At 49.1% G+C, this 114764-nt stretch overlaps 6 protein-coding genes across 10 annotated transcripts; 2 read left to right on the top strand and 4 right to left on the bottom strand.

Annotated features, from left to right (window-relative positions):
• Positions 1–11226: 11226 nt before the first annotated feature.
• PALB2 (partner and localizer of BRCA2) lies at positions 11227–28126 on the bottom strand. Of its 3 annotated transcripts, none has more exons than XM_061569976.1 (16): positions 27978–28126; positions 24836–24912; positions 24665–24724; positions 23824–23923; positions 22638–23033; positions 20420–21032; positions 19364–19511; positions 18818–19029; positions 17856–18671; positions 17255–17419; positions 17062–17138; positions 16371–16529; positions 15743–15859; positions 15207–15294; positions 14815–14972; positions 11227–12171 (listed from the first exon to the last, which is right to left on the bottom strand). In XM_061569976.1, the coding sequence occupies exons 5-16, from the start codon at positions 22661–22663 to the stop codon at positions 11925–11927; spliced, it is 2826 nt and encodes a 941-aa protein (XP_061425960.1). In that variant the 5' UTR covers positions 22664–23033; positions 23824–23923; positions 24665–24724; positions 24836–24912; positions 27978–28126; the 3' UTR covers positions 11227–11924. The 3 variants fall into 3 exon arrangements, with proteins under 3 accessions (XP_061425960.1, XP_061425958.1, XP_061425959.1); XM_061569974.1 differs by having other exon boundaries at positions 21617–23033; XM_061569975.1 differs by having other exon boundaries at positions 21617–23033; positions 27755–28126.
• Positions 28127–33461: 5335 nt separating this feature from the next.
• On the bottom strand, positions 33462–60325 carry HEXD (hexosaminidase D). Its single transcript, XM_061569988.1, has 17 exons — positions 60229–60325; positions 56584–56714; positions 49921–50051; positions 48499–48640; positions 47496–47735; positions 45848–45957; positions 44775–44862; positions 43840–44004; positions 43232–43415; positions 42969–43040; positions 42469–42534; positions 40917–41052; positions 40414–40496; positions 39647–39728; positions 39151–39252; positions 37875–37964; positions 33462–37191 (listed from the first exon to the last, which is right to left on the bottom strand). Exons 3-17 carry the CDS (start codon positions 50007–50009, stop codon positions 37011–37013), a joined length of 1830 nt encoding a protein of 609 aa, XP_061425972.1. The 5' UTR covers positions 50010–50051; positions 56584–56714; positions 60229–60325; the 3' UTR covers positions 33462–37010.
• A 1129-nt stretch (positions 60326–61454) lies between these two features.
• Positions 61455–71510, bottom strand: MLST8 (MTOR associated protein, LST8 homolog). 3 transcript variants are annotated; one of them, XM_061570003.1, is made up of 9 exons: positions 71408–71510; positions 69525–69703; positions 68665–68716; positions 67767–67929; positions 67016–67091; positions 65198–65350; positions 64568–64692; positions 62897–63060; positions 61455–62131 (listed from the first exon to the last, which is right to left on the bottom strand). In XM_061570003.1, exons 2-9 carry the CDS (start codon positions 69651–69653, stop codon positions 62013–62015), a joined length of 981 nt encoding a protein of 326 aa, XP_061425987.1. In that variant the 5' UTR covers positions 69654–69703; positions 71408–71510; the 3' UTR covers positions 61455–62012. The 3 variants fall into 3 exon arrangements, with proteins under 3 accessions (XP_061425987.1, XP_061425989.1, XP_061425986.1); XM_061570005.1 differs by having other exon boundaries at positions 69525–69715; positions 71408–71464; XM_061570002.1 differs by lacking the exon at positions 71408–71510 and adding an exon at positions 71369–71393.
• Positions 71511–76467: 4957 nt separating this feature from the next.
• LOC133353616 (large ribosomal subunit protein uL3-like) lies at positions 76468–87902 on the top strand. The gene is made up of 10 exons (XM_061569999.1): positions 76468–76642; positions 79485–79677; positions 81033–81201; positions 81711–81846; positions 83039–83225; positions 83729–83889; positions 84080–84181; positions 85292–85387; positions 87071–87190; positions 87775–87902. Exons 1-10 carry the CDS (start codon positions 76640–76642, stop codon positions 87832–87834), a joined length of 1227 nt encoding a protein of 408 aa, XP_061425983.1. The 5' UTR covers positions 76468–76639; the 3' UTR covers positions 87835–87902.
• Positions 87903–88071: 169 nt separating this feature from the next.
• Positions 88072–101079, bottom strand: TEX2 (testis expressed 2). The gene is given in 12 exon segments (XM_061569720.1): positions 88072–88869; positions 88871–88897; positions 89256–89376; positions 90247–90771; positions 91401–91625; positions 92224–92353; positions 94145–94244; positions 94384–94506; positions 94876–95033; positions 96195–96447; positions 97008–97376; positions 99232–101079. Coding segments are annotated over 12 exon segments (3531 nt in total). The 5' UTR covers positions 100561–101079; the 3' UTR covers positions 88072–88698.
• A 2173-nt stretch (positions 101080–103252) lies between these two features.
• Positions 103253–114028, top strand: MFSD11 (major facilitator superfamily domain containing 11). Its single transcript, XM_061569998.1, is given in 16 exon segments — positions 103253–103936; positions 106489–106511; positions 106513–106542; positions 106750–106857; positions 107734–107813; positions 108303–108346; positions 108348–108400; positions 108558–108616; positions 109062–109215; positions 110201–110238; positions 110652–110717; positions 111413–111538; positions 112687–112861; positions 113013–113118; positions 113120–113149; positions 113691–114028. Coding segments are annotated over 16 exon segments (1347 nt in total). The 5' UTR covers positions 103253–103840; the 3' UTR covers positions 113850–114028.
• The last annotated feature ends 736 nt before the right edge of the window (positions 114029–114764 follow it).

A 114764-nucleotide genomic window follows, 5' to 3' on the forward strand; every position in this document is an offset into this window, starting at 1 on the left:
GAGACACGCAAACTCCAAATATACAGCAGGCGACAGGGTCGGGATCGAACCCACGACTATTCTGTATACCAGGCGAGGTAGTTCACATCTCCTAGCCACCGTGATGATGATGAGAGAGAGACACGCAAACTCCAAATACACAGCAGGCGTCAGGGTCGGGATCGAACCCACGACCTCCTGTATACCAGGCGAGGTAGTTCACATCTCCTAGCCACCGTAGCGTCCAACTATTTGACAAAAAAGGGATGCATACGGCGACTCGAGGGCTTGGCAGCCAGCGTACAGCAGCGTCCGTAACTCGGAGTCGCTGGAGCGGAAACTTGTCGCCCCGGCTCATGTGTGGCACTCCCTTCTCACTAATGGCACTCGCGCACCGTTCACGCATCGCACGAAAAAATGCGTCTTTCTCTTCCGTAAAAAAAAAAAATCACGATCACGGCTAAAATGAGGTTTGGGAATTTGTATGTTTGTAAAATTTTAAAAAATGTGTTAAGTGGCACAACTTGAAAATGTCACATTTTGGGTAATGCCGCAAACAAGCAGGTAGCTCGTTATCTGGCCGAGATATTGATGGTCTTTACGTTCACAGTAGTGTCGATACATTAGTAATATTGGATGTCACAAGATGATGATTACTTATTTCTGCCGTCACTGACGAAACAAATCAGTGGCATTTAATTTAAGCTAATTATTTGGTGGCGCTGCTTGCGTTTGCAGTTGTACAAAAGCGTAGCGGAAAAAAAACGAAACATACTCGTCAATAACGTTTCCTTGAAATAAGAAAATATAAAGGTGATGTTTCAAGCAATGGCCCTCCTTCACAGCACACAAAATAGCATATTCCTCTTAAGAGTTCCGAAAATACAATTGTGGCACAACTACCAAACATAAAAATTTGTGCAAAAAACTCGACTTTTAATGCGAGATGTTCATGTTGTAAATACTTAAACTGGAAATATGATTGAAGAATTACAGAATTTGCTGATGTTAGACACGTCTGCTTTAAATTGGTGAGGAAAAACGAAGTAAAACAGATCCAACACAATTCGTCAACCCAGAGGTCACATCCAAGTATCCACCGGGTGGCCATCGAGAGGGCCGGGTCGCTCGTCATTTTGCAAAGAAAGGAAGAAAGAAAAAAAAACGTCCAGGCACCACACGTGCAAAGCGCCACGGCGCTCCGCCACATGCAGAGTCACGCCGGAAAGTACGCGGGCCGTAATTACGCCGGCTAATCGAAGAATTACAATTTCAATATTGTCCACGAGCACATCAACCATATGCTGGGTCACATGGGGAGTACGACCTGCGGCAGTTTGGGTAGGTACTGAATTATGATTTCGCTTGCTTTGAAATTAGCGTGGTTTTTTTTACGAGCATAAACTAAAGTTGTGAGCACAGTCTCACACACAAAACGAATAATTGCGCTAAGCGACAGCAGACATGCGGAGCAAGGCGAGCCAGTGGAATAATAAAAATAATAACTATAAAGCTGCCGGATAATGCACCGCCATAACGAGGGAAAATTGCGGTAACACAAAATCACCAAACAAACGAAGCGATCAAAATCGACGTTCGGGATATACAATCGGCGGTGCGGTTCAAAAGGGGGGGGGGGTGGGAAGACAAAACTAGGCGTCATGCTGGACCCTCCGATGCCAGGCGGTGGTAGGGGTGGGGGGCACTCCGTGTTCAGACGCCATTTTGCGACGGCAGCGCGCGACAAAATGGTTGCGCGGGCACAAAACCCCTGACTGGAGAAATGCCAAATTAGGGCTCCGGCAGCGGGGGCAGCCATGGGGGCGGGGAGCGACGCGTGCACACACACACACACACACGCACACAACACGTGCTGGCACAAACGCGCACGCAAACAAAAAATACTAGACTACGCATGGCAAGCCAAAAAGCTCTCTCGAGCGCCGGTCCCACAAGCGCGTCGGCGGCGCTCGCCGCTCGGAACCGCGGTGCTCGCGCAACGAAGCCTCCATTTGCCAGGAAAGGCAACACGGATGCCGAGTTACTGCGCCACGGGCGAAAGGGCGAGAGAGCGGCGAGAGAGCGCAAGCGACCGCGCGGGAACTCGTCACGTTTTCACCGAAAGCATCCAGCATTGAGCGCAGCAGCGAGAAATTGGTGTTCTAAACGGTTAAGGGTTGTGAGGCAGGTCTACGTCATCGCCGTCGTCGTTAACAAATGCCACCGACGTGAAACACAAAGCGGGCTGTGCGACGAGAGGCCATGTGACGCGTGTTGAATATTGCAGAGACGTTCTCAGTACGTGCGTGCGCCAAGGACCTGCAAGGTGGGCGGTGGGCGAGTGGGGAGGGCCTCGAGGAACTGCAACGCAAGGCGCAGATATAGGTTACGCACATCAATTTAACTCCCATTAGAATCGCTTTACGATCCCTGCTGTACAAGCCTTACAGAAGTCAGGCGGTGAAGGTGTACAGTGCCTTGCCAGTGCTAAGCCTCGTGTGTTTAGTGTTTTTTTTTTGGTTTTTGTTCTGATTTATTTACTTCATTGCTGTACTTTATTTTATTTGTTTGGCTTTTGTCGGTTTTGTAACTCACGTCACTCTTGTAAATTGAACTCATCCTGGTCTCGTGAGTTTTGACCTGGTTAGACAAAATAAACTTCACAACAACTACAAACTCCGGCACTGAAGATGTGGAATTTGCCCTCTCACTGGGTATCTCTCTGTGTTCATTTATGGCCACAACTAAGGCCCCACTTCACCAACCTGCACCTGACCCTGTTGAGTGCAAAAGTAAATCCAGTCATTGGGGTGTAGATTAGGGTAGTTTTGCTGTGGCTTGATGTCCTGCAGACACTGCACAGCGGTCAGTTTCACCTACAGCAAATTGTGATCGTTTCACAGGCCTGTTGGGCAGATAAGGCGTGCAACTTAATTTCATACGCCCTATGGCCACACAAGGCCAACCTCTTTGAAATGGAACACAAAACGATATTCAAGTCACAGCAAGTGTCTTTGCCACTCTAATAGAATACGAGAAGGGAATGTATTTGACCTATTCAATAGTACTTCTGTTACTACAAGGGCCCCTACAGCGACAGATGTGGCTGAGATGTGTGCATTAATCTACAGCCCTCTAAGGTTGCTTGAAATGCCCTTTTGGACCCTCAATTAAAAAAAAAGGTTCTCCACACCTGGAATGTGGTATGTATGACATATGTGTTTCGGTGTTATGGTTTGTATGGGGGGGCATTTGGCGCGCTTTGCTATGAACCGATTCGATTCCCACTCACGGCCAATACCAGTGACGATTATCTGAAACTGTCTTGGGCCTCCCCTAGGTCGACTCAGCCTCAAAAGTGTACCTCGTGTAGTGTGTAAACATTGCCAAAGAGAGAAAAAGGCGACCGGACTTGATGCTGGCCACCCACCCCCTCGTGTGCTGTGCCAGCCTTCATAGGTCCTCATGAGCAGCACTTGCCCCAAAAGCCTGTTAAGGCTATACGGGGATCTTTGTCTTTTGGTTTTGGTGTGTATGCACGATGTACGTGTAAGTGTGCAAGTCACTTCTGGCACTGCCAGAGCCTCCCAGTAAACATGGAATGTTGGTCCAACAATTCCAACCACATGCCAACGTTGCCCAACATTGGCACATTTACCGAGCTCGTCTTGCGGTGACAGTAGTGACCGAGATGTTTGTGTTGGCGAACGATTGCCTCCGGAAATTATTTGATAGTCCTATTCCTACGTATGTAGGTATGTTGAACGGAGCCAACCGTGCTAATCAGAGGTGCGGGGGAAGGACGAAAAACAACTCCCCCCACCCCTGCCCTACATGGCCCATACCGTAACAAGTTGTGGCCGTTTCACGGTGGCACGGTGGCACGGTGGCACGGCTATCAGCGCTGGCAGAAAAACAGGCATTGTCACTTGGGCTTCTTGGAGCACTTACTTTTACATTTTCACTATTTTCATGACAGGCTCTGTCATCATGGATCAATCAAACATGTTAAATTGTCCACAGGGATTTGTTTAAAATATGTGCTCCAAAAAACATTGCCCATAAATCACCCACGGTGCATGTCTCCTTCTTGTGCGCAGCTTCCTGAGACATAGTCGCGTTTAGACACAAACAGCCCTTTGTTGATCCACAACTGGATGAAGGCCTAACTGCACTGTCTGTATCTATGAATGTTGAACTTCTTTTGCGCCATACGTAGCCAATTGTGTTAATATCTGAGGTGCGGGGGACGGATAACAAACTAAACACAAAAATAAATTCTAAAGAAATTAGTTTTCAATCTAAATTTAAGTGCATAGCTCTAGTGGCTTTCTAATATTAGAAGAGCGTTCCAGACGGCCGAAGAAGCGCATTTAAAAGCACGCGATGCAGTGACTGCCTTTGTTCGATGGCCAGCCAAAAGCCGCTGCGAGGATGACCAGAGTTCGCGTGATCGTTTAGGCTCCTTGACGAGATCAGCAAGGTTATGTGTCGACCACGGGGGTTGTTTGACCATACTTAGACACACTGATCGGTGCAAGTTTGTGACAGGTGGGAAGGCCCAGGACCAGTTCAGATATCATTCGCCATGGATTTAGCTCTAGCTGGTAGTCGACCTTGTGTTGCCAGGTTCTTGGCACAGTACACAAACCACTGCACCACCGCTCCATGCCATTTGGACAATTAAAAAAAACTCTATTGTCCTGCAAGGTAGCGATAGGGTCTCTAGTTTGTACCCTATGTGGAAGCCACGGCTAGGAGATCTGAATGCAATGGGACCTATACCACAGCTGAAACTTGGCTGAAAGTGATGGCTCAAAGGCAGCTATCGATCACTGTCACACAAACGCTCCTCCAGCTACAGCATCATACACCCAACACTGTAATGAATACGCACGTAACACCGCATCGATGTATCGATGTAAGTAGACGATGTTTGCTCAGGATACATGAAATAGAATTGTGAAAATAGGATACTCTGGATTCGTATAGGTTGTACGAGATGTAATTGGTTCATGTACACCAGGGGTGAAAACCGACAGCCCGCAGGCCAGATACGACGCGCATCTTAGCGACACCGTGTACTGGAGAACGCTTTTGGGTTAACAACACTCGGGCAGAACAGAAGAGTGGCAGTGCAGTGGTCACACTTGCGCCTCACAGTGAAATACCTAGGTTCGATACCAGACTCGGGCATCTTTCTGTTTGTATGTTCTGCCACTGTTCTGCATGGGCTTCCTCCAAGTTCTCTGCTTTCCCCATAGCTAAAAAGCAATACACAATTGTTGTTGGCCAAGCATCTCAATGCAGACACAAAGTGTGGCTTCCCACGCGAAATAAATAAATGTTAATCACGGTAGTGCACTCAACCCATGTGTGTCACTGCAATGGCCTATGGATGGCACAATCCATGGCTAAGCTAGGTTACTGTAGAGCACAATTCTAAACTGAGACGATACCGCAATTATGAAGACACAGCTCACGAGTAACAATAATTAAAAACTCAACACATTCTTCAATAACACTGCGGCCTTAAGAGGAAATATATTTAAAAGATGACGTTTCGCGCATAATGGAAAATTGCCTGAAGCATCGACTATTCTATGTTTTTTTCACTTTAAAGGCCAGTGCTATTGACACGTGTTGAGTTGTTGTTGATTGTGCCTGTGCACCACTGCCAACACAGCAGCAGCAGCAACACCACCTAATATTTAGTAAAATAATCATGAGCGTCGTTGTTGAGAATATAAGTAACAGAATGTACACAGAGACAACTCCCCTCGGTCATATATCTGTCTCTTCATATTCGTATTGATTTACAAGTACCACACTCTATCAATACAAGTCGGTTATTGATTTGCACGCTGTGCAATTTTAAAGCTTTGGGAGTGTGACTTTATTACATTTTCCAATATTTGCATTGTTTTGGGGCCCCCCTCGCCCCCCAACAAACCCCGTTATACGCGAGGCACAGAATGTAGGTATGTTGACCTTCTTTTGTTCCGTACGTAGCCAACCGTGCTAATCGCATACTCTATGCAGTCGGATTAATTGGCCCAACGATTCCAATGGCATGCCAACGTCAGACCAACGTTGCACATATACCAGATTGTAGTTGCAGTTCAGTATGCACCTCGGGCTGTGGATCTGCAACCGTTGAACACGAGTTTGCAGGCTTCGATATTAAATGCAGGGTAAAGTTATACGGTCAGGCATTCAATTATAGCGCTCCGGTGGCGTAACTCTAAACATATTAATATTATATAAATCGGTTATTCACACATTCACACTCAAGTGAGTCATTTCAGAAATACGTAAAAAATATTCTACTGTACGTGAATGCAGGAAAAATATTTAACAGCTCACGTTTCACACGATGGCCCTTCTTCATTGCACATCATGGAAATTGCCCGAAACGTCACCTATATTTATTTTTTTACTTTCAACGCCAGTGCTATTGAAACAGGAGGATTTCTCCGCAACTCTGGCTGTCGCCTGATGATGGCTGGTTGAAATTACTGGCGAAACGTCGTACTCGAATTGTAAAATGTTGTGGGTTTACTCTCCAACACACCGGTGTGCTGAACTAGTAACGAATTGGCATGTTTTGTTCACGTGACAAACCTTACTCATTGGCTGCGTCGGGTGGTGGCGGGTTTAAGACATTTATATTTATGCGATCTAAACCAAAAACCTCTATTAAGGTTATTGACAAATGTATTAAGTTGTTTTTGTTGGGGGGGGGGACCCCAAATAATGCAAACATTGGAAGGGGAAGTGGACCAAAATATGAATGCATTATTGTCTCCGATATTAACAAAGCATCAACGGGTGTGTGGAACACCGTGGGGAACACAGCCGACAACGTGGGTTGTTTTTTTTCCCTAGGCCTTCCAACCGTCTTACCGCCACGACTCCCCAAGACCCCCAACCCCGTTGTCGGGGGAGAGAGGGACAGAGTAGAAATTATTTTCTGGAGCTCAGCCCAAGACAGCTCCAACTGAAATGAAGGCCTGGTCATTGTGCTTTGGTGAAACACCCACCGTGGTGAGCGGAGGCCACGCCGATGAGACCACGTGTTCCTCCCTCTCTCGCCACGTGGCACGCGGAGTCGCTGTCCACTGCGCGGGTGCTGAAGCAGCCTCTGTTGGCACACAAGGCATCGATTAATCATGTGCGCACATGCCTAGCTACACCTTTGCCAATCCAATGCTGTATGAGGCCTTACCCCCACGCGAGAGAATATATTACTTTCACTTAAGGACAATTAAGCGAGTCGGAAAACAGGAAACAAGAAGAACAGATTATTATATCAAATACGGACTGTAATGTTGACGGTTATAAAAAAAAAAATCAAGAGGCCTGAATGGTTACAGGCCTAGTCGACGTGTCAGGCAATGGTCTCTTCTTAACAGCACATTATTGACGAATGTCGAGTTTTCTTTTATACTGTGCACGACTGCCAACGCAGCAGCAGCAACATATAATTTGTTTAACATTCCTTGTTGACACACTTTGTAATGACCATCAATCAACATCACAGACTGGCTGCCTCTATACAACAAATATGCCCACTTGAGATGCGGACATATTTAAGACCCTTATGTAAAACCACATTGTATTGTATCACACACAGACACGCACAAGCTTATTCGCGTGGGTCCCTCCAAGGTTACCCTACGGTAAATAACCGAGGTCACTCACTGTAATTATATGTATACGTTACTCTTTAGTGTAAACGTTTGTGCAATACTGTACTCTTTGAGAGTCAAAAATATGTTGTCTGATATATAGAGCGTATGTTCATGTAACTTTAGCTGAACATGTTTAATGATGTGTCGGCTTGGAATAAGGTTATGTTGTGTTACATGCATTATAGTATTTTCATCACTCGGTATATAGCAGGTGGTGCAACTGCACCGGGCCCAAGCACTCGGTTCCAAAGAGTGCGGTAGCGGGGCGAATTGGAAAGTGGGCCACATTAAATTCCTTGTACCATGTTCCATGTATATAAGATCTTGTCTCTTGGATTTCCCTTCACTTGATACAGTAAATTTGGCTGACGGTCCCACCTGAAGACGGAGACTTGTGTTGCCTCCGAAACGTCGTGATTTAATTTAGTTATTTTCATTTATTATTATTTCATTTTTATTATTTTTTTACCTACGTTACTTTACCGAAAAAACCTAAGAGTATGTTCCATGCCACCAATCACGCTACGCCACCAATTTGCATACTCGCCACTGGCATTCATGGTATACCGTCCGTGTTATGCATTCCCACGAACTCACTCACACGGTGCAAAGGACATCGGCAACTCAGCCGAGCTAGAGATGCCGCTTCAACTGTGTCGCCTATTTTCCTCCAAACGTTGCACATTTCTTCCCATCTCGGCGACATCAATAACCTTGGCTCCTACGTACACCTATGCCGTATCTCACTCCTGTGTGTATGCGGCCAACTCCCGTCACCCCCGAGCGTTGCCGGGCCATCCCTCCCACGCGCCGCGGAATTTGCCGTCGAATTTTTGCACAAATTAAAAACAAACAAAAGCGAAATTGCCACGAAACGAGAGAACACGTTGAGTATGTGCGCAAGAGGAGGGCCGGAGTGTGAGCGAGAGAGGCAGGAACGAGCGAGAGACAGAATGGGTGCATGGCCCAAGCATCGACCCCGAGTGCTGGCGCTGTTCCCTGGCCGCTGTTTGACCGTGGGAGGCAGCCAGGCATCACTAACCACCGAGCAAGGGGTGGGGAACACGGCGCTGACAGACAGCATTGATCAAATATCAAATGCGGAAACACCAGTGTCAGCATGGGACATCAACAGCAGCAGTCATTGTCAATCCACTCACTGGAGGAATGTTTCTCCAAGCTGTCGACATCTCTTACGGCCCTATGATGTGACAATCCACACATAGCATCTGCACATGAGCTGATTTCATCACAAAATTTCAAGTGTGTTTCCACTTTTGGGCTGCGACTCGACCGTTGACCATCATCCCACCTTCTACCGACGTGCCCTGCCAAAGTCCACTTTTCTTAACGTGCAGTCACGATGCAATCTCTAATTTGCATGTGCTTTATAACCCGTGCATTTCTCTTTCTTTCTCTCTACGTAATTCCCAGTGTGCACCTTAGGCGCAATTCAGGGTGATTTGGTTGTAGGGCAGGGGCTCATTTCATGAGGTCCCGGTAGACAAGCAACATCGGCCCAACGTCAACTAATGCTGGTCCAACGTTGCACGCCGACTGGGGTAGGAGCAGTGGTTGGGCCAGGAGTTACCGGGGAACACACGTGCCGCCTTGCTCTCTTGCTGCTCACCTCACCCAACAGCACACGTTACATTGAGCGGTACGACTCGCGAGCGGTGACATGATAAGCAAGATCGTTATTAACCGAGCGCCTGAGGCTCCGTTATGGTACACTGTCCGCAAAATTACGGGCTGGTTGTATTTAAGTTGAACTTCTTTCGCACCATGTGTAGCCAACTTTGCCAATCGGTGGTTCAAGAGTGGGGTGCCCCAGAATGTTTAATTAAGACCCCGCTATTTTCATTTAAACCAAATGTATGCAATTTAAAGCTTGTAATGATATACAGGACCTCCTCTACTTACCAACTTTCATTCGACTTACGAACTTTCAGAGATACGAACGAGCAGTAAAAGTTCAACCGCTGCGCAATAGATGGCGGTGGTGGTGGCATCTACATCTGCAGAACATGAGGAACCAGTGGCGTCTACATCTACAGGAGATTATACAACTTTTAAAGCCATTCCCCGTGTTTAGCGTACATGCCGTACAACATGTTTGGAATCGACAGGAGTAAAGTTGTACTTACGAACAAATCGACTTATGAACAGACCTCTGGAACCTAACTCGTTTGTAAGTAGGAGTCCCTGTATATATAATCAAAACAAATGAATACACCGGAAATCATAAACCGATTTTGGAACGCAGAATCCAATGCCAATATACACACGACATCGCAAAGCTGGGGCTGCCCGACACGTGGCGCTTCTGCGCAGCCAACAGGCACAAAATAAAACCTCAACACATTCGGCAAGATCGCATATACGCGACGTTTTGGGCAACAGCCCTTCCTCGGAGCACTCATTTACGTGCTGTGACGAAAGGCCATTCCCCAAAACGTCACCTCTTAAATATTTCCTTTAAGGCAATGCTTTTTATCCGTTCAGCATTTTGTTGTTTGTGCACCATTTTAAGTGGAACACCACAAGGTAATGTTTCACAAGTCAGCATTGCGTTGCACACCGTTCAAATGCAATTATTTTAAATTTTTTATTACATGGATTCCGCCATAAGACTCCATTATGTACGGGACACAGTATATCCGCCGGCGTGAATCTGAGAACACACTGTACCTCGGTATTGGGCTGTATGCCCCAAGGTGGATGCGACACACGTGCTGGTGGAAAGGATATAGCGGTCGCTGAGCACGGAGGAGACAAAGACACAGGACCCCTGTTGCAGGGGATCCTTCCGTATAAGAGGACACCACCCCTCTGTGTTCGACGGGACCCTCCTTTGTGCCAAGACGGCATCAGCAAAACCGGAGTCCACCTGTGCGGACGAGCACACCTGTGGGGCGGAGAGGGTGGCGTTACACGGGGACACGCCCTGACCCTGGGGAAACCATCTTGCCAGTGGGGGGAGGGAACACCTCTACTTATACGACCAGCGGATTATTCCGGTGTTTGAAATTTGACCAAAGTACTTATTTAAATGGGATGGAGTAGTGGCTCAGCAATTACTGCACGGTGCTATGAACCAGGAAAATCCAAGTTCGATTCCCAGCCATGGCTAGCATGAGCGGTCAGTGATATCTGAACAGTTCCAGGACTTCTACCCTTGCCGTCCCACTCAGTCAATTCATTCACACTTTCCAACGGATGCGGCACTCACACGTCACTACTTTTCGACGTGGAGATGAGAATCTTAGCTGCGTCAAACCGCGTACAGCCGAAACATCACCTCCCGTGTTCCGGCAAACAGACCTCATTAGGTTAACCGCGTGTAGCCAAAAAGGCGTTAAATAAAGCCGCGTTGGGCAAGGTTTTCCTGTATATATCTAGAAAATTATTCGCGTGTTATTATTAAGTGTGGTCAAACAACTCCCTTGACTGTCACAGCTTGTGAAGGCCATTATCCAGTAGTAGTTAGGAAAACGGATGTTAAATTATTTTACTTATTTATGTGTACAAACTAAACAAAGATACGCACACAAACGTTTTAATCTCTTTTTATTAAGTCAACGTAACCACAATACAAATGTAAAAACTGGTGAAGTTTAACACTAAAACACATGTATTTGGCTTTGTACAATGTTTCCCAAAAAATAAACAATCAAAGCTTTGACAATCCTGTATGTACAAATAAACATTCAACATATTTTAAGCAATGAAACAACACCGCTAAATATTTACATTTACCAAACAATGTTTGCTGCCCACCATTGGCATTTCGTTTTTTAACCAAAACATACGTACATTTATAGCCCTTCAGCCAACCCACTTCTGGATGAGGGCCTCCCTGTGCCATATGGATGATTGGGGTTATATGGCCATCTTTCACCATGCTGGTCAGTGCAAGTTGGCGTTGGAGAACAGTAGTGAAAGAGTATAACAACCGTGGATTTTGATGCACGACCCTCTTCCGCCCACAACACAGCCTCACAGACCTATGACAGCCCATTTGCGCATGCTGGTTACCCATACAAAAACGATCCATGCACATCCTCCTTAGCGCTTCTGAGATCTGACGTGATCAGGCACATTCCCGTGATTTGTTCTTAGGCAAACAAAACATACGTGATTATTTTTTATTTTTGCCCAGTATTTTGAAAACGCAATAACATGAGGTGTACAGCAGCACAGCAAGAGGCTGTCGCGAGGACCATCTTCCCAGCTAAAGCAGCACAAGCCTTAGAGCGGGCCACATTTAAAAACCTTCACCGATCCCTGCACGTTTTCCAGCAGTGCCATGTGACAGGGAGAGGACCCAGGCTGATTGTGGGACATCGTGGCCCAGTCGAGAAGGGCCCAGCGCTGCCCAGAGCCCGGGGGGTCCCACACTGCGGCGAGCTTGCCCGAGCAGACATCCCACACGGCCAGGGCACCGGAGGTGAAGGCTGCAGCCAACGTGCCACCGCCCAGAACTCCACACACAAAGCTGTCGGGGAGCCACGGTTACAATGAGATGTCTGTTTTCCTTCTTATTTTCAATTCATGTTTGCCTCTGCATTGCTTTCCTGCCTCAGATAACACGAGGTTGTTTTGTTTATTCACCCGTATATATTGGATGCGGCGATGATCTGTATCCTAGTTTTGCTTTTCTACGATTGCTTTGTTGAAAATATAAATTCAATCAAACATGTATTCGATGTCTGTTACATAATTGTGTTGCAGTAAGAGCACCAATCTTCAAGGGATGGAAGGAACACAAAAAGCAATATTTTACTGTAAGTTTGAATATGTATTTGAAGCATAATTTGCATGAATGATGCTGTAGAATATTAAATAACTATTACTATTAATTCAACTTGTTTTGAACATCTGGGCATGTCTATTAAGCAGTGAAAAAAGCATGGGATAACTTTTTACATACACGAATCGTACATTATTTTTAAATCCTTTATATTAAGTTCGCGTGCTTGCGTGCTTGCTTGCTTGCTTAGGACCGTGCAAATCTTTCGGTCGTTTTTTAACCCACTTCCCGTGATCCAATCGAGCTGACATTTTCCACACAGACTCGTTGTGCCAGACAATTATTGTTCGTGAAAAAAAATTCCCAAAATGTTACACTTTTTAGGCAAAAAAAAATGATTTTACATATATTCAAATAGAACGCATTCATGGCTTTGGCTGAACGTCAGAGTGTAAGAGCCCAGAGCGTAACCCCTCCACAGGCCGTGGCGGAGTAGCGCAGTTGGTAGCGCCCTCGCTTCCCATGCCAAAGGTCGCGGGATCGATCCCCGCGTCCTCCACAGGCGAATATATTTTTAAATCCTTTATATTAAGTTCGCTTGCTTGCTTAGGACCGTGCAAATCTTTCGCTCGTTTTTTAACCCACTTCCCGTGATCCAATCGAGCTGACATTTTCCACACAGACTCGTTGTGTGTGACAATTAATTTTCGTGAAATTTTTTTTCCAAAATGTTACACTGTTTAGGGAAAACAAATTAAATATTTAATTACCTTAATACTGGCAGACAATCATCTGACCCATAGATTGCAGCCATCTCAAGCCAGAGGACGAGAGGACTCTAGCCGCCACGCATATAAAGGATTTAGAGTGAAAAACTTTGTTTTTACGGGTTTACTTGTTATTAGTTAATATCCAGGAGAGCCACACTTGAGTCGTTTGACTCATTTTCATGACGGTCCTGCATTGGGTTTTTATTTTAAGATGTTTTCAGCCAATTAATGAGTGTGTTTATACAAGTGGGAGGAAACTGGAGCACCTGGAGAAAACCCACGCATGCAAGGGAGAAAACTCTATCCTCGTAAAGATGGAAAATGATGGTGATCAGTCCACTTGCTGTACTGACATCTCCTGGCGAGCCAAATTATGGCAACCTCAATGCCCATGGGAAGAGTTTCACAACATTTGTAAGAACCAGAACCCTAGCCTTCACACTACTGAATTAAATGCACGTGCAACCACTGCCTGGCAGACACTGTTGAGCGATATGCCCCAAGGTAGGGATGCTGTGCAAGATATACCAAGTACAGTATTCTTCTTAGAGCTACGGTTGTGGAGTGATGAGTGACGAATGTTGATTTGAGCACCACTGATTTCACCGACCCCCATTCCCACTATTCTCTTCCCCTTTTAAGTTATTTTCAACCCCATGATGTTGTAAAACTGAAATCCCTAACATGTGATGTTTACAATGTAAATTGTTACGATATGAGTCACATAAAAACACCAATGGGGGTATAACCTTCTGAATCAGAGACAGAATGCCGCCACTATGAACGAGCCCAGGGACATCAAAGATACGAGATCAATTATAAAGAGGCAGAGACCTCGCCGAACGCAGGGGTTACTGGAAAATTCCGTGTTGGGCAAAACCGTGTTCATCAAATAATATACCTCATGGGAAAAATAGGGCTGCGTTCCTAATTCCGAAATGATCACCTCATCACTCTACGTTGAACTAATTCTATATAATTTCCACCCCTTGTTATTGTACTAAAGGATGCCGAATCGCTCTCCACGTCTTGTGTGTGTGTGTACAGTCTTTATATTTCAATTGAACTTCAACACAAAACCCCCGTGTCCATTACTCTTCCCACACCGCGGCCCTCAAGCTCAATGCTCGCTCCTGACACTGTCACTTAAACGTTAATGATTCACCATCTAGGCGTCCGTATGGCCGACGTTCTCAACGAGTGGACGGCTAGATCCATGTGGCAATGTGTGAACATTTGCGTTGTATTGTTGTACGTGTCAAGTGTGTTACATTATCACACAAAACCACATGCAAAAGCGTACATGGTAAATAAATCGTTCTCTCGGTCAATTCATTCACACTTTCCAACGGATGCGGCACTCACACGCCACTACTTTTCGACGTGGAGATGAGAATCTTAGCAGCGTCAAACCGCATACAGCCGAAACATCACCTCCCGTGTTCCGGCAAACAGACCTCATTAGGTTAACCGCGTGTAGCCGAAAAGGCGTTGAATAAAGCCGCGTTGGGCAAGGTTTTCCTGTATAAATCTCGAAATTAAAAAAAATTGCCATGCCTCCTTCGATTCAATTAGTATAAGCTTGGGAAAAATCACAGGCCCGGGCTGTGCGACTCACCCGGCCGTGTGCCCTGAAGGCAGCTGGTAGTGCGCGGCGGTGCAAGCTCGCCGGCTGCTCGGGTTGATGGCGGCGAGCGTGCAGGCGACGTTCTCAAAGGCGCTTGGCTCTTCCTTGGAAATCTCATCCATTGGACTCAGCACAGCAAACACGAGTCCCTAGATCAAGTTACAAAGAGGAAAAAAAACTCAGCTACCACAGATACGTTCACACATGACCACCCAAACACAAACGCACACATGCACGCAGGCACACAAAGCAGGCACAACTATCAAGGCAACGTTCAATGCAATAATTGACTCAATGAAAAATGAACTGCAGAGGTGTATCGCAAGTCTGCCATGTAAACTGCCGTGAAAGGATTTGTTTAAAAACACAACGGAGGTACGTACCGAATCAGAAACAGCACGCCTGCACAATGAACATGGGCCAAGAAACGTCAAAGAGATGCAACAAATTATATGCCCGGATTTCACGTTCCTGTCAAAGTAAACAATACCACATGTTAAACAAAGCATATTTTGTATATGCTAATAATTTGAGCCAGCATTACTTAATAATAGCCTGTAAACATTTATATAATTGTTTTTCCATTTCATGTGTGCATCTCAATCGGGCAGTGATTCAATACACTTGTGTGGTGATGGCAGGAGGCATTGTTTTCCAGGTCATCGTGCCAACTAGTGTTGTTGATCATTACTGTACAATGCTAAAGCAGCTACGCAGGCATGGTTTAGTGACAACCCTGCATGTTACAGGCTGCTTCGGGACTTCTATGCTCCCTGCCTTCACCAACTCGAACTAGCATGGTGGTCAAATAACTCCTACCACTCCCAGTGTGGAGAGACCCTCATCCAGCAGTGGATCAGCACATTACCGTACTCAAGGGCGTGTACAACATCTGAAGCAAGAAGGGGATATATTTCACCAAATAATAAGGTCCTTTGATGCAGTGGAGCCAATCAGGGCTTCATCCTCTCCTGAAACATCACTGAGGGTGATGATATCATCATCAGGGGTTGAAAGATGTGACGCACAATGGCTCCTGCCAAGAACAAAAAGGACTTTCAAACGACAAATCGTAACATTAACGTGCATGACCGCTAAATAGAAGTCTACCTGAGCTCCATCGCAAACCAGGCTTGTTGTTAAAACAGTCATGGACTCGAATAAGCTAGAATTCGCACGAGGCCAGAAAGACAAGTCGAAAATAAATAAAGCATTTTTTTTTATAAAGCAATAACACACAATTTGCACTTTAATTAATGCATGGCAGGTATACGGCATTCACTCTGCACGTGACAATGGTGACTCGGAATAAACGAGCATATTGTTAAGAGTTTGTACATTATAAATACGTATTTGTTTCGTGTTATTTATATATATTAGGTATTAATTATATGTCAATGTACATGTATAGTGACACATAATTTAATTAGTTATAGTATGCATCACATCGCCCCAAGGCCAGAAAGGCTCTCCACAATTAGTCCAGCTTAGAGAGGCTTTACTGGACTTTTAAATGTGTAATTTGTGTGTTTTGGCAGGTTCCGGACCCATTTTGCTCGTCAAAGGACAGCATCGTTAGCGTCTGCACAAGCCTCCTCCACGTGACGCACACCACCCGCCGCCACCGCAGCGCCACCACAGCCCCCACCGTCTCTCCAATCAGAGGCTGGCTCACCACCGCCGAGCCTCCCACCACATGCAAGATCCTGGGAAAAGATAGATCAACGTTGTGGCCAAACAAGACTACTGGCGTTCCTGAACATGTACTGCCCTTTTCTGCTGTCAATCGACTGCTGGATTAGGGCCTCTCCATATTGTGCGGGTCATGGGCATTGTTTGACTGTAGTTCATCACCATTGGTGTGGGTTGGTGTCGACGGCTACGTATTGCAGGACAACGGCGCATGTTTCGGCACTGCCCTCTGCTGCCCACAACGCAGCCTTGAAGCCTCACAACGACCGTTTAATACAAGGAGGTCAGCCAGCCAAGAACCATCCAGGCTCAATACCGCTCGACTTGCAAGACCCCACGAGATCGGGAACATTGCAGGTGATTTGGTTTTAGTCTCACATGGTCACCCTGATAAGTATGAAAGAAAACCGAATGTCAAATTGGTGACCCAGGTCATTCTTGCAAATGAGGCCATCTTGACTTACCAGCCCATTACATCTGCCTTGCAAAAGATTAGGCGAGCACTGCCATCGACGACATCTGGTGTTGGCGAAAAGTAGCTCTTACCTCACATTACCAGCTACTGCCACCAGTCGTGGAGATTGAGAGTCTTGGATGAGAACCAACTTGGAAACTTCTGCTCCCTGTTGGCAACACAAACCAGAAGTTTGATAACCAAACCAAAATAGGCAATGGCCTTTCAATGACAGTGTGTTCAATAAAAGGCAATTCTGTAAGTAAAAAGGCAATGATTACTCACATCAGTCAAGACCCATGTATGGATTTCTTGCCATTGTCCATCTTCCCAGTGCTCAGCCCACAAGGAGACAAGGCCTTTCTGAGCAACAATGAGGCACCTGCAAGGGTGTCCTTGAAGCTCCCAGAATGCACTGCACAGGGCCTCAATGCTACCACTTGCAGAGCACTGCCAATTTCACACAAAATCCATTAAATAATCATCATGATATAACCGTATCCAAACAGCACAGGGCTTAAACTACTACTACGTCACATCTTATAGGTCAATGTTGTCTGTATTAAAAAAAATGCACACATTACAGCATTTTTACATGTACAGCTCTTTTACCAATCCGCTGCTGAACGACTCTCCTCACACTGTGCGGGTCATGGGGGTTATATGACCATACCTCACGACACTGGTTAAGTTCAGGTTGATGAAGGTGGTGAGCATAGATTTTAGAGCATTGAACAGCATAGCAATGGGTTTTCTGCACTGCAATCTGCTCACAAAGAGGCTAGTTATGAATACTGTAATAAACTCTCTAATACGGCCAAATCCAGAAGTCCCCAATCCACTCTCATTCATTCACTGTATCGAGGACGGTGCGCTCACAACATACCTGAATCGTAGCCATCAAGTCTAACTGCCAGTGAAATTGCTGCTTGGGCGCTCCTTGGGTCACGTCCATAGGATTGTTCTCATCATCAGTTACAAGCGGAGCAGAGCTGTCTGCCTGGTCTCTGTGCACGTTTAGTTCATGTGGACTCATCTGTGCCACTGCTGCTGTGTTGTCAAGCTGTGAAGGATGAATAAGCACAGTCTCTGGCCTCACAAATTCTTGATGTTCCCAACCCTGCAGCTCAGCACCAGAGCACTGGGAAAATAATTCTGCTCCATCTCTCATAGGAGGCTGTCCCTCGTGACAAACTGGAGCAGCAGCTGCAACCGCCGCCGGTGGCAGCTCCCCTTTGCAGGGGTTTGCAACATTCACCTCGCTGTGGGTAAAACCCTTAACTTTGTTTACTTGTCGATTAGGGGCACACTCTCCATTTACATCATCATATTTGGGATCTGAATTGAGCTGTTTCACCAAGCCACTGGTCTGTGACAATCCACAGACTTGGCTCAGATGCAGTGAAGGAGGGCTAAATCCCACCGACAACCGCGGTGGTGATAAAGCAGGCATCTGATCGAGTTGCACCTGTCCACTCTCGACTGGAGTGGACAGGATGACAGTAGTGGACAACTGTGCCTTGGCATCTCCACAGCCAAGTTTTTGTGATTTATCCATTACATTGTCATCTGGGCAGCTTGCATTTGCTTTTTCAAAGCGTTTATCTTCTTGTGGGGCTACGTTGTTATCTTCACGTGTAACCGAGCACTTCTCTTCACATGGAACACCTAAGGCAGCTCCAACCTTTACTTTTTCTGCACCCTGTTTGAAAATGCAAGACCACTGATACACATTTTACCATCACTGAACAAACATAATTGTACACACTACATTTAATCAAAAGTGAACGTAACCATTTACTACTGTGTTGTGTTTAGCTCGAGAAAAAGCGGCCTGTAATGCCTGACCTCGTCAGCAGTGATTCGTGGATTGGTCAAGGTTCCGGTGTTGAGTTCTGTATGTGCGTGGAGTCGCTTCAGCTCATCAAACTCGTCGGGCAGAGAAAACTCGTCAACGACACGACGCCGACCTCGGGACTTTGTTTGCAGGCATGACAGCATCAGGCCCAGCGAAAAGGTCAGGTCTTGTGAAAATGATGAAATATCTGCACCCTCAAAATCTTCATCAGGCACAAGTGCCCCAGAAGGGAGAATTATTTCACTTTAAAATGCATGAAAATGTAAAGTTACACAGTACTGTTATTTAAAGAGGAATCAATTCACTAAAATAGCCAATATGTACACAATATATATAATCTCCGACTATACACCTTATTGGTAATGTTTTTTTTTTACCGATCAGTGCACACCGGTTCAAATATCACTCGCCACTGACATTAGTTGTGGCTATGAATCAAGCACAGGTCACACGGTTTGCAGCGTAGCGCACAAACCACTGCGCTACTGCTCCACTCCATTGCATGATAAAAGGGAGCGACTGTAGAATGTGCCTACCCGTGGGTCCCTGCTCCTCCTGTCCCTGTGCTGTAGCCGCTGGGGACCCTTGCTTCCGCGTGTCTGATCCGATCCTCAGTGATGAGCTGCGCAAGGGAGGTGCATTGCTCCATGTGCTGCACTGCGTGTCAGGGATCAGATCCTCGCTCTGGCAGCACCCACACACCCACGATATTCAGCAGATTCACAGGGTTACCATCAACGTCACTCTAAATTGTGTGGCATTTTAATTGGCTTTATACACAGGAAGCACCGTCACGTATTTGAGGTGGTCAGGCACTTCAGGTCAGAGCACCGAGCTGACACTGCCAAGATGCTGAATTTGCATCAAGACAGCCTCCTGTGATTACACCGGGTCCTAAAGGGTAGAGAGTTGGTCTCGACCGAATCACCAATTATCGTACTAAAAAACACACTAACATTAAATTTGGTTCCACATTTTATTTGACTAAATTCAAGCTCTGATAATTAAATACATTTCTTAGAGGGTTGACAGTCATGGGACAAACATTGCTCTATGGCAGAGCATGTGGGAAAGTACTGCCCTCTACTGCGTGGTTCAGGTCACTTGAAGGGTTGTCAGAGGTAACTCTGCAATATCCACTTCCATGCGCCATTCTCTAACATGAAAGGTTTCACTGTTCTGTGGGAGATGCGAATCAATACTTCGACACATAATGTGATGGCATTATCACAATTGGGATCAAAGTGGGAGAAAAACATGCTTTAAATCACATATTTTCTGTATCTCTGCCTATACAATTAAGAGAAACTCAAGAACACAACATATTAAACGGAAGCCATATGACCTAAAAAGACAGTAGCTTTCATCATATACATTTTCATAAATTCGACAGTTCATTATAATAGAATACTTATTTGTATTATTTTATTACAGGAATACGTAATATAAAAGCTCTAGTCCCAATCAAAGCATAAATAAATTTATGGATGCAATCTTCTCTCCTATTTAAAATGCAGTTACAAGAATAAAAAACAAACTATTGCTATATTTTTCTATTAAATATAACATGTGAAGAATGCAAATGTGAGTACCTGGTTTTCAGAATCTCTTGCAGTTGCAAATTCCGGTCCAACATCAGAACACTCTTTATGAATACTGATGCCATTCAAATCATGACAGCCCGATGCCAAGATGTCTTTTGTAATGTCTCGTACTTTCAATGGCGCCGTAATATTCTCATACATCGAAGCACCCACACCCTCATCGGTTACGGTCGATGGCAAACTCTGGATGCCAGAGTTTTCAATGGATTTGTATCGCCAACAGACCTTGGATCCATTTTGATTCCCTTTCACCCTCCCTCTGCGCCTGATGCTCAGTACACGCCGTTTCAGCACCCCAGTGTTGCAATCAACCTCAGTGTCTGTGAGGCATTCCCTGGCCACCACCGGTGTGTCAACGGAGGTCTGCGAGATACCTTCATTAAAAATAACAGACTTGAGACCAGACACCTCCACCAGCTGAGGCTGACTCTCGCGAGTTACAGGTAAGCAAGAAACACTCTTTTCAGATGATGCCGTCGAATTGGAGCTCTCAAACAGTAGTTGTGTCTCTGGGCTCGTATTTTCTTCGCTCTGACTCAATGCATTTTTTTTCCTACGAGATATCCTGGCTCTTGAGGCTCCCTTACCACCTTCACAACTCCTATGAGAGACAGAAAAGCCATCACCATGGGTTAAAATTTACCAACTTTAAATAAACCACTCACAAATAACTTCAAAAATTGGTGTGTTACGGTTATTTTTCAATGTGGTTAGCAATGTCTTAATATACCATTGCTTCAGCCTTTGGAAAGATTCCCCAAAGATTATTTAGCATATTGCTGGCAACAAAGGCTGATATGTTACCATGGGTGTACCAAAATTTAATTATATTATCTTTAATTACATCAAAACAATATAAGCATGCTTTGTATTTTTGAGAACAATTGAAAAGTAGAATAAGTAAATATACAGATTTAAAAAACAAATTTTAAATATATCCAATGAAAAGAAAAACTGATGGTAACATTAACGAGTAGTTATGAATATAGCACTGGGTTAATATTACTTTGTGTAAAGGTAGACTGGCAAACAAGCCAGAGAAGCATCCAGGTTAATCTATTCTTGTAGTGTACTTATTTAGTTCAGCATGGTTGTGCTAAAGGGAACATTACAAGCTTTAATACAGCAAAAAATACAATAAACGCTTCTCTATTAAAGTATTAGAGGAGAGAATGGTGTCACCACCTGGTTTTTAAGTGGTTGTTAATGACGGCCTGCAGATCCACCTCACTGCGGCGACTGGCCATGCCACGTGTGGTTCGCACGTAATACTCCACGGGGAACGGGAGTCCGTTCACCAGCGTGTGGGAGGTTCCCGGCTCTGTTCCGTGGACCTCAGTCGCACATCTTTGCTCATCGGCATTAGCTTCTCTGCAGGTTTCACTCTGCTGTGTTTGTGGTAAATAATTTTCCTTCTTTTTTACAATCGATCCTGGAATGTCAGAGCACTGGATTTTGTGTTCAATGGCTGTGCATTTTTCACTTTGACATCCAGAGGCTTTTAAATCTGAGGGAGTACAAGTCCCTCCCTGTGCAATGCAGTCTTCTTCATTGATGTCTAATTCAGGGGTGTCTGAATTTTCAAGTGCTGTTTCTTCGTAGTGTTTGACCGCTGCCTCATTATTCATCTTTTCAGTTGGTTTATTGTCAACAGCCAAACGCTCTCTGGAAATACTGCTCACATTTTCAATACCAATTACTTCTTGAATGGCATCAACGTCTTTCAAATCCCGAGCATATTGATTTAGTTTTGCAGTGTCTTGGATACTTTGCCAACCAGAAACCTCAGGAGATTGTATATTGCTTCTGGAGTACTCGTGCACAGGATGAATTGCAGAAATATTGGATATAAAAAGCAAGGAACTCGTTTCATTTAGTTCAGGAAGGCGTTCATCAGAATGTGGATCATAATTTTTGGAAGACGTTAATGCGTGAATGCTGTCAACTTCACGCTCAGCTCTTTGTGATCGCAAAGAGCTTCTACTGCACCTCCTGTTGCTGCTAGAAAAGTTGTAGTCAGATGGTTTATTATGCTGTGAGCTCTTAGCAACACAGGGAAAATCTGACATTGTTTGTTTTGTATAAAACTTTTTTTGTAAATAACATTTTCCACCCTCCAGAACCCTATTACTTATCTCCGAAGAAGTAGAACTCTTAGGGATGTCATGTTTGCTTCCTTGCGGGGCCTGTATTCTGAAAGTGTTACCTTGCTTTTGACTCCTCTGTGTCCATCCATGTTCAACTTCACTCCAACATGTCCCATCTGTGGTCCTTTGTTCAGTAAGTGCTTTGCTTATTCTCACATTTCTTTCATCCATATTTGTCTGTTGGTCGCATTGGGTTACATTTCCCAATTCACGGCCAGTTCTTGCTTCAGACTGAGAAAACGAATCTGTGTTTGCCTCGCCCAAGACGTGTTCAAGCCTTGGCTCTGTCAATGGCTCAGACACTTTCCTGGCACAACTCTCAGGGATGTTATGCAACGTGATCACTTTGGGCTGTGATTTGAAGCCGACAATCGCCACCTTTTCTTGGTACTTTTTTGGAAAACCAACAGCAGATGGAATTTGGTTTTCATTGTAAATATGATAATTTCCATCATCTAAAAAAGAATGAAAATGGGAGAAAATTCCAAGGGCAATTTACCAGCACATGTTAGTTTTGTATAAGGTACATCCATACTTTCTTCCTCGTACAAAATAATGTTTTATTACTGAATTTTTCTAACATTATGATTCGTCATGACTTTTGCACGTATATATACCCTCACGTTAAAAACTCCAAGCTGAAATTATCACCTGTGTAAAAATGAGTTCAGCCGTGCTTCTGAGCATTTGTGTAGCATACTCTTTGATTCTTTCGGTAAAGTCAAGTCGGTAGAAAAAATAATAGATCACGACGTTTCGATCGCCACACAAGCAATCGTCCTCAGGTGGGACAGATCCCACCTTAGGACGATTATCTATTATTTTTTCTACAAAACGTGACTTTACCAAAAGAACCAAAGAGCATAGATTCCTACAGTGACGAAAGCTTCAAATCAAGATTTGTGTAGCAATTACCTATACAATTATAAATTCACAGCCCTTTGTCAAGCCACTGCTGGATGAAGCCCTTTCCATACCATGTCGGTCATGGGAGTTGTTTTACCATAACCACCATGCTAGTTAGTTCAGTCTAATGAAGAAGTGGTTCCAGAACACATTTTAGATATAACTCGCCAATGATCTGAGCTGTGGCCGAGACTCGAACTCAGGTAGATTGGTTCATCGTGCAGTGCACTGCCACTTAGCCTAGACTGCAATTAGCCATTGAGTACTATACTGAATCTAATCATATTTCAAGGTTTATACACGATTGCATAAATATTGCATAAGAGGATCACACTTTACCCAGTCCGACTTCCTCACGGTTCCCTTCCCGAAGCAGATGGTTTTGCTCTGCAATGGTCATCCTGACATGCGATCGAACTCTGTCAATCTTCTCCACTCTCTGCAAAGCAGCAGGCGGTTTACACAAAGGTGTTACGATGATCCGTTACCAAATACATCTGCGCAAAGCATTCATGCAGTTGTATATACACCAAAACCTTGCCCATCGCGGATTCGACTATTGGCGCCAAATTTTTTGAAGTACTGTACAGTTCGCTGATGGCGCCCATGCCTCTGCCATTAGCAGTTTTGACCCCCGAGATTCCTTTACAGTTGCTATCGTAAAGTACTGTACACTAACTGCACTCTGCTTGCAGTGACGCTCTCGTGAAAGAATACACATGTCATCATTAGTCATAGTATTTTTAGTACATTTTTTTAACTGCATGTTTACTATACATGATCCTTGAGTTTATTTTTAGGTTTAATTTTACGTGTCCAGTACATTACTGTCCCCTACATTTTGTTATTCTATACATTTACTGTAATAGTTATATTTAACACTATAGAGAATATTAATTATATTTTACATTTAATATACTTCCTGATTCATGTAATTGTAGGATAACATAAATCAAAAACAGGGATGGAGTGTCATATTACAAACCGTGAACCAAACTCCATTTTTCCCATATGCCTTTGAGATTGTGGATTGCGAATTGCAGCCATTATTCAAGAACATAACTTCCGCGCTGGGCTAATTTTTGGTATATATATGAAATTCCACTGAAATTAAGCTTATTGCAGGTTTCTATTGGGGTACTCGGGAAATTCAAAGGAATCTAACGTGAAAATCGATTACCTCCAGTTTCTGCTGTACTTTTATATATTGCTTCTTCAGCAACGCCAGCCTCTGCTTCAACTAAGATTGCACAAAGAAGGTTTTAGTGTCACACTGTATCATGTTGCATATTTACACATTTTCATATGCTGTATGTAAAATGCCGCAATGGACAATTCCGATGAATTCTACCTTTTCTTTTTCTTCCGCCGATATTTTCATCTTTTTAGCTTCTGCAGAATCCATGCTGGCGGTGTAATTTTTGTCATCTTCAAACAGAAAAAGAATGTTCACTGCAAATGTATTAATTTAACACGTAGGCTTCCGCGATCAATATTGATTCATAATCGATTTTTGGGTCATCAGTGTCACAACACCCTCCTCCACCCCACACAGCCAAATAAGTAAAATTGTACGTGAACAAAAAGTGCCAATGTATTATTGCTTCAGCACACCAGTAATGTTGGAGGGAAATCCACAATTTTAAAACCTTGTGGATTGTAGGACACACATTGGCATTTTATATTCTATGGTTATTTCGGTAAAGTCACGGAGATATAAAAATAATAACAATAAAATAATACAAATAAAAATGAAGTGAATAAAAAATAATAAAATATCACGACGTTTCGATTGCAACACAAGCGGTCGTCATCAGGAACAGATGACGACTGCTTTTTTATTCACTTTATTTTTATTATTTTATTGGTTTTTTTTTCTATCTACGTGACTTTACCGAAAGAACCATAAAATATGAATTCCTGCAGTCACGAAAGTTTTAAGTCAAAATTGACATTTTACTCACATGGCTTTTTTACCAAATAATCTATTATGAATGCAAATCAATAATTAATCCCTCTGGGTAATTATTTTGCCTTCATTCTGGATGGAGCCAGGATATGGCGTTTTCATTCATTGCTAGTATTTAAGACGAAGCCATTAGCTCTGGACACTTTATTAAAACATGGGCGCCACCTGGCGCACTGTCCACACTGCAAAGCATAAGTGACCAACCAATCATATAATCTTGCAAGTTCATGTATGCAGATGACTCTTGGAGCAACAGTGTTTGAAATTTTACCAGTGCACAAACCTAAAGACCATTGCCAATGCTCTAACAGCTGACCTCAGGTACTGGAGTCATATTTCCAACCTTGGACACTCCAACCAAATACCTCCAAAGCCACCACAAGTGCTTTCCATCTGAACAATCCCACAGCAAATGCCATAAGCAAGAACAAGAATGCAATGCACGCCCGCAAAATAACCTAAACCATAAGATTCGTATTATAAAAACGCAGGTAAACTGTGTTAATAGCTCTGAAAATAGTGAGACAAACGCATACCTTATCAATGCCCTACCTGAACACAGACCTTATTGGTCACACCGTGCCCTTATAAATCTCAACATTAATCCTACAAAGTCCCATCACAAGGGAGAAACAGAAAAAAATAGACGTACATAAATAAAACGGCAACCCGTATTGAAACGGATGTACGCCATATGGACCTGAAAAAAAATTTCCCTGTACAAAGAATGCGGGGTTAAACGGTATGGGTTGACAGGGCATGCAAAAGCACTGCTCTGTAGTCATTGAAAAGGAATGCTTTAGTGCCATCAAATGATAACCCTCGACTCCGGTTATACACAGCACACATACCAATGTAACCGAATAAGGGTTCAATCCGTGCATTTACAGTACATGTACTTGCCATGGTATTGGCGCTAGACAAATATGGATACTTGATGCATAACATTGAACAAGATAAAGAACGGGAGAGTCGTGGAGGCTAATAGCCTATGAACTCATGAAGAGATGAGTAATGGTGGTGACGATGGTGATGATGGTAGTGATCGTGGTGATATTGGTAAAGATGGTGGTGGCGATGATGGTGGTAAAGATAGTGATGGTGGTGATGATCGTGGTGATATTGGTAAAGATGGTGGTGGTGATGGTGGTAAAGATGGTGATGGTGGTGATGATATGGGTAAAGATGGTGGTGGTGATGATCGTGGTGATGATCGTGTTATTGGTAAAGATGGTGGTGGTGATGATGGTGGTAAAGATGGTGATGGTGGTGATGATATTGGTAAAGATGGTGGTGGTGATGATGATGGTGATGATGGTGGTGATGATGGTGGTGATATTGGTAAAGATGGTGGTGATAAAGATGGTGATGGTGGTGATGATCGTGGTGATATTGGTAAAACGTTAAGATTGCGAGCATAATTAGTTCCGGAAACGTGCTTGTAATCCAAAGCACTCGTATATCAGTTGTGATCACGTGACGCTCGGCAGACAAAGCACGTATGCTATGTTTATTATGTTCTATTTTTATTATTTTATTATTTCCCTTCTACGTAACTTTACCGAAAGAACCAAGAAGATGTATATTTGGTGTTTGCATGTTCTCCCCTGCAGTCACGAAAGCTTTAAATCGAAACGTATACACGTACTACTCGTATTGCAAGACCTCGCTCGTTTATCAAATATTTATTTAAAAAATGTGCTCGTCTTGCAAAACACTCGCAGAACAAGTTACTCGCAAGCCAAGGTTTTACTGTACTTGTGTTTAGTATCGAGTACTTGTGCTTCGTGAGTACATTAACACTGTCCGTACTTGTTTAGTATCGAGTATTTGTGCTTCGTGAGTACATTAACACTGTCAGTACTTGTTTATTTAGTATTGAGTACTGTGCTTAGTAGTGCACGGATATACTTAGTATACTGTACTTTAGTATTAGCAGTACTCGTGATTAGCGGGTACTGCACTAACATTAATTCTAGATTATAAGCTTTCGTGAATGCAAGGATTCATACTCTTAGGTTCTTTCGGTAAAGTCACGTAGGTAAAAATAAGTATAATAAAATAATAATAAATGAAGTTAATTTAGTTATTTTCATTTTTTTTAATTTATTATTATTAATATTCTTTTTACCTACGTGACTTTACCAAAAAACCTAAGAGTATCCACTGACATTCTCAACATTAGATAGATTAAAACACGTATTTAGCTAAAACTAAACATTTCCGTGCTTAAGTTTGTTTCGCTCCCCACGATGAGCCCCGTTGGCTACGTACGGCGCGAAAGAAGTTAAGCACACGCACCGTGTTTAGTCATGTGGCGAGTACTCGCGACTCGTGAGTACTTTGCTAAGGTACTCTGCGAGCTCTAAGGGTGGTAGCGAAGGGGCCTCACGGCTCATCCGTGAGGCCGCCACACGCCGTGAGGAGACTCCGGCCCGGGCCTGGGCCGCCGCAAGCCGTCGACGGGACGCGAGCGAGCGGCAGAACGAGCGAACGAGCGAGAAGAAAGCCCCCCGTGGGTTACCAGCGTCTTTATAACCACGACAGCATCTCTCCATTGTCTCCTGAGAGATCGTGGCTGAACTCGAGATGATGAGGAGGAGGAGGGGGTGACGAGTTCGCGTTCCCTCACGGGGCCGCGTCTCCGATGTTTTGGCGCCAAAAGAAAGTTAAAGGGCGCAGCGCGGGACCAGTGGAGGGCGATTCACACGTGGTGCGGGTCATACCGCCCCCACCACGCACCACTCACGGATTTATTAATAGTTTGGTTATTTCGGTAAAGTCACGTCGGTATAAAATAAAATATAATACATTATTATATTTTAGTTTATAAAATATAATGAAATATAATAAATGTATTCTATTTTATTTTATACCTATAAAATATAATATAAATAAAATATAATAAATTTATTCTATTGTATTATAATACATTTATTATATAAATGTTTTTATTATATCATTTATTATATAACATTTATTATATTAATTTATTATATTTTATTATTATATTTTATTTTGTTATTATATTTTATAGGTATAAAATACAATACATTTATTTTATACCTATAAAATATTATAATTTATTATATTTTATTCTACGTGACTTTACCGAAAGAACCAAAGAGTATGGATCCCTGCAGTCACGAAAACTTCAAATCTAGATGTATTCATATTCATGAGTATTATAATTTAATCTTGATTTGAAGCTTTCGTGACTGAAGGAATTCATACTCTTTGATTATTTCGGTAAAGTCACGTTTTTATTTCTAACTACAGTACGTGACTTTACCGAAAGAACCAAAGATTACTGTATTATAATTTAACTACTGTAGTTTGTTTTGCCCGTCCAAGGACGGGTGTATATTGCAGTAAATCTTGCCCTATGTGGAGTGACGTCACCCGGTAATGGTGACGTCACCATTAGCGGCATGTGGAGTGACGTCACCCGCTAATGGTTATTGGGAAGGGGTGCGGCATGTGGAGTGACGTCACCCCCTCATGGTTATTGTGGAGGGGTGCGGCATGTGGAGTGACGTCACCCCCTCATGGTTATTGTGTAGGGGTGCGGCATGTGGAGTGACGTCACCCCCTCATGGTTATTGTGTAGGGGTGCGGCATGTGGAGTGACGTCACCCCCTCATGGTTATTGTGTAGGGGTGCGGCATGTGGAGTGACGTCACCCCCTCATGGTTATTGTGTAGGGGTGCGGCATGTGGAGTGACGTCACCCCCTCATGGTTATTGTGTAGGGGTGCGGCATGTGGAGTGACGTCACCCCCTCATGGTTATTGTGTAGAGGTGCGGCATGTGGAGTGACGTCACCCCCTCATGGTTATTGTGGAGGGGTGCGGCATGTGGAGTGACGTCACCCCCTCATGGTTATTGTGTAGGGGTGCGGCATGTGGAGTGACGTCACCCCCTCATGGTTATTGTGGAGGGGTGCGGCATGTGGAGTGACGTCACCCCCTCATGGTTATTGTGGAGGGGTGCGGCATGTGGAGTGACGTCACCCCCTCATGGTTATTGTGTAGGGGTGCGGCATGTGGAGTGACGTCACCCCCTCATGGTTATTGTGGAGGGGTGCGGCATGTGGAGTGACGTCACCCCCTCATGGTTATTGTGGAGGGGTGCGGCATGTGGAGTGACGTCACCCACTCATGATTATTAATGAGGGGAGGGTGGCGGCATGTGGAGTGCGATAGTGTAAATTTCCACGCGGGCATGAATATTAATGAAGGGGGGGGGGGGCTCTTTTTCAGTGACGTCACGCACGGATGTAGCACTGTGCTGCGTAGATTTATTTCTTACCGTCACTTTCTGTAAAGAAACGTCATATTTGAAGCGACTTTGCATAATAAATTATTTTATTTTCATTTTACTTTTATTAATTTTATTTTTTTACCTACGTGACTTTACCGAAAAAACCTAAGATAATGAATCCTTGTAGTCACAAAAGCTTCAAAACTAGAATTATTTAATTCAGCTCGACCTTCCTCTGCGTTTGTGTAAAAATCCACCCACTCATGAATATTAATGAGGGGGGGGGGTGGGCCTCATGTGGAGTGACGTCACGCGGGGGTGGGCCTCATGTGGAGTGACGTCACACGCGGGACGGACAGACATTTCTGGGTGATTATAGTAGGTAATACGTCTTAGTGTTGTGATTGATTACCACTGTTAAATGATACTGTACTGACAAAAAAAGGTCCCATGTTGTAACTGGTAACTATAAATGCCCTGATAAGTGCACTGTCTTTGCTACTGATCGCCCTTTGGCGTTTTTTGCTTTGAAACTGGCATTTGAGACTATGAAAGAATCTTGACTTAAAGCTATCGTGACTGCAGGAATTTATATTCTTGGGTCTTTTGGTAAAGTCACGTAGATAGATTCAAAGAAACAGAGACAGCAGCCTTTTTTTTATTTGAACCTATTACGTGACTTTGCCGAAAGACACAAGAATATGTAATACTGGTATTGGCCAATCAGTTTCCAAGACAGTGCACACATTGGTAGCGTGTTTTGTTTTCATGTTCATCACAACTACGTGTGGTTATATCATGGGACCTCCCCTTTGCCAGTATCAAAATATAAGAATATTGTTTGTTTGTTTGTATTTTCACCATACGTCTAATGTGGTTAGGGGCCGTCCATCAATGACGCCACGCAATTTTGGACAATTTTTTACTCCCCTGAGAAGCCAAAACCTACATTTTGCAGACAAACACATTCCGCTGGAAAACATTGGTCCAGAAGACATGCTCATGAAAACAATTGGCAATTTTCTATATATCTCTTACACACATCCTGTTGATGGTTCAGAAATTCCATGATGAATCTTACGAAGTCTACAGCAATATAAAGTCGACGCCTTGTACACCTCAACGCGACACGCATTCATCACCGAAATTAAAACAGGGCAAGACGTCTTCCCAATCAAAACAAGCGCGGCTCTTTGCTCGTTTTTGTTGGCAATCTCGAGCTGTGGCCGATAACACAAATCCAATCCTGCTTCCTCATCACCGTGATATGATGTGCCGCTGTGATACGAAGGTGGATTGATAAGATCACTCACTGGGCTCCCGGCTGCCAGAACACAAGAGTTACTACTCCACATACGACGAGAGACACCCGACTCGATTCGAGTTTGACTGCGTGCCTCGCTTGTCGAACTGCGCCGACCAGAAGGCAGCAGACGTGATTGAATTTATGGTCACAATCATCGGGTCATAATTAATCCACCGGTGCGTGGAATCCTCCGCAAGCCATCGGCGTACCTCACGGCTCTGGGCTGTAACAACCGTACCGTGTCAACCCATGCGGTTTACCCTGTATTCTTGTACAGGGAAATTTAGTTTTCGGGGTCCATGCGGCATACAGCCGTTTGGCGTCATCTGGTCCAACCCATGTAAGACTAGGCTCAAAGGAAAGCTGTCTCGGGTGTGGACCAATCAACTTCAAGGACAGTGCACATTATCAGAGTTATGTTCTTTTGTTTGTATTATGACTGCAGGTATTGCGGTCTATGCAAACATGACTCCTTGTAAAAAGGTGTCAGTTTTGTTGCCAGATAGAAGGGTAAAAAAACAATTATCATATTTTTACTGGCAAATGAGGTTCCCATAGTGTAGATGGTCTTATGTTTGCGTTTCTCCCTTGCGATGGGACTTTATCGGATAAATGTTTTAATTTATAAGGGCACGGGGTGACCAATAAGGTCTGAATTGATCTGTAATCAGGTAGGTACTGATAAGGGGTTGACAGGTATGTTGAACAATCCATCTAGCACCTGTGCTACACTCATTCCACACGGCTCCAACTCGTCAGTGAAGTTCCAATAATCTTTTCACATGGGATATTTTAAACATTATTTGGTAGCGCTGCATTGGCAGTGCTGCAAGGGCACATGATACACTTGTAGTGGGTATAAATTGACGAATAAACTTCTGATGAGGCAACAAGATATTTATTGTCTTTCTTACAAGTCCCTAACACAAAGGGTATATCGGTCCCTTTACCCGATACCTGGGGAGGTATGGCCTCTGGACTATACGGGCCCTATCACTAGGTACCCCGTTACCCTTCGTCCTCCGGCTGGTGCCCTAGGGGAGGCAATGCTGACCTGACCGTACCCGGTCCGTGGGTCCTGACCACTGGCCTCACTGAGCTCCAGCCCTGAGAAGGACATCGGAGCTTGGAGTCCAGGGTCCTATCTTCACAACCAGGTCTTCGTTCTTCAACTTGCAGATGACTTAAGCCAGACCTCTGAGAGGTTCGGCTTATATACTGGTTCGTGGCTTGCTCCGCCCTAGCCACGCCTCCCTTCTAGAACTTTCTAGAAGGTGACATCATCCTCCGGTTCCCCCCTACCGGGGCCCCGGGGAATGTGTCCCAGGATCCGTTTTCTTGGGTTTGAAATTGGCACCTTTTGGGCCATGGACATGAGCCCTGGCGTGATGGCGCTTACGCCCTCTATTGACGATAAGGGGAAGCTACCAGCCCACAGAGTGGTGAGTGATGATTACCCCGACAAACTCAAGACTTTCGGCAATAACACTCTGCCTGACAAGGAAAATAATGTAGAAATAAAACACAGTAATACCCCGATTTACGTCTGTCCCGTTTAACGTTGTTTCGCACAAACCTTGTAACTTCATCATTACTCTACCACAGGGGTCGGGAACCTTTTTGACTGGGAGAGCCATAAAAGCCAAATATTTCTAAATATATTTCATTGAGAGCCATATAGTATTTTTAACGTATAATAAATTAAATGTCTTACTTTTAATGCGACTTCTGGTGCTGCATGGTTTTGCTGATGGCCTTGTAGTCTGGTTCATACGTGGTGAGGTTGAGCTTCATGCAGGCGTGACCCGTGAAATTTATCTTCAAAACTAATTTCTGTTTACTTCAAAATGACACAGTATTATTAAGCAATATCACAAGTATTTTAAAATCAGTTCCAAACTGATTTTTTATTATTTTTTATTAGTTTTTCAACTCAAAATTGTCTGGGAGCCATATGCCGTCACTGGAAGAGCCATGTATGGCTCGCGAGCCATAGGTTCCCGACCGCTGCTCTACCACGACCTGATTTGCGTCGCCTCAACCCCACACTCACGTCGCTGACAGCATTGTCTGGTCCTGTCTCGTATCAGTCGCCTCTCATATGCATAGTCACACCTTTCAGAAACGTATCCCAGACGTAAACCGGGGAATTACTGTATATATAAAAAGGCGACGTTATGGGCAATTGCCCTTCTTCATAGAACATGGGAAGTGCCCGAAACATCACCTGTCATACATTTTTCCTCTCAATGCGGTGTTGTTGAGGTATGTGTCGAGTTTTTTTTGGTGATATTGGGATGGTTGATTAATTCATCATTGAGTTACATTATTTTTGGATCTGTCTGAAAGTTCAAACGCTCAATGATAGCTGACGGGATTCGGCATTCATTAACTGCTTCGCACGTATAGACAAGGACGTAAAAGAGGCCCCTAAACAGCGTTCGTGATCATTTGAGCATTTATTTCACCAGTAATCAGTCCCACGGAGATTAGAGTTGCTATTTTAATGGTAAGGCGCCTATAACCAGGCAGGTGATATCACAGAACAGTTTCATACACGACACATTCGTCAATAATGTCAACACCGTAAAACTAAACGCCATCACCACACGTAATTATACCGCTTGTACACAGGCTACGACATTAAACGTCACGTTATTAGGCAGCTCACAAACAGGGCCGAGGCATTCATGAGAGATTACACAACTGTATATGTGGATAAACTGCAGGCAACGTGGTTTTCATTCCCATGATTATGCGTTCTGATATTTGACAATAAACCACATTTGCTTAATCGCAAACACAATGACTTGTGTGTGTGTGTATAGTTCGTATTCAATGGAGTAGCATACGACGAACACAATCTAACACAATTGGCTTAAAGACAAAGCCAAATATACAGCACAGTTAACACCAAAACACACGGGGCCGGTCAGGTCAACACACAATTTGATGTGCATGATGTTGTGTCGTATAAGTGCACGTACATTCACTATGTGACACAGCACATTAGACATAACCCAAATCAGATCATGATGCAGCAGATATTTATGCAGCGCAAGTTAGACCGCTAGCAGTCACTTCATTTGTGCCCACCTAATGTGGCGTAACAACCAATCTACCCCCACCCCCCCAACCGCGTCTCACGTGCCACACGGCAAAAACGCGTGCGGGCAGAAGTGGCTCTGATGACCGCCCAAGTAACACCGCAAACTGGAACCAAGGTGCTGCCCCGCCGTGAGCGGGCACACTGGGTCAACCGAACATCCCGCACGACGCTATTAACATTTACTTACAGGGTCTCGGTCCAACCAACCTTGTGAAAGGATTCATTTCTCGCTGTATTGCATCTTGAAGCAGCCCAATTCCTTGCAACGAGAGTCTTCGTTACATTTCCAAATTAGCTTTTGAGACAGATCAATGCAGCCAGAGACAGCCCAATGCATTCAACGGCTTAAGTTAGCACTTGCTAAACATTCCATATCTAGTAGGCGGGCAAGGCCTACAAGTGGTTTGTCGATTCTCCCACACCGAGTCATCAGAGCAGCACCGAAATTATATCACTCACAGGCCACTCACCAACCTGTTCCACTTGCTCTTTAAAGAGACAGCGAGATTGTTATGTGCCCATAGTTTGGTGTATATGGAAATATATTAGAAAGCCACTGGAGCTCTGCACTTTTAAATCAAGATTTAGAACTCATTTGTTTAGACGTGCCTTCTGTCTTTGATTTGTTGTCCTTCCCCCGCACCTCTGCTTAGCGCGGTTGGCTACGTATGGTGCGAAAGAAGTTCAACATACATACATACAGATCGCCAAGATCATCAACTGCGTGTGGCCCATGCGTTCCGGAGAAATCAATCCCTGGTCTGCAGGAACACGTGTTGGAATACAAAGGCAGACCCCACAAAACCAGTCTGCCCATCCTGTGAGGACACACCACAGGATGGGCCTTGTGTCTCGATGAGACACAAGGTATGGTCTCACGATTCTAAATATGAATTGTGCAAGAGACAGACTCTTTATAGTGGATATCGTATCAATGGTGACAACACTTCGCTAAGTGTGGATTTGCTAGCAATGCACACAAAGCATTGTAATAAATAGCTATTTTTTTTCAAATTACTCCACTGCATTCAAAACATATACAAATGTTTGAAAACCGAGAGTTGTATGCAACTCGTTGGACAAAGTTGCTTGATGACTTCTTACCAAATGATAAAGGCAGCAGCAACTAAAGTGCACTCTCCAATGAGAGTCAAACATGGGACAACGAGCATAAGAGCATAGAGAGCACGTGGTATTGATGTCGTGAACTCTGCAGAGTACGTATGCAATAAAAATGGTAAACAGTGAATAAAATAGATTCTGGATATTTTACCGCGCACGGTAAATAGCTGAGAATAGCACTGCCAATTTACTTTGTTTACGTTTTACAGTAATGCAAAATGTTGTACCACAGGACCAACATTGTTTTATCTTAGTTCCATGATTGCACTTGAAAATAATTATACATAATTGTCATTTTCCCACCTCCGATTATCACATTTGGCTACGCGCGGTGCAAATTAAATTCAACATACATACATACATTTAATATTAATAGTCAGGGGCAGACACAAAGCTTAACCCCACCATTACACCAATCACAACCGCTAAGAATGGATCCGACCTCATGGAAATGGACCGTGCTGCTCAGAGCAGAGGTCGCAAACGGGTTTTGATTCCTTACCCGTACTCGTACCCGGCCGCATCAGGGTCGCAAACGGGTACCCGTACCCGGCCGGTTACGGGAAGGGTACGGGTATCGGGTACCTGATTGCGACCTCTGGGATGAAGCCATGTTGCAGGCGCGGGTGGGTTGATTCTAGGAACTTGAATTGTGAGAAGAGACAAGACGTTGGGAAATGAGTGACAGTTACTCACCAGTGACTCACGGACTACCCGTACCCGTACCCGGCCGCACCAGGGTCGCAAACGGCTACCCGTACCCGGCTGGGTACGGGTAGCCGGGTATCGGGTAGGGTACGGGTATCGGGTACCCGGTTGCGACCTCTGGCTCAGAGGCTTCTTCAGCTAAGCTCCGGGTGAAGATGTATTCCTTGCGCAGGTGCATCACAGCTGCACTTCAAATGGTACCGAGAAAGGTCCAAACGCAAACAACGCCGCTGGCTCTCGTCCTCTGGTAGCACCAAATGCAACTTCAGAACCCAAAACTTAACAAGACCCAGTTGTCAACGTCGATGTTTTCACTCGCTGTGTTCCACCCTTCCTTCACCCACTCACGCAGGCGATATTTCAGTTTGAACATGGTGACACGGGGATGTTACAATTTGCCTGTCGCCATTCAATATTGTCATGCCTCAGGGTCGCGATTCACCTCTGCAGTCGTCCCGGGAGCCCACTCTCGACAACACGTACGAACTGAAAAGAAGCGATTCTCACGCACAATTCACGACAATTATCACGAGCATAATATTCCACTATAAATCGATGCATGGATGCGTTCTATGAATGTCTCGGGTGCAGCCATGGCGCAGTGGTTAGTGCACTATGTTACAATCCAAGTTTGCCAAGTTCGATTCCCAGCCACGGCTAACACCAGCGGCGAGAGTGATTATCTGCACCAGTCCTGGGTGCCCCCGCCCACCCCTTCACCGACCCGCACTGACCAGCATGGTGAAGTAAGGTCAAAACATCCCCTTTGATCGACATGGCATGGGGAAGCCGTCATCCAGCAGTGGACTGATCATAGTTCATGATGATGAAGACGATGATTAATATCTCTCGTGTGCTAACAGGTAGAGCGTTGGGTTGGGTGGGATGAATCTGCACCTCTGAGCAGCCACTCCCCAAGGCAGCGTCACGAGCCACGGTGGTCCACAATGATACATGATTGAGGGGTGCATGGAATTTCCCCCGCATCCACCCCACGGAGCCCACAGACAGCACCCAGTGAGGCGCTGCCTGCAGACGACGCCGGTGCGCTCAGGACTTGGGCCGTGCCCGCAGAGCGATGATCTCCTTGAAGTCGTTCACAAGGGCTCGCAGCGGCTGCATCTCCGGGTTCACGTGTTCATCCAGCCACTCCTCCACCGCGTCCGGGAAGAACACCCTCTCCATCTCGACCCTCAGCCTCCCCACTATCTCCTCCAACCCATCGTGCACCCTGACAAAAGCGCGGTACACATGGAGTGTTCAGGAACACAGCTAGGGTCCTCCGAGATAAACTCGTGTACAAATTCTCTCCTGAAGCTACCAAATATCTCTGATGCGCAAACAAGGACACAGCCCAGCCAACTTTCAGTGAATAACCACGCCCATTCAATGAGCCCCGCCCACACCGAAGAGGCCTCTTTGTCTTTGACATTTACCCTGCCCACTGCTCATAGGGCCTGCTCACTGCACAGGTAGCCCCTCCCACTACCCAGGTAACCCCCTCCCACTGCTCAGGTAGCCACGCCCACCACTCAGGTAGCTCAGCCCTCTTTCTGCCCGATGATGAGTTAGGAATGAGGCCAGAAAATGTTGAACCCGTAAAAAATCCTAATTTGCGCAAAAAGCTTCGGGAAACCTTTGGGCAGCTTTTATGAAATTATGAATGTCCTGGCCAAAGTAGGATATCTTAAAGCCTCATTTTCTCTCGGAATTTGAGACACTAACTCATTCTCACAAGCTTAATTGATCCAGATATACGTTTACTGAAAAGGATAGGCCATTTAAAATGCATTTTTGAAAACACATTTTCCAATTAGTTGATAAAACATATTTGGTGATTTGCGAGTACAAAAGATGAACTTAAATATGGTTTTCATTACGCAGTGATCTCTTCATGGCACAGTGCGCACTCACTGGCTCGTTTTCTGTCCAAAGTGCTCCATGTACAGCGGATTTCCAAACTTGTGCTTCCGGTGGTAGGGTGAAAACCAACCCTTCAAAAACCTGCCAATGATGAAACGACAACCAGCATCACCAAAGCAATCATCGCCCCCTACTGCAAGAAAAACTTGGCAGGACCCTCTCAAAAGAGTCACGAACTCAGTGAGGTAAACAAGTATAACCCGTAAAAACAAAGTTTTTCACTATAAATCCTTTATATGCGTGGCGGCTAGAGTCCTCTCGTCCTCTGGCTTGAGATGGCTGCCACCTATGGGTCAGATGATTGCATTGCACCATTAGGCAATTGGTAATTAAATATAATATTTTTGTCCTACAAAGTGTAAAATTTTGGAAAAAAATTTCACGAGCATTAATTGTCACACACAACGAGTCTGTGTGGAAAATGTCAGCTCAATTGGATCACGGGAAGTGGGTTAAAAAACGACCTAAAGATTTGCACGGTCGTAAGCAAGCAAGCGAACTTAATATAAAGGATTTAAAAACAAGCATAGTCATGATAATAATACATCCCATTTAAAAAAAATCTATACTTGCTACTCATCCATTAGTAAACTTTTATACATTTTGATATAAATAGTACTGTAAGGGAGAGTGATGGTGCAGCGGTTAGTACACTGCACTCTGAATCCGGCATTCCTCAGTCTGGATAATCCGCTACGGCTAACATCAGTGGCGCGTGATATCTGAGCTGGTCCTGGGCACCCGCTTGACCAATCCGCACTGGTCAGTGTTAAGTATGGTCAAACAACTTCTACCATTGACATGGCATGGACAGATCTTCATAAAGCAGTGTTTTGACAAAGGGCTGTGTATTATAATTAACTATTTATTACTATTTTTATTTTATCAGGTAAGACCCACTTAGCTATGTAGCTCTTTTCAGAAGTGACATGGCCGCAAATTATAGTTAAACGAAATGGCTTGTGATGTAGAAGTTTTTAGCAGCCAAATACTTTAAACTCATGTTTCTAAATGTAGAGGGAAAAACCGGAGGAACTGGAGAACAATCCAACCATGGCAAGAACTTGCAAACTCCAAATATACAGGCATCAGGGTCGGGATAGAACCGACGACCTCCTATATAACAGGCGAGGTATTTAACATCTCGCCACCATGGCGATGATTATTAATACACGAACCATAAACATACAATTAATTTATCCTACCAGTGTATTCGTGCACATTGTAATGCTTCATAAAGGAAGATGGTTGAGAGCACACATCTTACTCGTTTTTTTCCAGCACCTCGGCGACGGAGGACCGCAGGTTGGCACTGATCCAGGTGACATCGCGATAGATCTCGTATCCGGGGAACGTGCCGGAGCCCTCCCTGTGAGATGAACACCAAACGAGGGTCTCAGGCGCAGCTTGGGATGCACACAACGTAAAGAACAAAGACCTCATCACTGATGCAGCAGTAGAGGTCCCTAGCTTTGACCTCCCTCGGAGACAGTGGACAGCACTCAACCGAATCCACAGAGGACAAGGGGGGGGGGGGGTGTTGATGACACAGCCACCTGCTTTGCAAGTGGAAGTGTGACGATGGCCATGAGTCCCAGACCACGGAATGCATCGGCATCAACCTGCCCACTTAGATCTAGCGCACTTCATTTCTCCACTTAATATCTCAGGAAGCCACTGAGTGTCTCGCCAAACTCGACCTCCCGTTGTCAGTTTCTCCTGCCATGGCGAAAGAAGAAGGAGATGCTACCACCGCCACTCACCAGGTAAACTGTGCTGCATCGGTCAGGCTCTGGAAACCCAGGAGTTCAGTGGTCGACTTCTTGGCCTCGTCAGTGAATCCACCTGCACGCACAGACAGACAGACAGACAGACAGACGTAAGCACGGTGGGACAATTGCAGCGTTGGGATGCATGTGTGGGACACGGTACACCACAGGGTTCCTGCACAACAGCGACAGCTGCAAGTGCACGCATTCCGCTGAAAGTTTCACAGCACAGAAAAGAGTGGAGGCCAACAAATCGCCATCGATGGCCTTGAACTGCTGCTTCGCGGAGGGCATGAGAAGCAGCGTAAATATGTAAGTTGAACTTTTTCGCACCGTACATAGCCAACTGTGCTAATCGGAGGGGCAGTGGGCACATCAACGCAAGAGGTGGATTTACAGCGCAAAGGAGGACTCAAATGGGAAAAACGTAAGCCGACAGGAAACGATCGCCACGACCGGAGGACGGAAGGAGTGCGAGAAGTTCGTCCAGCCTCACCGTCAGTGGCCGAGTGACGAATGACAAAAAAGAGAGTGATAGAGAGAGAGAGAGAAGTAGTGCAGACGAATAGCCGATAGCTCTGCTCCTCCGCCAGACAATTGGAGCTTTACCTGGTAAAATAAAAAAGTTGAGTAAAAACAATTTTTTATAGTCTCGAGGACACGCGGACCACACCGAGGTGGCGTCGCTCGACGCCCGGAGCCGCCGCGAGAAAGTGCCTCCCTCGCCCCCTCCCCCCCACCACAACCACCCGCCTTCGTACCGTGAATGAGCGTCTGCAGCGAGGCGGCGAGCGACGGGATGGCCACGGGGAGGAGCTCGCACAGCACCGAGTAGTGGTCGTACCTGCGGCACGCACGGCACGTACGCGACCTATATCAGGGCACACACAACCACTCCCACCCCCACCCCACTATCCCTACCACCTCCACGCCCCAACCTCCAGAAATTCAGTCACATCGATAATAGTTGCAGTGTACGTAGCCAACCGTGCTAATCGGAGGTGCGACAGAGGTGAGCAGCACATTTGACATTTGTAACTGATACCTAATTTTGGAAAGCTCTCAAAACATTTGCCAATTCGTATATAAATTGCACAGTGCACAGTTAATCGGTCATTTATATCTACACTGCATTTATTTCAGTAGTTTGTCATTCGAATGGGTTTCGCTCGCCTCCTGCATACAGAATGGCTGCGTGCGACTGACAATTGTGAGAGGACATCACGGAGGGCCCACGGTTGAAGAAGCCTGCCCTGGGTCTCACCTCTGCCAGCCTGTGAGCGCGATGCCCTGCAGGGCGATGGGCTGCCCCGCCATGCCCCGCGCCACCTCCAGCCACCGCAGCTGATTGTCCACGTGGTGCTTCACCGGTGCCACCATCGTGCTCGGCCCGGACGCTCCTGAGGAACAAAAACGAGGCCGCTTTAGATACGAGCATCGCTCTTGCCATTTCACACGTCTAAACGAATTGAGGCAAATCACGCAAACGCATGGATTCTGTGACGTTTCCAACTTGCGTTCATCTTCGGAAGTACATGGGGCGCCATGGTGGCAGAGATGCTAACTACCCCGCCTGGTATACAGGAGGTCGTGGATTTGATTCCTACCCTGACGCCTGCTGTTGTATATTTGGAGTTTGCATGTTTTCCCCGTGGTTGTGTGGATTTTTTTCCAGGTCCTCCGGTTTTTCCCTCCACATTTAGAAACATGCGTTTAGAGTATTCAGCTGATATACATTTCAACACATGATAAGCCACTTCGTTGAGCTATTATTTGTAGCCTGGTCACTTCTGAAAAAGAGCCATAGAGCTCAGTGGACTTTACCTGGTAAAAATAAAAAATGTTTTTTTAGTTTTACAGTAAGTCGTTGCTTAACCGGTTTTTACACAATTCGCTTTCGCTAAAACACGTTTCTTCCATGAGGCAATACTTTTTGCACAACGCAGAATGCGCACCGGTTTCACGCGGTTTCTGAACAGTCGATGACAAATTACTTTCTTGAGCTGCGCGGCCGAGTGGTGTGGGAATTCTGGGTACCCGCACGGAACAATAAGCCATCTCAATGCGTGTGCAAATTCCATATTTTGCCAAACCTTATTCTCTACATTATTTATTTTGGGGGAAGTTGTTCTATCTGAACGCGTTTTCGCTTTTCAGGAACGTATATACCACGTTAAATGAGGATCCTAAAGATCAGGACGTCATCATGGCCGAAGCCATTGCTACCACCTTGCCAGCGCTTGCTCGCCTCTGCCGGATGCTGTGGCTGCCGCACAGGTGACGCGCGACAACCGCCAATGATCTGCCCTCCCAGTATCCCCACCATCTGCTCGGGGTGTGATCCCTGTGGTCGCCGGATCCGAGGAGACCGTAATTATAACGGTAGCGATCGCACAAAACGAGCAGCAAGAAATATTTTAGGCCGTCATGAAAACTGGACATCTGTGAACCTAGTGGAGATCTATCTGTGAAAGAGAGCTTCATAGATCATTGGATTCCTCCAATCTAGATAAAGATTATGATTCTGAGATCACGGGTCTTGGACCGCTGCTCTGCCCCAGAGGGTGCACCTCGGCCGGCTGTGCCGGGATACCGAGCGAGGGTCCTTCTAGTTCTGGTTTGTGTCTCCAAGTTCTAGACAACTCTCGTATCAAATTGTCCGGTTTGTTTTATTGGGTTAGGTCCCTAATTGCAACGAAACTTCATATCTGCTTGGACTGTGATTGAAGCCGGCTGATCTGGCCTCCTGGTGGGGCCCATCCCAGGTCGTGACCTACCTCGCGACAATGGACACGCCGCCTCGTTCCATCGCTCACCTTTGAAAGCGCTGGCAAACCACACCGCCTTGAAGCCACTGTTTGCGTACTTGTGCACGTGTTCCACTGGAGGCACGGGTACATTCGAGGCATTGGGTAAGAACGCCGCCCCGTGAAGCAGCGTGACATTTACAAAAAGACCCCGCAGTGCAATCAAAACACAGCTGACATCAGCTTGGCCTTTAACAAAATCACCCGGAATGCGGCTGATCTCATCAGACCCCAGGAGCTCAGCCGAATTTTAAGCCTGGATCGCGCTGGGAAGGGCGACCAACAAGTCGGTTGTTATCGGCGGCTGCAGGCCTACGTGGCGCAGAGCAGAAGGCAGTGCAGCCAAAACCATTGTTGTACTGTACTTCTACGCATGCACATCTATAATGTTTGCCTTCGCCAACCCACAATGACCGCGGTGGTAAAGCATGATCAAATAACGCCCACAACAATGGACTTTTCAAAGGAACTTGCACACGGAAATACGCACAATGCTAACTGAGAAATACCTTTCTGCTGGACGTTGAGGTTAGGCGAGTAGCCCCACAGCATCGGCTCTACATCTCCAGCGATACCGGACTCTGATGGGGAAACATCAGTGGGTACAAACAATTGACACTGTCAGCTGGGTTTCTGTGATACAGGCACTCAACCAATACGGCCACTCAACCAATACGGCCACTCAAACAATACCGCCACTCACACTCAAATGGCTGTGCGACCTCGTGCGGCCCCGTGCGACCCCGTGCGACCCCGTGCGACCCCGTGTGACCTTTGAGGGCGGCCTCGTCGATGCCGCTCAGCATGTCGTCCCACACGAGTACGCGAGCCTCGGGGCGCTGTTCCCGCACGTGCTGCGTCACCACGGCCAGGTGGCCCAGGAACATTCGGCCCAGGTGAGAGCCGTTCTGGCTTAGCCACTCCTTCGACTCGGGGCTCTCGCCCAGGTGGTAAACCTGCGCTCGACCGGCGACAGTCAGAACACTCCTGCGTACACCCCGCCGGCCTGGCCAGACTTCCTGCTGCTGGCTACCTGCCAGCACCCCACACCGGCCCCACGCTGGTTGCCACTCCCATCGCCGGTCTCCACGCCACCTGCAATACTCGCCTATGCACCCGCGATTCAAGCCAGCACCCCCAAAGGCCTGGCCTGCACAACTTGTGCTGTACTTATCACCCACAATCCAGGCCCGTACCTCTACCGTAGCCTGCACCCGCAATCCTGGCCTGTACACCGGCGCCCAAACCTGTCCCTGACACTCCTTAATCTGTTCACACCTCATCAGCACCTAATTCACCTGCCCACGCATCGCCATGGTCGAAAATCGCACACACACGTGTCGTGACAACCATTGATAGCGCACGCGCACGTGCACGCACCTCGTCGCAGCCGATGTGCAGGTAGCGCGCGCGGGGGTGCGCAAGCAGGATCTGCGTGACCATGGCGGAGAGCAGCTCGAGGGCGCCGGCGCGGTGCGGGTTCAGCGAGTTGGGGTAACGCGGGACCTCGCGCAGGCCCTCATACTTCTCATGCTTCAGCACAAACTGTGGGCGGCAGGCCACACCGAGTCACGGGGTGGGGGGATTCCGGCCACATCACCCACACACGGGGTCACGGGGGTGGCACTGGTCACACCAAGCGTACACAGTGTCACGTAGGGGCACTGATCGGTGCTTTTACGGTGCCACCGGGAACACAATCCCATCGTGCGCTGATAGGGGATTCTCAAATATGCATGTATGTCATACAAATATCAGAATTCCATCAGCAATAGAATGTACGTGCTTTCGGCTTTATAAAACATTGTTGAACATGGCACACCACGGGAATGGGAGTCAAGGATATATCAGGGAAAAAAACATGGAATGGGAAAAGGGCATGGCACAATATGGGCAGCAGGAAGAAAGGAGAAGGAGCACCGGAGAAGGAAAAGTAGGAGGGGGAGAAGCAACGACCGGGCCAAGATGTCGGGGACGAGAGGGCGATGAGAGGGGAGGGGAGAGAGAAGGAAGGAGCGAGCAGAAGTGAGCTGCACGGAGCAGCGTCTGTTTTCACAGGCTGCGGCGACAAGAGATTCAGAGTGGAGTGGTGGTTGGGGCGGCTAAGAGGTTTGGATATCACTTGCCGCTGACGTTAGCCGTGGCTGAGAATTCAACCCACGTGACCGGGTTCACGGTGCATTGCGCTAACGACCGCACCCTCAATGCTTCACCGTCGTCATCATCATCGTTGTCACAATAATATAGCGGGCGAGCGTCGACGCGCGTAGCTGTGAACGTGCGAGTGAGCAGGGCACCACAGTAGCCGCGCTCACCTCCATGTGGCCGAACGTCTGCACCAGCGGGATGACCTCAAGCCCGCAAGCCTCGGCCAGTTGCAGCATCTTCCTTATATCCTCCATGCTGGAGGTGCACACGTGGGCACAAAGGGCACGCACGCTCAGAAAACTCAAGTTTTTATGGCGGGGAGTTGAACATTTTCACGTGAACTCGTGTCATGCTCGCAGCAGCGGCTTTTGGCTGGCCATCGAACAAAGACGGTCACCGCATTGCGCGCTTTCAGATGTGCTTTTGCAGCCATCTCAAACGCTCTTCCTTCCGATATTAGGAAGCCCCTGGAACAATGCACTTTTAAATATAGATTGAAAACTCATTTCTTTCTAACTGCTTTTTGTGTTAAGCTTGTTGTCCTTCCCCCGCACCTCCGATTAGCATGGCTTGCTATGTACGGTGCGAAAGAAATTCAACATAAATACATTAAAGCTGGGACAACTCGCCTATCCAGTCAATGAATAAAATAAAAAAACAAATCACTTTTGATGTGGTCGATTACTCGGGCCCCTTAGATATGGTGGGTGCTCCTACATTCTGCCCTCCCGAAGGCAGGAAACCCCCCATGAGCCACAGCGAGCTTGATGCGCTCATTGCGCCGACGACATCATCAAGCTCGGGTTGTGAAAATCCTGAGAGTGGCTGGGATCATGCTCAGAGTCAGCTCAAGTTAAGCACGGCTTTGAGCCACAGCTCACTTGAGCCAGAGCCGAGCCAGAGCCGAGCCAGAGCCGAGCCAGAGCCAAGCCGTGAGTCAGAATATGGGGCCTTAAACCCAGAGAGACGCAGCGTCGGGATGGATTTTCCTGACAAAACCACCACCATCCTACGCAGGCAGCTGACGTAATACCACAAAAATTACAACTTCATAACACGGCTGCAAGCCATTACAAACAACAGAGCCATCAAATATTGGTCATTTATATGTATAACATCGTCTAAACGAGCGTGGCTGGGTCGTTCGAAAGACGGTTTTACAATGAGACGTTGTTGTTGTTGTTGCTGTTTCTATTGGGCCCCAGGCGGAACGGTGCAGGTAAACCTATCGGGGGCTCACCTGTACGCGTACTGGCTGCTCAGGAGCTGCAGCTCGCCCTCGTAGGGGAACGAGTCTTCATACTCCACAAGGAGCCCGTCTGCCCCCAGCGTGGTCAAGTACGGGATCAGCTGCACACGCGGTCACACGATGGGACACGTGTGTCGGCACGCATGTCGGCACTCGCGTCACAGTCAGCATCACGAGTGGCAGCATGTGTCAACATGTGTTAGCACACATGTCAGCATGAATGTCAGTGTTTTAGTGTCACGCATGTCGGTATGTATGTTATCGTGTTCAAATCTGTAAATGATGAGAAAACCCCATCATTACGGAATAACAGTGAGGGTTCCCAAAACTATAAGTTTCAAACAACACGCACGGCAATGTGTACAAAGCCTTTGTGCATTGATGCAAAAGAACCATCATCAGTTTCTGAATAATTGCACTGTGATGGTGGCTCGAACAAGACGACCACAATGCACTTCTCCAGGAAATGCTGGTGGATTTGCATCTGCACAAAGAGCATACGCTATTAACACGTTTCTGCGTGTTGTTGCTTGCAATGTGTGTTAGCGTGTGTTGGTACATGACACATCAACCAGTGTTAGTATCGCAAACAAGAACAGTCCTTCTCAATAAGTTCAAGCCTCCCGCAAGTCACGTGACACCCGTGTATGACCACCCCCGCTCTGAATCCCTTCCCCTCTCCCCACCGTCGCCTTTGAAAACAGACGCTGCTCACTTCTCCTCGCTCCTTCCTTCTCTCTTCTCCCGCTCTGCCCTCCTCGCTTATCACCCTCTAACCCCCGGACATCGTGGCCAGGCCATCCCTTCTCCCTGTCCTCCCCTTCCTGCACAGGCCACACTTTCTTTCTTCCTGCCGCTCATCTTGAACCGCGGCTCTCCGTGTCCCGTCTTTGGGACTTCCGTCCCGGCGACCCCTTCCCCTCTCCTGACCATTTGTCCCTGCGTGCCCTTTTGAACAACCGACTCTACTCCTCCTCTGCCCGCGGTGTGCCACGGGGTAAGCAGTTTGATAAGAACTACAGCTGGAATAGAACTGTGACTGAAGGTTCACTCTGTTTAAAGAATGAAAACGGAACAAGAACATGACTGAGCGGCCACAACAAGGAATCGTATTTCACTGCACCATGTCACGTACAAAGTCAAATAACTGTGTAGTTACCAAGGTTTACGTGCTTACAGTTTGCAAAAATCACCAAGTAATTACGTGCGCTGCTCAAATTCGCCTCCTGAAGATGCTCCCAGCACGTCGAGCGAAACGCCGGGACACCGTCGCGCCGAACAGCGCGCGGCAGAGGTCGCAAACGGGTTTTGTTTCCTTACCCGTACCCGGCCGCACCAGGGTCGTTCCCTACCAATACCCCTACCCTACCCGAAATGAGTGACAAACGGTTACTCAGCAGTGACTCACGGCCTAACCGTACCCGGCCGCACCAGGGTTGCAAACGGGTACCCGTACCCGACTGGGTACGGGTAGCCGGGTATCGGGTAGAGTACCGGTATCGGGTACCCGGTTGCGACCTCTGGCGCGCGGCACAACCCGCGGAAGCGCATCGGAGGGAACGCGACGGCCAAAAAGACCCGAGCGGTGGTATTTACGGCGGGAGCCAGAATCGGTTTAACCAACGGCCGCCGCACTCACCTGCTCCAGGTACCCGATCTGTGGGGCAGCCCCCTTGAGGTCCAGATGCACGAGCCTCATGCCGACGGGGCTGTGCTCACGAGCCTCCTCCTCCTTCTCTTCCGCCGGGGGCGCCGCCGCCGCCGCCGCTCCCGCCGCCCCCCCGGGGTCGCGCCGATCGTCCATCGCGTGGGGCACCTCGCCCGGCTTCTCCTGCTGCTCCCCGTCCCCAGCGGCGGCACCGGTCGTCGCTTTCTCGTCCTGCGTGGGAAGACGGAGGCGGCGGCGGAGAACGTTTTGTCCGCGGCTCGCACGATGAGAAGAACAGGCGGTGTGCGCCGTGGACCGAGCGGCGTCATTGAGTGCGGTCAAATAATCCCAAGGCTCTCATCCAGCATTGGAGGGCTGCACATTTTAACTCTCAGTATGTATGCATGTATGTTGAACTTGTTTCGCACCGTACATCATAGTCAACCGTGCTAATCTGAGGTGTGGCGAGCTTGGCATTGGCTAGTACCAGTCTGAATGTGGACTCCATTCCATGGTACTGGTAAGAGAGAGCATTTTTTACTCCGCAGAAGTGTGACCCTCGCACGAGAACACTAAATGTTTTATCTCAAGCCCGAGGAGAACATGTTCTCTATTCGAGTAAAAATTACTCCTCCTGCGGGAAAGTTACCCATCAGGGTCAGAAAAAGATTGAATGAATTAGACCCCAGGGTACAATTATTATGTGAGCCACATGGCTGCACCCACCCAGGAAATAGAAAACCCCATAGGGTTTTGGTTTTGGGTATCTATCTGGAGTTTCTTGCAATCTTGCTCAAATTGGCTTTTGTCTGTATTAAGGCACAAGATCGATAGGGGAAGTCCCTATATCATGGCTGGCTTGAAAAAACTAGAACGACCCAATTGGCTGGTGGAGGCGGGGGGGGGGGTGGTGGTGGTTGAAGTACCACCGAAAGTGGGGTTGGTTCAATTAGGATTCTACGGGGGTCAAAATACTACCTCGCTCCGGCCGTACCTGCGAGACCTTCTTCCCCCAGAACTTGTCGACCAGGCTGGGTTTCCCCCAGAAGCGAACGGCCAAGGGGCCGGAGGGGCTGGGCGCTGGCCCCCACAGCCTCGTCAGAACCGAGCCTGGCACGGCGGGCCGATGACCCTTCCTGGGGCGGCAACGAACACCCGAGTCAGATGCCACCACCGAGCCAGGCCGAGGGGAGTAGAGTGAGATGAGAGGGGAGAGGTAGGAGAGTGTGTGGAGGGGAGCAGAGTGAGATGAGAGGGGAGAGGTAGGAGAGTGTGCGGAGGGGAGTAGAGTGAGATGAGAGGGGAGAAGTAGGAGAGTGTGTGGAGGGGAGTAGAGTGAGATGAGAGGGGAGAGAGAGGGGAGAGGTAGGGGAGAGTGTGGAGGGGAGTAGAGTGAGATGAGAGGGGAGAGGTAGGAGAGTGGGTGGAGGGGAGTAGAGTGAGATGAGAGGGGAGAGGTAGGGGAGTGTTTGGAGGGGAGTAGAGTGAGATGAGAGGGGAGAGAGAGGGGAGAGGTAGGGGAGAGTGTGGAGGGGAACAGAGTGAGATGAGAGGGGAGAGGTAGGAGAGTGCGTGGAGGGGAGCAGAGTGAGATGAGAGGGGAGAGGTAGGAGAGTGTGTGGAGGGGAGTAGAGTGAGATGAGAGGGGAGAGAGAGGGGAGAGGTAGGGGAGAGTGTGGAGGGGAGCAGAGTGAGATGAGAGGGGAGAGGTAGGAGAGTGTGCGGAGGGGAGTAGAGTGAGATGAGAGGGGAGAGGTAGGAGAGTGTGTGGAGGGGAGTAGAGTGAGATGAGAGGGGAGAGAGAGGGGAGAGGTAGGGGAGAGTGTGGAGGAGAGTAGAGTGAGATGAGAGGGGAGAGGTAGGAGAGTGGGTGGAGGGGAGTAGAGTGAGATGAGAGGGGAGAGGTAGGAGAGTGTGTGGAGGGGAGTAGAGTGAGATGAGAGGGGAGAGGTAGGAGAGTGTGTGGAGGGGAGTAGAGTGAGATGAGAGGGGAGAGAGAGGGGAGAGGTAGGGGAGAGTGTGGAGGAGAGTAGAGTGAGATGAGAGGGGAGAGGTAGGAGAGTGGGTGGAGGGGAGTAGAGTGAGATGAGAGGGGAGAGGTAGGAGAGTGTGTGGAGGGGAGTAGAGTGAGATGAGAGGGGAGAGAGAGGGGAGAGGTAGGGGAGAGTGTGGAGGGGAACAGAGTGAGATGAGAGGGGAGAGGTAGGAGAGGGCATGGAGGGAAGCAGAGTGAGATGAGAGGGGAGAGGTAGGGGAGATTGTGGAGGGAAGTCAGCTATAAGAGGTAGGAGAGTGCATGAAGAGGGGTAGCGTAAGCAGTAGCGTGAACAAGTGTCACGGGTGAATGGTCGTGACAGGTGGCGGCGACAGTGAAGAAGAGGGAGTGGGGGGGGAGAAACCGTCGCGAGTGCCTTGCCTCGAGTCCGCTATGAGCTTGGAGGCAGCCAGGAGCGCGAAGGCGAGCAGCAGAACACGCAGCGTGCACACGTACTTGGATCGCATCATCGGCGCCAGTGCCACCGTCAACTGCAGTTCACCGCTCGCCGCCTGAAACACAACGACAGCCGCACCGATTGGCTTCCGTGGTGCAGCACTCGGCGTCACGTTCGAGCTCTTGCCGCGAAGGTGCCGACACCGCGATCGCTTGCTCGCGCCGCTGACGGTGGGGAGGGCCTCCACTGGAGGATGTTTTAGGTCTACTCTTCCACGCCGGCCAGACGTCTTCGGAAGACGAGGAGGCGGAGGGGTACAAACACTTTACCCTGTCACACACGGATCTGCCAATCTACTCGCTGTGGCGTAGCCACGTATATCTGCTGAGTGGGCAGAGGAGGAGGAATTTGAAAAATGTCCGCGTTATTTCAAATGCTGCCCCTAGCAGAACGAACCGGTTGCCTTTGAATAACAAGTCCAGTGTGCTCAGCAACACACCTTGACATCATCACGCAAAAGTGACTGTGATCACCAGGGGAAAACCATCGATCACGTGATCCAACACTGCCCGCAGCACGAATTTTGCCGCGAGGAGAAGAAGCGTCGCATGATCATCACAAACCAATAAATAGGAGGTGGCCGGCACCAAAATCTGAATATTTATTCAGACTGGAGGAATCCGATGAGCTATGAAGCTCTTTTCACAGATGTCCAAAAAGGACAGGTCAGCAAGGGAAAGAGATCCTGGGGCTCAAATCCGGGAAGATGCCACCACTGCATAAAAAAACACATCACTTAAATAAAATGCACGTAATTCGGCTAAATTCGACAGATGCTTGACCTGCGATGAACATTCTTCGGAGGTTGACTGTGTCATGACCTTGAGAGTAGTTCTGTGACCTCATCACGTTCACTCTCTCACACAGGGCGATGCATGGTGGGCAGGCGGAGAGTCCACATTCCTATGGTGGGCGTGAATAATATGGATGTAATCATGACTGCCCACGTCCCACAAAGTGGTTCTCATTTTACCATCCTAGATTTGAAGATTTCGTGACTGCAAGGATTCATACTCTGTTTTTTTCGGTAAAGTCACGTAGGTAAAAAATAAAATAAAATAAATGAAAACAACTACGTTGTCCCCACCTCAAGAAGGACGCTTGTGTTGCGCCCGAAACGTCGTGATTTAATTTAGTTGTTTTCATTTATTTTATTGTATTTTTTACCTACGTGACTTTACCGAAAAAACCAGAGAGTATTTTACCATCCGCCAACTGGGCACTGCGGAGACCACACGGTGCGACTCGCAAGTTGTTAAAGGTTGCCAAATTCATCCAGGGAGGCAAATACATTATTGCAAATGTTCAATGTTACAGCAAAATGCACCATTATAGCCAACTAGAAAGAGAGCGCGCTCCCCCAACACTGCAGGAATGGGTCAATAAATTATCAAAATTGTCGCTCTGGAGCATCTAAGTGAAAAGCTAAGGGGCAGGGAGGAAGCTTACCACCAAACATGGAGCCCCTTCACTACCGCTCCTTCAGGGAGAATTGATTCTTAAGAGCATTCATCAGAGGCATTTTGGTACTCTCCCCCCCCCTTCCCCTTTTTTCCCTTCTCTTACAGGGGTATCAGAGGTCAGGAAGACACGAAGGTTGTAGAGTTAATCGAAACATTCGGTTTAGACAGGTTTCCTATTGCACTGTAATCCCTAATGTGTTTGTGCAGGTGTCAACCCCCTTTCATATTCTCTGTGCTGTGTACCTGATATCGTTTTGTTAATAATACTTTTGGAATAAAAAAAAGGTTGCAAAGTTCATACACTAACGGTGCCGTTAATGTAAATGAGCACTGGCCACAAGAATAAATTAGTAAAGATGTTTGCGCCGTTCTTACAGCGCAAAAGTTCCCACAAAGGAAGGTGCCGTGGTTACGCTTTGTGAGCCTTACTGAACATTCACGTCGTGAGCTGACTGCTGTGGACCTGGTTGAGAGTTAACGAGAAATCACCAACAGCGACCGGCAGTGAGCTTCGAGTAAACGGGGTGAGTAACACGGCGAGTAGATGGACCGGATACCACTAACATGAGTGAGTGAATAAGCGTGTGAGTAGGTCAGTGAGTAGATGGACCGGATACCACAAACATGAGTGAGTTAATAAGCGTGTGAGTAGGTCGGTGAGTAGATGGACCGGATACCACAAACATGAGTGAGTGAATAAGCGTGTGAGTAGGTCGGTGAGTAGATGGACCGGATACCACAAACATGAGTGAGTGAATAAGCGTGTGAGTAGGTCGGCGAGTAGATGGGCCAGATACCACAAACATGAGTGAGTGAATAAGCGTGTGAGTAGGTCGGCGAGTAAATGGGCCAGATACCACAAACATGAGTGAGTAAATAAGCGTGTGAGTAGGTCGGTGAGTAGATGGGCCAGATGCCACAAACATGAGTGAGTGAATAAGCGTGTGAGTAGGTCGGTGAGTAGATGGGCCAGATACCACAAACATGAGTGAGTGAATAAGCGTGTGAGTAGGTCGGCGAGTAGATGGACCGGATACCACAAACATGAGTGAGTGAATAAGCGTGTGAGTAGGTCGGCGAGTAGATGGACCGGATACCACTAACATGAGTGAGTGAATAAGCGTGTGAGTAGGTCGGTGAGTAGATGGACCGGATACCACAAACATGAGTGAGTGAATAAGCGTGTGAGTAGGTCGGTGAGTAGATGGGCCAGATTCCACTAACATGAGTGAGTGAATAAGCGTGTGAGTAGGTCGGTGAGTAGATGGGCCAGATGCCACAAACATGAGTGAGTGAATAAGCGTGTGAGTAGGTCGGTGAGTAGATGGGCCAGATGCCACAAACATGAGTGAGTGAATAAGCGTGTGAGTAGGTCGGTGAGTAGATGGGCCAGATACCACAAACATGAGTGAGTGAATAAGCGTGTGAGTAGGTCGGCGAGTAGATGGGCCAGATACCACTAACATGAGTGAGTGAATAAGCGTGTGAGTAGGTAGGCGAGTAGATGGACCGGATACCACTAACATGAGTGAGTGAATAAGCGTGTGAGTAGGGAGGCGAGTAGATGGACCGGATGCCACAAACATGAGTGAGTGAATAAGCGTGTGAGTAGGTCGGTGAGTAGATGGGCCAGATGCCACTAACATGAGTGAGTGAATAAGCGTGTGAGTAGGTAGGCGAGTAGATGGGCCAGATTTCACATGTGTGTAGGTGAGTGAGAGAATGAGTGAGTAGGTAGACGATTAGACAAATATCACCTGTATAGCCTGAACAGACTGTTGAGGCAAGTACTGTTCGCGAGCACCTATGAAGGCCGGCACAGCACAATGGGGGTGAGTCGTCAGCACCACGCGCGTCAATCTTTGCCTCCCTAGTAGCAATGTTTACACACTGCACCAGGTACTCATTTGAGGCTGAGTCGACCTCGGGGAGGCCCAAGACCAGTTCAGATAATCTTCACTGGTGTGAGCCGTAAGCGGGAATCGAGTTCGGGTGGCCGGGTTCGTAGCACAGCGCTCGAACCGCCACGCTCCCACTCCAGATGCCACAAACGTGAGCATGTGAGCGGGTGGGAGAGAATGAGCGTGTGAGTGAGTAGATCAGCCTGACAACGCAAGACTGCAGGGGGCCGTAGTATCTTGATGTCTTTGTGCATGGAACAATCAGGTCACAGTGTACAAAAAATAAAAATTAGACCCATATCTACAGCCCCCAGGAGCAGGTTCTGCTCATTTGGCAGGTGCTGTAAAATATATTTGACGCCCACGTGTGGAATGAGTTTTAAATTGCTCCATGGGTGTGGTGGACATCAAAATAGCACAACAACTTCACCGACATACCGTAGGTACAGCAGCAACTTGCATCACCCGGTATACGTGCCAAAGTTGGGCTTACGTCGGGCCAAAATTAGCATGTTGTTGGAATCCTTGGACCAACATTCCACATTTAGCGGGTAAGCGATTTTTGATTAAATAGACCGACGGGATAACAAATATTTTAAAAAATATAAAATTCACCGTAACAAGATGACAAACGACTAAGCCGTAAAAGAAGAACACGGTTTATAATTATTAATGCACGCGGGGGCAGCCAATGTTGCGACGCTGCCAGGAACTCACGCAGACGTGGCCACGCGCCAAGCAGCCAAGCAACCAAGACGCGACGCTTCGTTCACTCGTGTCCACACGGCCCCGGCATCCACTGAGCGTGTTAATGGGGAGCGGCGGAACCAGGAGGAGGGAGGTGAGGAGCTAGGAGATGTTAACTTAGTCAGCTTCAGGTGCTGAATGAATGACAGCAGCACACAGGCGCTCACACATGTCCACAGAAGGAGTGGGGGGGGGGGGTTTGGGTAAACCGCAGGTGTCAACTAATAACCTGTAATGCCAATAGTTTACGTGGCGATGTAGGTACAATAAAATATTAACCTGGGGATCAACGCTCATTGCAGAAAGTAACAGTGGGGAGTATTTGTGAAGTAGATTGTGAGATGAAGTGTGGAGGATTTTCGAGTAACCCCCCCCCCCCCCCCCCCCCCACTGCAGACATGGTATGACCTAAACACTCCCCAAGCATCAAGTTTCCTGGATGGGGATTGTTTTGGTCCACGCTCCGAATAAAAACACACGCAGGTAACGGCGGTCCGGCACACGTGGAACGTTGGGCCAACGTCGGTACGACGTTTCCAACCACGTGCCCAATCGTCTTGGTTCTTTCGGTAAAGTCACGTAGAAGGGAGATAATAAAATAATAAAAATAAAACATAATAAAATAATTCTCTCGGAAAGACAGACCTGTTCTTCACCTGAGGACGGCTGCTTGCGTTGTGGCCGAAACGTCGTGAGAATTATTTTATTATGTTTTATTATTTTATTATCTCCCTTCTACGTGACTTTACCGAAAGAACCAAGAACACGTGCCCAATGTTGACCCAACGTTGACACGTTTACCGGGTGTGCAAACGTGTGGAAACTGTTGCGTCAATCCACTGCCTGACCGTGGGGGTTATTACACCGGACCTCACCACGCTGGTCACTATCTGGTTAGCGAAGGTGGGCAGAGCTTGAACACGGGGAGCAGAGGACATTGCAATGGGTCTTGTCGCACCGCCCTCGACTCTCGCAAATAATAATTTACATTAATTTGCTAGGTGCCTTTCACTAATGTGTCAATGTGCCTTGAGACATTAATGTCCCCACAGTAACCTAATAGCACCGCATCTGTGGGCACCCATCCAAGCACTGTCCAGGCGCAAAGCTACTTGGCTTGCAAGGTCTAAAGAGACTGGATGCATACCTGGTGATGTGGTCAGAGAATGCATTCAAATCGCGATTTAAATATAACAATTCATTGAAAGGTATACATTTAAATATAACGATTACCGCGTGTTAATCTGGTGTGGATTTCACTCTTGTGTAAAGTGTCCAGTTTAAAACGATAACGCATTTTGTGTGGCCAAATGCTATTTTGTAGTACAACGAGCACAAATAAATAACCACTCGTTTTTCATTCAACACTGCTTCACAACAGAAAACATGTATAAAGCAGGCTGACGTTCCAGGCAACGGCACTCATTCAGAATAAGAATATTGCTCTATACTGGAGGAATCCGATGCGCTATGTTCTTTTTCACAGATGTCCAGTCGGGGCGAGTAAGAACAGAACAGAAGGCAAGATACATTGAGTGGACTTCATAGTTGCAATGCTATTCTTCTACCAGTGAAAGCACCCATAGCTAGGCAATGCCCCCAACTTTCCACCCCAGGGTGCCCCCGCCCCTCGCGCGTGACCCCCCCCCCTCGCGCGTGACCCCCCCACCTCGTGCATGACCACCCCCCTCCCCCTCGCGCGTGACCACCCACCACCCCCCTCCCCCTCGCGCGTGACCACCCACCACCCCCCTCCCCCTCGCGCGTGACCCCCCCTCCTCCCTCTCGTGACCCCCCCCCTCCCCTCGCGCGTGACCCCCCCCTCCTCCCTCTCGTGACCCCCCCCACCTCGCGCGTGACCCCCCACTCTCTTCCTTACCCCCCTCCCCCCACCTGTGCCCCCCCCCTCCAAACGGGACGTGGCCTCCAGCGAATAAGAACGCCGGGAGGTGACGAGACGCGTTCATGGCGTTGTGCAGCAGCGTTCTCAGCACAGGGCAGTGCAGCACTGTCCATTGTTGTGCTGTACTTATATGCTCCCACCTCCATGCTTGCTGCTTGCGCTGACCCGCACTGGCCAGTGCGGTGAAGTATGGGGGAATAATCCCCGTGACCCCAGCACGGCGTGGGGAGCAGACCCAGAGTCAATTATGTATAATAATCGTGACCGTATAATTCATAATGCATTGTACTCACAATGTCGTCGTAATATCGGCCACCAATGCTGCTGTAACGGTAATTATAACTGACCCCAGGTCTGGTTGTGAGGCCCCCCTCATCCAGCAGTGGACTGACAAAGGAGTGCATGGTACAAGCACTGTATGTTGAACTTCTTTCGCACCGTACGTAGCCAATCGGAGGGTGCGGAACGACCTCCGATGAGCACGGTTGGCTACTGTGCAACGTACATACGGCACCGTACAACGCCGAACGAGGAGGGGGTGATGATTTTTATTTTTATTTCACGAAAACCCACCAGGCGGACACCAGCGCAGCCGATGTCGTCTCACCCATTGAGGAAGGAGGAAGGGAAGCTCGCTCACACACGGGCACGTGGGCACTTCGTCTTCTGGGCACTCATCAGCGCGTGGCTTCCTCGAGCGGCCTCTGGAGGGTGGGAATGAGAGGACGACCCACAAGTTCAAGTTCATGTATTAGGTGTAGCCCTGTGAGCCATTCGGCTCTTGAATCGGGTGCAACCGCAACAAACAAAAAACTAAAACATGAACAAAAAACATCTTAAAGTGAATATGTGACTAAGTGCAAACAGAAAATCCAAGAAAAGACAGCAAAATATTGCAGAAAAAAACACCGTACACCAACGCTGTGTGCAAAAATCCCAGTGGGATGCAAGTCAAACCACAACAACAACCATAAGACAACTTAGATTAAGGCCATCAGTCTAACTCTGTACTACAACAAACAGAGTTGACAACTAAGAACGCAAGAGCCGGCGGCGGACATGGGGGCATTCCACTAGAGAAGTGTGGGGGAGCCAGTTTTGACTTCGGATTTATGCTCCGGCGATTATTATAGGTTCCCCGCCTTCGGGAAGGCAGAGTGCAGACGGGCGCGGCTGTGGTGTTCAAGAGGCCCCAGTTACTGACCACGCAAGCAAAACATAAAACACATTCCTGCGGAGGGAGCTGGTAGGAACGTTGGGTTGCTCGGTCAATGGCCAGGGTCAACGGCGGCGTGGTGTATTCCGCAAATATGCCCGACTGTGAGGGCGGGCACAAGCCGGCGTGAGTAGGTTAAACGTTGAGTTTTATAAGGGCACCACGGGGTGACCAGCCCCTCCCCACCCAGCCCAATCCCTCCCACCCCCCACCCAGCCCCACCCTCCCCACCCAGCCCCTCCCCACCCTCCCCTCTCCACCCAGCCCCTCCCTGCACAACGAACGGACGGACACAATAATCCCCTGTGGGCTGGTGTAACCAGGAGGTTGCTACCAGTATAAGCTCTATGTACTTGCAGACGAATCGTAATCGCGTATACTCGTCCAAGCTATAACGCGAATATTGTACTGGGCTGATACAATCAGGACGCGTGTAATGTTTGCCCACTTTCGGTTGGCAGTGGGCTGGGCGGGTGAGGATGTGTCAAATTTACAATGAGCGTGGGAAACGTTGAACATGAACAGAATGTGTCAACATTACATGGGCGTTCGAACGTAACGGTGGCTTGCCATGGTTTTGTTTAACTCGCCAGGCTTGTTGGACTCACTGCTGCGTCAGTTTCGTCTGACGCTTTAGAGGTCTTAATAAACGCGGAACATCAAAATAATGGACATCGCTGAGCACTAAACAGCGACAACCACAACCCAGAAATAGTGCGGCGTTTTGACCACAAAATGTTCCAAAGGCGTGCGAACATCGGCCCAACTTTGGCAGGTCGGCCGAGGAGTTTGCACGTTGTCGATGCGATCAATGCTGCTGAAATTATGCACTCCCAGAATGCTGATGCAGACACACACACAGGATATGGGAAGGAGGCCAACAGGCTATTCATTACAGTATTTAGAATTCGTAAGTCATGCGTGTGAAATTTCACAAATTACAGTATTTAGTAACGCTGCTGCGTTGGCAGTGTTATTGACGAATGTAAAATTATTTCTTTTTGGTTAAATTCTGTGTCGCCTTCGCGACATCAGCAGTAAGTCGACAGTTAAGCGGCTTGGTACTGGTAGGAACCTCCTGGTTACACCAGCCCACACGGGATTATTGTGTCCGTCCGTCCGTCGTGCATCCAAAAATGGGAAGGGTGGGGCTGGGTGGAGGGGAGGGTGGGGAGGGGCTGGGTGGGGACGGGCTGGGTGGGGAGGGGAGGGTGGGGCTGGGTGGGGGGTGGGAGGGGTGGGGCTGGGTGGGGAGGGTGGGGCTGGGTGGGGAGGGGCTGGGTGGGGAGGGGCTGGGAGGGGAGGGTGGGGCTGGGTGGGTGGGGAGGGTGGGAGGGGTGGGGCTGGGTGGGGAGGGGCTGGGTGGGGAGGGGCTGGGTGGGGTGGGGAGGGGCTGGGTGGGGGGTGAGAGGGTGGGGCTGGGTGGGGAGGGGCTGGTCACCCCGTGGTGCCCCTATAAAACTCAACATTTAACCTACTCACGCCGGCTTGTGCCCGCCCTCACAGTCGGCCATATTTGCGGAATACACCACGTCGCTGTTGACCCTGGCCATTAACCGAGCAACCCAACGTTCCTACCAGCTCCCTCCGCAGGAATGTGTATAAAAGCCCCCATCGACATCCATTCACTGCATTCCTGCAGCGATAGGATAGCGACGATAACGCAACGGGACTTCATCACTGGACGCTACAAGATCCAACCACTGCGATCACGGTGGATCTGACCAAATTAAAGTCTCATCAGCAGCAACGTCACCGAGTGTCAATCACCCCTCGCCGCTTCCTGTGCTACCATCCCACATCGTGCAGCAGATGTGTTGCGAAGCTGTGACCCACACGCGCAAAAGGGGCATGCACACGCAGTCGAGGCCGGCACGTGCGTGCATTTCGGTGTGTGTTTCACGGTTTAATGTCGAGGCGCACGTGGGCCCCCCACCCTACGCATGTAAACATGAAAACGCCGGGCCAACGTTGGGCCAACGTTGGAGCAACGTCGGGGCAACGTCGAACCACCGCTCTCGTTTCGCGGCACATTTCACGTCGCGGCCGACCGCGGGTTGTCGCCAGGGCCAATTCAACAGAAGCGACATTGATCGTGCGCGCTGCCGGGGTTGAGCAGTCGCGGGCGATCAGACACAACAAGCAGCAGCAGTCGACCAGACACAACACGCGCAGCAGCAGCAGCAAGAGCAGGAGCGGGTGACCAGACAACACACGCAGCAGCAGCAGGAGCGGGCGACCAGACACAACACACAGCAGTAACAGCAGCAAGAGCAGGAGCAGGCGACCGGACACAACACACGCAGCAGCAGCAGGAGGAGCGGTCGACCAGACACAACACGCAGCAGGAGCAGCAGTCGGCCAGACACAACACACGCAGCAGCAGCAGGAGCAGCGGGCGACCAGACACAACACACGCAGCAGCAGCAGGCGACCAGACACAACACACGCAGCAGGAGCAGGCGACCAGACACAACACACGCAGCAGCAGCAGGCGACCAGACACAACACACGCAGCAGGAGCAGTAGCAGGAGGAGCGGGCGACCAGACACAACACACGCAGCAGGAGCAGGCGACCAGACACAACACACGCAGCAGGAGCAGGCGACCAGACACAACACACGCAGCAGGAGCAGTAGCAGGAGGAGCGGGCGACCAGACACAACACACGCAGCCAGCAGCAGGCGACCAGACACAACACACGCAGCAGGAGCAGTAGCAGGAGGAGCGGGCGACCAGACACAACACACGCAGCAGCAGCAGGCGACCAGACACAACACACGCAGCAGGAGCAGCAGCAGGAGGAGCGGACGACCAGATACAACACACGCAGCAGCAGCAGGAGCAGCGGACGCGGCAGAAGACGACAACCATGTGGAGCGCGAGCCGAGAGCCCGGGGGTTTGCTCATCTCATGGACGCCGCGTCTAAATTGCGCGTGGCTCGCCTGTGTGAGCCGGGAGGCGTGGAGGAGAGGGGAGCGGAGGGGTGGAGACAGACACCTGAGCCGGCACAAACGCGCCAGGAAAGAGGAGGAGGAGGAGGCGGTCGCTGTTTGCGAGTCGCGGGCTCCTCCCCAGGAGGCCGCGATTTCCCGCGCTTCACTTCCGGGTTCGGTGCGTTGCATCCGCCCACAACGAGCGCCTCGATTGGTCAGAATTCCCGACCTCGTGACGTGAGTGACAGCCGGAGTCACGTGGTAACATTCATGAACTGTGACGTGCGTTACAAGCCGAAGTCACGTGGTAACATTCATGAACTGTGACGTGCGTGACAGCCCGAGTCACGTGGTAACATTCATGAACTGTGACGTGAGTTACAAGCCGAAGTCACGTGGTAACATTCATGAACTGTGACGTGCGTGACAGCCGGAGTCACGTGGTAACATTCATGAACTCTTGTCGTGAGTTACAAGCCCGAGTCACGTGGTAACATTCGATTTGAAGCTTTCGTGAGTGCAGGGATTCATCTTCTTGGTTCTTTCGGTTAAAGTCACGTAGAAGAGAAATAATAAAATAATAAAACATGATGAAATACAATTCTCACGACGTTTCGTTCATTAAGACGCTGCCTTCCTGATAGACCTGTTCTTCACCTGAGGACGGCTGCTTGCGTTGTGGCCGAAACGTCGTGGGAATTGTATTTTGTTTTATTTTTATTATTTCCCTTCTACGTGACTTTACCGAAAGAACCAAGAAGATGTATATTTGGTGTTTGCATGTTCTCCCCGTGGTTGCGTGGATAGTTCTCCGAGTTCTCCGCTTTTTCCCCTCCACATTTTGACACACGATAAGCCTCTTCGTTGAGCTATTATTTGTGCCAAGGTCGCTTCTGACAAAGAGCTATTAAGCTCAGTGAGCCTTATCTGGTTAAATAACTTAGCTACCTTCTACTCCACCATCATCGTGCTCCGGAAACAGAACATGGTAGAAAATTACAACGCGTGTTGTTTTGCATGACGGCATCACGAATAAGAAATATATTCATAATCAACGTTTTTGGGTTTAGATCGCGTTATTTATGTGTCGTAACCCTCCACCACCCGACACGGCCAATCAGTAAAAAAGTGTCACGTTGACAAATGACAAATAGTTCACTGCTTTAGCCCACCGGTGTGTTGAAATATATGCCCACTTCAGCCCTCGCGTGAGTAATGTGCGGTGTGTGGAATATACCCTGAAGCCGCCAAAATTCTCTCGCGCATCGCAACGGACGGGAAAAGCACACAAAAGGGAATGGACATTTATTGTGAATGAAACTTTCACTTGCCTGCCTCACGCCGTCAACTACTTACATGTGCTAATTTTATTACGACAGTGTCCCGCTGCGAAGCAAACCCACACGGCGGACTACATACGTCTCGCGAAAAAGGGTAGTTCATGTTGCACAGACTTGTTTGTATCTAAACACATAATCATTTATTTTGCACTACTCATGGCAGATCCACCCACTACCTGCACAGGTGGAATATTGCAGCCCCCCCACACGATTGAAGAAATACCGACCGCACCATTGACCATACATTCGTGAACCACCGTGACCTCTAAAAATGTAAAATTTAAGCTATCTACCGGACATTAACCGATGCCGCCATTTCCTGCTCAACTAATGTGGACATATAGACCGACAAGTTGACGAACACCGTGAAGCAAAATGCAATGTTCACGCACAGCTCGTTGCGACCCTGCGTCTGCTGTTGGTGGCTTTGAGACGTAGAAGGGCTGCTGAACAGGTTGGCCCCCCCGGATGGCCTCCTCCGGCCAGGCTCAGGGGACGACATGGCCAATCAGGCGATGACGCTGTCGTTGAAGGCGAGGCACACGACTGCCTTCTGGTGGCCCGTGTACTCGCGCTTTATCTCGCCCGTCTCCACACTCCACAGCCGCGCCGTGTTGTCCGACGATGCTGCACGCGACACGCGACGGGCACAGAGACTGTGAGCGGAGACGTCGCCAAGTCCACGCAACCGTTTGCTGTGCCACGTTCAAGGTGAACACCGGGTATTCATCGAGGCTCTTTTTTTAACACAGGATGTTCGATTCTGGGTGACTTTTAATCGGTGAAAAATCTTGTAATGGCTGGATATTTTGAAATGTATTCAGTGTGGAGATGCCCTTGTTGCTCAGAGGTCTGAACACTGAGCTGGCAATGTTGACATTATGGGTTTGAATCCAGACAACCAATGGTGATCAAACTGGGTCTCAAGCACAGTCAGCAACGGCGGCACAAAACGAGTCATCTCATCAAATTTGGTTTCACACTTAAATTTGCCTAAATTCCAGCTCTGAAAATGAACATCGGTTTGACTGTCAAGTGATGAACAATATTGCCTGCAGCAGGGTGGGCAGGAAAGTGCTGTCTCCTAATGTCAGTTGAAGGAATCTCAGAAGCAGTTCTGTAATATTCACTTTCGTGAGCCGTTTACTGAGAGTCACATCGCACCGGACGGATCCAAATGCATTTTTAGTCTTGTAACATGACACTGATAGTGCCATCGGGATTATGTTTGGGGATAACAGGAAAAGAGATGTTTAAAATGCAATAAGTTTGAACTGTGTTCGTCACATAAACACAATCTGTAATCTCCAAAGCAGAGAGCTGGAATTTATGTGGAATGTATGAGGCTTTTTGTATTTCGCCCCACGACTCTTGAAGCCCAGCGGCACACACCGGTGACCATGTACTGTGAATCCCCGGAGAAGGCGCAGTCCCACATCCATCCACGGGAGCTCTCGGCCGGGTTACTGCTGCGGATGCTGAGCTCCGTGAGCATCGTGAAGTTCGCTGTGCGCCAAATCGTGCACGTCTGGTCCGACGAGCACGTGGCTAGGAGCCTGCGATCGCACAGCGGGGGAAAGCAACCGCTTGTTACCATGTCAATCCGTCCCCCAAACGCATCCGCAGAGATCACGAGTTGGGACAATTGGTGGATTAAGTCAAGTCCCTTAAACAGGACTACCCGGATTTATGTCCCCCCTTTTACGCTTTATTATTACTGCTACCTGATTTCCGTCGCCTCAACCGACACATCCCGAAAGCATCCGTCCTTTTTCGTATCTGTCGTATAAAAAAACGTACTGTAGAGTACACTACATTATTTATGGACTGTATCTTTCTGATTTCATTTTATAGTGTACTGTATACTCTTAGGTTTTTTCGGTAAAGTGATACAGTAAATTTAGCTGTGACGGTCCCACCTGAAGACAGAGACTTGTGTTGCCTCCGAAACGTCGTGATTTAATTGATTTATTTTCATTTATTATTATTTTATTTCTATTATTATTTTTATTTTTTACCTACGTGACTTTACCGAAAAAACCTAAGAGTATGAATCCTTGCAGTCACGAAAGCTTCAAATCTAGAAAGTGTACTGTATCTTATTCTACCCTGTGTAATGTGTTAAAGTTTACTGCTGTACACTCGTGTTGAGTACAGTATTTTTAGTAATTCAATGTAATGTTGTGGGTACGTCCAGGATGAAGATGTGCGCATTAACACACAGCTTCGCCATACCCTTCGTTGTGTCATTGTTTAGCTCTCGTGGGGAAAAATGCTTTGACGTCGTTTCCATCTTTGTTGTCGCACCTTTCAGGAACGCACCATCCTCTCCCATGATAATCCGATGACCTTAAAATTCAAACTTGATTTGGAGCTTTGGAGCAACCAGGTAGGGTGTTGACTGTTATGTTAGCCGACTCTCTGTGTTGTATTGCATTATATTTCTAAGTTTACTATGTTTGTTTTCTCTTTCATTTGCACCTGATGACGATTACTTGTGTTGCAATCGAAACGTCGTATGCTATTATTTAATTATTCTTTTCTTTCCACGTGACTTTACCGAAAGAACCAGAGTGACCTTAAAATTGTTGTTAATCGTCCCTCCAATTTTGCCCAATTAATACATTGTTAAAATGTAATAAGGTAAAGGGGCATCCCTGAAATTGACTCTCTCACACCACTGCTGGCGGCAGGGTCTCCGCAAGAGGGAGTTCATGCGCCCTTCTCGAGGATACTGACGACTTCTCTGTGGCAGATTACTCTGGCCCCTTTAAAAAAAAGGAGGCCAACCGCTGCGTTCTCAAGGTAGGAAACCCCATCCCCTATAAGCCACACTCAGCGTGGCAAGGCTGATTTTGCCAACGACATCACCAAGCCTCGCCCGTCACCTCCTATCCAGCGGCACACGTGGCAGCAGATGTGAATATTTTCGTGCTGTCCAATTAGTCGAGCAATCCAAGCGACAGCCGAAAGAGTAATCAATTTCTCAAATAATGGGACAACCCCCAGCTGTAAACCCCATGAGCGTAACGCACGATGTTGCGCACTGGCACTGTGACTCACGTGGAGTCTGGGCTGAACCGGCACTTGAGGGCGTAGGTCTTGTGAGCACTAATCTTGAACTTGGGGATGAGGTGTGTGGGCTGCTCTCGCACTCCTCCTGTCAGGTTCCACACATAACACTGGCCCTGGTGTCACAGGTGTGCAAAGCGAAGGGTCGTTAAACCCAGGTCGTCAGGATCGTAGCGCAGCGTACTTTCTAACACCCTTGGCAGGCAAGCACTCATTACCATTCTGTACACCTTAGCACTATCCAATAATAACGTGAAGAATAACGTGCGTGCCGACCGAGTATGAAGTGCCCCTTGCATTGACAGAAGTGACTGATCGCGCCGACATTAGGAACACCTGCAATAAGCATGGTGGGCTATGTACGGTGCGAAAGAACTTCAGCGTACATTATTTTACGATAAAAATTTTCTACACAGCATTACCAATGCATTTTCAGAGTTGTGTGGATCCTACAAATGTTAGTGATGCAACGTTAAGATACACGATGGCAGCTTTGATAAATATATTTATTTCTAGCCAGCAGGTTTGGGAACGTGCGTCCACGAGTATGTGATTTTACATTGGCTGTTTGATTTTTGCAAGAGTGACCAGGGCCCACCAAGACGAGATCTGCCTCCGTACCGTGCTGTTGACAGCTGCCATGTAGCTGGCGTCGGGGTCGATGTGCACGCAGTTCATGGCCACGTCCTGCTCGGGGATCAGCTGCTCGTTCTGGTCCGTCTTGAGGTCCCAGATGTGGATGGCGCCGCTCTGATCGGCCACGATGAGTTCGGCCTGAAAGAAGACAAACCACCCCTCCGTCAGGCTGTTGCAGACTGGTGCGGAAAGTGCTCTAAGTGAGCACTTTCGTACAGGCTGGTGTGGTAACTTTAGAATCCAAATGCATGCAGGAAACCATGCAGAATCGACTCTGTAGAAAACACCCGACCGAGGACGCCATGCGAGACTTAAGTCCATGTATGCATTGTGTTACTCATAGCGATACACACACACACACCCCCGGAGTCCGTGCTGTGCAGTCAGGATTGGTCTCGTCAGTCATATGAAAACCCTTCAACATTCCACGCAATCTTTTCGCACTTGCCCGGCAGTCGCCATCGTATAAATGCAGCGGCCGGCATTAAGGCTGGCATGGTACATTGTGGGCTGGTGTGGCCAGCACCCCACCTGGCTGACTTTGTCTCTCCAAGTACTAAGTGCGCATTTAAGGCTAAGTCAACCTCGTGGAGGCCCAAGACAGGTTTAAATATTTGCCGCTGATGTTTGCTGTGGCAGGGAACTGAACTGTGTTCGACAGATTTGTAGGATAGTGCATTAAATGAACCACTGCACACACATACAGCAAGTCTGACTAGGCGTGGCTGGTGAATGCAAACCCACATGGCAAAAAGTGTTCACATAGCTGCACAGGCAATACATGATGCATGTGTAGTGACATAGAATGGGTCACTACGTAGCGTAGCGCTGGTTGCTGACAGAGAAGAGGATCTGCAGTTGCAGCAGCCCTGACTGACAGCAGGTCACGTGATAAACCAGAGAGAGGGATGTAAGGGAAAGAGTACAGAGGGGGCACGGGAGAGAAGCCTGGGAACCCGCTAGTAGGTTCTGGAAGGGGGGCGTGGCTGGGGCGGAGCGAGGCCACGCTGGGAGGATAAAAGGGGACCCCAGCAAAGGCTCGGGGCTGTCGCCGTGAGTGGGATCCCCTCGTCGTGCTGCTGGAGTCTTCACTGCCGTCTGCGTCTTCACCATCTCGGCGTCGTCAGTCAGGCAGTCTGCCAGCTGTCCTGACTGGGAGCTGTAGTTACTTTTGAGGACTGAGAAGGCTGTTAAAAAAGTAGAGTGCCTCCTACTCCTCGTGTCTCCGAGTCAGTCACTACACATGCAGTCACTGGCTGAGCCAGTGGGGGGGCGTGGGGTGGCACGTGCCCCCCCAATGATTAGGGATTTCGATCGGATCATTGGGGTTTATTAGTAATAAATCGGCATTTTGCGACCCCCACTGCCACTGTGTAGCATATTATTAAGTGCCAGGGACTCTATGAGATGATAGGACAATAGTCTGAGTACATTATTAGCAATAAGTAACGGCAAAGCAGTTATAAGTGACTCACAGAATTGTGCGCAGTTGCGTATACAGTGCACGACTTCCCTGAAGGCATTCACCTTCAGCGAGCGCGATGCCGATCACACAACACGGTTCGAATTCGACCCTCGATCGATGGCTGCGCCATCGCCGCACACGCGTCGAATAAAAATCGAGGGACAAGTCCTTACTTACTAACAACGCCTATCATTTTTCATTGCTGGAGAGGTTGCCCCCCTACCTGAAAACCCTGGCTCCGCCATTGCACGCAGTAATAACACAAGAGCATTACAAGATACTGACTGTCAAAATAAATCCTTCCAGTTTCCATGTATTGCTTTGCAGGGTGGGATTACCTGGTTGGGATGCAGAAAAACACAGTTGATTGGGGCATTGACTTGCAAAATCCTCTGACACTGCAGATTTCTGGACCTGCATCAGTTTAGGCACAGACATACACACTATAATCGCACCAACACAACACCATGTTACGCGAAGCAAGCACACATCTTCTTTAGACGGGCTAGGTAGGCGCTGTTTATTATTTCAACCAGCAATGTTGCCAGGCTACAATGCCAGGGTCCACATATATGTGATAGGGCTGCTCATAGACCTGAAGGACCCAGGTGGCTCGGGTATTAGCTGTGTTGGAACACGGAGGTGGCACCTGGCAGCTCCCCATGGTTAATCTGGGTTCTCAAGTGAAGTGAGTTCATGGTCTTAGGTTGGTGACCAACGAGTGCTTAAACATATAGCTTTCACTGTTGTCACGTGTTGGACAGAAGTGCGAAGACTTGGCCAGATAACTGCAGCTTTGGTTTCCCCAGGCATGGGCACATTTTCACATAATTTCAGTTTGTTCCAGCTCCGTAGACTAAAAATGTTTCGGGTTGACTGCCACGTGATAAAAGACCTCCACAACAGAGGCACGTGAAACGTTGCTTGTATGGATGAGAACCAATATTGAAGATCTCGAAAGCATTTCTGAAATATAGCCTACTTCCAAATCTTGGCTATCCACGCAACACAGAGCGATGCGCAACTGCCTGTGAGAATTTCAAATGAAAATTAACACCTCTCAACAGGATTCTAACAGCACGCACAGACCTGAGATCCCAAATGCGCGTCATACAGTCCTCGCCGCCCGTGTACATCCAGCGCCCGTCCTCATGGAACCCGACGGAAGAGACGTTCTTGCTGATTCCGTCGTAGCTGATGACGGGGTTGGGGTTGTTAGAGTTGAGGTCGTACATGCGGATGTGCTGATATCCTGCAAAGACAAAGATCCACCCCGTATAGCCTTAGCAGACTGTTGGGGCAAGTGCTGTTCGCGAGAACCTATGAAGGCCAGCACGGCACACAACAGGGGTCGGTGGCTAACACCACGCACGGCCACCTTTGTCTGCCTAGTGCGACGTTTACACACCACACCAGGTACTCATTTGAGGCTGAGTCGACCTAGAGGAGGCCCAGGATCAGTTCAGAGAATCGTCACTGGTTTTGGCCATGAGCAGGAATCGAACCCAGGTCGTCAGGATCGTAGCGCAGCGTGATTTCTAACACCCTTGGCAGGCAAGCACACATTACCATTCTGTACACCTTAGCACTGTCCAATAATAACGTGAAGAATAACGTGCGTGCCGACCGAGAATGAAGTGCCCCTTGCATTGACAGAAGTGACTGATCGCGCCGACATTAGGAACACCTGCAATAAGCATGGTGGGCTATGTACGGTGCGAAAGAAGTTCAGCATACATATATACAATACAGTGCTGCCAGGTCATAACATATTCCCATCGTATTCCCAATTAGTTCAGCTAAGATGCTTGCAGCTTAGGATAATGATACTTTGCAGGCTGTTTCAAAGCGGTAGACCTCATGTCGATATGAAACGAGGTTCCGCACCCCTGCCTTACACCATGCATATTGGGGGTGGGGGGAGGTTGTCCCTTAAAATAGACAAGGCACATCATGTACGTATTCTGAAAATCTGAATCTTACTCACCAGCCGCAGCGATGAGTGTCCGATCGGGTGTGATCTCCAAAGCGTTCACTTGCTGAATAGAGAAGTTAAGCAGCAACTTCAAGTTTGTGTCAGTGGAGTACAGCAGGCACCTTCCAGTGACAGTTTGGAACATCAATAACCCCTCTTCTTGGTTCTTTCGGTAAAGTCACGTAGAAGGGAAATAATAAAATAATAAAAATAAAACATAATAAAATACAATTCTCACGACGTTTCGGCCACAGACCTGTTCTTCACCTGAGGACGGCTGCTTGCGTTGTGGCCGAAACGTCGTGAGAATTGTATTTTATGTTTTATTTTTATTATTTTATTATTTCCCTTCTACGTGACTTTACCGAAAGAACCAAGAAGATGAATCCCTGCAGTCACGAAAGCTTTAAATCGAAAAATAAATCAATAACCCGTATGAAACAATAAGGAGAGGTTTTACCCTTTCTGGCAATAAAATAGGTGTTAAGATGTTCAAACACGGAAGCTTGTGTTGCCTCCGAAACGTCGTGATTTATTTTTTTTTATTTTTTAACCTATGTGACTTTACCGAAAAAACCAAAGAGTATGGATCCTTGCAGTCACGAAAACTTCAAATCTAGAACCAAATATAAACCTTTTGCAAGGAATCAATACTCGGTAATTAATTGGGATGTATATGCGCTATAAAGGGCCATTATTCGAATTGTTGCCTATTACTATATATTTTTACTTTTAAGGCAGTCCTATCTATGAATGTGTTAACTTACAGTTACTTGTGCACCGCTGCCAACGCAGCATCATCAAATCATTTTCTAAAATAATGGGATGACCTCGCTCGAGAGCAGACCGACGGGCAAAGCAGCAGAGGATACGGAGTCCTGGTGCTGCACGGTGCGCGTGCACACGCCGCTGTGCGCCTGCCAGAAGCGAATGGTGTGGTCGTAGCCGGCCGTGGCCAAGATCACCGGGTCACTGCCCACACTGCCCTGGCCGGTGTTCATCTTCGACAGCTCGGTGGGGCGGTCGCGCCGCCTCGACACAGCCCGTCCTCCTATGCACCACACTGCACTCGTTAGCCAGGCTGTTGTGACAAATGTTCAGACACGTTCCATACGTGCTGCCCATTGTATGAATGAGCCGAGGCTACGAGGCAGGCCAAGAAAGATGGGGAAATATGAAGTCATGAGGCTTGGGAAAAGAGAACACAGGAGCCCAAGGAAGCAAGCAGAGGGAAGATGAAGGCTCAGAGTGACGGCAACTCACATTTACCAACTGACCCAGGTGGTGGCTGCACATTGATAGCCCTATCAGTAACTTAATGAGGTGTGACATTTTCAGACTAAGTATCCCCACTCTGCGCTGCAATAGCAAGAATGTGCATTTAAAATATGTAAAATTCTCACTGGACCCAGATTATTGTTAAAAAGAAATGTGTAGTGTCTTGTTCTGAACTGCAGCACACTCCACATGTGTTGTCCATCACCAGCCAAATAATTTAATGTCGAAACGCCGCTACCCACTGACGGTTTCACAACTTGTGTCCTCCGCTGCTGTGAAGCATGATACGTTATTGCATTTATACACTGTGTTAATTCACGTTATTGTTAAAGGAGACCACCCTACATTACCCATCCAAAGTGTTCGCGTGGTGTGTGATACAATGGGGTAGCTTTGTGATGAACTGTGGGTGAAGGTAGTAAACAAAGGAACAAATAGTAACATTTTAGGTCAGTAACCGAGTAATACAGCATACTGGCCAGTGGTGGCATACACTCATAATCCAGCACTGTGGAGATGGGGGTTGGTGGGTTGCACAAATCTTGTCCATGGAGAAGGCAGTGAATGGGAATCGAGGTGTCAATACTCTGGTTTCCTAGAAGGCAGCCACATCAAATGTGGACCCCATCTGATCCGTCTTTGTGGGGTAGTGTCGCTCACACACACGTGGTTGTCTCCGGGTGCTCCGGTTTCGTCCATGTAAAGACTCATACTGGTAGGAACCTCCTGGTTATATCAGCCCACAGGGGATTATTGTGTCCGTCCGTCTGTCGTGCAGGGAAAGGCTGGGTGGGGAGGGAGGGGCTGGGTGGGGAGGGAGGGGCTGGGTGGGTGGGGAGGCAGGGGCTGGGTGGGGAGGGAGGGGCTGGGTGGGTGGGGAGGGAGGGGCTGGGTGGGTGGGGAGGGAGGGGCTGGATGGGTGGGGAGGGTGGGGCTGGGTGGGGAGGGGCTGGTCACCCCGTGGTGCCCTTATAAAACTCAACGTTTAACCTACTCACGCCGGCTTGTGCCCGCCCTCACAGTCGGGCATATTTGCGGAATTCACCACGCCGCCGTTGACCCTGCAGGCCATTGACCGAGCAACCCGACGTTCCTACCAGCTCCCTCCGCAGGAATGTGTTTAACCGACTAATAACACATTGATATACAGTTGTCCTTCTAACGCCACAGTGTTATTGACATACGTGTTGGGGTTTGTATTGACACAGTACCACCCTACTACTATTGACAAAGCTTTACTGTAGCGTGTTGCTACTGGTACAGGAGCGCTGTGTTGCTACTGGAGTGATGGTTGCCGGTGGCGCCTATCGACTGATTGCGCGCACCGCCAGCGGGGACGCTGCCCACACGAGAGGCTCTCCTCACCTCCTCACCCTTCCTCACCTCTCCTCCTTCCTCACCCTTCCTCACCTCTCCTCACCTCCTCACCCTTCCTCACCTTTCACCGACCTCAGTCCATCATCACACAAACCCTCACCTCCTCACTCCGCCGTGTTTCTCGAGGGTAGGGGACCGTGTCCCTCGCGGCGCCTTTCCGGGCGGAACCAACGAGCGTCGTGAAAGTGCGTTCCGACTTCTCAGTTCCGGCCTCTACAAACCCATTGCCGAACCGATTAAATAATTGATTATTTTGTCAGGAAATGTTATATATTAGAGAATTTTAACTTATCATTAATGATAACTATATTTAGAAGAAATCGTCCATACGATATACACAATGTTTGTTATTTCTATTCCCACGCAACAACGCTAATGATGATAATCTCGTGTTACGAGATGCTTTGTGTCAGCACGTGGCATCGTTAAAATCTAACAGAGACGTTTCATTGCCGATACATCTGGCAGTTCATATATATCGTGACAAGTTATCTGGCGATGCTGTTGCTACGTTGGCAGTGGCGCACAAGGACAAATAACAACAATCTTGAATATATATGAAAGGGTTTTGTTTACAAATATATATTTTACACGATTTTATCCTCAAACCATCTTCTAACTCAAATTTTACCCACTTCCCAATGTGCTATCGACTGCAAACTTTGTATACTTGTGTCATACTGATGACAAGACTATATTATATCATTAAAATTAAAATATATATTTTTAAACATTTTACACGCTTTTTTTATTTAACTCACTGTTGTATCCTCCAAAAAAATTCTAACTCAAATTTTACCCACTTCCCAATGTGCTATCGACTGCAAACTTGGTATACTTATGTCATACGGATGACAAGACTATACAGTATTCTATCATTACAATTAAAAATATATATATTTAAAACATTTTACACGCTTTTTTATTTAACTCACTCTGTGTGTTGTCGTATCGTCAAATCTTGTAACTCAATTTCAACCGTCTTCCCAATGTCGTATCGACTGCAAACTTGGTATAGGTATGTCACACTGATGACAATACTATATTCTATCATTAAAATTAAAATATATTTTTAAACAATCTTTTTAACGGCTCTAATTGTTGACGATCAACTCACGTTGCCTGTAAATCACCACGTGGTCCTTTACGTCACGGCAAGCCTCGGGGAGCCACGCCCAGGGGCGGGGCATGTGGAAGGAGGGGAGGGGCGATGGGGGAAGGGGGCAGGGGAAGGGGCAGCTCGGACAGTACATTTCTTTAAAGCGTGTTTTAAAAAAAATGTATTTTTAAATATTTTATTACATTTTAAAAACCACAACGAATAGGGCTTCGAGTTTTTTTTAAAGATAAATTTTGGCATCGCCATAGTGTAGTGTGGGTCTATTCTATTGCTGTGTATGGCAGAAATACGTTCGCATACCTGTCAAACCCGCGATCAGTGCCCTACATCATTTAGAGATCAATTTCTGGTCATCCCGTGTCCTTATAAATTTCAACGATCATCCTACAAAGTCCCATATTGGCCCGTATTGAAACGGCTGTATGCCGTATGGACCTGGAAACTCAATTTACCTGTATAGGAATACGGGGTAAAGAGTATGGGGCCGTCCATAAATGACGTCACGCACCTAGGGGGACATTTGTGACGATGTGTGACGAGGGGAGGGGGGCTCAGAAATGTGACGTCACATCAAAATGCGCAACTTTCAATAAATATAGACAACACGTTCTACTTAATTAAAGACACTTTTTAATAAATGTTTTTTCCTACAACATCAGAATGCAGCGGCACATTAAATACGCACTGCAATGATAATAGTTTCAATCGATTTGAAGCATGTTTTATTTTTGGGGTGGGAGGCAGAGCTTGTTTTTAGGGGTTCATTTTTTAAGGTATGTGCGCATCGGCCTGTTTGATGGTCTGATGCGGTTGATGGGCAACTTGCGGCGACTTCCAGGAGGAATGGCCATGATGATATTTGGGTGTCCAATGAGGTGTTTATTTCTGGACGCCCGGTTGTTTGTTCCACTGATTGTGACGCATCCGTGGAGGAGGGAGGCTTTTGGAGGGGAGTGGAAAAAATCGTCCAAAATCGCGTGACGTCATTTATGGACGGCCCCTTTGTTGCAACTGACTTAACGAAGAACCACTCAACGTTCCATGGACACGTACACGGATTGGCTGCTGCTGCTACTGTTGTCTGCGTTGATTTTTTGTGCTCTGAATCTCAACAATAGGTGGCAGTGGAGAACAAGAAAGATCATCCTGAACTCGAATCTTTTTTTGTTGATGCGTTAAGAAATGTTCCGCCTTTAAGCGGGTACCCGCCGGTGTCCACGCAAAGCGGGTTAGTTTCGGGTTGGAACAAACACGTTTGGGGCCAAGCAGGGCCAGGGGCGGTGCTAATGAGACGTTAATTTCGTGTAAGAAGCATCAGTATGCTGAGCACACAGCGTGACCGCGTCGTCTGCATGCATCTCTCGACTTGTTCAAAGTGTATGATGTTAGCAGCACGGTTCGACGTCTGCAGTGGAAAAACAATCGGGTGCCTTGGCACGGCTTTAGTTGTGCAGTGGAAAATATATACTGTGTGTAATAATTATCTGTGAATTGGGCCAAACTACTAAAAACATCTCTCGTGAGGATAAGTAGGGTTATTGCAACTGTAGCATTGCTTGTTCCCAGTTAAGTTCCAATAGTGCTACGGGTTTCATTGGCACAGTCGGTTACGTGGTGGGCGCCAAAGGAGAGTGCATAAATATCCATTGTAGTGCTGCACTGCTATGCTCCCCGACTTCACCGACCCGCACTGACCATCTTGGTGAAATATGGTCTAATAGCTCCCATGGCCTCCCCATGGGAAGACCTCCATCCAGCAGTGGATTGGCAAAATGGACCGTCTCCCGTCTGCCTGTATGTTGACATGTGTGCCGTCTGTATTCATGTACGTCTCTCTGTCCTGTTGCGTGTACGGTCTTCTCATCGTTCCTTTGGTGTGCCTCTCCTCTTGTCTGTCCTGTCCGTCTTTGAGTCTACATCTCCTGTCTGACATATGTCCTCTTATCTAGTGGCGAGGTCTTAAATACCTCTAGCTAGCCTGGTATGCAGGAGGGTCGTGCGTTCGATATCCGACCCTGACGCCTGCTGTATATTTGGAGTTTGAATGTTCTTGCCCATGGTCGCGTGGATTTTTCTTCGGGTCCTCCGGTTTTTATCTCTGCATTGAGAGTCACGCGTTTAGATTACTTCGCTGCAATACAACGAAGTAATCTAAACTTCGTTGAGCTATCATTTGTGGCCAGGTCGCTTCTGAAAAAGAGCTAAACAGCTCAGTGGGCCTTACCTGGTAAAATATCAAATAGTTTATTTAGTTAAGCTGTCATGTCCCTCCTCGAGTCTCTCAGATATAATATTGTTCTGATGGTTTGACTGCTACTGATACTCCTGCTGTTATGGAGTGACTCATGCAGCCACCTATGGCTGCAAAGTTTGGTCGTACATGTTTATGTATATCGTTTATTGTTACATTTGAATCACAGTTCCTATGATCACTGTTACATTGTTTTTATAGCTTTATTTTGGTGAATTGAAAACGTTTTGTGTTTAGCCATGTTTGTTTGTTGTAGTACAGAGTTAGCCTGATCACTTTAATCTATATTGTCTTATGGTTGTTATTGTTTGATTTGCATCCCACTGGGATTTTTGCACACAGCTTTGAAATACGGTGCTTTTTCTGGAAGACTTTGCTTTTTTTAAATCCTTTATATTAAGTTCATTTGCTTGCTTGCTTAGGACCGTGCAAATCTTTCGGTCGTTTTTGAACCCACTTCCCGTGATCCAATCGAGCTGACATTTTCCACACAGACTCGTTGTGCGTGACAATTAATGTTAGTGCAATTTTTTTCCAAAATTTTACACTTTTTAGGACAAAAATATATTTAATTACCAATTGCTTAATGCTGCCATGCAATCATCTGACCCATAGGTGGCAGCCATCTCAAGCCAGAGGACGAGAGGACTCTAGCCGCCACGCATATAAAGGATTTATAGTGAAAAACTTTGTTTTTACGGGTTATACTTGTCCCCAGGATTTTTCTGTTGCGTTTAGTCACTTTAAGATGTTTCTTGTTCATGTTTTTGTTTTGTTGCGGTTGCATCCGAGTCAAGAGCCGCATGGCTCACAGGGTTATACCTAATAAATGAAATTAAATGCTCTCGAGTCTACTTGCTTCGAATGTCTGTTCCCGTGTTCTGGCCTCATGTCTCCCTGCCCATCCTGCCTGTAGCCATCCGGGCATGCAGTGTAAGCAGGGCGTGCATCTGCCTAGAGCTTGCACGCTTTGGGCTCAGTGTTCTTAAATTAGCCGTGTGATCTAAAGAGGGTTATCGTCTGTAAAGAGCTTGCAGCCCTCTATCCATATCCCCAACCACACATCTGTCCCCTATCCCTCGTACTCCCCCTCTCTGCAATCTTCTCCGGCTCATTCCCTGTCCTCAGTACCCTGTATCCCCTATCTCATGTCCCCTATTCCCTATCCCCTCTGTACTGTCCCCTGTCTACGGGAATCTATTCCTGTCACTTGTCCCAAATACCCTATCTCTTGTTCTATCCCCTGTCCACAACCCCTTGTTCTCAAACCCTTGCTACACTTCCCGATCACATGTCTTCACTTACCCTGTCACCCTTCCACTGCCGACTATTACATCTCACAGGGAATCCATCGGGGTTCAGCAAACATCATCGTCGTCACCATTAGCAGCCATGATCAATCCACTGCTGGATGATAACCTCTCTGAGCGTAAGCCACTTCTCACAATCCAGCGGTGCCACTGCAGCAATCCACCAGCCCTGCGCACGTGCTGATTTCATCATCGCCACTCGATGGAAACCAACTCGTGTTCACGTGCTGCTCCTCGAAACCCGAGCCGCTCTAAATGACAACTCTCGACGCAGCTCCACCACTCGAGGAGTCGTGTGGCCTCCAGCCACGCGCGTGTGGGGGGGTTGGTGGAAATCATCGCCACCTGCGGCCGCCGAGCGGTGGATGGATGCGGGCGGGCGGGCGGGATGGCGTTTAGAGGCTGGCGGGGGCCCCTTGGTTGAGATATAAATACACGCCGTGTCGTGCACGTCCACGCTTTGCCAGGCAGGGATCGGGTCTCCGGGCTCCAATTTAGAATTTAGACGCCTCCCTCGCTGGGTGAAGGGGGTGGTGGTGGTAGGGGGGCCGTGCCTTGTTCGGGTCGGGCTCGAACCCTACGGAGTGTCTCTTTTCTGCGGCTCACCTCAAGGAGAGGCGCACGGACTAAAGAAGGGCTCTTCTCGCCACCATGGTACGCGTCTGGCTGCGTCTCTCTGTTTCTCTTCTGCCTGCGTCGCGGGCTTCTATCTCTGTCTCACGGATGCGGTCTGGAACGTTTTTACTACACGGCGGCTCCCAGTGTTTCACGACTACTGGGAGAGATGGGCAGAATTCAATTGAAGTACAAATTCACGGAGCAATGGTCGGTTTTGTAGACGCGAATTACAAATTAACCGTGTAGCGTGTAATGTAGACGGACATTACCAACTACTGTACATTGATGGTGTGTAATTTAGAAAGCAATTGAAACATCACGAACCTAATGTCATTTAGATATTGCCCATCTCTCGCAGCCACGGTTTAATATCTGGCCCCATATATTGTCCATGCCGCAGGTTAAGCCGGAGTTCAGATGGCTCGTGACTAGTAGCCAGAACGAGAGGTTTCATGGACGTGGTGTGTCGGTCCCAGGTTCTCTGGGTTTACAATGACGAGACGGAGAAATAACTCGGTTCGTTCGGGGCCACGTGGTGTAGGCCGGTAGTGCCTTCCCCGAGCTGCACTGACCAGCGTGGTGAAGTATGGTCAAATGCCCCCCGTGACCCCACGCAGCGTTGGGGAGGCTCTCGTCCATCAGTGGGTTGACAAACGGTTGTCCAACCCTCGCCGTTTTTCGATTCTAAATCGTATTCGTGTAAGCTGAGTAACATCGCTTTAAAAAAAAAATGAACTCTGCAGTTTGTCTTCGACAGCTGCTGCCGGTGTCGCTAACAGCCAGATAGCAGACGCGGAGTTATTTAAAAATAAATGTGTCTTTACTCCGATGAAAACTATAAAACAGACATACCCACGGGGCACAATGGATATCCCTGTCCCGATCGATATACACCCAGACACGAGAACTCGTTGTGTGACCGAGACCTGGCCCTGTTGTGGAGTCCATCGCCTGAGAAGAGAGGGTCGTGGAAAGGCAGGGCAAGGCAGGCAGCGTGGCTACATGGAGATGTCTGTAAGATATTTATAGATGTTTTTTTTTGCGTGTTGTTGTTGCTTGGTGCCGTGAGCGTAATCCCCGGGTAGCCAAGCACAGTAGTGGCCCACGCGTGTTTGTGCGTATTGAGTGTGGGGGAGGCTCGTGAAGGACGCTGCTGCTACTGGGCAATTGGAGGCAGTCGCCCTCCAGGAACAACGGAGGGCAGAGGAGCGACGCTCACAACAGCGGATAAAACGCAGCAAATTGGCAGAGTAGGGGGTACAGCTGGTGGTGCATCTACCGGTCATCTCAGTCAGCCAACCCATGGCACCACCTGCGTCTGTCCCGAGACGAGCCTTCGACGCTTCACGTGGCATCAAAGTGCACCTAGCCTGGCACAGCTGCCGCGATGACGTCACAGTCACCTCGTGTCGAATGGCGGAGTATTGAGTGGTGTGTCATGGTGCAGCCCAGCGAATTCCTGACGGAAACCTTGCTGAGTGCTATCAGCGATGTGAAACGCGTGAACCTTTTGGACATGTATGGACACACGTGCTCAACACCCGTCGCGTCTCTCAATGCCAGAGGCGCTCGCAGTGGCAAACGTTTGCTGAGCATGCTTGTAAGCACACGTCATATCCACACCATGAACGCATGTATATATCCCGTACAGCCTTTAGCAGACTATTCAGGAAAGCGCTGTGAGCGAGCGCCTATGAAGGGCGGCACGGCACACAAGGTGGTAGGGGAGGTCAGCACCACCCCGACCGCACCAAGTTCTCATTTGGAACCGAGTGGACCTAGGGGAGGCACGGGAACCGTTCGGATAGTGGTCACCGGTGTTGGCCGTGAGCGGGGAATCGAACTCGGCTCAGAGGTTTCATGGCGCAGCGGCACCAACCGCGACGCTCCCAACGTACCCAACTTAACACAGGCACACTCGACACACCAACACGTGGGACGCACAACACATGCGGGCATCGTACGCCAGGGGCAGCGATGTTCTTTGTCACAGCGAGTGACAGAAGCGAACGAGCGTTTTGCTCAAATTTAGAAGGAGGATTTGTCACCGGCTAGGACGTCGTTCCCTCTAACACCCGATCAGCGCGGCTAAGATGCGAGCCGTCTCAACGTGGCGTTAGACACTCTCGCGTGGCCGTGTGATAATGCGGTTCGAGCATTACTTGCAGAGAAATGCACCGCATCACCATTAAACCAAGTAATTTCCCCCTCCCTCACCCCCCCTCTTCATTAAGTATTATGCTAAAGCGATAGAAATTCAAAACAGCTCCCAAATTAACACTATCCTCGTCTCTTTATTTCTCACATGGTTAAGCAACTAAACTTAACTTAAACGTTTGCATCCGACGCATGCGAACGTGGACAAAGATAATGGGACAAAGACTGAAAAGTGCAAGGAGCGTGGAGAGATGCTTGCATGACATTGAGGCAGGAATAGTAACACGTGCATTGGACCACGCTAGCAAATTAGCGACATCCCATTGACTGTCAAGAGATGTACGCGGTCTTCGGCAGGACACTTTGACTACCCGTGGACAAGATTAACGACGTAACGGAAAGCCACGGGAGGGAACATGGATAGGACGTCCATCACGGAGATGGAGGGGCAATGAGATCAACTCAGGTGCAGGAGCGAGGTCAACTGGTGCATTGCAGGACTGTGAAGGATGGTCACGACATCATGGGGAGGGAGGCCTTCATCCAGCCATGGATAGAACTTAGCTGTTAATTATGTATGTTGAACTTCTTTCGCACCGTACGTAGCCAACCGTGCTAATCGGTGGCGCTAATCGGAGGTGCATGATGATGTTGACGATGCACGGCTGTCGCTGGTGTCTGTGCTGTGCGCCCCACCGCCCCGCACCTCTGTGTCCTGCAGTCGCACCGCAAGTTCTCGGCTCCCCGCCATGGCCACCTGGGCTTCCTCCCGCGCAAGCGCTCGCGGCGCCACCGCGGGCAGGTGAAGAGCTTTCCCCGCGACGACCCGGCCGCCCCCGTGCACCTCACCGCCTTCCTGGGCTACAAGGCGGGCATGACGCACGTGCTGCGTGAGGTTCACCGCTCTGGATCCAGTGAGTCCCGCACCGACACCACCTCTGGCGACGTGGCCGTTCCACCAGTAAGCGTGCAACGTCGAGCCAACCTCGGCCCAACGTTGGTCCAACGGTTCCGGGCACATGCCAACGTCGGCCCGTTTGCCGGGCTAGCGGTAGCCTGCTCTGCCGCTTGTTGCGCGGGTTCACGGTTCGAATCCAGCAGGCGCCCCGATTAAACGGCGTATGAACCATAATAATAATGATGCTCACGTGCCATCCGCTTCACAGTGGACGCTATAGAGATCGCGAGACGCCTTTCGCGAGCGCAGGCCGTTGTGTGCCGTCGTCGTGATCCACGTTTGTCAAGCTCTAAAAGAATGCCGATAAATGACCCCATTTGGATTGTACGTCGCAAGCATCCCCCTCTGCTGGCAGACCACAGAGGTTGTTGGGCAACTCTCGGCAGCAGTGTCTGGGCTGCTTGTCTGTGGTGTTCTACCATCGCGAGCTGGGCGGACCGAATGGCGGCCCTCTCGCGAACAACCCCTCTGATGGTCTGATGTTCTAACGCACACTTCGCATGGGGCAAAGAGACGCCTGTGTTAGGGACACAGTTCACAGGCGTGTCTTTGCCAATCTACTACAGCCACAACAACTACCGCCATTCGCCACTAAGCGACGGTGACGTCATCACGACGCTTGTGCCAGGCTATGTGCACATTAAGGCCCCACGTGAAGTGTCGAATGCTCGCTGGCAGGAGGTCACGGGATAGACCCAGGTGCCGTGGATTGACTGAGATGACTGGCCGATGCACCAGCTGTGCCCCTTGCTGTGCCAACTATAGCCACATGGGCTACTGTGACACGAGCACCGTAAGGTCCGTTCACACCTGTTACGGTTCTAGTTCATAGCTGTGTCACGTCTCACATCTGTGTTGTTTATCTCACTTTCATCTCATTAATCGACGTCTCTTGTCTACAACTCTCATCTCTATATCTTACATTTCACTCCTTCATCTCAATCATCTGTATTCAGGGCTTAATTGTAGCCAGGTCTGTCTGTTCGACTTGCCAAATTGGAAAGACATCCAGTACAAGACATCCAGTTTAACTCTCGCTACGGCCATGGCTACGAAGTCACGTGCGACATACTCCAGTTAACCAGCGGCCCCGGAAAATATCCAACGAGAAATGAAGCCCTGTCTGTATCACTCTCCCGGTGAGCCATTTTGTCTCAGAGCTTCGCGGACCACTCCCAAGTGCCTTCACGGACCAGGTGGAGCCCCCGCGAACCGCCAGACGGAAAGGCCCGTCGCAGGCCACCGTCCCTCTCTTGGGAGGCCGAGCTCACGTCCTCGTCCCGCGTGCCCGCGTCCTTTGTCCGCGCGCAGAGATCGGCAAGAGGGAGGAGGTGGAGGCGGTGACCATCATCGAGACACCTCCGATGGTGGTGGTGGGGATGGTGGGCTACGTGCAGACACCACGAGGGCTCAGGGGCCTCAAGACCATCTTCGCGGAGCACCTCAGCGATGAGTGCCGCCGCCGCTTCTACAAGAACTGGTAGGGAACCCACGGGCAGGGAGCGAAGGCGACTGTCGAGAACTCACACCCCAAAGCACCTTACGGAACTCGCTGGTACAGAGATATGAACAAACCTGTCCGTATGTCCAGTTGCCTGTTCGGACCGGGAGTCGTAAGTTCAACTGTCATGCAATAGATGGCGGTGGTGGCATCTACATCTGCAAAACATGAAGAAGCAGTGGCATCTACATCTACAGGAGATGATACAGCGTTTAAAGCCAATCCCCGTGTTTAGTGTACTGTATAACATAACGTTAAAGGAAACAGTGCGACAGCTACAAGCCAGAGAAAACGTGGATCATTGCACCAACGTTGGCCCAACATTGCATGTTTATTGAGACACAAAGTCAGGCACAGCGCTGCTATGCTCACCATAATTGTTTAATCGCTGGCCATTTGTTGATCCCGTGGGGCGATAGCGATGATCTGTTCCCGGTAAACACGCAGCGCTTATGATGATGATGCTGACGACCATGATGCCATAACAGGTACAAGTGCAAGAAGAAGGCGTTCACCAAGGCGAGTAAGAAGTGGACGGACGAGGCTGGGCGCAAGCAGCTGGACAAGGACTTCGCCACGATGAAGAAGCACTGCTGCGTCATCCGGGTCATCGCCCACACGCAGGTAGTGCCCGAGCGCGTGGAGCGTCCACCCACCCAGGACACTTGCAACGATCTTGATTTGAAGCTTTCGTGACTGTACGAGTCCATACGGACGCTTGTGTTGCGCCCGAAACCGCGTCGTGATTTATTTTATTCTATACCTACGTGGCTTTACCGAAATATCCAAAGAGTAAACACTTGCACCGTCGGATCAGCGTTAGCCCAGCCGTTTGACCAACGTTGAGAGCAACGTTTCCCAAGTTCCATCAATCGCGTCCGTAGAGATGTACAGCGCTGTTGCCGATCCACTGCTGGATGAGAGGCTCCCCGTGCTGTGTGGGTCGTCGTGCTTGATTGACCATAAATTTCGATTTAAAGCTTTCGTGACTGCAGGGATTCATCTTCTTGGTTCTTTCGGTAAAGTCACGTAGAAGGGAAGTAATACAATAATACAAATAAAACATAATAAAATAATTCTCACGACGTTTCGGCCACAACGCAAGCAGCCGTCCTCAGGTGCTTGCGTTGTGGCCGAAACGTCGTGAGAATTATTTTATTATGTTTTATTTTTATTATTTTATTACTTCCCTTCTACGTGACTTTACCGAAAGAACCGAGAAGAGTTGTTTGACCATACTTCTCCGCGCAGCTTGAAGCACAGTACGACAACAATAGTGTCAATCGCACTGTCCCCTGCTGCGTACAATGCAGCAAAGCCCTGGGGGTGCCTATGACCAGCTGTTCATTGCCGTCACCCATCCAAGCACGCTGCAATCTGAACCTGGCGTGCCTTCCGAGGTCTGTCGCGATCGGGCCCTCTCCAGGGTCACTTTGCTCGCGAGCCCACCCTTCGCGAGCTTCCCCAACACGCGAACGTTTGCCGTTAGTTCATCATCACTCTCTTGACGAAACCCGTACCACCGCCCTCGGTCGGGACTCAAAGGCACCGCAGTCTCGTGGGAATGCAGCGCGGACAGCAACTCCCAGTCCTGCTGCCCTGCCTCCTGCAAGCCGCACAGGCACCACGTGGAGGCCACAAAACCACAGTCGCACGGCATTTTTTCAACGTATGCAACGACGTTTACAATCCATTACCGCCCAGCCTGAGACACCCGCTTGCAGAAACGTCTGGGAAATAAACACGCGCACACGGGTCCACACATACGCACGCTCGGTTGCACCGCTCAGGGTCACCCGCCCTCCTCGCCCCACAGATGAAACTTCTGCCGCTGCGGCAGAAGAAGGCACACCTGATGGAGGTGCAGGTGAACGGCGGCTCGGTGAGCGACAAGGTGGACTGGGCGCGCGAGAAGCTGGAGAAGGCCGTGCCCGTGACCTCCGTGTTCGGACAGGACGAGATGATCGACGTCATCGGGGTCACCAAGGGCCGTGGCTTCAAAGGTGTGATCACCGCGAGCCCACGCCACGCTCGGCGTGGGCACACGTGGGGCGGACGGGGTCCCGACGTGGTGAGCGGCGATTTTATGACGGGGAATCGGGTCTGAGAAACAGACAGGTTGGCAGTGCCCATGTGCTTGGCGTGTGCTGTGCGTGGTGGCCATTGTGTGCTGGGCTGTGTGCTGTGCGTGGTGGTGGGTGCTGGATGTGTGGTGCATGGTTTGTGGTGGTCGGTGCGTGATGCGTGGTTCGTGGTCGTCGCTAAGCGTTGGGTATTCATTGTTCCAGGCCATTGTATGTAAAGCACTCTGAGATGTGATGTGCAGATAAATGTATTAATTGTATGCTAGCTGGTGCGTGATGTCTGGTGTCCCAGTGAACATGGAACGTTCGCCCAACATTGCCAAGTTTACCGGTGGTGTGGCCTGTGTGGTGCTTGTTTGTTTGAGAGCGGTAGTCCGTTTGCGACACCCCGTTTCTGATGCCCGGTGCCTGTCGGCCTGCAGGTGTGACGTCGCGTTGGCACACCAAGAAGCTGCAGAGGAAGACGCACAAGGGCCTGCGCAAGGTGGCCTGCATCGGCGCTTGGCACCCGGCAAGGGTCAACTTCTCCATCGCGCGCGCCGGGCAGAAGGGCTACCACCACCGCACCGAGAAGAACAAGAAGGTACAGAGACACCTGGGGCACGCCAGGACATGGACTAGGACATTGAGGGACATTGAGGGACATGTGGACACAATTGCTACCACCGCCACAATACGCGAAGAACGTTCACGACTTCATCACAGCTGACCCGGTCAGAATGGATTTCAGAGAGGCGGCAGGTCTCACGCACGCTCACCGTGTCCCGTCGCAGGTGTTCCGCATCGGGAGAGGCATCCACATGCAGGACGGCAAGATCGTGAAGAACAACGCGTCCACCAACTACGACATGACGGACAAGAGCATCACCCCCATGGTGCGTGCGGCGGCTCGCAACTAGCTGCCGGCTCCACTGGTGGACTCGATTGACCTCCTCTAGCTGAGCCCCTTATCATCGCTGTGTGGGAATAGCCCGAAGTTCTTGGAACGTCCCCGAATGATTGTCAACGCTGATTGTGTAACAGTACGGCAATTTTTGCCTGCGACCAGATCATCGGCAATGATAACCCATCTCGTCAGATTTCGGAAGCTAAGCACGATTGATTTTAAGCCTGGATAGTGCTTGGATGGGCGACCACCGTGCATAGTACGGGTATTGTGGGTCGCTGCAGTGCGGCAAAATCCATTGTTGTACTGTATTACACTTGATCGTCTACGCACCCTGCTGTCACCAACCCACACCGCCCAGCGTGCGTGAATTATTTGCAGGCAACTCGCATGACCCGTATGATGTGCGGAGGCACTCATCCAGCAGCGGATTGATGTAAGGGCTGCACGTGTGCATGTAGGAGACACGGTGGCGAGATGTTAATTGCTTCGCCTGGTATACAAGAGGACGTGGGTTCAATTCTGACCCTGACGCCTGCTGTATATTTGTAGTTTGCGTGTCTCTCTCCCCGTGGTCACGTGGATTTTTCTCCGGGCCCTCCGGTTTTTCCCTCCACGTTTAGAAACGTGCGTTCAGAGTATTTGTCCGCTGTAAATTTGCACGTGATAAGCCACCTCATTGAGCTACGATTAGTGATCGTCAGATCGCTTCTGAAAAAGAGCCATATAGGTCAGTTGGCCTCACTTAGTAAAATAAAAAATATTTTATTTAGTAATAGTTTTATGGCACAGGGAGCATACCCAGCCTCGAGAAGACTTTCCTCATTTTTTTGGTTCTTTCAGTAAAGTCACGTAGAAGGGAAGTAATACAATAATAAAAATAAAACATAATAAAATAATTCTCACGACGTTCCGGCCACAACGCAAGCAGCCGTCCTCACCTGAGGACGGCTGCTTGCGAAAGAACCAAGAAGATGAATCCCTGCAGTCACGAAAGCTTTAAATCAAAACTCTCCTCATTATTACACATGCGATGGTTGGTCGCCTTGGTGTCGCCCGATGCCATCGCGCGACTCTGGTGTCCGTGACCGCCGTGCAGGGAGGCTTCCCGCACTACGGGGAGGTGAAGAACGACTTCGTGATGGTGAAGGGATGCGTGGTCGGCACCAAGAAGCGCGTCCTCACGCTCCGCAAGGTACGCGGCGCCGCGACCGCCTCTCACGGTCGCGTTCGATGTCGTCGTGCACTCTTGACAACGGCGGCGTCAAATCGAGTGCAGTGCATACATTATCAGTGTTATGTTTTTTGTTTGCATTATGGCTGCAGGTATTGTGGTATATGCAAACATGACTCCTTGTAAAAAAAGGTGTCAGTTTTGTTGCCAGATAGAAGGGTAAAAAAACCAATTATCATATGTTTTTTACTGGCAAATGAGGTTCCAATGGTGTAATTGCTTACCCCGAGCTCTCATACTCTGATGGTGCATTGTCTTTGAGTTGTGCGCCTTTTGGCGTCATCTGGTCCAACCCATGTGAGACTAGGCTCTAAGGAAAGCTGTCTCGGGTGTGGACCAATCAACTTCAAGGACAGTGCATACATTATCACAGTTATGTTTTTTGTTTGCATTATGACTGCAGGTATTGTGGTCTATGCAAACATGACTCCTTGTAAAAAAGGTGTCAGTTTTGTTGCCAGATAAAAGGGTAAAAAAACAATTATCGAGCGCAAGCTGTTCGAAAATTTAAATGAGGACGAGAGACCAGACGCATTAATGGATTTTGCAAGATTTTCCGACGTGGGTTTTTTTTCCTCGAATCTATTTGCCCAGTAAACATGCCAACGTTGGGCCAACGTTGGCGTGTAGTTGGCATGTTGGTTCAACGTTGTTGGCTCAACGTTGTTGGCTCAACATTGGACCAACGGTTCCAACCACATGCCAACGTCGGCCCAACGCTGATACACATCGGCTCAATGTTTACTGGCTAATTAACCGCCGTGGGGTTTTCTCCGTTTGCTCTGGTTTCCTCTGGCGTCTATAAATTATCATAAATTGACTGAAAAAAATCTTAATATATAGAGGACTGCTGAGCTTGGGCAATTGTTTGTGCGGGTTCACCGCCTGGCTGCTGTCTTCCCGATCGTCTGTGGTTCCTCAGCGACTGTGAGATCCGATTCGTATGAATGACGACAACGCTGTATTTAAAACTAAACAATACAGTATTGTTAGCAATAACAACGATAGCATCTGAGCTGCCTGAGATGATGTCACACGACGCGTGACGGGGGGGGCGGGTGATGCAATCTCATTGGCCGACAAGGATTATCCTAAAGCACTGCTTTTGAATCGCCACGTTTTGGGGCAATAACCCTTTGGTGAATTTGTCCGGTGTTCCATAGGACCAAGTCCCGAATAGCGACGCAACTTTTGACTCAAGTTTTGTGCATAAATCGATCGCCTTTTGGAGCATCATCGTGTACCCCTGTTGTAGACAGATGGACAGACTGACAACGCATTAACGCTTTCAACTTTGGAGGAGACCCATCTGAAATGTTTTACTCGTCCACGGTAATGCTGCATGGGCGGCAACCCTGCACGGCACATCGTCACAACCAGCCACGGGCATGTGCTGCTCGTTTTTTTTCTTTGTGAACATGGCCACCATCTTCTTGGTTCTTTCGGTACGTGACTTTACCGAAAGAACCAAGAAGATGAATTCCTGCAGTCACGAGTGCTTTAAATCGAAAAATGGCCACCATCGTGAAGAGAAACACGTGCAGCTGCGGGGGAAAGGTTACCAATGCACCGTGCAGCGACGTATCCGTGGAATCTCGTTGTCAATTTCGATCGCCTCGTGTTGAATTCTTTCCACCGCTGCAGTCGCTGCTCCACCCCACGCATCGTCGCGCCACGGAGAAGATCGACCTAAAATTCATCGACACCACCTCCAAGTTCGGCTACGGCAGATTCCAGACGGCCGAGGAGAAGAAGGTTTTCATGGTGAGGCGCACGGGAGGGCCTCAGACACGCGCGCACCGCACATCACTCTGGCCAGGGCTTAACCCTTTGTTGGGCGGTAGAGGCCTTAACCCAAAAGCATAAATATTGATCATAACTCATACTCTGTGGTTTTTTCGGTAAAGTCACGTAGGTAAAAATAAAAAATGATAATAAAAAAAAAATAATAGAAATCTGTTTTTTTACTACTATTTATTTTTACCTACGTGACTTTACCGGGAAAAAAACCTAAGAGTATGAATCCTTGCAGTCACGAAAGCTTCAAACCCTGATCATAACTCATTCATAGTTTCATCCCCATGTGGGGCTGGCAGGAGAAATGCGCCCCCCTGCCCATTGTCCCAAGGTGGCAACGCAATAATGTCCACGAATTATCATGAACGTAACTGCACCTGTTACACAAGTGAGAGTGCCTCCTAGCATTAAGGTGGCAAAATAAGACTTGGGTTTTTGGGATTTTTGTGTGCCCCCCCCCCCCCCGCCCATGCCTGTGTAAGACATAATTTCACATGCTGTCCGCAAGAAAACAATGAAATAACAATATTCTTCGTTTTGTCTTTTATTAGGGCCCGCTGAAAAAGGACCTGATCAAGCAGGAAGAGAGCGCGGCCGAATCTAAGCTGTGAACTTGGACTGCGATCAGGACATGTAAACCCGCGCCTGGGAACTAAATAAACGGCTGTCGTCAACCCAACGGCTATGTTTAGCGCGTGAGTCTGTAACGGGAGAGGGATGGAATTTCCGCACCCTCCCACCCGCCTCTCCAACCCCCCTCTTGTCCGATGAGTCTCCCTGCTTCTTGTTTGTCCGCGGCCTTCTCGGAGGCTGATACAGCCCACGGTCTCTTGGAGGGAGCACGAGGGTTTTTTTTTTCTTCTTGGAAATGAGCCGCAAAAAGCTCTCTGTTTGAGGTGGCACTCGGCGTCTCCAAGATTCTTCGCGGACTCAGCCCCTGCCTACCTCTTGCCCTCTCGCCGCACTCTGCTTCCGTCCGCGCACTTTCCCATCCCAGCAAACCGAGGCTGTCCGTCGACTCTTACGGCCAGCGTACGGCGGCTTGTAAATATGAAAAGAAAAAACCCGCACACGCCGAACTGCAGTCGTCAAAACGACCCCCCTCTCCTGGACGGGATGGATGCACATCGCACCAGTGGCAGCTGATGCCTCAGTGCCACCGCTCAGGCCCAGGAAGCAGTCCATTAGAGGAGGAGGCATCACAAAGCGACGTGGTCTTGAGTACTACGGGAGCCTCGGCTGCCACCAGTCTTGGTTGACCCAGGGATCGTCGTCTTCTTTTTACACGAGCCGTCCTGAGATATCTGAAAATCTGTCAATTTTTTCTTGGACATTAAAGGTCCCAATTTTTGTCAGTTATAAATAATACACGACTCGAGACGACGTTTTAACATGCAGCTCTCCCTTCGTCCGGCATTGAGAGATCATCTTCTTCTTCCCGTAATATGTCCCGTTTTGTTGTACCTAGGAGGCGGCTACCCTTGCGTAAGCACTGTTGTAGTTGTAGTGTGAGAGGCGTTCACGGAAACTCCACGGGGGTTTATGGGAACTTTGACGGGGTCCCCCACGGCGGCCTGGGCAGCGAAGACGACTCCAGCTGAGTGCAGCGCATCTGTAGCAGGGTGCATCATGGGAATTTGAAGGTCAGTCCATGTTGGGAATTACAAAATTGTTCTAAAAAAACAAAAACACAAAGGAAAACATGGTTACGATTAACACGCAAGAGATAATGTGAATAATTACATTTTATATTTTAATATTATGTACTTGTATATTCTATAATCCATTACATGTACAATCCTTTTTTCAGTCCACTAATGGATGAGGGCCACTCCATGTGGCTCTCATCCATTGTGACGTACTACACCACACCTTTCGGTGCAGGTTAGTAAATGCGGGGAGCATAGAAGTACAGTACAACAACGGATTCCGCTACTGCCCACCGCGTAGCCCCACTTATGTGGCGCTCATCTCCAGGCCCCCTGCTCCCCCCCCCCCCACCCCCAAATCGCCGCCGGATTCTACACGGTACCTCAAACTCCACTTCCAGCTTTTTCTCGATCCAGTCCGTGATGTGAGCCAACGTCACGTGCCGCTCCCCCAGTTTGGGATGAACTCTGAGGCCCAGGTGGGGAGGCTCGCGGAACCCGTACCTGCCCACAGCACACGCAGAGTCGATCACGACGCTGCGTGGCGCATTCAACAGCCACGATGCCAACAGCTGTTGCAGTTCGCCACTGAGTGGCGGCGACGTCACCACAGCGCTTGTGCCGGGGTGGCGAGATGGGTAAGAGGAGGAGGGCTGGACAATTAACTACCTCCCCTGGTATACAGGAGGTCGTCGGTTCAATCCCGACCCTGGCGCCTGCTGTATGTTTGGAGTGTCTCTACCCACGTGGTCGCGTTGATTTTTCTCATGGGCCCTCCGGGTTTTCCCTACACGTTTAGAAACACGCGTTGAGAGTATTTGGTTGCTATACATTTCCAAATTGATTAGCCACTTCGTTCAGCTATTATTTGTGGCCAGGTTCGCTTCTGCAAAAGAGCTACATAGCTCAGTGGACCTTACCTGGTAAAAATAAAATAAATAGTTTATAGTTTAATTTAGTTGTGCCAGGCTAGACGTGCACTTTGAAGCTACGTGAACTGTCGAAGGCTCGCTGGCAGGAAGTCACCGGACAGACCCAGGTGCCACGGGTTGACTGAGATGGGTCGCAGCCGCAGCGCACGCTCACAGAGACACGACGCAGCTGTACACTGCTGAAGTGGGGGAGGGGGGGTGTTCCCCACGCCGTGCAAAGTGGTCATATGACCCTGCTTCACCACGCTGGTCAGTACGGGTTAGTGAAGGCGGCGGGTATCCCCGTAAACATGCAAACGTCGGGGCAACTTTGGTTGTCCCAACGTCGCAACGTTCACCGGGATAGACGTGCGAGCCACGTGTTTGCCAACGACGTGTGTGCAGGCAGACGCGCGGTGTGCGCGCGCGCGCGTCGCGGGCTGGGAACGCGCGGTGTGCCGACCAGATTCTGTCGGAAGGCGGCGGCGGGACGTTGAGCGCCAGCGTGCCCCAGCAGTGGTGCACGGCCACGGTGAGCGCCAGCGGCGTGTTGGACACGCCGGCCACCGTGCGACGCACCAGCGGGTTCTCGGCCGCGCGCCGCAGGCAGTCGGAGCGGGCCAGCCGCCCCAGGAGACCGAGCAGGCCGGGGCTGCTCCAGCGAGCCGTGCCCACCGCCGCCGCCACGTCCGCGCTGTGGGAAGGGGAAGCAGCACCGGTGATGGGAACCGCGGAGGCTGCGTCAGCGTCACTCACCCCGCAGAGGCAGCGTCGGCGGAGTGCGCGGAGGTGGTCAGCGGCGGCGAGAACATGCACTGCTCCTAAGTACACGTTTCCTACTCCGTCACCACCCTCCGCCCCCAATGTTAGTCCCATTATCCCGCGAGCATGAAGCCAAGAGATGTATCCATTCGTAAATGTTGCAGAGCAGTGTGCGCACTGCGTGTTACGAGAACAGCCAGGGGACCCCCCCCTCCCCCGCCATCTCCTTCCCCCCTCCCTTTCCCAGCCCCCCTTTACCCCATTAGGTTAGTTAGGTTAGTTATCTTTCCTCCCATTCTTCCCTCCCCGAATAAGCTTTCTTGTTCTCGCACGAAGTCCCCACCTGGGTGGGGGACCGAGCACCAATGTCCCCCTTCGCTGGGCCTTGGCGTGCCGGATGGCGTTTTTGCACTGGGCTCGTGCTGATTCCCAAAACAACATAAAATACAAACAGAGACCTGGGCGCCGCGGTGGCGAGATGTTAACTCCCTCGCCTGGTATACAGGAGGTCGTGGGGTCGATCCCTACCCTGACGCCTGTATATTTGGAGTTTGCATGTTCTCCCCGTGGTCGCGTGGATTTTTCTCCGGGCCCTCTGGTTTTTCCCTCCACATTTAGAATCAACGTCACGCGTTTCGAGTATTTGGCTGCTGTACGTTTCCACGCGTTTAAGCCACTTCGTTGAGCTGTCATTTGGGGTCAGGTCGCTAATGAAAAAGAGCTACAGAGCTCAGTGAGCCTTAACTGATAATAAAAATTAAAAGTCATCAACAAATATGTGGAGCTTTAATTAATTGGTTTGGGGGGGGGCACTGCCGAGGCAGTAAAAAAATGTTTAATTCAAGTCATCCCGACTCGGCAGGCTTCTGCGCTCCCCCTGAAGCGTTCGCCAGAAGAGGCGCAGCGCCGCCGTGGTGCCGAGTGCACGCGGCGCGAATCGTTCTCGGCGTGGCTTCTCGCCTCTCGGCCTGGCCACCGGGCACGGCCTCCGTCCCGTCGCCGCCGTCATCGCCGTCCAGGGAGCTCTCGGCCGACGACTCGTCCTCGCTGTCCTCGATGGTCTTCGCGCGCGACCTGCGGCTGCACGTAGCGCACGCAAGGGCGCGATCGGGTCGTGCGGGATGACACGGGGGGGGGGGGGGGGGGGAGGACACCGTACGCAGAGGCACGTGTGCTGAACGTGCACACAGGACAAACACACACACAAATGTACAACTTCGTTCGCACCGTACGTAGCCATCCGTGCATACATGTAAACACGCAGGCTGCGAACAGCAAACACAATTCACACACGCAAACAGCACACACGTACACGTGCAGTGCACTCAGCACGCGCAAAGACTCCCCCTTGTGACCATGTTGCTGTCCGTCAGCACCCATGAGGTGCCAGCACGGCACACGAAGGGATGGTGTGGCCACAACCATGGCCGGCACGCAGCCTTCCGCCCCCGCCGCTGATGCGTACACACCGCACCAGGTGCCCATTTAAGGCTGAGTCCACCTGGGGGAGTTCTAGGGACCACTTCTGGCGGTGGTCGGCTTCGCAGTTGCAGCGCCCTCGCCACTATGCTGCCGCTCGCCAGCAGACAAACACTCGGCCACACGCAGCACGTGGCCGACGCGCGTCACACGTCACGTGACCGAGGGGAGGACAATGGTGCTCAGAGTGGCGACGTACCGGCGATCCAAATCCTGCGCTGCTCTTCCGCCCTCGGCCTCCTCCTTGTCGAGCTTCGACAAGTTCAGCTTTGTCTCCAGAGTCATCTCGAAGGAGCCACTGTAGCTCACGTCCAGCTCCACCCACAGTCCTGGGCGACGGTGAAAGGAAAAGTAATATTTAAAAAAAGTTTTTTTAAACACACACTTTATGAAATGTACCGTACTCGTAATGGCAGAACTCCACGACTCCAGGAAGTGGCCCCGAAGCTTGCCATAACGTAAGGAACCGTGGCCAATTACAGCCAACGTCAGTTGACCGTGGACAATTAGACCCAAGCCGAAACATAACATATAAAAAAGAATGTTTAAAAATATATATTTTTATGATAGAATATAGTATAGTCATCAGTATGACATAAGTATACAGCACCGAGTTTGCAGTCGATACCACATTGGGAAGTGGGTTAAAATTGAGTTACAAGATTTGAGGATACAACAACAACGACAACAACAGACAGAGTGAGTTAAATGAAAGCGTGTAATAATACAAAGAGGGCAGATCCGTGTGCGTTTTTGGAGGAGAGGATTGGGGCGTCGCACATCCGACGCGGACCGCTCGCTACGGCTGTGGATACCAGTCGCGTGCCGCACGCACTCCAGTGTGCTGCCAGCAACCCAATGCATATTCAGTGAAAAATGAGGCTCTGATCGTTACTGTTCACCATGGTAATCATTTTGACCGGTCACGTGCCGCAGAGCGTTCGCTCACTCGCGCAGAGAGAGAGAACGACTTGGAGGCACGAGGAACTGGGGAGGCAGCAGAGGTCGCAACCAGGTACCCGATACCCGTACCCTACCCGATACCCGGCTACCCGTACCCGGCCGGGTACGGGTAGCCGTTTGCGACCCTGGTGCGGCCGGGTACGGGTACGGGTAGGCCGTGAGTCACTGGTGAGTAACTGTTTGTCACTCATTTCCCAACATCTTGTCTCTTCTCACAATTTAAGTTCCTAGAATCAACCCACCCGCGCCTGCAACATGGCTTCATCCCAGAGGTCGCAATCAGGTACCCGATACCCGTTTGCGACCCTGGTGCGGCCGGGTACGGGTACGGGTAAGGAATCAAAACCCGTTTGCGACCTCTGGGAGGCAGCAGCCAGGCGGTGAGCTGGCGCCAAACTCCCACCTCAAAGCTCTGAGATCCTCTATATAGGAAGGTGTTATTTGGAAATTTACGAGTGTTTACACGTGAGAGGAAACCGGATCACCAAAATAAAACCCAAATGTGCAAGGGGGAAACACTGTATCCCTTACAGATGAAAGCGGTGGAGTTGCACATTTGCTGGACCCCATTCTCCTGGAAAGCTATGGTATGGCACCCTGACGTCCATTGGGATGGGAGTTCGCTCCCTTCCATGGGAAGGGAAGAGAGCGATCCACCGGCCCTCACTGCCTCCACAGTGCTGGATTAAAGGCATACGTAGCCACCAGCTGGTGTTTATATTCTTAGGTTTTTTCGGTAAAGTCACGTAGGTAAAATTTTAAAGTTAAAATTAATAAAAGTAAAATAAAACTAAAATAAAAATCACGACGTTTCGGAGGCAACACAAGCTTCCGTGTTCAGGTGGAACCGTCACAGCACGCTTGCTGTACAGCAAGCGTGCTGTGACAGTTATTATTAATTTAAATTTACATTTTTTACCTACGTGACTTTACCGAAAAATCCTAAGAATATGAATCCTTGCAGTCACGAAAGCTTCAAATCTAGAACTAGCTGTTGCTGCTGCTGTTGCTGCTGCTGCTGCTGTTGCTGCTGCTGCTGTTGCTGCTGCTGCTGTTGCTGCTACTGCTGTTGCTGCTGCTGCTGTTGCTGCTGCTGCTGCTGTTGCTGCTGCTGCTACTGCTGTTGCTGCTGTTGCTGCTGCTGCTGCTGTTGCCACCTTGCGAGTCGAGTGTGGGCGGGAAGGCGCGCAGGATCCGCAGCACGTCCTTGCCCATGTCCAGCTCCGTGAGCTCCAGCGCGTCCAGAAACGGCGGCAGCTGCAGACGCGGGCACGTTCAGAATCACAATCTTCATTCAAACTGCAGGAGGAAGCCGGTGAGCTATGAAGCTATTGCTTTTTTTTTTTACAGATATCCAGCACGGGGTGGGTGGCGGGTGTAGCTGCCCTCTCCGCACCCGGATTTTGCCGAGTTTCTGCTGGATCTTGGAGGAGATGAGCTGTGCCCATTGCTCACTGGTCAGCGCGTCCCACAGGATCCTCCCGATGAGCGCATTGATACATGACACCTCGCTGCCCACCTGGTGGTGGTGGGTGGCGGGGGGCAGAGACGACACCAGGTCAAGATGAACAGGGTGACCGGGAGCAAAGGTCGTGTTATGCTAAACTAAACTTTTGTTTGACTATATTGTAACAGGTATGACGGTTTAAAGCTTTCCTGACTGCAGGGATTCATCTTCTTGGTTCTTTCGGTAAAGTCACGTAGAAGGGAAATAATAAAATAATAAAAATAAATAAAAATAAAACATAATAAAACAATTCTCACGACGTTTCGGCCACAACGCAAGCAGCCGTCTTCAGGTGGAGAACAGGTCTGTCGAGGACTACGTGACTTTACCTGAAAGAACCAAGAAGAGGTATGACGGTGACGATGACGCGTGCGGTCGCACCTGGCTCGCGCAGGCCAGGCTGCCGCACGTTCCGTGGGGGAGACTGGGGCCGTCCACGGGGATGAAGCTCTTCATGTATCGCTCGTAGCTGAGCGGGGCACGTGGCCCAGCGGCGTCTTTCCCGTGGTCGTTGCTCCAACAAGGCCCTGTCAACGCCACTGCCATGTCATTGTTTACACCCGTGTAGAATTTGCAGTCTTACGTACAATACAGTTGTGTTTAATCATAAAAAAGGTTTTTTGGGGGGGTTAAATCGCATGAGTGCCATTGTGTCGTTAAACCCGCCACCGCCCGACAGCCAATTAGCAAGGTTTGTCACGTAAACAAAACGTGACGATTAGTTACTGCTCCAGCACGCCGGTCGGTTGGAGAGATCTAACTCCCCCTGGATAGTATTGGTCGCAAAAGAATGCAATGATAAGATGCATTATAAGATGTCATTAGCACAGGAAAACAGGAAGGTCTCGACCCAGTAACCGTTGGACCAACGTTGGGTCAACATTGGTCCAACGGTTCCAACCACGTCCCAACGTTGCCCCAACGTTAGCATGTTTACTGGGGATCCTGGACTTGAACAGGGGCAAGGAGGCTGGGAGAATATAATTCCAGACTGCAGCAGAGGATAAGGAGCGACCTTATGTCGTCTCATCCCATCATATCATCTCGCCATCTAATCTGTGGTAAAGTGCGCCACGGATTGCCGACCCACTTTGATAACACCATTGTAAGCGGCGGGGTCAGGGAAGGATTTCAATTTGCGGTGATAACTGCCAACGGGCGAAAATGTTAAATTGATTTTCTCCTCTAAATGCAGCATCAAATGGTCAACCCCCTGACCTCGCAATCTCTTTGTATGTACAGTATATTCTCAGGTTTTTCAGTAAAGTCACGTAGGTAAAAAATCAAAACCAATAAAAGTAAAATAAAATTACGACGTTTCGGAGGCAACACAAGCTTCCGTCTTCAGGTGGTATCTCCTGTAATCTCTGATTTACTTGATACAGCTGTCGGGCTGTGACGGTTCCACCTGAAGACGGAAGCTTGTGTTGCCTCCGAAACGTCGTGATTTTTATTTTATTTTACTTTTATTGGTTTTGATTTTTTACCTGCGTGACTTTACCGAAAAACCTGAGAATATGAATCCTTGCAGTCACGAAAGCTTCAAATCTAGAATTTATGTACAGTATGTTGAACTTCGTAGCCAACCGTGCTAATCGGTAGCCAACCTGTGCTCTTTGCTCCTCTCCGCAGAAGTGATACCTAAGATAACTATTTGTTTTCCCCCCTCTCAGGAATGTAGAGGCCGTAGCTCTTCTGACCGTGTGACTCCGCGTGATCTCCATCCGCTCCTTGCGACACGTGGAGGAACCTCTGGAACCACTCCTCCTTCTCGCGCCCGGTACGTCCAAACAGAAAGAGTGCCGCGCCTCCCTCCGACCCCGCGACCTGGACCGCGCCGCTCCGCACGCCCTCAGCGCCGGCGGCGCTCGCTGCGCCTCTCAGCGCCAGCACGATGGGGTACTTCTTGCTCCATGTTCGTTTCTCAGCCAGGCGGGCGGGCGCCAGCGACAGCTGCGGAGAAACGAGCATCCGAAATCGCTACTCGGAAGAAAATAAAACACGTTTCCATTCAAAACCACACCTGCGGCGGCGTGCACTCTCTACATATGTGCGTTGAACTTCTTTCGCACCTTACGTAGCCAACCGTGCTAATCGAAGGTGTGGGGGAAGGACAGCAAACTAAACACAAAAAAGCAGTTCTAAAGAAATGAGTTTTCAATCTAGATTATTTAAAAGTGCATAGCTCCAGTGGCTTCCTAATATCGGAAGGAAGAGCATTCCAGACAGCTGCAGAAGTGAGCATGACCGGAGTTCGCGTGATGGTTTATGCTCTTTGACGAAATCGGCAAGGTATTGTGGTTCATTTGTGGAAAGCACATTATGTGTAAATGAGTGCGACCTTATAACGTATTCGTTCGGCAACCAGAAGCCAACGCAGCTGAGCGAGCACCGAACGGTCATGGCCGGATCGTGCAGTACCCGTCTCGACACGTGTCAAAGAATGTTTTACACGCTGCAGCTCGGTAACGTTTCTTGCCAGACGTCCCGTAGAGTAGCGAGTTGCAATAAACCTCAGAGGCGTAGTAAGCTCTCCAGTGTGCAGGTGGCACAGCCACTGGGCCACGAAGCCAAGGGTAGGAGGACAGGGGGCCCCATTTCATTGCTTGCACCAGGGGGACCCCACGCCAAACCAGATGACGCCAAAATTTCGAGCGTACGAGGCGGCAATACTTTCGAACGTAACGCACCGTACACCCGGCGATGTCGAGCATCCTCGTTCTGCTGCTCGAGCCACCGGAGCCACAGGGCTCTGGGTCCTTGGTGCCAGGCGCGGTGCGTGACAGGCACAGCGTGGCTCCGCGCAGCTCCACGCGTACCCCGCGCAGCGCCGAGCTGTGGAACGTCTCCGGGTCGTAGGCGTCCACCTCGTTCATCCAGCCCTGGACACCGCACACGTGGGGTCGTCATCGTCATCACCATGGCTGGCTGTATCGACATTCTTACCATCATCGTCATGACCATCAGCATGTCATTCTTCTATCAACTTAATCGTCGTCACTGACTTCATTTAAAAAAAACATCCATCATCGTGACCATCCGTATGACCATCATCACAGTATCAATTTGATCAACATACCATCAATATTACCACCGTCTTCATCACTGTGATCGCCATCGTGTCATCTACTATATATTTATTCTTACCATAGCCTATATCATAAATCTTACCACCATCATTATCATCAACATTCATACCAATAACCACATCATTATTGTTCTTACCATCATTACGATACTTACTTGCACTATTCTTACCACCGCCATTACATGACCATCCACTCTACCATAATTTATACCATCATCCATGCTAATAATAACAGCATAATTTTTACCGTCATCTTCATCATCACCATGACCATCAAACCATCCACTATAGCGTAAATATTCCATCATCACTCTTGCCAATCATCGTCACCATCATTACCCTTATCATCAGCATCATGGCATCACACTCACACGTGTCGGCAGATTTGACCTCCCACCGTGGGCTCCACAAGGTCAACGCTTTGTAAGCGTAGCATCCGTAATGAGATCGTGTTAATCCAGGCAAGGCTTATCCCGTCTGAGTGAAGGCTGTAGGTTTTCTGTGTCACGCCTGCTACCCCGGGTCACTGCCAACCCGCGAAGAGCGCAGCGGCACTCGCCAGGTATCGGCACTCACGACATGCCGGTACTGATGGGGACATTGGTATTTAACGAATACTGGTACTCGGAGGGGGGACCTGGTACGGATGCATGCGTGTGTCTATGTTGAACTTATTTCGCACCGCATGCAGCCAAGCGTGCTAATCTGAGGTGCGGGGAAGGACAATAAACTAAACACGAAAAGCAGTTTTCAATCTAGATTATAAATATGTATGTACAGGCAACAGCTGTACTTAAAGAAATACGATTGATGAAGGACAACATAAATAAGCAACGTCTCCTTCACATATCCGTCTGTCCACATACAATAACATAAGTTTCTTTTACACATCCCGTCAGCCGCCACGGCCTTCTGGGAGTGCATAATTTTAGCAGCATTGATTCAAGATGAGCAAAAAACTCTGGGCCGGTCTCATCAGCAGAATCAGGCTTGGCTTGAATCAACGCTGGTCCTTGCCTGTAGGATTGGCAGTTTACCAGCAATGCTTCAAGCCAGCCTGACTGCTGCTGGTGAGACAATGTACTGAATCAATGCTGCTGCAATTATACACTCCCAGAAGGCGTTGCGGTTGATGGGTTGTGGAGAGACAGATATGTGAATATTAATTGTCTGCTGATTTATTAGTTGTTCATATTCTCCACAACGACGCTAATTATTAACATGAGTTATGTGTCCATAAAGAAGCACTCGTGCCTAAGAATTACCAGAATGCTACTGACAGCACACTCATAGCTAAGAGATGCCTATCATGCGGGGACTCTGGTACTCGACGTACTGAGTGGACCTCAGTACTAAACAGATACTGCTCAAGAGAGGACACTGTGATATTCCAGAATGGAAGAGACACCAATACTTCGGGGGACCGCTGGCAATGAAGGGGTTGAGAGCCAAGACCTTGAGACACAAACATCACGGCTCCTACAGCTATACCATCACGCCTGGTGGGCCCATATTGTGTTCTGTTGAGCGAGGCCACAGTGGTACCTCTGGCGAACCGTCTACATGGTTGGCCTCATTTCACGTGGCCCACACGTTCTCTCCGTGACCCTCTAAGCCAGCCAAGGGGCCAATGCTGCTGGGTGACGCACCTGGTGCACGGGAGGTCCTGCCGGGGTCTTTACATTCCCCCGTCCTCGAAGCCCGTGCCCCATGCGGCTGGAGGCTCTGCCAGGAGCCCTGGGGCCCCCCGCTGTCCCTGCCTGGAGCCACATGGAGCCCATCGCTGCTGCGAAGCCCCAGGCAGCCCCGAGGAGGAGACCCGAAGGGAGCGGGGGAAGAGGGAAGATGAGCCACGTGTAGGCCAACAGGGACAGGAGGCACAGGGCCTCCAAGGGGACTCGGTCTCCACGCCTGGTCCCGGGGCCTGGGGTGGTGGTGGGGTCCTCTTCCTCCTTTTCGGAGGGCCCGGGATCAGTGTCGACCCTGCGTGGATGATGATGACGAGGTGGCGGTGTGGAGGGTCCACGCTGCGGGGTGCGTTCGTGCGCGAAGGTCGAGGACTTTTTGAGGAGAGGTCCTCCTCCTGGGAGGTCCTGAAGCTCCAGGTGGAGACCCTGTCTCGTGTCTCTCCTCCCCGTGGACGCCTTGAAGATGCAGTCGAGAGAGTCGCTCTTGGCCGCGTCCTCCGTGGCGCGTCTCCTCACCGCTCCACCACTGCTGCCGCCCATCACCTCCACCATCGCCTCCTCCACTTCACTCTCCCCTCCGTCACTGTCGTGGCCGCTCATGATCTTCGTGAGCTCCGTGAGGCTGATGGACAGCTTCCTCGCGCCGCGCCCACTCTCCTCCCCAGCCACGAATTTGCTGAGCGCCACTGAGAGGCGGCGCCGCGCGCCCTCCACGCGCATCTCCACCTCCTCGGGAACACGCAGGTACGACGAGCCCCGGGGCGCGTCTCCCGAATTTTGGCGCACCGGCGACCCCGGAGCCGTGGTGGCGGCGGCCTTCCTCACCTTGCCCGGACACCTCCCGCTGGGGAACTCGGCATCGACGAGACTCGACTCGGCTGCCGGAAACCGACTGAGGGAGCCGAGCAGCAGCGTGCACGGCGGGGAGACGGGGCGCGCCTTGGCATCGCGCAAGCCCAGCTCGGGGAAGCGCATGGAGCCATGGAGAGGAGTCGGGGAGCAGGGCAGCTGGGACCAGGTGGAGCCCAGGGGGACACCCTGCTCTAAGCCCTGTGCCTGGGGCAGCGAGGGCAGAGACGAGTAGGGGTGCTCCAGGCGGGTGCGCGGCGGAGGGTCCTCGTAGAAGACGGCTTCGTCAAAGCAAGGGTTGCTCTCGTCCAGATCCTGCACGTCCATCAGGAGCAGATCGGACCCATCTCTCGAGCTGTGCTGCAGGTGGAGGGACCGACCTTCCTGGGACCCCGTGGGCTCTGAGCCCCCATATCCTGGTTCTCCGTGCTCCGGCTCCATGGAGGCCGTCTTGGCTGGAGTCCCCGGCTCCAGGCGGCCACGCGAGATTGGGCGATCCAGGTCTGCGAGACGTGGACAGCACGCGGCGAGACCCGGCAGCGTCTCCCGCTAGGGGGTCCGTTTCTAACGGCTTAGCGTGCGCTGAAAACAAAAATTAAACCAACAAAAAACTCTACGTGGAATAGACGATTTTTGCTTTAAAATAAAAAAAACAATCCGATGCGCAATGGCCCTCTCGCGGAAAGGAGCAGGGTAATCCGCTCACGAATGTTCATGAAGTCCTCTTTGGGAGACCATGCCGTCAGCCCAATGCGTATTCCATGGGAGTGAAATAATCAATCACTCGTCTCTTTTTTTATATCTACGAATTCTTCTTCTTCACTGGAATTGCTTCCACTCAGGGCCGCGGCAGGGCGTCTCGATGCATGGAAATGCGCGGCGTCTTCACGCAGCCTCATGGCCAGGAGACTGCGCATCGGCAGCTACGCACACCTTCAGGATGGACACCACCACCACTCACCCGACCCCCTCACCCCGACTCCACCTCACTCGCCCACAGCCGGAGGAGACCGCTCACCCGGGCCGGCATGGCACCGGGCTGTCGGCACTCGCAGCGCGCGCCCCTCCTCCACCACCAACTCCCATCCGATCCGTCGACCTGCGTGTGCCTCCTCAAGACGGGGATGTTGAGGGGACGTCTCCCCACGGATCGCATCAACTCCGCGCGGATCACCTTTTCACCTAGAGCGTGGGGTTAGTTGATCGATTGATCCCTTCGATTGATCTAGGGACGTCAGTGGTAGCTGTCCGCCAAACTCCACCGGCTCAAGTGACCGAAAGGGGTGACCCTGAGTTCAGTTTGCCATCACCGAGATTGGGAGGCGGCAGGAGGCTCATTGCAGGTAGCTCGCGGGGTCTCCTGGAAGAGTCTGGATGAGCCCCCCCCCCCCCATCGCGTGTCGCATTAAGGAGCCCGTGTGGGATTAGGCGCCGCGTCACGGCTTAGCTCGGGGTCGTAAGCTCGGGGCTGTGGCCGCTTGCCCGCCGGGCTGTGCCCACGCTGCCGACTCTCGCTCGCTGGCCTGGAGGAGCGGGCACGATGATGACCAGGCGCTTTGCCGCAGTCCCGCGCGTTCACGCAAATCGCTTTGAGGGTTCACGCCGATGAACGAAATCAAGGCGGAGCGCGCCCGATCTCGTCAGATCTCGGAAGCTAAGCTAAGCGGGGTTGAGCCTGGATAGCGCGTGGATGGGTGATCACCATGGATGACAGGTGCTATCGGCTGCTGCCGGTTTACGTCGTTAGCAGAGGACAAGGAAGCGAAATGCAGTGTAATGGACCGTGCTCCAAAGGCTATGATCCGCACATTCACCAACCCGCATTCCAGAAATAATGGAACGTTGGGCCAATGTTGGTCCAACAACATGACAAGTTTGTGTCAACTTTGCATGTTTACTGGGATCTGACCAACGTGACGAAGTATGGTCAACGATCTCTATGACCCGCACGGAGTGCAGTTACAGAATCGCCGTCTAAATGAAAGGTGTGAGGTTAACCGCCCAGCTTAGGCTGGCTCTTAAGCAAGACGATGGGTCTGTTATCAGGGAACGCTTCATAGTCTTAATATAACCTGCAATTCCACCTAAAGGTGAGCCAGTGGACGAATGGACAGGTGAGCCAGTGGACAGGTAGAGAGGTGAGCCAGTGGACAGGTAGAGAGATGAGTCAGTGGACACGCGAGCTCGTGGGCAGGTAGGCAAATTAGCCAGTGGACAGAGAGGAGAGGTAGTGGAAAGGTGTGTGACCATTTGGACAGGTAAGCCCGTGAATATGTATGTATACTGGAGGAATCCGATTAGCTATAAAGCTGTTTTTCACAGATGTCCAGGAGCTCAGTTGTGGATCTGGGTACGTGGACAGTGACCTGTGAGATTGATACACACACACTTTTTTTTTACCAGTTAAGGCCCACTGAGCCACATAGGTATTTTTCAGAAGCGATCTGGCCACAACTGACAGCTCAACGAAGTCGCTTATCGCGTGGAAATGTATAGCAGCCAAACACTCTAAACGCACGTTGATTCTAAATGTGGAGGGGAAAACCCAGGAAGAAGATGCAATCTCCAAATATACAGCAGCAGGCGTCAGGGTCTGGATCGAACCCACGCACTCCTGTATACCTGGCGAGGTAGTTAACATCTCGCCACCCGAGAGACTTGATATGCCAGGCCTCTCGCGGTTTGTCACCCAGAGCTACCTGACCCGGGGTCAAACCCAGCACCATTACAAGCTCAGCTGACCATATTATCGCTCACTGACAAAAGCCGCGCAGGCAGAAGCCGTTGTGTTCAGGTACAACAACACCGGTCCGTCAGCCAACACCGACAGAAGCTGTGGTGCACAGCCACCCCCACTCGAGTCAGCTGACTCGGAAAAAAACAACTTCTGTCCCCGAGTCAGCTGACTTTGAAAAGCAGCTGACCCGGACACAGAAGCCTCTGTTTTCTCGAGGCCACTCCCAGTGCTGTGGCTTCGCGGCAGTGGGGAGTCCCCGTGTTGTTATAAACAGAAGCTGTTGTGCACGGCCAAACTCGCGCACGTGACTCGGCTTGGCCCAATCGCGAGGCGAGTTTTGCCGGACGCGAGCGAGTCAGCGCTCTCGGCCAATCGCGTGCGGCGGTGGGCGCTTTCGCGCATGCGCAGTGCCGGGGTCCTCGCGCGGCCTGTGAGGAGAGGACAAAGGCGGGAGCTGGGAAACGACGGTCGAGGCGCAGCGCTCCGCGTTACTTTTACAACGTTACACGTTACTTTCACAGCGTTACATTAACCCTCCACGCGTTACCTTATCCGCGTTACACTCACCCACCGCGCTACACTTACCACGTTACACTAAACTCACCCACCGCGTTACTTTTAACCGCGTTACTTTCAACAGCGTTACATTCACACTGACCGCGTTACATTTCACGGCGTTACACTCACCCACAGCGTTACATTCACGTTACCGTTTCAACAGAGCCAACCGCGTTACGTGAACGTCACCACCGTGCCAGCAGTTTAGACTAAAACCGGGCCCTCTTGCCTTAGCAGTGTCGGAACAGCGTTACTTTTTGTTTAATCACCAATCGCCCGCGGGATCGATTTTGTTGGTAAACGCCGCTCGTAGCGTCAACGAGGGAGCTGCTATTGCAGCTCAACTCTCGCCGAGAGAAGAGTGAAGAAGAGACAGACGGCGAACAGCGACTGCATTCGGGGGCCTTTGTTCGTTCTGCCGCTGCCATGACGGAGGACAAGAAGAAGCTGATCAATGTCCTCATCTTGGGCTTCGCCTTCATGTTCGTGTTCACCGCCTTCCAGACGTGCGGCAACGTGGAGGTGAGCAGTCGGGGTGGGTGGCCGACACGGCGAGGGAAGGCCGGCAAAGGGGTGGTTAGAATCACACCCGAGCCGCCTTTGTCTCCCAAGTGGCGATGTTTACACACCCCCACAAAGGTACGAATTTTGAGGCTGAGACAACCTAGGGGAGGCCCAGGACCGGTTTAGATAATCGTCACTGGTGTTGGCCGTGAGCGGGAATCGTCCACTACCGCGGGTGATACAGGCAGAGATGTAGCAGAAGCTCTATCGATACAACCGGTGAAACTAAAGCTTGTTTTTATTTCATCAGCTAATACCCACTGAGCTATGTGGATTTTTTTTTTATCAGAAGCGACCTGGCTACAACTGATAGCTCAACGAAGTGGATTGTTATCGTGTGTAAATGTAGAGCAGCCAAATACTCTAAACGCGTGATGTTTATTCTAAATGCGGAAGGAAAAACCGGACGACCCGGAGAAAAATCCACGCGACCACGGTGAGATCATGCAAACTCCAAATGTACAGGTGTCAGGGTCGCGATCGAACCCACGACCTCCTGTATACCAGGCGAGGTAGTTAACATCTCATCACTGTGGCACCAGGCGAGGTAGTTAACATCTCACCACTGTGGCACGCATGGAGTTAAATTTAGGCAGAAAGAGGAACACGTGGAATGTAAAACATATGCAAATGAAAGCTGTAATTTGGCTGATGGGGGCTTGGCAGAGGTCGCAAACGGGTTTTGATTCCTTACCCGTACCCGGCCGCACCAGGGTCGCAAATGGGTACCCGTACCCGGCCGGGTACGGATACCCGTTCCCTACCTGTACCCGTACCCTACCCGAAATGAGTGACAAACAGTTACTCACCAGTGACTCACGGCCTACCCGTACCCGTACCCGGCCGCACCAGGGTCGCAAACGGCTACCCATACCCGGCCGGGTACGGGTAGCCGGGTATCGGGTAGGGTACGGGTATCGGGTACCCGGTTGCGACCTCTGGGGCTTGGGCTGGACACTGCCTGGACACTTGGCCAGAAGAGATCACGGCCGATGGTCGAGACTAACAATGGAGTGACAGGCAGTGGCGGGAAGCGTGCCCGAGAGGACTGTCCACCGTGAAGTCGAGATTGATGACATCATCCCGTGTGCAGGTGCGAGATTGATTGGTGCATCGCAGGACCATGAGAGAGGGTTGATGGCTTGGGGAGGCATTCATCAAGCAGCGGATTGATTACGGCCGCTGATGATGACATGAATATGTAATATTGTATATACAGTATTACATGTCACACCATTTCAAACTTACTGCTTAGCGATACCAATTATGAAATACGAGTACAAATTACATTTTATGTGTGTGTGCGCACAGAAGCTGTGTGTGTGTAGGAGGCTGGGTGCCAGGTCATGGCATTGAACCTGGGGAAGTGCGGTGCTGTTCGGTTGTGGCCATGATTCGGCGGTATCCATTTCAGGGCTAAGGAAATTGTGCAAGATAAACACGCACGCACGCAACACACAGATGTACACACAGGGAATATGTACACAATCATGTGTAGGTGGTGTGCAGTCTGGGCATCAGTTTACCTCATTACTGCAACACACCCTTGCGTGGCGATAGGAGAGGGCACTGCAGATGCGGAAGAATCATTGTGAGCGTTTATTGTTACTGCGAGTCAATCAATATCGAGCTCCTAAAAACTGTCAAAAGTAGCAGAGGGTGGAGATGGGGATAGAATTGACGGTCAAAAGGCTTTGGTCACGTTGTGCTGTCATTTATGAAACGTAAAGGCAGATCAACCTCGGTTTATAATCCTACAGGGCAGTGTTTCTCAAACTTTTTTGGCTCGCGGAGCCACTCAGCCGATGGAAACATTTCCGCGGACCACCCAGACCCTCCACCCCTGGTGACAAAATGCATTCGCTTGTCTTTCTAAATACCAGTCGTACAAAATGATTCATATTACATAAAAACAGAGTTTTTAATGCAGCTGTGAGTTTTTTCGGGTGGCATTTAGATCTTACGGTTAAAGTGGTTTAATCAGAGTAGTTTACCATCATTTTCAAATTAAACACAAGATATTAATGTCCGAGACATAACATGAAAACATCGTCATTATTTTCGGATCAACCTGCATTTGGAACGCAGCCCACCTGACCACTTGGAGGACCGTCACGGACCACTGGTGGTCTGGATACAGGGGACCACACTGCAAGAACAGGGCGCATGTAACTACTCTTGTCGATATATCCACAGCGTATGTCGTGGAAAACCTACTGATAGTCGAGACTAACGGCGGGGGTTAGCAGCCAGAGGAGGGAACATGCCCAAGAGGACTTCCACTGCACGGATGGAGCGATGAAATCGACTTGTGTGCAGTTACTTCAATTGAGTGGTACATCACAGGGCCATGGGAAATGGTGACGGCTTGAGGTGGCCTTCATTCCAGCAGTGCATTGATGATGGCTGATGATGACGGTGGTGGTGTAGTAAACTGCATTCGTGGTTTATGATGGTTGATTTTATTGTACAGCGTTTCATGTGGGCTCTAATCTGGACTTCTTTTGCAGCAAACGGTCATCAATAACCTAAGCACGAAACTTCAGTGGGAGTGGCTACACGAGGTGAGTTCTCTGAACCCAAGCACAATTACAGTGATTGGTCTCAATGTAAATCACAGATACCTAATTCAGGCGATGACTGGCGTTGCTCTTTCAAGCTTCGGAATTACACACATTTGCTAAGAAATCTCTGGAACCCTTGCGCATTACTTGTAACGTGCTCTTTTTATTGGCTTTGACACACTCGGTGGTTTGTGTTCTCCCTTGCAGCCTTGCCATCATATATGGCGTGTTCTCAGCCTCCAACATCCTCGCCCCGTCCGTTGTGGCCGTGCTGGGGCCTCGCTGGTCCATGGTGCTGGGAGGCATTGTCTACAGGTCAGGAGTTCACGGGAATTGGGTCGTGGGCACTCACCTGGCAGCTTCTGCTAACTGCCATTCTCATCCCAGCTGATATGTAATTGAAATAGACTAGCCATGTTACTGCAAACGATTACCCAGGTGACCCTGGCCAGCTGCAGAGAATACCACAGAGCGTATGGTCCCTATTTATAGCCTTTGTCAATCCACTGCTAGGATGAGGGCCCCTCCCCGTGCACGTCTCGATTGTGGGGATTGTTTGATCGTACTTCACACAGGCCAGTGTGGGTTGGTGAAAGTAGGTACCAGGACCTGTTCAGATGTCACTTGTCAGAAACTGAACTCTGGAAACCAAGTTAATAGCGCAGTGTGCTAGCCACAAAAAAAATTGCCATCGGTGACCATAACCAAAAGTGTATGTTAAGTCACGTGATGCATTTGTTTGCGAGAAAAACCTCTATAGAGTCCTTGAGACTTTGTGTTTGAACCTTCGTGTGAGTGACTTGCAGGCTACTCGTGCAGATGCAGGCTGAATGATTGTTTTCACAAAAAACCAGTTAATCTTTACTTGGGAAATACTGTGTGTATGTTCCGAGAAAGTAAAATTCTAAAGCAACATTTGTACGCAATGTCAAGCAATCGTGACACTTTATGTCAATGGTTAGAAACCCCATTGCACAGAAAAGTGCATGCAGGCTCGAAACAAATACAGTAGTAACGCACGCAGCAGGGGATTTGTAGATGTCAAAAGAGGCACGGTTGCGACCATTTAAGAACGGTCCTCCCATCCTGCCTCGAATGTCACATGATGTCACCATACCGCATGTGTAAATGAACGCAGCCTGGAGTAAGGCTTCCAACTCAGAGCGTCGCGTCCTCTGTCTGTGCTTGCAGTGCCTACATTGCCACGTTCATCAAGCCGATGGCGTGGTCGTTCTACACTGCATCGGTGCTCATAGGGATTGCCGCGGCAGGTGAAGGCTTCTGCTTATAAACGTTGCCATTTTTTCCCAATATTTTTACACGTTCCAACCAAGGTTGAAGTGATTTCCACATTAGCGCTGTCCGTCAGTTCATCTAATAACGTGAGAGGATGTGCATTAAATCTGTGTAAATGATCATCCCATGAAAGATAACCTGATTCACCGCATTGAAAGAGGGCCAAATTGATCGGAGGACTTCCAAAAACCTGGAGATTAAAAGCAGAGCAGAAAATTACGATTTGCAAATCAGCAAATTGGTTTTGCCTTTGGAAATTGCTCATGGGCTTGTGCATACTGCTCACGAAATGCTTTCAAAGAAAAACATGTTGACAAGTGATACAGAAACCAGAAATGTGCATGGGTTTTTTGTTGTTGTTCCCAAACTTGTTCGAGAAAAACAGGCGTAAAGAAAACTGACATACTCTCACCGTTGTGTCGATGGTGCACACGTGCGATTGGTTGATTGCGTGCGGCGTGCAGTGCTGTGGACGGCCCAGGGCACCTGTCTCACGGTCAACTCTGACGCCACCTACCATGGCCAGGAATAGCGGCATTTTCTGGGCTCTGCTGCAGTTCAGGTCAGTCCTCCCCCCCTCCCCCTATCGCTGTCACACAGTTGGTGCATTTGTGCCGGTCATAGTGAATCCCTGTCAAAGCAACACACAGTTGTGTGCAGATTTAAAGCAACCACAGAGGTTAACGTTGTTGCAATATTATAATGTTCTGTCGTTTCAGCATGGTGTTTGGGAACCTGTATATTTACGTGAGTTGGAAAGGAAAGACACACATCTCAGGTGAGACCCTAATACTGAGTGTTTCTGTGGCATGAGCAGCTTATGTTGCCAGTGTGAAAAATTTTTTCCAGCATAGCATACTCTTTACCAACTACAAAATCACCCGGAATGCACCTGCAAAAATCTTGAAAGCTAAGCGTGATGTTAGAGGCTATAGAATGCAGGGCTGTACGTTGAACTTCTTTGGTACTGTACGTAGCTAATAGGAGGTGAAAGGGCAGCACGGTGGATGGTAGAGAACAGTGGCACACAAGTGCTGTAATTTTATACTCCATGCTCATAGCCTTCACTAACCCACACTGACCAGCGTGGTGATGTTTGTTCAAATAGCCCCCACAACCGGAAATTAATTAAGAGGCCCTCATTCAGCAGTCATTTGGAAATAGTTGATGTACATGTATGCCCATAGCTGTGGAGAGGGAACTCTTTGCCGTGTTCTACGCAGATAAGGATCGTCGCGTGCTATTCACGGCCCTCACCGTCATCAGCCTGGTGGGGACACTGGTGCTTGTGCTGGTGCGGAAATCTGGCACCCAGGACTCGGCACTCAGCGACGCGGGCGATACAGATGAGCCCTGCGACCAAAACGAGACGACCCCGTAAGTGATTTCTTGCTCGGCCACGATTCCAGATCCCCGCGCCCAGCCTCGGATCTTCCAGCCTCGGAAACGTCAATGTATTTTTACCCCAGCGTTCACTCGGGGCTCATTTATGTGGAGGAGACTATTTGGTGATATCACAATGGCAGCGGTGCACCAGCACAAATAACAAAGATCTAAACATGTTTAGCAGTAAGAAGGCAGTGTTAATAAGGTAGCGTTATTGACGAACGCATTGTGTATTTTTAGTTATTTACTTAGACAGTTTGCTGTCCACTGGACTGTTGCTGAAATGTATTGCCATTTTTTTTTACGAGTTAGGAAAATTCGTGCATTCCCATTATTATATTGTGGTGGTTTCGGAATAGGAGCCTGCGCTACTATTCCGTGAGTTTTTTCCTCATTTACCGATTTAACGATAGTTCTCATAGAGATGATCCAACATTAGCCAACTTGTGAGTATAACATTGCGTTGCTCTTAAGGACATTTCCGATTGAAAACTGGAAAAGGTTTGCCCAAAACTTGGAGACACAAACAAATTGGCAAAAATGCAAATTAATGTTTTGCCCCGACCACTAACACGCTGCAAATAAAATATGAGACAAACACGCTCTCGTTTGAAACATACGAGAGCGATAGTACCCCCTCCGTCCCCTGCTATGGATCGATGGACACTAAGGAGTAACGCGTTCAAGGTGGAGATCAATAAAAACAATAGTTATCTATCCTGCTTTTGGCCACGTTAGAAAGGCATACAGCTACACATCACGAGTTTAATTTATCACCCGTTCAGCCCATACTGTGGAATCGTCTACAGACATCGTAACTATGTGTTGGTACATCCGCACACCACCAAGGCTGCCGTACAGAAATTATTTGTTTAAACGAATCAGACATTTTCTTTGTAGTCATTAACATAAGCACAGTTTCCTTTACAACTAATGTTTTTTGTTGCTGTTGAATGGTGTATGTGTGTGTGTTTAGCCAAAGAGAAACTCCACATGGCCCATTACAAGCTCTAAGTAAGAAACATTAACACTCACAAGTTTATACGATTTAACCACATACATTTCACACATGTTGGCGATATGTTAACTTCCTCACCTGGTATGCAGGAGGTCGTGGGTTCGATCCCGATCCTTACGCCTGTATATTTGGAGTTGAATTCTCCCTGTGGTCACGTATATTTTTCTCCGGGTCCTCAGGTTTTTCCCTCCATATTTAGAATCAACATGCATTTCGAGTATTTGGCTGCTATAAATTTCCACATAAGCCACTTCGTTGAGCTTTCATTTGTGGCCAGGCCGCTTCTGAAAAAGAGCTTCATAGCTTCAGTGGGCCTTACCTGGTAAAATAGAAATAGTTTAGTTTAGGCTATTTTAATTGAAACGCAAATGCAATGAATGTAATCCCTTGTCTTGTGCTCATCTTGCAGAGAATTCCGTGAAGCTTTTCTTCACCAGGAACATGCTGCTGCTGAGCGTGTGCATGGCCTACACGGGTGAGTGAGGCCACACGGCGCACGACCCCAGACACGAGTGGCAGCTACTGAAAGAACTCCCTACCCACGCGGTCGAAATCTAATACAAAGTACGGAAAGCATTTGTTATGCAGTGGATGTTCAAGTGTGGCCTCCCGGGTTTGGCACCATGTGGAGCATTGAAGATGCCCAAAGCACAACGCATGGTTGGTGAAAGCTTGAGAGAATAAATTGTCAAAAAGCCGCACAGCAGTGAAGACTACACTTGTATTATGAGTGGCCGTGAAAACCTAGCTTCCGTATAGTGGATGTGTTTGTGGATATTGAACGATGCTGTTGGGGTACCTCTGAGCATGCGTCCGTTATACCTGTGTGAGGAGCGGTAGTGTTGTGGTTAGCGCGCTGTGCTGCGAACCCGGCAGCAGAGTTCGATTCCCGCTCGAGACCAACACCAGTGACGATTATCTGAACCAGTCCTGGGCCTCCTTTAGGTCGACTCAGCCTCAAATGAGTACCTGGTGCAGTGTGCAAGTATGTCACCAGGGAGACAAAGGCAGTCAGGCGTGGTGCTGGCCACCCACCCCCTCGTGTGCCATACCGGCCTTCATCGGTGCTCGCGAACAGCACTTGTCCCTACAGTCTGTTCAGGCTACTATACGTGGGATCTTTGTCTTTGTTATACATGTAACCGTACGTGACCTTGCATCTGATGCCAGGGCTGGAGCTGACCTTCTTCAGCGGTGTGTACGGCACCTGCATCGGGGCCACCAACCGCTTCGTGACGGACGCCAAGGGCCTCATCGGCCTCTCGGGGATCTTCATTGGTGTTGGCGAGATCACAGGTCCGATCGATCAGACCTCATGGCTCAGACATCTTTATCACTACAGACAAATACAAATGAGCATATAGCCCCACATTGTGAGATCGGGGCTAGAGAGCACTACCCCTTGCAATATTTAACTCCCCGAAGCCATCCATGATATTGACTCCCTGCCTCCCTACTCCTGTTCAAAGTCCGGGATAAACTCCTTCCTCGTCACTTAAGTCTCTAATTTAGAATGCGTATACGGGCAGTCCTCGGACTTATGAATGGGTTACGTTTCGGAAACACGTTCGCAAGTCAATTTGTTTGTATCTCGGAACTCAAAGCGGTAGTGTAGTGGTTAGCGCGCTGTGCTGCGAACCCGGCAGCAGAGTTCGATTCTCGCTCACGACCAACACCAGTGACGATTATCTGTAGCAGTCCTGGGCCTCCCCTAGGTCGACTCGACCTCAAATGAGTACCTGGTGCAGTGTGTAAGCATGCCACTAGGGAGAAAAAGGCAGACGGGCGTGGTGCTGGCCATCCACCCCCTCGTGTGCCGCACCGGCCTTCATAGGTGCTCGCGAACAGCACCTGCCCTTACAGTCTGTTAAAGCTATACGTGGGATCTTTGTTATACATGTGACCGTACGTGACCATGCGTTGAAGCATTGTCCAACTCATAAATAAGAAATATTTGCATGTAATACTGGAATAAATACTGGACAGTAAATCAAACAAAATAAAGTAACATGAAAAAAAAAATCCGTTTTATTTTCACTTATCTTGAGTTCTGATGCCGGCTTGCTTGCCGGAAGGAGCCTAATGAGTCCCAAGACGTAATGAGTCCCAGCGAGATGCTGGACCTCATACGTCTTGCGGAAGATCGCTCTGCCAAAAAAAATAGTTCTACGGTTCGGTTTGTAAGCACGACCGAACGTTCGCAAGTCGGATGGATAAAAAGAATAACATCTTATGGGGGTTCATTCGTAAATGCGGGTGTTTGAAATTTTGACGTTCGTATTTCGGGGACTGCCTCTGCTGTAAATGTTATCAACATAATGCGAATGTAAAATGTAATACCGTGACATGACATACAGTTGTATTTAGGTACTATTTATATACAAATAGTATTGTGTGTTTAACCTGGATGCTGTATTGTATTGTCCACTCACCGTCACACGTAGGCGGAGGTTTATTCGGGCTGCTCAACAGGAATAACCGCTTTGGGAGGAACCCTGTGGTGCTGTTGGGCATGATCGCTCACATCATCGCCTTCTTCCTCATCTTCCTCAACATTCCGGATGATGCTCCCGTCGTCGGAGAGGCCGGCTCCAACAAAATCGGCTTCATGAATCCCAGGTGCAGGCCCCCGCTTGTCCGTAGGGGACAACACGCCATCACGGCCGATTTAACCAGTTCACGTGTTTTCACTCGTCGGCGCGTTGTGTCATCAATCACAAACTTGAGATTTGGCCGCGCTCACCCTGGTGGGCTTCCTCCCCTGCCGTAGTGTCGAGGTGGCGATGCTGTGCAGCTTCCTGCTGGGCTTCGGAGACAGCTGCTTCAACACGCAACTGTACAGCGTGCTAGGCTACATGTATGCCGACGACAGCGCGCCCTGCATTCGCGGTCTTCAAATTCGTCCAGGTGGCGCTCTCACTGCACGCTACCCACATCCCGTACTTAACACGCTGCAGCTAGACACGAGAATGCTTACAGTCTGCGGGCTGTACCCGGACCTCGATGTGTTTTTTTTTTTCCGCCCCGTGAACACCAGGAAAACGCAAGTGCTTGGCAAGCACCTTGGCTAGGACTGTTGGCCACAAACGGGCCACCGTGCCCACTTTCTTTGTCAACAACTTTAAGCCTCTAGAAAATGTGTCGTCGTTGTTAACATCACGTTTTGCAAAGTTTCCACGTGACCCTCGGCCCACAGGGAGCCAGGAGATTTCTGATTCAATGTACACCCGACAAGAGTTGCGAACCTTTGCTCTGCATTTTATGTGCAGGGTGTAGAAATTTATTCATAAAAACTTTAAAAGTAAAAAAGAAAGAGCTATCGTTGTGCCCCCAGTGTATCCTGCCACCCTACCCTTGCACACAAGGCTTCATTTTTCCCAATCCTCAACACCACGAACCGTACACTGACGCTGCTCCCCCGCCCCACCTCTCCTCCCTCCCCGCCTAGTCTATCACGGCCGCGATCGCCTTCTTCTACAGCAACTACCTGCACCTGACGTGGCAGCTGCTGGTGCTGGTGGTGACCACGCTGCTGGGCACCGGCTCGTTCATGGTGGCGGAGTGGCAGGCGAGCGTGCCGTCGCACGTGGGATACGGGCGCATATGACCCCGCCGCGTGCTCGCAGACGCCGACACGAGAGTAAACCCGATGGGCCGCACCTTGGAAGTCGATTTTCAATTCCACGCTTTGTAAACGTCGGGAGGACTTTTCACAACACGCGTTTTTGTGATCGTCGAGGGTACTTGGGAAGGCCGAGAGAGCCGATTGGGCATGCCTTTTGTTGTTTCAGGGTGAAGTTAATGAAAACTGTGGCAAAAGTGATTTGGTTTCAAACACCACTTTAAAAAATCTCAACACCAGTTCCCAAAAGAAGCCTTTTTTTACATAAGGGAATTATATCTTTAATTTGTTTGTCCTATTTTAATTATGTTGTTGCTATCTAGTTAAAGGGAGGAATTTTATCTTTAAAAAATCGTGACTGTTGCACTGCTGATGTAGCCTTGCTGTGTATAGCGCGCGGTTAGCACCTCTGAGGTAGAGCCATGACCGGTGGAATCCGGGAATTGTACACTGCTGTCGCTTCGCACCCCTGGAGCTATCGGGCGCCTGGCACGAGGCCCACTGGAACTAGAGTGGATATCAGGCAAGGAAGGTTCCCCGCGGGTCACCTCGGCCTCGATAGAGAGCGCCCCCCTCCGGCCGCGGTTCCGGTGAGACGCGGTGCAGGACACTCACAACCCCGCTCCACGTTTTGCGATTTTATGCCAATTCCCTCCCCCCACCTCCCCCAAGTGCTTCCAGGCCAGGCTGCGATGGCAGCGAGCGAATCCTGAATAGGGAGACAGTTTCGTCTGCGTGGTGGACAAGTCTCCCACAATCGGAACCTGACTGGCTGTGGTTACAGTGGATAAGAGTATTCAGTGAACGGGCATTTTATCTAAAGTATAAATAGAATGGGGAAATGTTTGTCAATGTAGTATTCTACAGGGGCTCTCCAGAGCTCCCAATGGTTTAAGCCCT

This window comes from Lethenteron reissneri, chromosome 44 (genome assembly GCF_015708825.2).
Source record: "Lethenteron reissneri isolate LAM-NWPU_2019-01 chromosome 44, ASM1570882v1, whole genome shotgun sequence".
NCBI lineage: Eukaryota > Metazoa > Chordata > Hyperoartia > Petromyzontiformes > Petromyzontidae > Lethenteron > Lethenteron reissneri.

Excerpts from the sequence above, each read along its gene's own strand:
- PALB2 (XM_061569974.1), bottom strand. The coding sequence starts at position 28,011 with ATGGAGAGATGCTGTCGTGGTTATAAAGACGCTG. Across the intron at positions 21,033-21,616 it reads AACAACCACTTAAAAACCAG|GAGTTGTGAAGGTGGTAAGG; the intron begins GTGGTGACACCA and ends TGTCTCTCATAG. Across the intron at positions 19,512-20,419 it reads CAAGAGATTCTGAAAACCAG|AGCGAGGATCTGATCCCTGA; the intron begins GTACTCACATTT and ends GGGTGCTGCCAG.
- HEXD (XM_061569988.1), bottom strand. The coding sequence starts at position 50,009 with ATGATGCGATCCAAGTACGTGTGCACGCTGCGTGTTCTGCTGCTCGCC. Across the intron at positions 40,497-40,916 it reads GCGCTCACAGGCTGGCAGAG|GTACGACCACTACTCGGTGC; the intron begins GTGAGACCCAGG and ends TGCGTGCCGCAG. Across the intron at positions 39,253-39,646 it reads GATGCAGCACAGTTTACCTG|GGAGGGCTCCGGCACGTTCC; the intron begins GTGAGTGGCGGT and ends TTCATCTCACAG.
- MLST8 (XM_061570003.1), bottom strand. The coding sequence starts at position 69,653 with ATGAACACCGGCCAGGGCAGTGTGGGCAGTGACCCGGTGATCTTGGCC. Across the intron at positions 67,930-68,664 it reads GACACTCATCGCTGCGGCTG|GATATCAGCACATCCGCATG; the intron begins GTGAGTAAGATT and ends TTGTCTTTGCAG. Across the intron at positions 62,132-62,896 it reads TTCACAGTACATGGTCACCG|CATCGTCGGACAACACGGCG; the intron begins GTGTGTGCCGCT and ends TGTCGCGTGCAG.
- LOC133353616 (XM_061569999.1), top strand. Across the intron at positions 83,890-84,079 it reads GCACCGAGAAGAACAAGAAG|GTGTTCCGCATCGGGAGAGG; the intron begins GTACAGAGACAC and ends GTCCCGTCGCAG. Across the intron at positions 85,388-87,070 it reads GCGTCCTCACGCTCCGCAAG|TCGCTGCTCCACCCCACGCA; the intron begins GTACGCGGCGCC and ends CCACCGCTGCAG.